The 144,179-nt window shown below is 38.6% G+C and overlaps 8 protein-coding genes across 12 annotated transcripts; 3 read left to right on the forward strand and 5 right to left on the reverse strand.

The window, feature by feature from the left end:
- Positions 1-1,088: 1,088 nt before the first annotated feature.
- CCT2 (chaperonin containing TCP1 subunit 2) lies at positions 1,089-15,425 on the reverse strand. 2 transcript variants are annotated; one of them, XM_019052563.2, is made up of 9 exons: positions 15,269-15,425; positions 13,458-13,631; positions 12,270-12,405; positions 11,141-11,473; positions 7,649-7,877; positions 6,191-6,365; positions 5,234-5,411; positions 3,027-3,230; positions 1,089-1,591 (listed from the first exon to the last, which is right to left on the reverse strand). In XM_019052563.2, the coding sequence occupies exons 1-9, from the start codon at positions 15,269-15,271 to the stop codon at positions 1,419-1,421; spliced, it is 1,605 nt and encodes a 534-aa protein (XP_018908108.2). In that variant the 5' UTR covers positions 15,272-15,425; the 3' UTR covers positions 1,089-1,418. The 2 variants fall into 2 exon arrangements, with proteins under 2 accessions (XP_018908108.2, XP_072161303.1); XM_072305202.1 differs by having other exon boundaries at positions 3,027-3,226; positions 5,230-5,411.
- Positions 15,426-15,640: 215 nt separating this feature from the next.
- Positions 15,641-56,372, forward strand: LOC109037676 (organic cation transporter protein). Its single transcript, XM_019052449.2, has 11 exons — positions 15,641-15,857; positions 44,689-44,875; positions 45,775-46,003; positions 47,652-47,755; positions 48,126-48,280; positions 48,739-48,907; positions 49,586-49,822; positions 50,432-50,646; positions 52,212-52,396; positions 53,677-53,813; positions 54,156-56,372. The coding sequence occupies exons 2-11, from the start codon at positions 44,733-44,735 to the stop codon at positions 54,202-54,204; spliced, it is 1,623 nt and encodes a 540-aa protein (XP_018907994.1). The 5' UTR covers positions 15,641-15,857; positions 44,689-44,732; the 3' UTR covers positions 54,205-56,372.
- A 232-nt stretch (positions 56,373-56,604) lies between these two features.
- Positions 56,605-59,138, reverse strand: LOC109037678 (serine/threonine-protein kinase SMG1-like). Of its 2 annotated transcripts, XR_002009489.2 has the most exons (3): positions 58,898-59,138; positions 57,911-58,096; positions 56,605-57,092 (listed from the first exon to the last, which is right to left on the reverse strand). XR_002009489.2 is itself a non-coding variant. In XM_072305206.1 (2 exons), exons 1-2 carry the CDS (start codon positions 59,136-59,138, stop codon positions 58,011-58,013), a joined length of 327 nt encoding a protein of 108 aa, XP_072161307.1. In that variant the 3' UTR covers positions 56,605-58,010. The 2 variants fall into 2 exon arrangements, 1 of the variants encoding a protein (XP_072161307.1); XM_072305206.1 differs by having other exon boundaries at positions 56,605-58,096.
- On the reverse strand, positions 56,605-60,694 carry LOC140225638 (serine/threonine-protein kinase SMG1-like). 2 transcript variants are annotated; one of them, XM_072305205.1, is made up of 3 exons: positions 60,371-60,694; positions 59,853-60,093; positions 56,605-59,180 (listed from the first exon to the last, which is right to left on the reverse strand). In XM_072305205.1, exons 1-2 carry the CDS (start codon positions 60,692-60,694, stop codon positions 59,869-59,871), a joined length of 549 nt encoding a protein of 182 aa, XP_072161306.1. In that variant the 3' UTR covers positions 56,605-59,180; positions 59,853-59,868. The 2 variants fall into 2 exon arrangements, with proteins under 2 accessions (XP_072161306.1, XP_072161304.1); XM_072305203.1 differs by having other exon boundaries at positions 56,605-60,093.
- Positions 60,695-62,115: 1,421 nt separating this feature from the next.
- FIG4 (polyphosphoinositide phosphatase FIG4) lies at positions 62,116-76,392 on the reverse strand. Its single transcript, XM_019052448.2, has 15 exons — positions 76,128-76,392; positions 75,335-75,548; positions 74,822-75,032; positions 73,892-74,001; positions 73,398-73,446; positions 72,163-72,406; positions 71,280-71,475; positions 69,834-70,032; positions 69,249-69,495; positions 67,906-68,131; positions 67,237-67,372; positions 66,158-66,361; positions 64,923-65,081; positions 63,950-64,120; positions 62,116-63,034 (listed from the first exon to the last, which is right to left on the reverse strand). Exons 1-15 carry the CDS (start codon positions 76,185-76,187, stop codon positions 62,749-62,751), a joined length of 2,712 nt encoding a protein of 903 aa, XP_018907993.2. The 5' UTR covers positions 76,188-76,392; the 3' UTR covers positions 62,116-62,748.
- A 322-nt stretch (positions 76,393-76,714) lies between these two features.
- Positions 76,715-87,902, forward strand: puml (pummelig). The gene is given in 9 exon segments (XM_019052450.2): positions 76,715-77,285; positions 78,485-78,567; positions 79,144-79,350; positions 80,277-80,414; positions 80,417-80,450; positions 81,554-81,705; positions 82,109-82,229; positions 83,120-83,309; positions 85,156-87,902. Coding segments are annotated over 9 exon segments (1,065 nt in total). The 5' UTR covers positions 76,715-77,250; the 3' UTR covers positions 85,261-87,902.
- Positions 87,903-93,749: 5,847 nt separating this feature from the next.
- Positions 93,750-116,152, forward strand: LOC109037761 (uncharacterized). Of its 2 annotated transcripts, XM_072305441.1 has the most exons (6): positions 93,750-93,882; positions 98,768-98,998; positions 99,032-99,182; positions 108,333-108,607; positions 111,251-111,479; positions 114,015-116,152. In XM_072305441.1, the coding sequence occupies exons 1-6, from the start codon at positions 93,829-93,831 to the stop codon at positions 114,227-114,229; spliced, it is 1,155 nt and encodes a 384-aa protein (XP_072161542.1). In that variant the 5' UTR covers positions 93,750-93,828; the 3' UTR covers positions 114,230-116,152. The 2 variants fall into 2 exon arrangements, with proteins under 2 accessions (XP_072161542.1, XP_072161540.1); XM_072305439.1 differs by having other exon boundaries at positions 98,768-99,182.
- Positions 116,153-116,339: 187 nt separating this feature from the next.
- Positions 116,340-125,999, reverse strand: LOC140225712 (uncharacterized). The gene is made up of 2 exons (XM_072305442.1): positions 125,846-125,999; positions 116,340-120,463 (listed from the first exon to the last, which is right to left on the reverse strand). The coding sequence occupies exons 1-2, from the start codon at positions 125,894-125,896 to the stop codon at positions 119,354-119,356; spliced, it is 1,161 nt and encodes a 386-aa protein (XP_072161543.1). The 5' UTR covers positions 125,897-125,999; the 3' UTR covers positions 116,340-119,353.
- Positions 126,000-144,179: the final 18,180 nt, after the last annotated feature.

Raw genomic sequence — 144,179 nt, forward strand, 5'->3', positions numbered from 1 at the left:
TATTGCACATATGCTTAAAACATTGTTTGACAAAAATTACTCTGAGAATCCAACATTCTGACAGGAGCAAAATTTTTGAGACTTTATTCTAAACCATCAGTATCTAGACATGAATTTTTATTTTTTGAGTCTTTTATTGCTTTTTATTTTTCAAAATTAGCATTTTTCTAGTGAGAGAATTTTTGCAATAGGACATTTCAAAACAGCCTTAAGACCAAAGTGCTTCTGTTGGGGCGCCAGTCGAAGTCCAGCTTAGGGTTCTAAAAATGTAAATCCAGCTCTGCCAACAACTTAAAGTTGCTGCAATACACAGCAGAGTTTTTTCATTGCGTATTATCAATTTTACCTTTTCATTCTGGGTAAACATGCTTGTTTTTACTTTCGAAATTCCAAAACAATCTAAAAAGAGTATCGATTAAGATATATTGTATTAGAGTCGATCAAAAACCGCGTCTATTACTTTGATAAAGAATTTTACAAATCATAGTTTAAGAAGTGCAGAGACAAAAATCACCTCTACTGAGAATGACATTTGGTTATGCTTGAGGATTTGGAATCTGGAAATAACACTTAACTCGATTTGTAATGTTGCAAATTTTTTAAATGAGAATTTTACCAACATCTGCAGAGTTCCTGCTATTTATTTCTTTCAGTAAGAGATCCTGTGAAAATTTGAGGCAAAGAAGTCTACCTATTTGGACTGCGTTTGGCAAAAAGAAACTACTTTTTCTCACTCATCTATAAAAGAACCTATAGCACATAGGTGTGATAGTTTCTAAAATGCACCAGAAACAGTTCCTACTGTGAAATAGGATTTAATTGCGTTCCTACAAAAATAATAAGCAAAGTGCATTTCGCAATAAGGAACTGTTATATATGACGCACTTTGGAAACAGCACATGTGCTATTACTTTCTTTACACAGATGCGTACTTACAGGATGAACGAGGATTAGTTGCTCTTTAATACTGAAAGTAATTTAATTCAAGTAAAACTTTTAAGGCACCATAATCAAGTTATGTGATTTTTAAGTGACTTCGTCATTATAAAATTTTCATACAGCTTTGGTTTGTTTCCAATAAGTCAGCGTTTTAAAAAAGAAAATATTTCATTTTTTATTGAATTAATGACAAGCATTAAAGGATGTTATCTTGCAGATACAAAAAATTGATGGATGGAAAGTGCGATGTGTAAAAACTTGTACAAAATGCAATCGATTAACAAAAGGATGAAACAGCACGGGGAATCTTAAACCTAACTTTAAAATAATATATTAGTAGGAAAACAAAGCAATAAACACAGCTGACATCAGTTTGATCTTCTCTGCCTGGTGTCACTGGCAAAAGAACCTTTTGCCAGTATCAACGTAATATCACCGGCCTTTGAAACAGAGGCAAAATTAGAGTTGATTGATCGGTCTTAGCAATGGCCGCGATCTTCTGTTCGTTTCCTCGGAGCAGCTTTAATGATATCGTCTACACGTAGAATCATTTCAGCTGCTTCAGATGCAGAGAGAAGTACTTGCCTTTTGACGACGTAGGATTCCGTGATTCCTAATTTTCTCATATCTTCTACTCGGCCTTGGTCCATATCTACGGATAGAAAACAAAGGTATTATGTTATAAATATTAGAGATAAAATGTGGTTCATAATAGCTTTTTTGAAACCAAAATTGAGAGCTTTCATAGAATTTTGAACCGACTTTTGAGAACTTGGAAGAAAGATGATCCACTAGACAGGGCAAGAAATTGTACATTTCAGCACATGTTTTCTCAACAAAATTTCATGCCAAACTTGTTAAACATAACAAAAACTTCCTACATTAACTCATGAGTGAGAAATTAACATTCTTAATTTACATTACAAACAGTAAATTCAAACTTTACGCTCACAAAATAAATCTGATCAACGGAGGCTAAACTGCGTACTGAAATCAACCTTTATGGTAGAGAATACCTGCGACTAGGCGATAACTTGGATCACGGTTTTACACACATTTTCTTCCTCTTCTGTTTAAAACAAACTTTTGATCTTGTCAAAAAAAAGGTACAGAACTTCCATCAGTAGATATACCGAAATTAGCTTAGTGCTCAATTTTACTAGAATAGACTCAGGTTTTTCATGGGGGGTAGGAAAAGTGAATTAACAAGGGGCGAGAACAATTATTTATTCACTTATGAGCTAAATTTGGAAAGTTTCAGAGCATCCACTATGTGTTACGTAAATTTGGTTTGGAAAAATTTGCTGACGTGGTTAATTTTGCGCCCTGTCTAGTGGTGAATTCAGAAATTTCAAAGGACGTCTTGAAAACAGACATTGACTTTTTTTTATAATTCCATTTCCTGCTGCTACATATGTTTGAACACAGATGTGTGCTGTGCTGACATATTTTTTTGAAATTTTAAGGTATCCATGACAATAGAGAAACAGACTCTTTGTCGAATGTAAATTAAACTGCAAAAAGTGATACACTTGTCATTCAAGCAGAAAGAGTGTGAACTCCTGAGCTTTTTATTGAAGTTAGCCCTGCAATATTTGCCCATTACATGCAAAAATTAAAGAGCCAGACTTCAAATTTAGCTCTTTTTTTGCAAGAGAGCTGACCTCTCAATTTATCATAATTTATAAGGGTTCCTGGAGTTTTAAGTTTTTACTGAGGATCAAATCGCCCAAAACGAGATGCAAGGGTTTTTTAACACTTCTGCTGATACTGCTACGATTTGTATCCAAATCGATTACTGAAAACTTCTCTGATGACTCATACTTAAGTTCATTTATTTATTGACGCACTAAGTATACATGTCACACTTCGCCTTCCGAAATTATTTTTATGATTTCCAATCCAGAGCACTTAAAATGCTATTCCTCAGAAAAAGTGGGTCAGAAAGGGTCTCCAATGACAAAAAAGTAGTTCTGGAAAAACATGAAGCTTTTCCAGGTGTCGCCACAAACCGTGATGTATGGCCTTGGAGAAACTTCCGATGATCGAACACAAGTAAATTATTTCCAACTAATGAAAAGTATTACCTAGGCCAGAATACAAGCTCCCCCGGACATGAGCTGCTCTGAGTTCACTAATGAGTTGGGCGGAATCATATCCAGCGTTATCCGCGATGGCGGTTGGTAAAGTTTGTAGGGCTCTGGCAAAAGCTTCCATTGCTACTGCTTCTTTGCCTGGAGTTCTGGCGGCCTCGGCACTCACAGCAACTGACATCAGCATCTCAGCGCTGCCTGTTGATCAAAGAAGACAGAGTATTAAAAGATAGTTTATAAATTCAAATTGTATTTCCTTAGATTTAAAATTTGGCATTTCATGCTAAAAATATGTTACCTAATATTTGCTTGTTTCCAAAAAAATTTTCAGGTTATCGGCTTTTCCTTCCCTTTCTCATGATCAAATTTTAATCATAACCCCTTTGTCTCTTATACACATGATGATAACTGAAGCGATTGCTGGATGATACTTACACAAAAAAAACATATCTTTTGAGAAAAACATAATAAAAGTTCTCATTTTTGTTTTCTGATTACTGAGAGTGACTCATATTGAAACTCGGTCATTTTGATTTAAGTTTTTCAATAAGATGGTCAAAGTGCGAAACAGTGTATCTCTTTTTTTGACATTGCAGCCTTTCCGTCATACTTTGAAAAACTAGTCAACTTAATTTTGTGAAAGCTCCCTTAATTTTTCCTCATTATCAGCAGAATATATGGTAAAGATTATAAGCTATGAGGTGGGCTTGTTTCTCTTCAAATAAATAAAATAAGAGCTGAAATTTTGAAACACAGGAATTGAGATATATGATTTTGCAATTTCAAATCAAATTATAATCAATATTTTTGAATCAAATTTTCCGAACAACTTGATCATGCAAGACAAGTTTTAGAAAGTAAAAGACACACTCGAGTATGAGGGGCACTGAGAGAAGTTTAAGAGAAACTTGTGCTTTGCCATGGAGAGAAGTTCTGAGGACACAGCCCAACAATATCATTCCATCAAACTCTGAATAGCCTGAGAAAGGGTGGCTTTCAAGGAAATTTAAAATAAATGGCTGCCATTGGCTCTGATATTTCACACATGGCAAAAAATAGCTTTGTGATTGCACACGCAATTCCCAATTCCTGATAGAGTTATCATTCCAAATCCTCAGCATCTTGGTCATGGTGGAAAGGACACATTTATCATTTATACTTTTAACAATTTTTTAGGATTGGATGGGGAGTCAGTGCAAACATGGAGATGTAAAATCATAAGCATGTGTTGATTTTTCTTCCTGGCTCAGGATTCTCCACTACTGGAGGCTCGTCAGGATGTTTTTACAACTCTCTTTATGTTGTGGCTTCCTTGTAGGGATATACATGATACAGGAAGACCACAATTTATTGGATCACTATTTAACTGATTCCGCGATTTAACAAGTCAATCTTCCAGTTCCTTCAAGGGCCTTCAGCAAAGACACTGGATTACGTGGACCGTGCGTCCGGCTCGGTTTAGTACAGGCGGAGCAAGACAGGTCTCTAGGAGCCCCATGGTGGGCGGGCAGGGAAGGGGAGACAGCGTGTGTCCCAAGCACTTTAAGAGACTGCAGAGAGGCAATGAAGAATTCATTCCCGTACTTGGTTTTTCACGAATATCTCGTTTAGAGTCCATTTTCATACAAAATTCCTAAGAAGAAAAGTTTAAGAACATATAATTTGACAACCGAATAGCAATGTTCAATTTTTCCGAACTAATTATTAACAGAGAGAAAAAGCCTCACAATCCGACAAAAATTCACGGGAGCCGCTACTGCGCATGCGAAGATGTGCGGAACTGGGACACATGAACTCATCGATGCGGGTCGGTGCAACCACTCATCGCATTTTTAAAAGTTGTCTTGCCTTCCGTAACACAGGATGCACGGTCTACATGATTCAATGTTCTTGGCCTCAAGCTACTTGGAATCAACGGATTCCGCAATTTAACAGATCCTTTCATTAGTCCCCATACATGCTTTAAATCAAGGTCTTAATATAGTCAGGTGCCCTTTCCTCCTTTTTCCATGTATCATGCTGTCTCAATCAACTATTTGGGAAATTATAGCAACCTGAAATATTCATCTATTTTCAATAGCCACATATTTTTTACTTTATCATCAAACTCTCTGAGTATGAGAGTTTGTTAGGAGATCCAATCCTAGGATTGCGGGTGAGTTAGGACGGCATATTCTTTAGCAATCCCTGAAAAAACATACCTCCACCATAGATAATTCTGCTTTCTCTGACAGTAGCTGCTAAAACACAAAGAGCATCATGCAGCGACCGATCGGCTTCATCGATAATCTGCTGAGTAGCTCCACGAATTATGATAGTGCAAGCTTCACCAAGAGGAACTCCAGAGAATCGTAACAGCGTGTCTTCACCAATCATGATCTGAAATGAGAAGAGACAAATAAATTAGGCTGATGGGTGGTTCAAACAGTGTTTCCACAGCTTCAAAGAGGATAAACTTGTAATTTTGTATAGATTTGCTTTAATTTCATTTACACTTTTGGATTTCTAACTAAATTTTCATGACTGAATTGCAACCTTTCTCTTGTGGTGGGGGAAGAAAAACCGCAGAAAATGATGTTTATTTTCCCTGAGGAATTGAAAATCTTACTAGGAATAACCTGTTTTTATAGAATCACATAAGAACGCTGTCTTGGATTGAGATTAGAGCTTTCTTATAGCTAGGAATTTCAGGCTGAAATTTACCATATGGGGAAACTTTGATATCATGGACTGGTAGTCTTTTACACTTTGAAGCTGTGCTAGGAGCATTTGCAGTAATTTCTAATCCTATTTCCATCACTACAATTCCGGAAAGCTTCGATCTTTGGTCTTGGATTCAAGTTACAGAGGAGATCTTATAAGATGATTAAAAGGTGTTACTGTATTCACATTCAACCAAGAAGAAAGTATTTTAAATGGTAAAACGAAAGTTGAAAGAATAATTTGGAGCTGTAAAGTGATGTTTTGTTAGCCTTTAAATCATTATTTTCACAAAGCAGGTAAGTTTTTGATGAAAAGGCTTCAAATAGGTTTTCCATAAGGGCCATTAATATGCTATAGAGCCTCTTAAAAAGCTCAAGATAAAAATGTAGTACTTTTTTGGAACAAGGCCTGTCCTGTATATTAGGGACACCCTTTGCAGGATTAAAGGAACAAACCTCTTCGATGAGTTTACAATGGCCCAATTTAACAAGATCAGGATTATCAAAAGTTGAAACAATTTCTCCACCAGTTACGAGGGCTAAACGCTCAATGCCATCAAAGTCAGCATGCTCTATCGCCATTACACCAGCATCAGCGAAAAGTTGTTCAGGATAGTTGTAGATCAACTGCCTGTGACAGAGATAATCAAAGGAGATCAGTCACTATCAAAATTCACAATGATTAAAAACCTTAAACTAACAAATGGGCCTGGTGCAAACTTTTACTAGAGCAAAAATAAGAGTTGTTCCTTACAGCTAATGCCTCAAAAATCTTGATCATTGGCAAACTCTGAAAATTCCTAACTTCACAATCTGTATCAGAAAATTGCGTTTTATCGAGCCTCCTGCTTCAAAAACGATACTACAGCACAGATGAACATTTCATTGAAAGAGTCGTTCCACCCAACCCTTTCGCAACGGCAATACCCAACATAGCAGACACTTCTGTGCGCAAATCGCAATCGGGAGCACAAGGTCAACCGAAGCGGATCTTAATCAACCCGAAGAAATCACGAATGTAAACACGCTCGGTTGTTAACAAATGATTAGAATCTCGTCCAGGGACATGTGTTTTGGCGGATTGGTGTTGGCCATGTTGAATATTGTGTTGTATTCTAGTGCACAGGGGTTGGATAGAACGACACCTCTAAGAAAATGTTCACCTTTACCATAGTATTGTTTTAGAAGCAGGAAGCTAAAAAAAACGCAAATTTCTTACGCAGATTGTGAAATAAGGAGTAAATTTTAAACTTTGCCAATGCGCTCATTGTGATTTTTGAGACATTTACCAATAGAAACAACTCATATTTTTGCTCTAAGAAAAGTTTGCAACAGACCCATTCTATGTCTTTTGCTGTCCTCAGAGATTTCAGCAAAACCTTCAGAAATTCTTTCTCTACATTAACAACTACAGCAGAACAGTGTATGAGAACTGAGAGAGTACAATGTGACTAACGAGATATCTTTTTGTACTTTGGGTCTGTTAAGTGCGCGTAATTAAAATGATGTTTTGTGCTTTGAACGTCTAAGTAAGGATAATTATTCATATTTTGGCAAGAGACAATGAAGGTTCACATGTTTAAAATATTTTTAAACAATAATTGGATTATTTTTCAAAGCATTTGTCTAAAGTTCATAAACTTACCAGAAAACTAAACCGACAACACCATTATTCCTATTGTAATAAAATCACCTTTACATGTATAATGTAGCAATGATACAGGGCCAAAGTCAGGCCAAAATAAAGAAAATTCATGAGGGGTATGAACCATGTTCAGTTTCTTTTTTCGACAAATTTCATGATTGAAGACTTTATAAAGATTTTACCTTTGCTTTACACCATACAAGGATCAGATAGTTAATATTTTCCAGCACAGTTAGAATATAAATCTTCAGACAGTGAAACAAACTTACCTGTTGATAAATACATTACACTTGTGTTTTATAATTTTATCTACTTTGCTTTTCATTTTTTCTTTCTCTGCTAGTTCCAGATCAGCGATTTTGGCCATTGAATCCACTCGAACTCTGGAGCCAAAAACTTTGATCTTGTCGGTGTCCATGGGTGTGTTAGCGATGAGAATTTGAGCATCCTCGATGCGCTTAGGTTGATGCTGGCCGACTTTCTTGTCAAGTAGAAATCCTGCAGGATAACATAAAAATTCAAGTGAACAACCATAAATTTTAAAAAGCTTAAAGATAAACGAGATACTATTTGATACATTGGAAAATGAAATAAAACAGTTCCAGGATGTTTAAGTGTTTTCGATGCAATAAATTTTGGTATCTAAGATTTTAAAATATTCACATTCACCCCAGGATTTTCCTCAGAACTTAATTGAGGTTTCCAAGACTATTTTGAAAATTTTCCTGACTGTTGCACTGTGAGATCAAGAGGATGTAAAATTCTAAACTCCATCCAAGTTCACAGAAAGCACTGAAGAGTAGAAGTAAAGAGTGAAATTAGAGGTTGTTACTCTCATCTGCATTGCTTTTTTTGGTGCTGCCATTGTAAATTATTCTATGGAAGGCAGGCTTTCCACCCAAATCACCATAACAAACATGCACATGTAGGTTTAGAATATTTGAAAAAGTTCCTCAAGTGTTCAATAAATTTGTAGGTTATTAACAATTTCAAACTTATCCAGATTTCCTTTGTCATTAGAAATCCTGGAAATACCTGCTAAACACACTACCAAGCCTTGATCTGAAAATTACTGCATTGTACTATCATACTGCAATGGGCCTGTTGCAAAGTGTGGGGATTTGCAAATTGATGCCTGATTCTTATGGCAAATTTCACGAAAAGAACGATGGCGCTACTAAAAAACCTTGAAATGACTTCTCAAACTCAAAAAAAGCTGTTTTTGGAATCGACCCATTCAAAACGGTCGTTTTTCAACCGCCATACTTGTGATTGGTGGAGCCTATATATTCTGTGCTTGTGACATGAAATGATATGACAGACCTGGTTTCTTCATCACTTACAATGTATTTTCCCGTAAGGAAATGGCAGCCGCTTTTCAAATGCAAATATCGAGTCGATCGATAATTTTTTGATTAAAATGGAAATCAGAAATAGATTCCTCGTACGTTTAAATGGTTAAAACCTTCATTAGATAAATAAGAACCGACGGGATAAACCCTATTTTTAAGGAAGACTGTAGTCAATGGGCGATTGTTTACATCTGCTTAGTGATAACAGACATGGACATTAGCTCAATACTTGGCCATTTTCAGGAGTTTTTACTTTTTTGTCACTATTTGAAGGTAAGTTTATTTTGTAAATCAATTATTTAGTGCCTTAAGATCATGTTAAAAGCTGTAAAGGTATACTTTGTTACTTATTAATTCAGAACACACTCCGGCAGTCCAACGCTCAAACCATGGATGTTCTCTCAATGCGTGTAAATCATTCTTAACTCTTCAACTAACATCTCAATATCATTCAGAACGTTCCCACGTTTTATAAACTTATGTTATTTTAAAATCCTGTGTGTTTTAAATGTAACACTATACAGAAAAATTTATCGATAAAGTCTGGTAACCGAAGAAGGATCCTATGTCTACTTTCCTTGTCTCCAGCTAAAACATACCGGTCTCCTCATCTCATCAGTATTGTCAAAGGTAAGTTTTTTTCATCATCAATGATTGATACTATCATTTCGGTGTCTTCAGTGAAACATTAAAGGGTGAAATATTAAGAAATAACAACAGACTCGCTACATCCAGGTTTGAGCGTTGGACTGCCGGAGTGTGTCCTGAATTAATAAGTAACAAAGTATACCTTTACACAGTGGCGTGCGGTGGGTTTAGTGACAGGGCAAGCTCTAGCGTTCGCCATCCGGGGGGGGGGTTAACGTAGTCTCTTTCCCTTCCTCCTCCCCCTATAGCCTCCCTAGAAAATTGTTAAAATTTTACGGTATTTGCTCTATTATTCGGATGAAATCTGATGGAACGTCTTGAAAAACTGTGGTTTTATTACTTTCTCTCTTACTTATGATTTCGTTTACTCAACTTGTTTCGAATGTTATTGAGCATTAGAGGACGGCTCCATGCTCTTAACTCCTAATTTTGCCACTTATTTGAGATATTGTAGTCTTTATTCTACATTATTTAGAATTTTTTGAGTTTAAAATTAGAAATTAGAAAAATAAGTTAGAAAATTAGAATTTTCTGCATTTTAAACATGTTTGAGAATTTTCTAATTCATCACTAATTAGATCAAGTGAGCGAAATTTTATAGAATTTAAGGGCATTTGCTCCGAAGGAGCAGCTACAACCGCGACGGAAAGAGGGAGCAAGATAGCGCATCGGAGGCAGAAGCAGCGCGCTGCGGTGCGGTGACGGGCCAAGACATGGCCAAGAGAAGCGAGCTGCGATCGCGCAGCGAAGGGCTCGGACTCGGAACGTACCGCCCTACCCGCCCGCCTTGATTCCGCCGCCGAGCAGTGGCTCTCCGCTCAGCTGATCGCAAGCGATTCTCCAGCGCATGAGTCGGCCCGTGTTTAGGCCGCGCAGCGCGCTGCGCCACCACCATCCGCTCTCTCTACGTATTTCTGTCTCTCTCTCTTTCTGTTTTCAATGCAATTTACATACTGAACACCTTTTATAAATTATATTTGCTAAAATGTAAAAAATGCATGTAACAGGTGTAATTTTCTTCTTTCTTTTGAAATCTTTGGGCAAGCAGTGCTTGCCTTGCTTATCCGGACCGCACGCCACTGCCTTTACAGCTTTTAACATGATCCTAAGGCACTAAACAATTGATTTACAAAATAAACTTACCTTCAAATAGTGACAAAAAAGTAAAAACTCATGAAAATGGCCAAATATTGAGCTAATGTCCATGTCTGTTATCACTAAGCAGATGTAAACAATCGCCCATTGACTACAGTCTTCCTTAAAAATAGGGTTTATCCTGTCGGTTCTTATTTATCTAATGAAGGTTTTAACCATTTAAACGTACGAGGAATCTATTTCTGAATTCCATTTTAATCAGAAAATTATCGATTGACTCGATATTTGCATTTGAAAAGCGGCTGCCATTTCCTTACAGGAAAATACATTGTAAGTGATGAAGAAACCAGGTCTGTCATATCATTTCACGTCACAAGAATGGCAGACCCGAAACGACCGTTTTGAAAATCCAAATTCTGAGGCGTTTTTAAGTTGATTTTTTGGGGATTTCCGGTGATCAAAAAACTCCGGGAAAATTCCTGTGACATCAGGAGCCTTAGTTCTTTCGATTAAAGCGATACAAAAAATTGGTGCAACAGGGCCATTAGTTAAAACAGAGGGGAAAAAATTATTTTAGATATCTGTTTGGAACACATGTCAAAATAGGAAGACCTTTGTTCTGTCCCTTGAAACCCATACATCTAAAAAATTAAAGAAGCTTCATACCTTCATCCAAAAACGAATCCTCTAGGCTACCACCACTTTTGCGGATGATCTGAATGGCGGAAAGATTGCCGGAGCCTTTAAGTCGAAGAACGGCTTGGACAGCTAGTTTTGCGAAATACTCTTTGTGCTGAGACAGGATTTTGGAGCTGAGAGTTGTCCGTGCGATGTTGAGTAGATCTTCTTCAAACGCCTTTGGGTCAGCGCTGTGGTCCATGGATGCATCCAGTAAGGCTTTTGAGGCAATAACTGTGGCCTTGCGCCAACCAGCTACAATAACTTGTGGGTGAATTTTTTGGTCTACTAATTTTTCTGCTTCTCTCAGTAGCTCAGCAGCTGTAAAATAAAAAGAAGCCATTAAAACTTGCAGAAATCACAACTTTCTAGGGCTTAAACTGTCTGCTAGGAGCTGATGCTGCTTATCTGATGTAACGTAAGGTTCAGAGGAAAGAAAAACTTAATTGGGGTTATTTACTCATTATTAACCCTAATATTATACTAGATTATTCAACAAAAAAATCTATTACAATTACAAATTGCACACCATCTTAGAGTTCACAGGCATACAGATTGCTTCACTTGATTCCTAACATCATGTCAGGAAAAAAAGATGATTCAAGGAGACCCTATTTTAAATTTTAAGTTGAAAATTAACAACATGACAAAGATTCTATTTTTCACAAAACAGTTCCAGGGAACAAATCTAGTAGTCTTCTGGACAAAATTAAAAGGGGTGAGAAAAGTTTCCAATGACCTTTCCTCCCGCTTTTTGCCTGAGGACCAATTTTCAACTTGCCTTACAGAAAAATGTTAAAATCTACAGCAAAATATACCATGATTCACACATTTAAAGTGTTGAGGAATAAAATGAAGAAAATTATCACTTCCGAAAACTGCCTCACATCTTATGTTCAGTCTCTTACTTGTAACACTCCTCAGGTCGCAAGATTAGGCATTTCTGCATCACTGAAAATTTCGACCGGAATTACGCGGCAAATTTTTTTCCTGACACATACATGTGACACTGGTGACATACATTTACTTGTCTCAAATTTTAAGATCACAAATCAACTAATTAAAAGAATTTTTTGGGTGTTGAATACATTTGATCTGCCAAAAAAGTGTAACTTACAAAGAACTGTGACTGAAGTTGTCCCGTCTCCTACTTCATCATCTTGGACCTTTGACATATCGACTAGAATCTTAGCGGCTGGATTATCAACTCCAATGGCTTTGAGGATAGTGGCACCGTCATTTGTTACTTCCACCTACAATTGATGAAAAAAAATGTTAGAGCAGGTATGGAGTGGATATCCTGGAGTGAAATTTTTACAAGATACGTGAATTTGAGAGATAAAAAAACCCCCAACATTTTTAGGATTATACTTAAGTGAAAGATATTGATTGCCAATCTTTCTCATCACAACAAAATTTCCTATTGAAAATTTAGTTTTACTTTGTATAAAGCTGTACATATCAATTCTTCTACTTCAAATTCAATTCCTAGGGTGAATTTAAAACAAAATGGAACAAGTCATTAATCGATGAGTAGAAAACCTGCTTACTTACTGCTAACCTGCTGCTGCCTTACTTCCCTCTTCACAAACCAAGCCTTAGGTGCAGTTTAGAACCAGGGAAAGAAAAAATTGGACAAATATACGTCAACCTGAAGTGCATCAATCAATACTTAGTTGGCTCATTGGTCAGCTTATGAATTTTGTTTGAATAACGCTGTTTCCTCAGATGGGACTCCTATACTATCTTTCATTCCCTCCAATTCTAGATTGTATTATAATTAAGTCTATAGCATCCAGTAGCAGGTATAATCATTGCCATTCTTTCAAAGTTTTCATGACTTATAAAAATTGGTAGTACAGTGCTTAGGCTTGTTCCTCCTAGACACAACTCAAATCTTTTTCAAGGTTCATTATGGAATGACCTCTGGCACCAGGGTGGACAACAAGCAATATCCAGTCAAACTAGTGCAAACATTAGGAAGCTTAACGGCTGGCATTCGTACATTCACTTCACTTTATTCAGGTGCAGCGTTTTATCAACCAATTCACATCATCTGACCAGTATGACACGTCATGTGAGCACCACGCCTGGATTGCTCTGATGAGTGAGTTACGTCACGAGTGACTAATTGCTATTTTTCGAACTCTCCACAATAGCTTCACATAACTCGCAACAGCTTTCATCAGAGGCATGTTCTACCAGCTCGTCATAGGTCTTTCCCATTTGCTACGGGAAGTTTTCATTTTTAAAGAAAAAAAAAATAAAAAAAAAAAAAAAAATTGGATGTGAATGGGTTAAGTACCTGTCCTGCACTTCTTCCGTGAGCTACAAGAATTTTATCCATTCCTTTGGGTCCAAGTGTGCTCTTGACAAGATCACCGATAGCAATAGCTCCGACAAAACTTGATAATCTGGCAACTTCTGCTTTCTCTTCTTCTGCTTCATGTTTCAAAATTCGGACAGGATTTAGAGACACCTGAAAGGAAAAATAAAATTCAGATTGAACATGGTTGTACAAGTGCGTGATACAAAAGAGAAGTAATACTGAACATGAGGACTCTGAGAGTTCAGTAGTGAGCAAGGTAGATTAACACAGGTATGGACAGAACTTAACAACTGGCCTCTGATTGGCTCTCCAGCGGCCCCTTAACGTCAGCCATTTTGAATGTTTTGATTATTTTGATTTATTATGTTCGGTTTATCATTTGTCAAAATTTTGTGGGATTTTTTGCACAATTTTGATAATGCGATATTAATTTTAACGTTTAAACGCACAAACGTTTGAATGTTAATTTGATTGTAATTTAATTAAAAAACGGGCCCCCTAACCTACGTCACGTAGTCATGTGACACGTACTGAGGCTCATGGGAAATTTTCAACTTTTCCATACCTGTGTTAATGTACCTTGGTAGTGAGAGTAAACGGGTTATGATAAGTGAGAGTAAACGGGTTATGATAAGTGAGAGTAAACGGGTTATGATAACAAAACAGGAGCACACATTGAAAAAAAAAAACAGACTGAGAGCAGACCCGTCAGCTGCGAAGGCCAATAGCTCAAGTGGGGGGCTTAAATATTAGCCAAATGGGTAGATTTTTGAAAGGTTAAGGTACAATTCAAATCAGCTAAAGATTGTTTAAGCACTCTAAGTTTCTTCTTTATTTTTTAAGGTAATAAAAGACTTAGGTCTTGTTTAGGGAGGCGTGGTGCGGGTAAAATTGTTAAAGCTTGATACATCAAACATAGTTGATTTCAACTCAGTCGTACAGACTGGATTCAGCAACAAGGAGCCAAGTCTTTAGGAAGTGACATGTTTGCATAATAGTAAAAAAGAGCATATATTCTCAATCTTCCATAAGGAAAATTTGGGGGGGGGGGGGGCAGCAAAGAAAATGTGTCCTATCTAGACAGTAGAGGGGCAGACAATGTAAAGATAAGAACGCTTAGACCAAGACACCTATGACTCCACACGCTCTTGGGAATATCTTGTGAAAACCTGTGGTACATGTATCTTTAACTGGTCCTACCCTGGAACTTGCTCTGCGAGAAACCTCTCTTCTCAAACAATTTTGTGTTACTCTTTCAAGATTTATCAATATAGAAAACTTGATGGGTGTGATTTGAGGTTAGGTTTTGGTCTTCCACAAAGTAATTCAAGAGGAATCAGAGAAATGACGTGGTCAGGATAAAAACAATAAATAAGTAGCATAAGAGCTTAAAGATGCTCATTTTAAATTGGAAATTCGCATAAGAATATGATTTGTGGGAGTCCATGAAAGATTGTGACTGTGGAGGAATGAGACCTAGCCCACCAACACAGCGCTGAATGAGTATGCTATAGGGGAGTAGATGCTTGAACATCTGGTGCCCCTTGAAAGTTAGAGTCGTGAAACACAAAATTTACTTAAAAGGATGATAAAATTCGTTATTTTAACAATCAATTTCAGAGAATAAGGAAAATCCGGCGTGGAGTCCGGTGGAACACATGTTCGGAGTTATGGGTAAATTAGGATAAAATAAGCGTTGGTCGGGTTGATTGGAATAATGAAAACTTCGAACAAAGATAAAAAGAGGTCAGGAGCTATTGGTCACCAAATAATGAGGAATTACAAACCATTTTTGCGAGGGAGATATAAATTCAAAGAGAAAATTCACACAATAAACACACTACTCGCAGATAATGGAGCATGCACGCGAGTTTTGCATACCCACTGTTGTCAAGATGAGTTTATAATTCGAACTATGACGTCATATCTTGTTCGATACAAATTTACTTGGCACCTAGAATTTCAATCTCACATCTTTTTAGGAGTTTTTCATATTGAAAATCAATAGTAAACAAACTTTTAGACTTATCCAACGGGTAGTTTAGCTAATAAACTCGAAATAAAATGACAGCTTGAAACTTTCAGTGAGGAGGTGTTTCGAGTTCATAGTTCCTACGTCATCAATTCGGAAACTAAATTTTTTTTCAGGTTATCACACTTATCACACTCGCTCCCCACTCCGTGATTGCTTTGTGTGTCATCCGATCATTTATTTTTATTATTTTACGGTCGGCTGATGAGGCGCGTGGTCGTGGAAAGTCACGCGTTCAGTGTCAGTGATTTAAATTTCAAATTCACTCGCGTTATCTCGGAATCCTCCAGGTCGCGGTGAAAAATCGGTCAGGAACGGAGGAAGTGCTTGCTTGTTTTGACGTGGTGAGTTTTCAATTCGTTTGTGCATGAAAATTTCTGCAACATGCTCTCTATCTCGTTATCATTTCTCATTTCTATTTCCTCTGGAAAGAGACAGAAATTTGGTCTCTCAAAAATTTACATCTTTTCCCTATAACGTGGGTTTTCCACTCCTTTTTTTATTCATTGTCGCGCATGGATATTCCGTATTTTCAATTGGACGTATTTCTGTCAAAAGGAACTAAGCGCTAATTTGAGTTCCTTTTGAGGAATTTTGAATCCCGGATAGCCACCTACCAAACAGAACTAAGCGCCATGGAAAAGCATTGCGAGTGTAGGAACGAATGAGCCCGACGCCCGGTTCCGCCGCCAATCTAAGCCCCCCTCTACCTTCCTCCCCTGATGGCGCTTAGTTTCGTTTGGCAGAAATACGTCCAATTGGCTGTCATCGATAGGATTTTAAATATTAGCTATGGGGGACTGCCAGAGCTGTTCTAAACTGCCTGAAACTCTACTTCATTCTAAATGTTACCATTCCTTAGACACAATTTTTTGTACCTGAAAAAATGTGACTACTTACATATTTCATTTTCATGGTGCTCAGCAGAAGTTGAACAGAGTGTGACGTAAGCGCCCAGATCATATGTATAGCATTTGTTGACTCAAGTCACAAGCGGAGGAACCTCAAATGTTTCTCAATACCCCTCATCATCAGACCTTAAATCCTATTGGGTGATAGGAAAATCCTGCCAGATATCATTGATGTGAATTGTATCATTTACTGAGTGAGCTACAGCCTCTGGAAGAAAAGTTATAAATATTAACGGCACTGCAGCTGCTTAAGGCACTAAGGATTGCAGTGGTGTGGCCTGCTTTGCGATTTAGCGATTGGTCTGCCATTGAAACCTGTGGAAAAGGATCGATATATAAGGAACACCTCGATAATCGATTCTTTACTTACCACAGCTTCAAATAGGGATATATGTATTGATAATTGATCATTCATGCCTTGCCATCGCATGACTGTTGTTCAAAGAACAATACTATAATTGCCATGTTTCATATCCAATTTTCATTGTCTTTAAACAGGATATACGCTCGAGAAAATTTTTTTTGAAATGCCCTTGCTAAGTCTCTCCCACATGCAGTGGTCAACTAGTGTAGGGATTGCAGCCAACATTTCAGGAGGTCAACACTGTGATACACTTTAAGAAAATCGTAGAATTTGATGGAAAATCGACAATGCTGCAATAAAAACCAGTAACAGTTTACTGCATCAGGACAGGAAAAAATTTGCCCCAAACTGTGGAGCTAGATATTATTAGAGCTCAACATTTTTGACTCGCATTGGATCTTTTAGAATATTTTGGCCTTGCTTTCCCTGCAAAATAGTTTGGTGCTACCACCATTTTACCACCATGTCAGTACAATGGACAGTGCTGGAAGAAAGGAAATGTGCACCAGAAAAAAGCAAAGCGCCCTCAGTTAGTGGTGCATGCGACGAACTTAAAACGAATTTCATCATGACGCCTTGATGCAATTATTCGGGCTCCACGGATATGCGTATCGCATACGCACGGGATTGAAGGCGTTTTGCCTTTCCAGGCACTCACTCGCGGCGCACAGTGGATCGAATCAATAGGAGAGGTTGGACATGAGATTCTCGTCTAAAACTGCGAATTTTGATGTTTAATTCGTCACATTTCTCATTTCAAATGTTAAGGGGTGCTTCTGGAAGAAAATTTCACGAGAAAATCAACGGAACCAATTTAAGGACCTCAAAGTTTTGTATAAACGGAGTTATAAGCGTTTAAAGTTTCCTACTTTTGTCCTACCTCCCCCATTGACTCGATCCACTGTGCTGCGGCGAGCTGTACCGTGAGGATCCTAAATGACAGAGCATCTTCAACTTCTCGTCAATACTTCAAAGCTATGCTGCCGTGATAGCGAAACGAGCAGTAAAAGGAGGAACGAAGTTTTGAGAAACCGGGCTCAGAAGCCTCTGACCAGAAAATTTTACTGAGAAAAGCCTCTGTTCTTTGTCAAATTGCCACTAATCGTCCGAAAGACTCCTAGAAATCGTTTGGATGATTAATAATCGACTGATTTTATGTCAATTACACCAACAGGGTATTTTTCATTTTCATGCTAGGTTATTGCTAGGCAAGAGCAAGAGAGCCTGCTACCTTCTGCATACTTTCGTGGTTGCGTTCTGGACACACAACAAACACATTTTCAGGTTAGAAATTGGCAGAAGAGGGCGGCACTGTACTTGATAGCACTGTTTTCATTGGTCCTCTGGAGGAATAATGTCACTTACTGCTGTCTTGCCTGAAACCACGTCATTTTTTCCGGTCTCCCACGTAGCAGTGATCGCGATAAATAGCGATTTTATCGGTTAGTTATCGCGATTATTTTGGTGGCAATATATCGAGATATTTTCGCATAAAAAATTGCGTTTTATGGCGATTAAATCGCTACACGGTGCAATTTTTGGTTCGATAAAATCGCGATCAATTTTCGTCGATAAAATCGAGATTAAACCGCCATTTATCGCGATTTTTACTTCGAAAATATCGCGATAAGATCGAGGATAATCGCTCAGATGTTGATTATCCTGGCGATTTTATCGCCGATAAAATTGCAACATATAGCGATTATTTGTTGAGAAATGCTACTTGGGACGGTTTTCTCTCTTGTCTTGTTATCATAAAAATTAGAGGAATTTTGCTGTTCTAGCTATTTCAGTTATTTCATCTGAATTTTAAAGGAAACTCGATTTCGAAAATTTGACACTCACACTGCTCTCTTCGCTATCACGGCAGTATGGAGACACTACCACACCACGTATCTCGTTTGCAGTGTTTAAAAATCTCCGCCACCGTTTCAGAGAGAGCAATCAGGGGTGCAGGCCCGGACCTAGGGCGTGTGCAGGGCGTGCGGCGCACACGGGGGCCAGCCTTTGGGGGGCGCCATGAAAGAAGATGAGGGGGAAAAAAAGGGAGGAAAAGGAAAAGGAAAAAAAGGGAAGAAAGGACAAGGGTAAAAAAGGAAAAGGAAACAAGGTTAGGCAGTGAAAGCAAGGAAGAAGGGGGAAATGGAAGGAAAAAGGAGGCAAGAAAAGTGAAAAGAGAGTCCGCGAGAAAGGGGGGGGGGCATAAAAACCATAGACAAAATATAAAGAGAATTGCCGTCTAAAGGTAAATTTTCAGGACAAAAACTCCACCTGGTCCATAGACGGTCAGGCGCCCCTTGACCCTAAATTTGCGGCTGTACAGAAATACAAGGGTAGGCATGTAGTAAGGGGGCGCCATAAATCCATCGACCAGGAGCCGACATAGCATTTTAGGCCACGTCCGCCATCTTGGATTTGAGAATTTTCAAAAATCGACTAAAAATTCGAGTTTCCCGTCGAAAAGTACCCCTGATCCCGCGGTTCACAAAGTTCTAACGAACAGAAACGGAGGCCAGACCCGGGGCTCATTTTAGGCCATATCCAATATTTTGGAGTTGAGAATTTTAAAAAGTTGACTAAAAATTCGAGTTTCCCGTCGAAAAATACCTCCTGACACCGAATTTCAGAAAAATCCATCGAACAGGGGCCGAGATAGCATTTTAAGCCATTTCGGATTTTCGAATTTTGAATTTTGACAGATTTCGATTTAAAACGCGTGATCCCCAAAATCGAAGCTCAGATTCGGATTCCTCGTAAAAAATCGATGCGATTTCATGTATCATACTCTGACACCGAATTTCAGGAGAATCCATCAAACAGGAGCCGAGATGGCATTTTAAGCCACTTCAGTCATTTCGGATTTTTGAAGTTGAAAAATTTTACTTAAAACGTGTGATACCCAAAATCGAAGTTCAGATTTAGATTCCTCGTTAAAAATCGATGCGATTTCATGTATCATACCCTGACACCGAATTTCAGGAAAATCCATCGAACAGGAGCCGAGATGGCATTTTAAGCCACGTCAGTCATTTCAGATTTTCGAATTTGGAAAATTTGACTTAAAACGCGTGATACCCAAAATCGAAGTTCAGATTCGGATTCCTCGTTAAAAATTGTTATAATTTCATGTATCATACTCGAGCATAGCGTGAAGGAAAGAGACGTAACGTAGGCATACTGATTCGAGCATATGAATGCAACGTGGCAACATGGGTAGTGCTCAGTGGGTCAGCGGAGGAGGAAGAATAAGAATTTATCTCGAGGAATTCCTCGCGACGAAACCGAACGCTTAGCCGGCGCTAAATGGCGCCTCCCCGTTCGGTTTCACTCGGGCGACAGGCGGCGGCGTAGTTCAAAGGGGAAGTACGACAGAATCTATACGCGTCGTTAAACCTTTTTCCTTCACGCTATTTTAACGTATGATACATGAAATCTCTTCAATTTTTTACGAGAAATCCGAATCTGAGCTTAGATTTTGGATATTACGCGTTTTAATCTATTTAAAATCGTAAGAGAATTTACAGAATTGTCCTTGAAAATTGATCACGCATTAGTGTTTTTTTACGTCATTAAACCTCTTTCCTTCACGCTATTCTAACATAGGATGCATAAAATCTCATCAATTTTTCACGAGGAATCCGAATCTGAGCTTAGATTTTTGATATTACGCGTTTTAATCTATTTAAAATCGTAGAAGAAATTACAGAATTGTCCTTGAAAATTGATCACACATTAGTGTTTTTTTACGTCATTAAACCTCTTTCCTTCACGCTATTCTAAAATTTGATGCATGAAATCGCATCAGTTTTTCACGAGGAATCCGAATCTGAGCTTAGATTTTGGATATTATGCGTTTTAATCTATTTAAAATTGTAGGAGAAATTACAGAATTGTCCTTGAAAATTGATTACACATTAGTGATTTTTTACCCCTTTTTCCTCTACGTTCACGTAATGAAATTAGATCAACAGTTGACTCATCGACCAGTCTAGCCTAACCCCCCAGAATCGGTCTAAAGGGCGAACGATTTTATCAGATAAGATGTGCGGTCCTAGTTTCCGGGCAATTGCGGTTTGACGGAAGCTGCGATGAGGAGAAACGGAAGATATGCGAAACTCGGGCGGATATTAAGTGAGAAACCACGTAGGGGAAAGGCTTTCTTCCCGAAAAGTTAGTGCTCGGGCCAACTTACATGGTCACTGGAGCATTGTATAGCAGGTTGGGGGAAACTATTTTTTTGCAGCAACAACCAATTGGATCGCATTTTGCAAAAAGGAACTAAGAGCATTTCAATGTTGCTAGGATTCTGCAACTTAGATACATTCTTTGCAAAAAGTAAACTTTGCGACGGTAATTTTCGTCTTGAATTCATAGTTTATTGGGAGTAGAGGTGAAACTAGTTTAGATGATCGTTTATGTTTGCAAGGTTAGCGACATTGGAATGCTCTTCAGGGGCGGACTGGCCATGGAGGTGGGGAAGCGATCGCCTCCTAACAATACGCCCTGGAGGCCGCCTCCTAACTTTTCGACTGCCGCAGTCCGCCCCTGGAACAAATTTAATCATTCCTCCAAGTTTTCCCAGAGTTATCCTCGCGCAGGAAAGAAAAACTAGGAAGTTTCCAAGAAATGTTCAATTGACATCGAGTAGGTTTCCAATGAAAGAATGAAGAATGACTGGAAGTCTGTAACGTCGTAAACCGAGGTGCATGGACTGGTAGTTCCACCGTCGAAAAGTGTTTCTCAAGCACGAATAGTTGGACCGCGTTTAGGAGATAGGTAGAGTACCTATATTGAGAGAGTATGGCCACTGGGTCCCATGGAGAGGCTTAGGACCCAAAAATGGCGGTGCTTTGTTTTGGTTTTTGAGGATGGAAGGGGGGTCATTGCCAACTTTTGCCGGATATCACCAACCGCACTTGCTGCCAACCTTACTACATCTAAGATCATTTTTCTCAAAAATTGCACACGATTAGCCTTAAAAATATGTAAAAAAGTCGCAATAGTGCATTTGGGTAAAGTTCTCGATACGATAAGCAAAGACAACTACATTTTGAATCATTTTGCATTACATTAACTTTATGGCGTCCGCCATTTTTGGGTCCTAAGGGCTCCATTCAGCCTAAGATGGCTGAGCCAATCAGAGGTGGTAACTCCAGTGGTCATACTCTCTCACTATAGGTACTCTAGAGATAGGAACCAAGCCACATCTGCTAATGCGACATTTAACCGGGCAATCACATTTTTTTCAAGAGAACGTTTGTGTGGATTCTTTCGTAAATTTCAAGGAATTTGTCTCGTACGATGCAGAAAATTCATTGTTCGCACGAAAATCCGCAACCGTTTTTATGTAAAAAATTAAATTGCCCAATTAAATTTGGGAATAAATGATTTGGCTTGGCTCCTTTCTGCTTAACGCGGTCCAGTTGCATGTGTTTAACTGTTCGTCTAACTTTAACGTAGGTTTTGTTTATGCCTTAGTTTTGTTATCGCAATGCACTGAGCATGATTTGTAGCGCAACTATTTAGTCCAGTCAATAGGGGGTAAAGTAGGGACAATTTCTGAGGAAACTTTCTGATATACTATTCCTATGTATTTTTGGTCGCTGAATCCGAATTTCATATTTGCGAAAAGATCTGAGGCGAGCCAAAGCCGCCATCTTGAAAAAATGGCCTAAATTTGCGTTTTTCGTCCAAAAAACCGAAATAACTCGTATATTTTGGAAATTATGGCAAAAATAGTTATTTTCAAAAATAAAGTACATAAAATTTCCATTCGAACGAGCCCAAGATGATTAAAATCGGATGATAACAAACGCCGGTACAGCGTTGCAAAGTTTCACGCAAGTATTGAGGTTAGGCAATTTTTGTAACTCTCCCTGCGAAAAGAGAGCTTTCGAGAAGATCAATCATTAAATCGTAGATAAGTGAAATTATGACCGAAAGAAGGAGTGCAATTTTGAGTTCTTGGCTTTTAAGAACGGCAGTGGATAAGGGGGGGGGGGGGTACGCTTGAGCGCAGCTGTAGGGCCCTCCGGTCCTCCCCCATTTTCATGGCCCGGGTGCGGCCGGTCGGCCCTCGTTCGCCGGGTTATTAGTTTTGCTGTCTTCCACAGGCGCCTTTTTCGGAGGACATGAACTTGATATGCCTAAGTACAGACGTATATTCGCTGGTAACAACATCAGCTGCCACCGAGCAAAAGAGACAGGCACTGCTAGCTTTATCAAAAATATACTTAGTGGGTCAAACTTGCGAGTCCGTAAAGTTTAAACGCGCTGACCGCTATAATCCAATCAGCAGTATGAGGAGTTCAATTTGAGTTGTTTCCATAAACCTCTCTTATTATTTCGGCGCATAATAATTATTAAACAAATCAAATGAGTAGCTTCAAAATTTTTTGTCGTGGGAACTTCTACCTAATCCACACTCGCTATTTACCACAGCAGATGGCATGCGTGAAGTTGCTATGTCCACATTTTATGATGCATTTACACCGTGCCATGGCTCCCTCTGCGCCTAATTGCCTCTTGTTCCACCCACTTGTCAATCTCTTCACTTTTTTGCATTTCATAGTCATTGTCCGAACATTCAGCGTCTTCTGGATCATCCACAGTATCTCCTTCACCCTATTCTTCTTCCGTTAAAAGTGCGTCTTATTGACTATGTTCGCACGAGCCATGAAAATACCCCGAAACAAGACTGCAATGAAGGCCTTTCTTCCAAGAACCGCAGGCGCCGCGACTTTTTTAAATCTACTTGCATGGGATCTTGCTTAAAATTTCGGCCGTAGCGGGATTTTTCAAAGTGATAATGGGGAGTATGAGGCCATTTCTGCTATTCTTCTACCCCCAGTCACACGCGTGTTTCTTGATGCCCATCCATTGCTGTCTATTTGAAGATAGGAGCATGAAATGTGGCAGCACCCTCTGAAGGTGGAAGATAAGCGAGATTTTGTACATAGTGGAAAAAAGTCCGAACATAGCTTTCATACCTAAATTCAGCCAAAGTTTTTTTTCTGCTCACCCTTGTAGCCATTTGATCGGAGTAAAAATTATTTCCCTGTTTTAGAAAGTTCTTCTTGCCTTAAGGCTGATTTTTTAAGCATCTGAGTTGGCTGAATTGTTCTCCAGGGTTGCTAAAAACTTAACTTTGACTTGCCTGAAGAGTGATGATATTGTGTCACACCCACTAATGGCATGAATGAACAGTATGTGTTCGGCTTTCACTTAATTTTAAAGGCTGCCGCTGCCTCGGTTGAAAGGTTTTTGTCCACCTTCGCTGGATTTTAGAACCAAAGCATATTTGACCTTACGTAACTGAGCTGTAAGGAGGACACGACGGTCAATAGGTATCTTTTCCTACAATAATAGCAATTTTGCCCTGTTTCGCCATTTCCGAAGCCTTTGAAACTATGATTGTGTCAGCGACTTCTTCTTCGTTTCATCAGCATTTGGATCGACTAGAATTTGTTCTTGCCATTTTTCAGAAAATTTGCTTGTGATGTTACTAGGAATCATACTTTCATGGACTTTTATTTCCACTGATGAAGCTTGTCCTCCTCGCGATAATTCAAGAGTTTGCGTGCTGCATCTTGTAATATCCTTGAGATAGTCGCCGGAAACTATGACAGAATTAGCAGAGCATACTTCGATTTTACGAAGGACACATAGTGGTTTCATATTGATGAAAATGCCTCATTTTGTCTCCAAATCACTCAATGGAGCAAAAAACGGACATCAATATGACATAAGTAGGATTCTTGTCATCAATTTTATCTACACACGGTGCAAATGCATCATAAAACGTGGACATAGTTTCTTTAATACGCATTCCGTCTGCTAAGGTCAACCAAAGGGGATATAGTGAGAGTTCGACAAAAAATGTTGAAGTTCCTCATCAGATTTTTTATCAACAGTTATGCGCTGAAATAATAAGAGAGAGTTCTTGGAACAACATCGTTTTCAACTCAAATTGAACCTCTAACCCGGCGAACGAGGGCCGACCGGCCGCACCCGGGCCATGAAAATGGGGGAGGACCGGAGGGCCCTACAGCTGCGCTCAAACGTAACCCCCCCCCCCCCCCTTATCCACTGCCGTTCTTAAAAGTCAAGAACTCAAAATTGCACTCCTTCTTTCAGTCATAATTTCACTTATCTACGATTTAATGATTGATCTCCTCGAAAGCTCTCTTTTCGCAGGGAGAGTTACGAAAATTGCCTAACCTCAATACTTGCGTGAAACTTTGCAACGCTGTACCGGCGTTTGTTATCATCCGATTTTAATCATCTTGGGCTCGTTCGAATGGAAATTTTATGTACTTTATTTTTGAAAATAACTATTTTTGCCATAATTTCCAAAATATACGAGTTATTTCGGTTTTTTTGGACGAAAAACGCAAATTTAGGCCATTTTTTCAAGATGGCGGCTTTGGCTCGCCTCAGATCTTTTCGCAAATATGAAATTCGGATTCAGCGACCAAAAATACATAGGAATAGTATATCAGAAAGTTTCCTCAGAAATTGTCTCTACTTAGCCCCTGTATGTGCTCTATTGACTGGACATTCGTTTCCGAGAGATTTCTTGGCAGTACAAACGAAAAATTCCAGGCACTCTGTCCCAGGGCCGGATTTACCTACTTGCCGCCCATGGGCCGCCTGTAATTTTCCGCCCCCTTCTAATTCGTTAAGTGAATGTACCGGTAGGGGAGGGGTGTATTAGACGTGTTCACTCGTGTTAGGCACATTTTTTGTGAAAGCCCTGTCAACACTAACAAAAGTTCACGGAACTTTACACAAAAGTTAAGTTCCGTAAACCCACTCCTGTTCGGACAAGGCCATCCATTCATAACAAACGAACGAAAAAATTATGAAAGAACAAACATAAATGTGCATTAATAATTTTAACTCCTGCCGCTGCGCCACACTGACCGCCCTGTGTTTGGCGCAATGCGTGAAGTATTCATGAAGTCTTGTAGGCGCTGTGCGTTTCACGCCGACTGCTGCTGACCGCAGTGTGTTTGATGCAATGTGTGAAGTATTCATACAGTCTTGCAGGCGCTATGCGTTTCATGCCGACCGCTACGCCGAAGCGAAGGCTTCTCCTTTTAAATTGTCCAGATGAAGTAAACTATATCTCTGATTTTTATCGCTACTTTATTTTCGGAGACGTTTTTTCGTTTTACACGTTGTCGCCTTTTTGGGCCCTAAGAGCTACATGAATCGAGTTGTCCATACTTCAGAGTGTCAAGTCCGGAATTTCCGGAAAGTCCAGAAATAGCCCTGATTTATTAAGGGCGGTCCGGAAGTACTGAAAAAGTGCAGAAATTCCGCAAGTAGGTCCGGAACGTTTTCATTTTCTTGTCATTTTTGTCGCAATGGACCACTAGACAAGGTACGAATTTCAGCATTCTGATACATGATTCGTAACTAAAATTTCACGTAGAATACGACGCGCACAACGAAAATTACCGAATTCAACTCCTTCCAAAGATATTTAACGATTCTTGATACGTGAATTCAAACCACCCGCTCATGAAAACTCAATTCTCTACGTGATTCACATCGCGCGCTGAATGTTATTATGACAGTCTCTGCTGTATAAAAATCTGGCAACCTCAATCTTGACGCTTTGGCTCAGCTATAGCAAATTGCGTACCTATAGTTTGAACAACACATGGTGGAAAATGAACATTGCTCGATTGAGAAGCCGAAAAAACCGGAATTTTTCTGTTAAGAAGGTACTGAATTGCTTATGAAAAAGTGCTGTAAAAGTACTGATTTTTGGCCAGCCTGTATCAGTAGACACTCTGATACTTCCCCTATAAAGGTACTCTAGGTCTATCTTTTGTACGAATACCGAATGGACTACTGCGTTATGTGACATTTAGGGTTTTTTTTTTTTTTTTTAAAGTTTTTAATCAAGATCGTTTGAATTTCTAATGACTTTGCACAGTTGAGATTGAAAAAGAAGACTCACTTCTGTCTTTTCGTGAGTCAGCTGTCTATTTATTCACTCAGCGGTTCGTCGGTCAGTCTCAGAATAACATCGAGCTATCAGTCTGTATGTACATTTCCTTTGTACCATTATTATTTGTCTCGAGTCTAATCTCAATGCTTCGAGTATTTTGTATTTACTATCCCATGATATTCCCCTCTTCGGACAACAATCCTATCTTGCAGGAACTGCGTCTTATCGTGATGGTCTAATCGGACGTTAAATTGATCGGATATCGGTAGATGATGTCTGATGTCTCCGAAACGAGGAAATGAATATATTTCTACGTTTGTAAGCACAGATTTCATTTACATTTAAAATAAAATTTCATCACCTTCGACTAATTTTAGAACTAACTTTTTCACCCACCCTCTCTGTATCTACTTCCTTTTTACGAGAATAACATTTCTCTTCGAGGACTAAATTGTTTTATGGCATAATAGCATATGTAACAGGAAAAGAATCAACGGAATTGTATCAGTAATTCAGACCCACTTTACTGACCCATTAGGCACACCAATTCATCGAATTGTTCAGTCAAAATCCACCTTCTCGTCCCCACTTAGGCTGCGGGCTGATCGTTGAAATTGATAGACAAAGCTATAGACAAAGAAGACACAAGGAGTCTGGAGCCATCCTATTGGTTGAATGGGTAAGGAAATAATTGACTAACTGAAGGGAAGGGCCTCTCATGGGTTGCCGTTAGTCAGTCTATTAACTCCTTCCCTTGTCCATTGCGACCACTGGCTTCCACCAATAGGATCCCTCTTTACCCCTTTTGTTTACTTTCTCTATTGCTTTGTCTATAAATTTCAACAATCAGTCCGCTGGAAAGCGTTTTCTTGACCGGTCGATATAGCTTCATCTCCGCTCCGCGTAAGATCAACAGGGCAAAGTACTCGCTTTTATTATCGTTTACCCTAGTCCGATCACCTGCTCTTTTGAAAATGTCGTATGAGCCCTTAGGCGTTGCCAAATTCCCCTTGATAAAATACGAATTTATTCGGAAAGTTGTAACTATTCTTCTTCCAATTTTTCAGAAAATTTCGTCCGTAATTTAATCTAAAATGTCCGAAAATTTTACGGAAAAATATGCATTAATTTCCTCCAAAATAAAGTTGTTCACACGAAAAATTTGGCATCATCCGATTGCGCATGCGCCGTTTTTCCGCAGCACAGCAGCGTTAAAGGCGAAGTTCTGAGCAAAGCGGATGAGCTCGTTTCGAAGCAAATAAGGGATGCCGCTCCCAACCTGCGACTTGCCGATCCACAAGGCTACTAACAATAAGCAAGCAAGTGGTGAGTGTGAGAGAGAGGCAAACCTGATCGACGCGCACGATGCAACAACGTCAGCTCCTAAATCAGGTCAAGAGCCGCGATCCCTCTGAGATTTTTTAGAGTCCCTTCATACTGAGAGTCAAGACAACACCCCTCATGGAGTCACAAACGGGAATAAAGATTATAGAAATTGAACGTTTTTTGTTGGTTTTTTGTAATCTTTGATCGGCCCATTCTCAAATTCCTCTCTCCGTTCCTTCTCTCATTCCGTTTGTTCCCTGCCGAACCCGTAATTCCCTGGTCCATTCCAGATTATAATCTTTGCAATCGGTGAAAATGTAATCTTTATTCCCGTTTGTGACACTGTGAAGGCCTAAAATGCGGGAACCAATCAGAAATGGATTCACATTGTCTTGACTCTCACAATCAGTATAAAGGGACTCTAAGATTTTCCATCCAAGTCAGTGGCGTGACGTGCTTCGATACATCGAATGATCTGCCATTCAAACCTATGGAAAAGGATCGATAAATTGGGTGTTCGCAGCGAACACCTTCATAATCGATTCTTTACCATAGGTTTAAATGGCATAATAATCGATATATCGCAATTCACGCCACGCCACTGATCCAAGTAGGGGCGAGCAAAATTCGCGTGTCAAGGAGAATACTTATGAAATTCCTGTATGATGATGAAGTATCCGACTTGTAAAGAATTCAACAGGTTAAGGGGGGGGGGGGGGGGGAATATCCCGTCCTAACTCACCCGGGATTGTTCCGGGATGAGCAAAAGAAATGCTCGATACGCCATAACTTGACATTTCACAAGGGGGGGGGGGGGGGTCCCATATGAAACAGTGGCGTGGCGTGACTATATCCGGTAGGCGTTCGGTAGGTGTGTTAACTTTAGGGGGGGGGGGGGGTCAGAAAGGTTCACTCCCCTTCCCTAGAGGGGGGTTCGGGGGGCCTCCCCCGGAAACTTTTTAAAAAACGAAGCCGCAAGAACAAGATGTTAACCCTTTCTGGTGAAAATTGTCATCGAAATTTTGTTCTTTTTACCGATCGTTTTCCTGTAATTTATTTTGTTAAATGATAACGTATTTTCGCAACACGCACCTGCAGAGAGAGGTGGGACAGGGAGACTGGGAAACTGGGAGATGCGGCCCGCAAGCGCAGGGGGGGAAGCGGAGGGCGAATCGCGGCATACAGGAAATTCGGCGGTTCGCAAACCCCTGCGGACCACTGCTATAGGAAACAGCTGGACTGATGAGCAGCTCTCCTCTCTCGTTCTTTTCCCCTCCCTTTTCTCTCTGCTGTGTTCCCTCCGCGAGCGCGGTCCGCACTCGTCTCCGAACCCAATGCTCACGCTCCGCTCTGCGCCGCGCGCCGGTGCCTCTCCTCTCTCGTGTATCCTTTGCCCCTTCATCATTGCACCCAGGTTCTCTCTCCTCACCGTACGCAGATCATCCAAGTTCGGTAGCCGGTGCGGACCACGTGTCACAGGATTTTCTCACTCCGCCGCGCCACATGCCGCTGTCGGAAGCCAAGCGCCCGATAATTATTTGCGATCTACTATTCTGTATTCTGTATTGCTTCCCACATTCTTAGCCATAATTTATTAGTTGTTTCAAAATATTTTAGGGTGTTCAAAACCAACTCTCAATGCAAAGATAGGGAGCAAATACATCAGCAGGGTTGCCGTGTTTTCAGTTTTGGAGTCCCCAAATAAAGTGGCAACCCTGCTAATATATTTGCTCCCTATCTTTGCATGGAGAGTTTGTTTTGATGTAGAGGTGGACTCTCAGGATAGGGTGGGATATCCCCTCGATTTTGGCCTCAACTTGACAGCTTATCTTTGCATGGAGAGTTTGTTTTGATGTAGAGGTGGACTTTCAGGATAGGGTGGGATATCCCCTCGATTTTGGCCTCAACTTGACAGCTTTTTTTGAGCTTGGGAGTTGATTTCAGAGAAAAGCAGTGGCACCATCGTGTTTCTCACGAACTTTTACGTAAGAATTAACAGTCAAATCGCAAATTTCTCACACATGCAACAACTCCATTTGAGGTTTTTTGTCTCCTTTTCCACTGCTGAAATTTCTGTAGTTTTCACGCGCGTATAATTCTGTAGGGATTCTTCTAAGATTCTTCCTCTGTTTTTTTTTTTTAATAGTGGCTGGTAATTTTACGTTTTTCAACAAAATTCAATCTATCTTTTTCACATTCAGTGGACGAAGTCACTGAAGGATGAATGACATTCTAAAGAGCTGATCAGAAAGTTCATCTATGCTGCGATGTTATCGAAAAGGCTTGGGCTTGCTTTTTTAATGGTCCAGCAGTCCAAATTGACTTCCTGGCAACTTCCTGGCCATACTTGAGCCCAATTTAGTTCCTTTGTTAAAAGTTCTGTGCCATGAGAACTCATGCGGGCTCGTTCCAGCTTTTCATTCCCTTCCCGCGGTAGAATCCTTATGGCGTCGCGTCGTTTCTCAAAAAGCAGCAAGTGGCATTTGGTGTTGCCAAATTTCACTCGACAATTAGGACCGCGTTCAGCAGAAAGGAACCAAGCCACAACAGCTATTGCCACATTTAACCGGGCTATTCAATTTTCTCACAAGAGAACGTTCGTGCGGATTTCTTTGGAAATTTAAAGGAATTTGCCTCGCACTACGCAGATTCACTGGAATTCGCATCTAAATCCGCCCTACCGTTCTTATGTAAAAAAATTAAAGCTCCCAATTAAATCAGGCGAAAGGTGATGAGGCTTGGTTCCTTTCTGTTGAACGCAATCAATTTGTTTTTCTTACCGAAGAATGGTTGTCTATTACTGATTCTCATTCAAATTTCTGGGAATTTTTTGCATGGCATTCAGCAAACTCCCAGATTTCTCCTAGAGAATCAGTACAACTGTCCTATCTGAAAGAAGAAAAAAAAGAAAAAAATTCAAACCCAATTTGGCAACATCTGATGTTTCCTCTGGTTCCTTTTTTATAGACCCCACTCAATTAGGAATCTATAAGTACTAGTTTTGAGGTTAAAAAGCCTCGTGAAACAGAACGCTGAGAGGCGGATCCAGCAATTTGACAACATCGGATTCCCTTCACTTAAACACTGAAAAAAAAAAAAATCTCGGTGTATTTACTAAAGAAAAGGGTAAAATTACCGAGAATTCAGGGTTCTATTTGATCCCAGTTTTTTCTTGGTAAAATTACCATTTATGGAATTGGTAATTTTACCGAGAAATCTCGGTAAAATAATTGAACTTTCTCGATAATTTTACTAGACCTTGGTAGAAACGCCAATATTTTCAATTGACTGTGGTAGAATTACCGAGATAAAATGGCAAAGTTACTGGGAATTGATTACCAATAAAAGTGGTATTCTTACCTAGAAAAAAAAAAAGTAAAAATACCGGTTTTTAGGTAAGCTTACTTGTCTGTCTTGGTAAAATTACCAATAATTGGCAAAAAAAGTGAGATGGTAAAGGTACCAACGGACCTTGGTAAAAACGCCGAGAATTTTTTTTCAGTGAACATATGTCGGAGCACCTGGTTCCACCAAGAGTCGATACATTTTCATAGGTTTAAATGATGGTATAGGTAGGTTTTACAATGTTGCCAATTTGCTGTATCACTCGTGTTCTCGAAACCGAGGACGGAGCTATCCCCAGATTTTTAAATTGAATATTTGGTCCGCCTTTTGGCTGAAAAATCGATGCGATTTGCGTTTTGCTTAATTACTTTGCAAAGGGCTTAGCAAACGTTTCGCCGGCCTCTTTGTACCGCGCCAATGCACCTCGCCTAGAGCATTTATGATAAAACGCGGAAATTCGTGAACTAAAATCAAATTCACGTTTTCCGTAATGCCGTTGTTCGCATCCACGTTTTCTGTCTCTCTCTGCCACGGGGTTCCTGTCAGAACCAGAGATTTCCGATGCAGGCGTAGTCAGTGCTCTATTCGAAGACATTTTATAGGTTGTGTCACATGTGTTTTACAATGATTTATGGTTTGATTTTTTGGTCAGAAAAGTACTTTTTTGTAGGATAAGCTTTCTCTCTACAATGCCGCTCCTCGGAGCTATGATCCTCTAAATTTCTACACTGAAAAAAAAGTTAAAGGTTTTACAGGGTTATTCAAAAGTCACGCACCACTGGCCATGAGGGGGAATGGCTATTTGAAATTTTTTAGTTGCCCCCCCCCCGCACCTCTCCCCCCGAGGGGATCAAAAACTGGAAAGAACCTTAAAAAGTTCCCCCTCAGTATGAGGAAAAGAGTCTTAAACCGCATATCGATAGCATAATTAGAACCGAAGTTATGACCAGTGGTGCGTGACTTTTGAATAACCCTGTATATCACTGAAAAAAAGTTCTCGGCGTTTTTACCAAGGTCCTTTGGTACCTTTACCATCTCACTTTTTTACCAATTATTGGTAATTTTACCAAGACAGACTGGTAAGCTTACCTAAAAACCGGTATTCTTACGATTTTTCCCGGTAAGAATACCACTTTTATTGGTAATCAATTCCCGGTAACTTTGCCATTTTATCTCGGTAATTTTACCACAGTTGATACAAATTATTGGCGTATTCACCGGGGATCAGTAAAATTACCAAGAATGTCAATAATTTTACCGAGATTTCTCGGTAAATTTACCAATTCCATTAATGGTAATTTTACCGAGAAAAAACCGGGATCAAATAGAACCCTGAATCCTTGGTAATTTTACCCTTTTCTTAGTAAATACACCGAGATTTTTTTTTCAGTCTAGCAGGAGCGAAAATTTGAAATAAGGGACATTCTTGCTCCTGTTCTTTTATTAGTCTATAAATGTGTTCTACTCCTATTTTTTTGGCCTACATATGAAGAAAACTCTTTTTTCTATAGAGTGACATAAAAAAGTCACTAATATTCATGGTTTTTTAAAAAAAATTACCCTTTGAACAGTGCCAAACTCACGACCGTCTCGCGTCCCCACGCCATGTTCCTAGTTTGCAATGATACAACTCAAAGAGTAAAACTTAATTCGAAAACTTGCACATTATTAAATATTTTAAAACGTTTCTCCATTATCAAGCAATCAAAATCCGTGTAAAAAATCCGCATTATAATTCTTTCACAAGCTAATATGAGCGTTCGAAAACGTTTACTCTCGACCGTCACAGCTAGACTTTAGAGATGAATGCTCATACCAAAAAGCGTTTAAGTAGCGCAAACGTAATCCGGTCGGCGTCGGTGTTTCCCAGGGAAGTAGGAAGAGGTCTTCATCATTACTAGCATGAAGTTTTTGGTGAATTGCGACAACATCAACATCAACATCAGGTGGCATGTATTGATTGAGCGTATTTCTGTCAAACGGAACTGTGTGCATTATGATGTGAGCCCTCGTATGCATGTATTCTTGTGGATCTCAGGGCTCATGTCTTTAATGCACATAGTTCCGTTTGATAGAAATACGTCCAATTCAGAGTGTGTAGCATCAGGATTTTCCGATTTCATCAGGATTTGAGAAAAGTCGGCCGTCCGACCGGATTTTTTTATCGAGCTGTTTTTGTGAAGTTACATTCGCCAATTTTTCTCCGCAAAAAATCAGGATTTGATCAGGATTTGGAAAACTTATGAAATCAGGATTTAGCAGTCAAAAATCAGGAAAAATCAGGATCTCATCAGGATTTTCCAGAATGAAAAACAAAACTAGACGTCCTAAAATTCTGTTCACTTGGGAACTCGCGACCGTCACGCTCGTTCTCTTTATTTTGATGATTGTTGCTTCTCAAAGAGGACGTAAATCAGCACACAATTAGGGCATTACACGAATTTTGACCTGGAAGACTTATCTCTGATGCGCGAAATGAACTTCCTCATTCATAGTGAATCGTGCCAAAGATTTGCTGAGTGTGAATGGCCGTGCGTCGACTGATGTCATAACTCGCTGATAAGGACCGATAAATTATTAATATTACGTGAGGTTGGGTTCATCAGAGTACAGTCAACAATAACTCCTACCTAGCTTGGATAGTGCTGCTTATTGTGCCGTGCTAAGGAAAAACGCCGTATGAACCTTCAGGCGTTGCCAAATTTCCTTTGATAAAACACGAATTTCCTGGTAAACTTATGAATATTTTCCTTCCAATTTTTCAGACAATTTTGTTTGCAATTTAATCTAAAATATCTGAAAATTTCAAGGAAAAATATGCACAACTTTCTTCAAAAATACATGTTTTATTCGGGGAGATTTGGGAACTGTCGAATGTTCATGCGGCGTTCTTTCTTAGCACGGCAGTATTGTTAGTTACCTTTTCCAAAGGGAGAAAAGTTTTCAGCATTTTTCCTTGAAATTTTGAGGCACCCAATATTAAAATGCGAATAAAATTCTCTACAAAAATTTAAAACAGTTAGAATTTTTCCAGGAAATTTGACAATATTGTCAGATTTTACGCCGATCCATCCGAACCTTTAAACGACGTTTTTCCTTAAGACGGTAGAGTATGCTGCCATGCTAGGAAAGCGCTGTATATCTGGAGAAAATTGGTATGAACTGAAGATAGTTTTGTTCCGTTCAATATTTTTCTTGTATCTTGACATGAAATAAACGAGCACCTGAAAAATAACGTTTTTACTTTTAACGTTTGGGCATTAAATAGAGATAGTTTTGTTCCGTTCCGGTCAATATTTTTTTTGTATCTTGACGAGTAAAGACAATGTTTTCACGGAACTCTTCCGCAAATACTATCAAAACCCTAACTGGAACATTTGAGGTGCATGAGTAAAACAGTTTTTATTTTATCAAGTATATTAAGTTCCCAAAAAACGAGGGAAAATCTTGATGGATTTACGGCGCTCTTGCTTAGCACGGCAGTAATCATCTTTGAAGTCTTCGCAGAATTTTCTTCGCACCGATAAGAAAAATTACGAGAGTTTTCAAGAATTGAAGTTGAGTTGTTTTCCATTTTAAAACTAAAGTATCAGGAAGTCTACAACGTCGCAAGTCGAGATACGTGGTCTGGTAGTTTCACCGCCGAAATGCAATTCAACGCCGTTCATTGAAAACAAAATCAATTGAGCTGGATTGCCCAGTATGATGTACTATCAATTTATCGCGACCATCTTCAAAAATCGCGCGATCGCGAAAACAGTCGCGTGACTTTACCCTGCCGCTTCTGATTGGTCGGAAAGAATATCGCTGGTGGAACTATGTAACCATGTGTTACTGTCTCGCCTGCGCTTTTGAATAATTTCCACTCGTATTCTATTATTTTACTAGGGAATTACAGGGTTGCTACAGTCAGGGAAAACCGGGAATAGTCAGGGAATTTTGAAAAGTCAAGGAAAACCTGGAGATGTAAAGGAAAATGACAAAAATGTCAGGGAAAAATTGATTTGCTTTCTAGAATGGGTTTGACGTTTTGATCAACAAATTTTGCCCAAAAACAATTTCTAATTATATGTCATTTTGACCATCTAGCATTTCTTCAATTGTCAGGGAATTTCACCAAAATGTGTCAGGAAAATCAGGGAAATGTCAGGGAATTTCATTTTCTAGATTTGGTGGCAACCCTGGAATTAAGGGGCTGTGCCCCCCGACTGCTTCGCGGTTCAACTCCCCGAAGCACTTCGCGTCTCAGGCTTTATGCGTTATGCGTTACTCTCATGATTTTATATTACTGATTATATAATATCACACGTCTATTTCAAGCGAACTTTTTAAGGAATATCCTCAAGTGCGTGAGAAAAGAATTAGATTTTATTACATGAAATGACAAAAAATCCGTTGTTTTTGGAAACAGAACAAATATGGGCGCAGGAAATGCACGAAGAATAAGGGGCTCCAAAAAACCTTTGAAGAGAGACATTTTGGGGGGAAGAAGGAGAAGGTTTATGTATGTATAAGGTTATAGTATACTGGGTTATCCAGGGTCAAACGGCCAGACTGCAGAATCGTCCTCGATGGGTCAAAATAATACTTTTTTGTTGTATACAGAGATTTTTCCTACCGTTTCTACGTCAGAGCTACGGCACCCCCAAAATGTCAGAGAGTAAATCGTTTTTCCTGAATTTTGGCAACGGTTGTGAACCAAATCTCATGAAAATTTGTACTACCCTGCACTTTTATGCCCTGAATTCATTAATGATCTACAAAAAATTGAAATCTCAATTTAAAGAGCGGGTTTGGGGGTTTTTCGGCTCCTGCAGTCTGGCCGTTTAACCCCGTGGAGAAAAATGTGTCACCATTTCATCAATTCCTGTATCCATGTAAGGATTTTAGAAGATGAGGTACCGGTAGACTCCGTGAAGAAAAATGTGTCGCCATTTCATTAATCCCTGTATCCATGTAAGGATTTTAGAAGATGAGGTACCAGTAGACTCCGTGAAGAAAAATGTGTCGCCATTTCATTAATCCCTGTATCCATGTAAGGATTTTAGAAGATGAGGTACCAGTAGACTCCGTGAAGAAAAATGTGTCGCCATTTCATTAATCCCTGTATCCATGTAAGGATTTTAGAAGATGAGGTACCAGTAGACTCCGTGAAGAAAAATGTGTCGCCATTTCATTAATCCCTGTATCCATGTAAGGATTTTAGAAGATGAGGTACCAGTAGACTCCGTGAAGAAAAATGTGTCGCCATTTCATTAATCCCTGTATCCATGTAAGGATTTTAGAAGATGAGGTACCAGTAGACTCCGTGAAGAAAAATGTGTCGCCATTTCATTAATCCCTGTATCCATGTAAGGATTTTAGAAGATGAGGTACCAGTAGACTCCGTGAAGAAAAATGTGTCGCCATTTCATTAATCCCTGTATCCATGTAAGGATTTTAGAAGATGAGGTATCGGTACATAGACTCCGTGAAGAAAAATGTGTCGCCATTTCACAAATCTCGCCCCCATTCGTAATCTTGTCCAAATCGAAAAGTATTCAAGAAGCACGGTTTATCGCACCGTAAACACTAATTAATGCTCGTCCACGACGACGACTTGTTTGTCTTCGCCACGGATTCGGATCGATCGAGTTCAGAACGCAAACGGGTTCATTTTTTCGAGAGACCTAGCTCTCCATAACTGCAGGACTGGCCTTTATATACTTGGCGCAGGGTGCCTACTGTACCGAAAAAGTACTGATACACTGAAAAAGCACGGACAGGGTGCCTACTGTACCGAAAAAGTACTGATGCACTGAAAAAGCACGGAAAGGGTGTCTACAAGTCCAGAAAGTCCGGAAATAGTACTGACCTTTTAAGGGCGGTCCGGAAGTACTGAAAAAGTGCGGAAATTCCGCAAGAAAGTCCGGAATTTTTGTCATTTTCATCGCAGTTTGAGTGATAAATTCAAATTTCTAAAAATTTTCGAATTTCGTCAAATGAAAGTACCGATAAGTACTGAATTTTTCTGTTGAGGAAGTACTGAATTTCTTGGAAATGTACTGAATAAGTACTGTAAAAGTACAGATTTTTGGCCAGCCTGTTTTAGTAGACACCCTGGTGCGGAAAAAGTACGGATTTCGGAAGGTCGGGAAACTGATTTTTGACGGCACCGCTAGATTCAGCGTAGAAAACTATTGAGAAATGGGATCTTGCGTTTTTTCCCTTCGACCCATCGTTTTCGAGGTAATAGGGACTAACAGGGGATAATAGGGGGATAATGGGGCTCCCAGGGAAAGCGTTTTTTGAAAAAAAATTACCAAAAAACGTATTTTTTAGTCCCAACAGGGTGTCCACAAGTCCGGAAATAGTACTGATTTTTTAAGGGTGGTCCGGAAGTACTGAAAAAGTGCGGAAATTCTGCAAGGAGGTCCGGAATTTTTTTCATTTCTGAGCGCGAAACTCATATGTTTTGAATTTCGTCAAATAGAGGTTCCGAAAAAGTACTGAATGTTTCTAATGAGTAGGTACTGAATTTCATGGGATATCTCTGAAAAAGTACCGTAAAAATACTGATTTTTGGCCAGCCTGTTTTAGTACACACCTTGCCCAAAGAAGTGACTCCTTCAATATTCACACTTAATCCTGGGATACCATCCTGTATGTACAGGATTCTACGGTATACGCCAGAAATAGCGTTGCGAGGGGGAGGGGCAGTCAATAAACCCCAACTTCAGTGGTAATGTTATGGACGTTTGAACCCTTTTTCTTACATCCTTGATGTTAATCCACACCTTTTTTCTTTCGTGTACAGAATTTACTGCATCGACAATCAGTCCCACCGTAAACAAACAGCGGAAAAATCCCGCGACCGGGAAACATAAACCACCAGCATAGCGCGATCCAGAAATGCATTCACATTGCACTTAATCGCACCCGCGAGGTCCGCAAAAGTCGATTCACTTCCCTGCCGTGCTAAGCTAAAAGGCCGCGAGAGCATTCGCATGTTGCCAAATATCGTCTCAGAAAATGTTTATTTTTGAAGAAAATTATGAATATTTCTCCTCGAAATTTTCAGACATGATAGATCTAACTACGAACGCAATCGTCTGTAAAATTGGAAGAAAAATCTTCAAAAATTGTCCTGAAAATTCGTGATTCGTCGACGGTGTTTCAGAGTTGCCACAGTTGAAAATACCGGGAATTGTCTGGGAATTTTATAAGGTCAGGGAAAAATCGTCAAATCATCCTTATTTGCTTTCTAGAATTTATTTAACGCCGCAAACAACAAATTTTGCCTGAAAACTATTTAAAAGGGTGTCTTTTTAACCATCTGGCATATCTCCTATTGTCAGGGACTTTTACCAACTTGCGTTGAGGAAATCAGGGAAATGTCAGGGAATTCAACTGTCTAAATTCTGTGGCATCCCTGTAATTTGGCAACGCCTGATGGCGCATACGGCGTTCTTCCCTAGCACAGCTCACGAGTGAGTGCACCGCGCACAGAGGAACGAGCTTATTAGAGAGGTCGGACATGAAATTTTTGACTATAACCGCAAAGTTTGTTGTTTATTTCGTCACAAATTCAATTTCAAGGAGTGTTTCTGAAAGGAGAAAGACCGATGAGACCACATTTAAAGCGTTTTGTTTTGTATTTCCAAAAATATAAGCTTTTGAAGTTTCCAGATTTTGTCCGACCTCTCATAAAGACTCTATCCACCGTGCGTGGTGCACTTATGGATGCAGGCGCTGCGTTAGCCGTTAACGACCCGTTGTCGCGGATGCCGATGTGACGCCAACGCTCGGTGCACTTCAACACGCGCCGGGATAAAAGCGATAGTGGTGATAGCGCCTCTGGGTCAATGTCTCAAGGTCGGATAATATTAGCTCACTCTCGATCCCCGATCCAAAGAGAATAGAGCCGACAAAATTTGAGCCTCTCCACGATGCGGGGCACAAAAGGGGTGCCGGGATTTCAGCCGAGGGAGGAACGGGGTTGCCATAGAGTCCCTTTATACTGAGAGTCAAGACAATGTGAATCCATTTCTGATTGGTTCCCGTATTTTAGGCCTTCACAGTGTCACAAACGGGAATGAAGATTACATTTTCACCGATTGCAAAGATTTTAATCTGGAATGGACCAGGGAATTACGGGTTCGGCAAGGAACAAACGGAATGAGAAAAGGAACGGAGAAAGGAATTTGGGAATGGACCGATCAAAGATTGCAAAAAACGTTCAATTTCTGTAATCTTTATTCCCGTTTGTGACTCCATGAGGGGGTGTTGTCTTGACTCTCAGTATAAAGGGACTCAAGGTTGCCACAGTCAGGGAATACGGGGAAACCGGGAAATGTCAGGGTATGCTAAGAAGTCAGGGAAAACCTGGAAATTTCAGGGAAAATGACGAAAAAGTCAGGGAAAAATCGCAAATTTTGCTTTCCTAGCTTTTTCGAATGGATTTGACAAAAGGGGTGCCGAGATTTCTGCTGAGGGAGGAGCTGGGTTGTCACAGTCAGGGAATACCGGGAGACCGGGAAATGTCAGGGAATTTTAAAAAGTCAGGGAAAATGACGAAAGTTTCAGGGAAAAATTGTAAATTTACTTTTATTAGCTTTTTCGAATAGATTTGACGCTCAAAACAACAAATTTTGCCTTAAAACTATTTCAAATTATGTGTTTTTTTGGCATATTGCATATTTCATTCATCAGGAAATTTTACTCGAATGTGTCAGAGAAATCAGGGATATGTCAGGGAGTTTCATTTTCTAAATTTTGTGGCGATCTGGGAGGAGGTATCTCTCGCAAAATCAGCCTCAAAATTTCCTCGCCTCGTCAGAACGTCAAAAGTGCACGTTAAGGAACCGTCCATAAATTACGTCACCCATTTTTTCAATTTTTCAACCCCTCCCTCCCTCACCGTATCTAACCGTCATCCACTGCCAGACCCCCCAAAAATTACGTTATCCTTGGCGTACACCCCCCCCCCCATTTTGGCGGGAATCGCGGAAAATCGATAAAAATAGTCTGCAGCGTCGAGAAAATGCTCAAGGCACTCAAAATTTCCCCCTCAAATTAAGTAAATCGAGAAAAATAACCAACTCGCTGTACCTCGTTAACATTTTCTTCAAAAAAGTTCTAAAGCTCATTTTTTAAAGGAGAATCTATACTATAAGCTCCAAGACCTCCTAATTTTGCGAAACTGGTGACGCTTAGTTCCAGCGTTCTACCGGGCCGATTTTCATGATTTTTGCGGCTATCGGCGGGCAATTGTCTCTAGATAAGCCAACTCTTTTCAGATTTTCAAAATACGGCCCAGGTTTTTTTATATTACGTGGTAAAGTTGCGAATTCTCCCATTTAAACAATGTAAATTTATACTTTTTTTCATAGTTAGTTTGAGCGTTCTACCGGGCCGAATTCCATGATTTTTGCGTAAATCGACAGGTAATAGGCCCTAGATGAGCCCGCTGTAATCAGATTTTGGAAAAAGGACCCAGGTTTTTTTAAAATCACGTTATAAAAGTGAGTGAGTTTACAGAATGATCCGGTACTGCTACCGCTATGCGCGGGAGGATGCGCAGTGGTCGAGGAGGTTGCGCAGTAGCTGTGTAGCCTGCGCATCAGCTCTACACACACAAGATTCGCGCCGTATACCGCACGTCGAGCGGTAGTCGAGTCGCCTAAGACGTCGATTGCGTCCGCCATGAACTCGGTGTGGGTTCGATTCCCGACTCACGAAAAACTTGATTATTACCTGACCATCATTATTCATTGTATTACTGCAATAATATTCATCAAGCAAACATACCAATACGCGTCCTTTTAATTTTAAAGTAATTTTAAGTAAAGTTTAAAATTAAAGTATACCTCATATCGTAATTTTTTAGGGGAAAAATAAAACTAACACTGATAGGAGGGTAAAAATAGGGCCGCGAAGCGGCCCATTGATGGCGCGGAGCGCCTTCAGGGGGTTGGGCCGCGTAGCGGCCAGGGGGCTGGCCAGGGGGCGTAGCCCCCTAGTTACTCTATAATCAGTTCTTTGACCAACCCATATTTGCTGTACGGGCGTTGAATTACCCAGCTTTAAAAACTTAGAACGCTATTTTCTCAAAACTTAAAAACTTGTCATCCGTTGTTTATGCACATGTGGCTTTATGTGTACTCAGTACGTTTCTGCTGTAAATTCGAAGGAAAATAACCATCGATTCCCAAGAAAATCTCACTTTTTAAGCCAAAATTTGACAACGTCTGAATGCTTATACGGTGTTTTTCCCTAGCACGGACGAATGGTGCTCTTCTTCCTCTTCCGTTTTTGTTGTCCTCATGTCTTTTAGTTTTTGCAAACTCGACCAACGCGAGAGCACCGCAAAAATAATATTTTTTCTCGGGTTTATCGTTAGTTGTGCTCTTGCCAAGGCCAGCCGTGGTGTCTATCATTCCCAGGAGTAATATTGCGGCTCTCCCTGCGCATTATGCAAGTTATTTTGCATTTGCATACTGTGCACCTTTGATTATCTGTATCAGATTACGCTCACAATCACCGTTGCATGTCGTAGGCGTTGATCTTTGAGAATCACTGTAGGGTACGCCCCCTGATCGCTACGCGGGCAAACCCCAAGAGAGCGCTTCGCGCACTCTGAGGCCTGCTTAGAGTCCCTCCTATACTGAGAGTAAAGGCAATGCGACTCCATTTCTAATTGGTTCCCGTATTTTTTGCCTTCACAGTGTCACAAACGGGGATTAAGATTACAGTTTCACCAATTGCAAACTTTATAAATTGGAATGGACCGGGACATCGTGGGTACGGCAAGGAACAAATGGAATGAGAGGGGGTACGGAGATAGGAATTTGGGAATGGGTTGATCAAAGAATACAAAAAACGTTCATTTAAGTAATCTTTATCACCGTTTGTGACATCATGTTGTTGGAGAAAAAAACTTCGTGCGTGGGACCCAAAGTTTAGGTCGTATGGATCTCAGAAGTTTTCGGATTGAGCATCTGAACACTTAAGGTCTAGCTGCTGAAATTCAGGTCAGACATCTGAAACTTCAGTTCTTACATCTGAAGTACTTCAGTTCTTACATCTGAAGTACTTCAGTTCTTACACCTGAAGTACTTCAGATGTGAGAACCGGAGTTTTTCGGATGTGAAAATCGAAGTACTTCAGATGTAAGAACTGAAGTTTCAGGTGTGTGATCCGAACCTCGACAGCAAGACCTTAAGTGTTCAGATGCTCAATCTGAAAACTTCAGAGAACCATATGACCTAAACTTCGGGTCCCACGCACGAGGTTTTTTTCTCCGTGCATAAGCCGCGTTGTCTCGACTCTCTCTATAAAGGGACTCTAAGGCCTGCTTGGCGAGCCCCCATAAGTTAATCTAAACAAAGCGGGCTTAACTAGCCGTTTCTTTAATGACCCCTTACTGGATCATCGTGAATTTCTTGTTGAAACGAAAGTAGTGCTACTAATTAGTTTGATGTATCTCTGCTAAACGGAATCCGAGACAGTCGGGAAAGAAGGGGTAAGCTCGTTAGTTGCCGTATAAATGAATGGGAATTATAAAGCGCTTGTGACGTCAGCGGCGACGACGCAATGGTCACGCACACGTTCGGGGATCTTTAACTCTGCCGTGATAGCGATAAGAGCAGTAAGTGTCAAATTTTCGAAATCGAGTTGCCTTCAAGACTCGTCTAAACTCTTTCAAATGAAATCACTGAAATAGCTAAAACAGCAAAATTCATCATATTTGTATCAAAGCGAGACGTAGGAGAGAGCCGTAAGCGCGCAAAAAATGTCGTAGTTTTCGGCAAGACAGCACTACAGCAGTAAGTGACATTATTCCTCCAGATGACCAATGAAAACAGTGCTTTCGAGTAAAGTACCGCCCTCTTCTTCGATTTTCTAATCTGAAAATGTATTTGGTGTGTGTCCAAAACGCAACCACGAAAGCATGCAGAATATAGCACTTACGGCTGTCTTGCCTAACAATAACCTAGCATGAAAATGAAAAATAACCCTTTTATGTGATTGAAATAAAATCAGTCGATTTTTAATCATAAAATCTACTATCAGGCGTCTTTCGGACGATTAGTGGCAATTTGACAAAGAACGGAGGCTTCTTTCAGTAAAATTTTCCGGTCGGAAGCTTCTGAGCCTGTTTTATCATAACTTCATTTTTGCACTTACTGCTCTCTTCGCTATCACGGTAGAACTCAACAAGACGCGTTTATTCGTGTTGGACAAGTTTTTGCGAAAGCCCTGTCAACTGTAGACAAGGCCATCCATCTATGAGAAATGAGCAAAAAAATTATGCAAGAACAAACATAAATGTGGTTTAATAATTTTAACTTCCGCCACCGCGCCACGCTGACCGCATGCGCACTGTTTTTGGCGCCGTGCGTGAAGTATTCCTACAGTCTTGTAGGCGCTATGCGTTTCACGCCAACCGTTCCTGAACGCACTGTTTTTGACGCAATGCGTGAAGTATTCATGCAGTCTTGTAGGTGCTAATATGTGTTACATGTCGACCGCTGAGCTGAGGGCTGCTCCTTTTCATCCCAAGTCCTCGTCATCATTGCTATCTGCGCCGCGCCGTTCCAGGCCAAATTGCGTGTTCTGTTTCTCTCTTAGCTCGACTAATTAATTAATTAAAGGTACTGTCTCTTGTATCGCCGAAAGACGATACAATTAGAAAACACTATACTCTCAGGAAATGAGAGATTTTGTCACCTTTTCTCGATTGTAATTTTTTTTCTGAATCCGATTTTTTTATATACCTATGGATTTACATTTAAAAAAAACTGCAAAATTTGCCGCCATGGGCCGCGGCCCATGTGGCTTCTCCCTAAATCCGACCCTGATACTGAATCTGAATTTGAAGTTGACATGAAAATTATGGTATTAATCCCATAATTTTATTTCGGTCGCATAATTCTATGAAAGTCAGACAAAATTGCCCTATTTTTGTTTCATCACTCGAGTTTTAGGTCAAAATTCTCGGTCTCCCGGCCAACTTTTCCAAGTATGCGAGATCGCGACATGCCGGTCGTCGTAGCTCCTGCAGTGTATGCAACCAGTAATGCAGCATTGCTATAATGGTCAGATGTTCTTCTCGCAAGCCTCTTCTCAAAGGGGATTGGAAGCTTTTTCGTTATCTTCGCGGTCATATTTTTTTTTTGCAAAAATGGTTTTATGATGTCGTATACAAGTGTCATATTTTTGTTTTTTGATATCTATTGGCGTTATCTTGTCGGTCCTTTAACCCATTCCAATTTCTGTTTCAGTTTCAGCTTATGACGAGGGTGGCTTTGAATGATAATCTTCCAAAATGGCGTATGACGATATTCTGATTCAACTCGGGGAATTCGGACGTTACCAAAAAAAGATTTACATCCTCCTATGTTTACCTGTTATATCCGTTGCCCTGCACAAATTAGCTGGTGTCTTTCTGCAAGCCAAAGTAGCCCATAGGTGAGGATATGCAAATATTTTTTAGACTCAAAATTTTTCGATTCTATTATAAGGTATTTAGTTGTTCCAATTTACAGTAGCCTTTTCCTCAAATTACATGGTTTTAGCCTTTTCCTCAAATTACATGGTTTAAACCGCAAACTTCGAAACAATCATCATTTTGTCATAAATGTTTATGTAAACATTACGTTCGTGTAAAATATTTTTCATGATAATGTAAATGTTACGATAACTTCCCGAGAACATTCTTTTAGCAGTGCGGTACCAGCATTTTGATTTTGAAGTTTTTGGCATCAAGGTACAGTAAAAGCTCGCTAAGACGAAATACGGTTAAGACGAAAATCCGCTTGAGACGAAATTTTTTTCGGTCCCTTGACACTTCCATAAGAGTCAATGTAAAAAAAATACGGATAAGACGAAATTTCGAAATTTTGACCCGTAACCAAAGCCGGTTAAGACGAAGAAAAATAAAATTTGGATTTTGTATTGTTTAAAATTTAAAAATTTAAAACTGATAGATAATAATCTTTCAAAAAGCCATTCACTTAAAATAATCTTTAATTTTAGTTTGTGTGGATTTTGAAAGCTATCCGGATACTTTCAAGCGCAACTTTCAAGCGCAGTTGCCGCTAATGCCGAAAAATTTCGTCTTAAGCGCAGTTGCCGCTCATGTCGACAAATTTCGTCTTAAGCGGAGAACGGTTAAGACGAAAAGCCGCTTATGACGAAATTTTTTCGGCCCCTTCATTTTTCGTCTTAACGAGCTTTTACTGTACCTGTTTTTGTGGACCATAATTACTTCTTTTATATCTCATAGCATTGAAAGCAATGCAGCTGATGCTTCCTTTGAATTTTTCATGGTCTACTGGTTTTCTCTTACATGGTTTTATTCTTTTCAGGTGCCGATTGCCAAATGAATTTCATGATACTAGCTTTAATTTATCAGATTTCAATCTTACAATGGTATTACCAAAAGACGAGGTCACAGGCAACCCGTCCACCTGTCGCATCCTGGATACCAACTTCTCTTCAGAGTACTTTGCCAGTGGCGTTCCTGCAAATCAAAGTGTCTCTTGTAATGACTGGATCTTTGATCCTGAGAATGTTCGATGGAGCACTGTAACAGAGGTATGTATTATTTTAAAGTAAGTAACAAAATTGGTTTTCAAAGGGGACGGCAACCCTAAAATTGAAAATGAGATAGCATTAAAATTGAAGTGGGAAGGTGTAAGAAGCAAAATGACTCTGTCCTGAATGAAGAATTCGCAAAATCGGCAGAGATATGAAAGATGGAAAGTCTGACTATCATGCGCCCCCAGTGCGACTGCGGTTCATACTGAGATGGTAAATCATTCATTAAGTAAAAAAAAAACAACAAGTAGTCACACCTAAGTAAAGAAAAAAACGTCGGCTAGAATGAGCGAGATCGGGGCGAACTAAGAACTTGTCGCAACACCCGTCGGCCTCTTGACACCGGAGACAGAATGCAGAGTGCAGACTGCAGACTTCGAAATGCAAGACAGAGATCATGATGTCACACCCTCAGCTGTTTTTTCTTGATAGCGGCTCAACGAATGCAGATATTCGCAAACAGATTTTGGCGTCATTCATTGCACTCTTTTCTTCGTCGATTTAGCCAAACTTCTTTTTAAGGTTGCCCTCCCCTTTAAGCAGGAGTTTCGGATATTAGTCAATTCAGAAAACGCCCACAGGAAATAAATGTGACCAGATCTGTGAAAAGGGACCTTATCTGCCGAAAACAAATTTACCTCAACTTTTCTAAATGCATGGAAGAAGAAAATCTAGAAATTTCGGCGCCATTTGACCTTGGAAGCTGGATTGGAGGAGATATGAGTTCGGAAGTTCCGAAAATCATTAAATTTAAAAAAACGGGTTTTATTGCATTAGTAATAGCTTTACCATGTAATAGCAATTATTTCAATCTGTGCTGCTCGGATATAAGATGCATATGCTCTAAGGAAATCTGAACTTTTTAAAATAATGATATAAGAAGCCTGCATATTTTGAAATTAGCAATATTTCTTAGTAACTGCTCATAGGTTTCTTGTATGATTTTTATGATGCACTGAACGAATAAAATCAACTGAACCTTTATTTGGGATTTAAGTCATTGTCATGAATGTTAGCTTTTTATAGATACTCTAGTTCGTTTGCCCTGCTTCCTTTTCAGAATTTCAGCAAAACCATGCCACTAAGCTATTTGTTGCCTATAGATTAAGAAATCGATCGATACATGACTGGAAACAGAATTAATTTTTGGTTATTTGCTGAAAATAGAACTTTTAGTGTGAACGAGACACACTTCTGTATCCTCTCAGGAAAAAAAGTCATTGAACCTCAAGAGATGGAAAATATCATCTCATGAGACTTGAATTGATTTACAAGAAATCAGTATATTTCTCTTGCGTATTTTTCCTGCCATTTTGTAGTTGAATAACTTAATTTTTTTTTTTTTAAAAACAAAAAGTCAGAACAGAGGAGAAAAGAAATGCTGATGTTTGAATTTTCAGGAAGAAACCAAAATTCATCTCGAATCCAGCCATTTTATCTGTCTTTAATCAGTAAAAAGGTGCTCACATCTAATTTTTACAACAAAAAAGGAATAGCAACTGTATTTTTGGCATTATTAAATATCTTCAAAATCCTGTTTGGGAGTCTTTTTGTGGCAAGTTTTCTCCAGACACATTGAACTGAAACTTTGCATATCTAAGTTTTGCTTAAGGAAATGTTTGATGACCCCATGTTTGACTTTTAGTGGAATTTAGTTTGTAGCAGAGCTTGGATGGCAGCCACTTCTGACTCACTGCTCATGGTGGGGATTTTGATTGGGTCGTATGTCTTCGGCGACTTGGCTGATAGGTTTGTGCATCTCTTTGATATGTTTATCTTCCCCCTTTTTTCCGCTATGAACCAGGACAGGATATGAAATTTAACACTTTAAACAGACAAAATGTCATGATTTTTGTAAACAAAAAAGACCTGAACAAATCATGTGAAACAAGGCATAAAGTTGTCCAAAATTACTTAATTCAGAGATATTAGATATTTTGTTGTATCCCTGTGAAGATAAACGAAAGATTTGGGGCAAGATTTTGGGAAAATTTATATCATCTGACCCAACCTCTAAGATGATGGAATTTTTATTTATCTCTCTAGAAATAAATGTACTTATTTTCAATAGGTATGGTAAAAAATCTTCCGAGACTTATGTTAACTTTATTTTCAACAGGTATGGTAGACGGCCAATATTTTTCATCTCTCTCGTCATGCTGGTGGCTTTCGGGGTCCTTGCTGGGTTTGCACCAGATATCTGGACGTTCTCAGCACTGCGTCTCCTGATAGGTGCTGCCACTACAGGAGTTTTTTTGGTCGCTTACGTTCTCGGTAAGTTACTTTTCTCTCATGAGTCCATGTAAAATTTTCACTGGTGCTGGCAAAATTTGAAAATAGTGAGAAAAAGACTTACTGTCCAATAATTGTGTGACTAATGATTCAAATTTCTAACAGCACAGCATTTCAGTGATGACCTGGTTTTGAATTCTTTCTCACTCTTGTCTCCTTTAAATTGTTTCAAAGTTATTCACATCTATTTCCTTACAAGGACTAGAAGGTAATCTTGTAAGAACTGTAAAACAGAAAATTCATAGGAAAAGTAGAAGAGGTATTTATACTCTCTTCAATCTCTGATGTTCCGGCTACCATACGATCTCATCCGGCACTTTCAACTGCTTCTGATCGCTTCCATTAAGAAGAAGTACGTTTTTAACTTCTGTGTGAGCCACAATAATAATCTTTCATCTGCTTTTGCTATAGTTCTCTTGGTTTTTCTGTTTTGTTCACAGCCTTAGAGATGGTAGGACCATCAAAGCGCATGGTAGCTGGTGTCTGTAATCAGTTATTTTTTACCGCTGGTTTCCTCTTCACCGCCGTCTTTGCGTATTACTTCCCAAACTGGAGACATCTTGAAATAGCGATTTCGCTCCCTACCATCTTGTTTTTGAGTTATTGGTGGTGAGTATTCCTCGCGGATTTGATAAGCTCTTAATTTGCCAACAACTTGAAAAACTAAACTTTACTTTCACTCAATGGAGCTCTTGAATGTGTAAGAGATTTGCGATTTAAGGAGTGATTATCCATGTTATATTTTACAAGAAACACAATGATGCCTCTGGTTTTCTCTGAAATCAACTCCAAAGCTCCAGAAAAGCTCTCAAAGTTAAAGCCATAATGGAGCAGATATCCCACGCTACTCTGAGAGTCCACCATCATATCAAGACAAACTCTCTATGTAAAGATAGGGAGCAACTACGTTAACAGATTTGCCACTGTGTTTGGGGACTCAAAACCTAGAAACACAGCGACTCCGCTAATGTATTTGCTAAAAATAATGTACATTATTTTTCTCTGGCCTAACAATGTTTCTAAAATGTTCAATTCCGTTTTAGCCTTTTTGGATGGTCATTTTTTGGTGTATATCTTGTGAATGATCATCAGGAACATAGAGTAGAGAACATAAAGATGGGAAATTGCCTTCATTCCAAATGATTCTGTTAAATTTTGTATTTCAAATGTCCTTGAAAATGTAAATCATCCCAGTTAGGTTATGCTCTTTTTTCATGTCTTTAATGCTTTAAACCCTCTTATTTTCAAGAATTGCTTTAATAGATGTAGCGATTTTTCATGTCTCAGGTTCATTCCAGAATCAACGAGGTGGCTTTTGCTCCAAGGACGGAAGGAAGAAGCCAAAGCGATCATTTTAAAAGTGGCCAAAGAAAACAAAGTCTCTTTATCTCCCGAGACTCTTGACGACTTTTTGAAGAAAGACGATTTACCTGATGATACCAAAGAACAAAAACGTCCCTCAGCTCTTGATCTCATGAGGCATGCGAATTTGCGAAAGAAATCCTTAATCATCTTTTACTTATGGTAACTATATCTTTTTTTATTTTTTTATGGTTAGATTCATAATGAATCAAGAAAGATGGGCGTGTGTACGACTTTTCTAATAGCTACACCATTAAGGGTCAAGAAGCAAATTTTATTTTGAGGTTTGGAACTACTTTTGCACCCGAACCTCAGAGCTGCCCTTTTATTTGCGTCAAGAACCTCTGCCTCAGCAACCAACAAATGTTGCTGCGTGATTTTGGCACTGCATCGCAGATGATCCTGAAAAAGGTTGGATCTATCAAAAACCATGGGGCCTGATTGGTCGAATCTATCGGCAAAGATGTAATTTTTGTTTATGATTGATGAGACAGAACCGGGAAGAACTTCCCAAGAAGGTTTGGAACCTTCGAAAAAATTTGCTGAAAAATTAGCTAAAGGGGAATTTTTCATTTCAGAGCATGGAATATATTGAAGACAGCAATATTAAAATTAAGACGGCTTGCATTATTAAAACTGTTATGTATGCATTTTTGGCCAGACTTTTTCACTTTGAAGTTATAACTTGTATCATTTGTAGGACAAATTTCTTTTTAAAGGCTTTTGATAAACTAACATTTCTTTAAAAACAATAATTCTGTGTTTATGTAGGTTTGTTAATAGCGGTGCTTATTATGGCCTCTCCTGGAACACATCTAGCCTCGGTGGAAACCCTTACCTCAACTTCATTTTGTCTGGGCTTGTTGAGATCCCAGCCTACTGTTTCTTGCTGGTGACGCTAAATAGGTGGGGTCGCCGCACTATCTTGTCCGGGTGCATGATTGCTGGAGGCCTTGCGCTAATAGCGACAATGTTTCCCCAAGAAGGTATGTATTAAACCTAATCAAAAAAAATTCCAGAGAATTCTCCTGATAGTTTCCCCTCTAAAATAAAAATTAGCAGCGAGGATTCTGAAACAGCAATGGAAAAGTGCCCCTTCTGCACCCAAACAGAATGCATTGACGCAATATGCTTTTCAAACATAACATTCAGTCAATGATGAATCAGCTGTCTAATTTTCAGGCTTCATCTAATTATAAGGTGACTCTTTCTGGATTCTGGCATTGTCGAAACAGCGTGCCGTACATCCAGTAGTGATTCTTGAAAGTTAGCAACACTGTCTTTCCTTCATTTAAATTTATGCAAAGCAATGAGCTTGTTGCAAACTTTTGCTAGAGCAAAAATAAGAGTTGTTCCCTGTAGATAATGCCTCAAAAATCACGGTAAGGGCATCGGCAAAGTCTGAAATGCACTCATAACTTCACAATCAGCGTAAGAAATTTGCGTTTTTTGAGCTTCCTGCTTCAAAAACGATAGGTGAACATTTTGTTAGAGGAGTCGCTCCATTGTTGGCAATACTCATCATGGCCGACGCCAATCCGCTAAAACACAAGTGATGGGATGAGATAACACCTGATCAGAATAAGACCAGACAACAATCGGCGTGTTTACGTTCATATTTTACTCGCCCGCCTTGTTTGATCTTAAACTCTCCTCGAATTACGCGCAGAACTGCGCAAGCATTGGCCATGATGAATATTGCCGACGATGGAGCGACTCCTCTAACAAAATGTTCACTTGTGCCGTAGTATCGTTTTTGAAGTGGGAGGCTCAAAAAACCGCAAATTTCTAACGCAGATTGTGAAGTTATGAATGCATTTCAGACTTTGCCAATGCGCTCATCATGATTTTTGGGGCATTATCAATAAGAAACAACTCTTAGTTTTGCTCTAGCAAATGTTTGCAACAGCCCCATTGATTCTTGATGCCGCAGATCGATATTTTTAATGGGTTTAAATGGTGGAAAAACAGTGTCACCAACTTGTAAAAGTGCCCCTGCATATATTGGATAGAGAGAGCAAAACTTCTTAGCAGATTTTGATTTTTTAGCCAAAAAGAAGGATGATAGCCCCTGTGCATGGACCTATAGAATCATCAACCAATGATTTGGCAAAATTTAGAGAAATGAAAGCAGAGTTCTTTTTGGAAAAAATCTCGCCATCCATACAGTAATCGACGTTTGTATGGAATGCGAGATTTTTTTCCAAGATGAATCCTACATTTTTCTTCTGAATTTTGCAATTTTTTTTGGTTGAGAATTATTCTTTAAGCTCATGCAAAGGAGTTATCGTCCTTCTTCAGGCGAAAATTCAAAGCCTGCCCAGCTTTTGTACTTAATCAATGTAATAAATGGCATGCCAGTGCGACCATGCCAGCATTCAGGACAAATCATCGTTAAACATACTCCATAACTTACCTCAGATTAAAGCCTCTATCAACTTTGCACAGGGCTCAAAGTAATGCTAATTTTCACGTTATGAAACTACTTTTAGTCAAATTAATTTTTTATGTTTTTCATTCAGTGTGAAAATAATTCTTAACTCTTTCCCAGGTTCCTCCTCTGCATGGTTGATTTTTTTCGCTATGTCAGGCAAGTTAGCTCTGGCAGCATCTTATTCAACCGTTTACGTTTTCTCTGCCGAGCAGTTTCCCACTGTCGTCAGGAATGTGGGAATGGGTGTTAGCTCAACTGTTGCTAGATTTGGAAGCATTGCTGCACCGTACATCAACATATTGGTATGGAATTTTTTTACTTTTCCTCTGATTATTTGACACCAAGGCTGATAAAAAAATTTAATAAATTAATGACCTTGTCGAAAATTGCACAGAATTTTGAAGGGGCTAAAGTGATGAAGTGAAAGTTTCAAAATTAAAACCCGCCTCGGGCAGTGCAAAAAATGTAGATAATCATAAATATAAACAAATTATAAAGTAGAGTAACTGTATGGTATGGCTTACAATGTTGCCACAGTGAGGGAAAGTTGCAAAATGTCAGAGAACTTCAAAAAGTCAGGAAAAATGACAGAAGTGTCTGAAAAGGTGTTAAGACACCCTTATTTGCTTTCTAGAATTAGTTCTATGTTTTGAACAACAAATCTTTCCCAAAGACTATTTTAAATTATGTATTTTTAACCATCTGGCATATTTTTCAATGGGTCGGTTGCAAACTTTAGCTAGAGCAAAATAAGAGTTTTTCTATCAGTAAATGTCTCAAAAGTAACGACAAGCGCATTAGCAAAGTTTGAAATGCACTCGTAACTTCACATTCTGCGTAATAAATTGGCGGTTTTTTGAGCTTCCCGCTTCCAAAAAGATACTGCATCACAGGTGAACTTTTCGTCAGAGGAGTCATTCCATTCAGCCCTTTTGCAGTAGCAATATCCAACATAGCTGACGCTTCCGCTTGCAATTTGCAATTGAGAGCACAAGGTTAACCAAAGCGGATCTTTATCAACGCAAAGAAATCGTGAATGTAAACACACTGGGTTGTTGACAAATGGTTAGAATCTCGTTCAGGCACATGTGTTCTTTCGCATTGGTGTTGTCCACGTTGAATATTGTGCAGTATTCTAGTGCACAGGGATTGGACAGAACGACTCCTCTAACGAAATGTTCACCTATGTTGTCGTATCGTTTTTGAAGCGGGAAGCTCAAAAAAATGCAAATTTGTTGTGCAGATTGTGTCGTTCAGAGTGCATTTCAAACTCTGCCGATGTGCTCATCGTCATTTTGTAGATGTTTTCTGATAAAAATAAATCTTATTTTTGCTCTAGCGAAAGTTTGCAACAGGTCCATTGTCAGGAAAATATACAGAAAATTCATTCTCTAATTTCCGTGGCAACCCTGAGCTTATGCAAGAAGATATTTTGATTTTTTCATCTTAATCGATTGAAGATCTCGGTAATTTAGCCTCAAACATTTGATGATGCATTACAGTGTTAGAAATTTCAAGCACTAAGCCAAATTTTATTTCTTCATAGTATCGCTTTTTTTATTTATCTTTCATTTTCTTTCAGGGAGAAGTATGGCGGCCTCTGCCTTTCATAATTTTTGGGTCTTTTGCATTATCAGCTGGTGCCTTAGCACTGTTGTTACCAGAGACCCACAACAAAGACTTACCAGATTCAATAGCTGATGGGGAAAACTTTGGAAAGTAAGACTTACATTTTTTTCCCCCCTAATTCGTTTTCAAAAGCGTTTTTGTCTTTTTTGCATTATTCGCTACAGAGTACAGATATTTTGCTCTTATATTATTTATTTTTCATCAAAAAAGTAAGAAATAATTAGAGCTGTTAAGATTTTTTTTTACTCGTAATCTCATGTAACAGCACAAATCAGAACGAAGAACGAATCAGAACGAATCAGAAATCATGTTTGTATGTTTTATCATGAAAGAAAGTAAATATTTTAGTATGTTCAGATCTTTCGGTGTTCAAAATTTTTTTATCCCAAAATTCTCTATCACAATCTTGTTAATATTTACTTCTTTTTACAGGAAATCCAAAAAATTATCCATGGAACTGAAAGAAAATGGCGAATCGTGATATTAATACGGGTGCCTTCAAAAAACGGTGGAACTGTGCCAAAGATTTGGATGCCAGCAAGACTTTCAGTTCAAGGAAATCTTTTTTTAAATGATTTTGTTACTGTTATTTTTTTACCTCAAAAATCTTCTCGTTTATTGATACTGTTGTACAATTTCAGGTGAAAGTAACCTGCACCAAGTTTTTAAGCAAATTGACGATAAGTGGATTTCACTCCTGAAACCATTTTTTATATTCATATTCCATGCCAGTGACTACCTTACTTAATTGGCTGAGCGTAAAAGATAGGTGCCAAAAAGGCTCTTACTTATTCAATTGACTGCATTTTTTCAGCTCCACTAGTCCCTGTATGTGTTCAGACTTTGAAACTTGACCTAAATATTAGTTAGTTTCTTTTTTGTTACTTGATCTGACCTCTTTTTCTGGAAAATTAAATTAAATTATTCACACTACTGTGCAGTTGTGGAAAGTATGTGAGAGTCAAACAGTTTTGATTCGCCAAAGATTGAATATTAAAGGAGTTTATTATTTTGTAAAAAAAAATTATAAGCTTGAAGTCAGAATATCAAAAAACCCTCATCTGCAAGTATCTGAAAGTATATTGGTTTCCATTTAAATGCAGTCCCCTATTATACGGAGCCTCTAGAGCTGTCTGAGGTGGCAGAAACCAACTGAAGTTGCATGTTTCCCTCCCTAAGAAAGTTTGAAGTCACATTTATGAAAAATCTAATTTTCATCAACATTGACTCTGCTGACCAAAAATCATTCCTTTGAACATTTTTGGGCATGAAGCCATGGCCTTTTCTTTAGATCTGTGGAAATTAATGAAAACTTCTTGTGATAAGATACACTTTGAATTCTCAAGCTGTTTCGCGTAAAAGTCTTGAAGTTTTTTCCACGTTTCCTCCGAAAATCTCTTTCACTGATGAACACTATCGTACTTGCGCATCTCTTGAGGTTAGCCAACAATTCTAGTCATCAGATTCTCACATGTAATTAAACACGGCATTAAAAAAAACAATGAAAGTCAAGGATTTCATGAAAATCAAGAATGTTTTGAAGTATGGTTGTTCGACTTCTCAACTGAAACTTATGGTTGAGCACAGCCCAATCTGATAGTGTTCGGAACCATTCTAAGTTACCACCTACCAACCTTCCTAAGGTTAAAAATGGTATTTTTGTAATTTATATTTGTAGTCGAGAAGTTTTAAGGTAGAGACGGGAATATACCAAGACATATCAAGTTGCCATTAATTTTTTATGTAATGTATACATCACAACATTCAGTCAAGTCAGTATCGCTCAAACAACTGATTTTATATGCATATATTTAACTACCCAGAGTTAAGTGTCTCATAACTTTTCAGAACATTAATTAGTTAGTATTGTACTTACATACCTGTATATATAGTATGTATGTCACTCTATGTACCTGTATTTTTTCCCTCTTTGTTAGCTGAAGTCATTCTGTTATGGTCTTGAATGATTTGGGATCAAACTATAAGATTAAATCCATCTTCTCTGCCTCATTTTCTGAAGTACGCTGAAGAGCTGTTCTTGTGGCATCATCTCTGCTGAACTCTAGGACTGTGTGTAAAATAATTTGGACAAATCCTTCAGCTTTATTTCCTTAACTGGATCGTATTGTCTTTCAATTATTGTCAGTCAATTTTACTTTCAAAGCTTCAAAACAATTTCAAATTATGACTTGCTAACCGTCAGGCGTACATTCAATTATCAGGAAATTTTACCAAAATGTGACAGGGAAATGTCAAGGAATGTCATTTTCTAACTTTTATTGCAATCTTGATGCCACTATGAGTTAAAGTAAGTTAACTGAAGTATCAACCCAACTTGATTTTAGTCCAAAATGGGAAGGAATAGAGAAGAAATGAAGAAAATATCAGATGTCAAGGGGAGGGAAGGTATTAAAATCAGGAATTTTGCCCTGCTTATTCTAGGTCCGTGTAGGGAGCAGAATTTGAAAAAAATTGTGTGAAACCTAGTAAGATTGACTAGCCTTCACAGTAAAAATGTCAATTTTCTTAGTGATGCCACAGAACAAGTTACAACAGAACCTGTTGCACTAACAGAGTGATCATTTTACTTTAATCGTGTTGCTCATGTATTTTAACTCAAAATTAAATTGCTACTTGTTATAATTCTAATTCTAATTGATCTCAATTATGCATTTTATGCTGAAAATTAATTTTCTTTACCAACGTTTTCACAAATTAAGTAAGTGAATTTTCTTGACAATGTAGGAACATGATTCGTGCAGCCTTGAAAAACAAAGAGTTGTGGAAAAGCATGATTATAGTATATTTTTAAGGGCTTGAAAGTGCTCGATTTTTTTATAGTGCTTGATGTTTAACCTTTACAATTTTTTGGCAAACAATGTTTGTTATAAAGAAATAATAAAGGCGGTAACAGTGAATAGATATTTTGAAAAGATTTTGATTTCCTTGAAACGCTGAGCTACCTTCCATGAGAAACAAAAATTGCAGACTCCGACTTTTCATCTTTGCGATGACAATAGCAGCGGTACGGCACTTTCACAATGAGCAACTGTTTGGAACTTACTATGTCGTTCAGCTTTGAAAACAAGGAGATAGACCCTGCAAATTCTCATTATTAAAAAATTTTAATTAGGGAAGAAAATGTACATGTCAGGGGAAAAAATGAAGGTCTCAAAAAGTGCTTGCTTTCATACTCTTGCAGCTGCGCGAACCATTACGTAGTTTGAAACAAGTTTATCTGTATTGTGAGTCATGTATCCAAAAATTTTTCCCTCAAAATAGCAAATTTTCTTTGTGTCGCCGATGTGCAATCCATCCTCCATTGGTTAAGTCAGTTTTTCTCAATAAAGTATGCAGCATGCCAATAATCTATGGAACAAAATTCAAAATGGAGTTGAATGGGTTCTAACAAGGCGATGGATTGGCAATGAAAGTTTGCTTCAAGTCTCGAAACCTCAAGACCAGAGACCAATCTTATCGAACTGACTGTAGTTTTACCATGAAACTTATTATTTATTTTTAAAATAGTTGTTATTTTTAAAGTAGAGGAATGTATCTCAAGTGCCAATTGTATATTTTGTGTAAAGCACTGTTTTTTACTGTGGAGCACGTTTTTTTTCTCAGAACTATGTACTTTCTTCTCAAAAATTTATCTCTCAGTATTTTCTAAAATTGTTGTGAGGTCTTCAACAAGTAAAATCGTAGTCAAAGTTCAAGTATGATGCATTCATACAATGGAGGTCCATCTGTCGTAGGCAAATAGCAAATTCAGGCATCTAAAATCATCGAGAATCATCTCATCAAAGCTCTTGAAGCCCATTAATTCAGCTATTTTGCCGAATGCCTACCATTTTCTTTATTTAATTGGACCAAGAAAAATGAATGTCTCAGGTTTGTAGCAAAAAAGGAATTGAAAATAATTTCAATATTCTTATCTGCCTAGGCATGAAGATACTCGTTATGATTTAATGATTTTCTTACTGTTTGTTGAGGCATTTTTCAAAATGCCTGATCTTGCTATTTGGCTCAGCTTATCTATTTAGCGTTTCCATTGTTGGTGAAATTGATGCATTTTCATCAGTATCCAATTCTAAGATACAGCAATCAAGATAAGTGTTTTTCCAACATCAGTAAGGTGCTCAGTAAGCTCATTACAAGTCAGTTAACCTATTCTTTTAAGTATGTACCTGTAAGCCCTCTGATATATGCGGGTATTGCCCCAAGATAAGATGCCCCCGTTTTTTAGTTGTGCGGCGAATGCGTATAGACTCTAGGTTTCGCCGGAGGCTAAAAAATGTCCACACTTTTAGGCTGACACAACTCCTCTAAGGACACTTTGTTCTGGGCTCCAATATCTCTCTGTTCAACTTCACCTTGAAACAAAGGATTAATAGAATGATACAGTCATATTCAGGAACAAAAATAGTATAACTGAAGGAAGCAATGTGACGGAGAAATTCTTAAACCATGTATCTCTATTTGCGACGTTGGAGACTTCCTGTCCTACTTTACTTTTTAAATGGAGAACTGCTGAATGTCAATTCTTAAAAGTTTTCATGATTCTTCTCTTCAGTGCCAAGAAAATTCAAAAAAAATTTCAAGGAATGATGTTGGTATATTCTCTTCTACAAAAATTAAATTAGAGCGGATATTCTTTAACACTGCAAACGTAACACATGGTTTGGGATTTTTATCGCCAAATCGTAACATTTTTACTAAAAATTATAAATTTTTGACACAGCACGTAATATGTGTTCTCCTGTGGTATCTAGCTTTTCTTCTCTGTCAGCAGATGCTTCCTCGACTTTTAGACAGTCATGGTGGATTTGAAATTGGAATTCGCATACTTTTTCAGGTTTACCTAGATCAATTCTCTGAAATGCTCAATTAAAAATTGATATTACTGAGATTTTCAGATCCAGCTAGGAGAAAAGCTGCTGCAGTTTATACAAATTTGATGCTTCCATTGGGTCATGAAGTCCTTTGTCCTCAATGTCCCCTAATTTTCAAGCTACTATCAGACTAAGAGAGTATGATTGAAAAGACCATACTAGTTCCTTGAAACGAAATAATTCATTTTCGTTTTCAGGTAACCCTTCACCAACTGATTGATTTTTGTACCCCCCATTAGAGAAACAAATTTAAGTCTCGAGTATAGATATGAAAAGACTTACTTGTTACATTTAGACCGCTGCGCTGCAAGAGCAGACAAATTGTGACAGCAAGAGTGTGAGAAAATACTCCGAGCAAGTTGCGTCCAAGGAAATCAGCAATGAATTGTTGAATCGGTCTGCATAAGATAGCATCACTGTAAAAGAATGTTGGTGCATCAGCCCCACCAATGAAACCAGCTCCCATGATTGTGCAAAGTGAGAAGAAGTCTTGCATTGTTTGAAGTCGTTTTAACAAGAACATGTCATTTAGCACCTCCCGGAATTCCTCTTCCCAGACAGGTGCCTGTAAAATGACATCAAATTGAAGATCAGATTCATTGGAATTCAGATTTTAAAACCTTGGAATCCACTTAATTAGAATAGTAAATCTATTTAAGATTCTTTAAGTTTGTGTTACAGGCTGAAAATACAGTTTTTCCCTAACATAGATGTAGAGGGAGCAATTTATTAACTTCTCTTTTTTTAATCATTTTTCAATTGCTTCTTGTTGCTCTATTCAAAACTTCAATTTTGAATCTTATCTAGATTTGAATCGACTTTTTTCAAAGTTTTTTACCCCTGAGCCAAGTTTTTCCATCATTGGTAATTTTATTGCAGATTTACCCTACGATTTTGAGGAAAATTCAACAAATTGGTGCCCTAAAGTCTTATGCTACTGTTGAACACAAAACTGCTAGGAGTTTTCTTCTGCTGTGTTTGTACATCACGAGGGTAATCACTGTTCTATTATAATTATGATGGTTAGTCTGACAACTAACTGCTTCTCAAACAGGACTGCACATTTTAAAAAAACAACGAGGCCTCTGAATCTTGCCGAACATCACAGAATGAATAACTACAGTTTCAAAATTTAAACGAAGTCGATATACAACAAACAGAGGATAACATTAATTGGTAGAAAATAAAATATAAAGAAAATGTTGGAACAAAAGATAAAAATATGGTGAGTACTTACAGCAAAAGTTTTGGCTTTACGAATTTGGTCGACAATTTTCCAAACTGATGGCACTTGCAAAGTTCCAAGAGCAGAAAAAAAGCTGAGACGTTTCTTTGTAAAGATTTTCAAAAAGAGCGTTGAACGTCATCAGAAGCATCTGACCTTGAGAGCGGGAGTCTTCCGCCTCTTCAACTTTTGTTAATGCTTTGAACTGTTCTTGTAAATCTTTTACGACTTGAAAGGCATTGCTGTGCGGGGACTGAGAACAGAAATATATGGATACAGTTAGCTAAATCTTTGATAATTATTAATCACTACATTCATATTTAAAATCCTCAGATTTCCTATGCTTTTGTCATCAATTTGTCAGGGATATGGTAGCATTGTTTTCATAGGCTGATATTTTTCCATTCTTCTCTCTTAAAAAAAAAAAGGCATACCTCTAAGATCTTCATGATAATGTTTCCAAATTTAACACCTTAGGAACAAATTTTACATGGAAATAAATTTATTCTGAATTGAGAGGAAATACAAACCGGCATTCCCATGACGACAAATCGAAGGTGAAGACCCAACTGATGCAGCAATTCCGAGAGAGGGATAGGTGTGGAGTTGGTGATATGACTCAACTGGGCAACCATGGCTAGTACACTGTTTTCTCCGACCAAGACTGTCTGCAAACATTCCGGTAAAATAATTGACTCAACATTGATGAGGAGCTCTTGGAGAATTCGGAAAATTTTATGCGCTGAGTGAAGGCATTTCAAGGTTGACTGAAAATCAGCTTCAGTAGAACTTTCAGACTTTAGTGGCGGGAAGTAGGATATCAATTTGACTGCTGAGCTTGTAGTCCAGCACATATCATCGAGGAACCAGTTTCCGTCACGAGAAGTTAAATCTAAGAGACAGTCCCCAGCACCTAAAATAAAACAAAATATTAAATAATTTCTTGAGGTAATGTGGAACCCAAGAAGAAGAAATTGAAGTCATTTCTTCTTTTGGTTAGACTTCTAATCGAATTAACTTTTTTTGAGAGTCTTGTAATATGTCTTCTTGTTATGAAGCCAAATCATATTTATCATTCGAAACGTATTCTAAAATTCCGCAATTTATATGTTAAGAAACTTCCAACTGTTACTTCTTTTCAAAGGACCCCATAATTTGGGGTACGTATGATACGCAGGTAAATACGGTACTATTACTGGAAGTATTTCCTCTGCAATGTTGCATCAACTGTCGCAATGTAACTTGAAAAATGTATCCTTACACTGCCAAACAATATTGCAGCAGTATTTTTGCCAATAATGGCAATAACGTCCCCTTCTTCTGTGTCAGCGTAGTTGCCAGAATATTCCTGACCCCAGGGAAAATTTTCAGTTATAAAAACACATAAAACGTATGACCTAGTTGATACCAAGTGATATGGAAGAGAATTTGCAAAAGTGCTACTAAGTTGCCTTGGCAATATTGCTGAAAATTTGTGTGCATGCTGATCGGTGCTCTCTACTGAAGCTACTTTAAAGCAAAGTTGTCACAACCTTACTTTACGGAATTGCAACCACCCCTTACAGTGTTGCTACAGTATTTCAGCGACATTGATCAGCTGGATGAAAGCCGTTTCTGATGGAAACATGAAGGTTGCTCAGTGGTTAGAAATAAATGCATTGCCCCATTCTCTCGTTTCTATTCAATAAATTATTTTTAATTTTTGACAACTGACCTTTATTTCACTCCAGAAATGAAATAGTGTATTTTTTCCAAATCCAAAAATCTGTAATCAGCATGACCGCAAGAATAAAAACCCTCTGTTTTTGATAGAATTGAACCACTTAACTAGGATCAGGATGGTTGGCCTAGCGTCATTTGGACGTATTTCTATCAAACAGAATTATGTACATTAAGACATGAGCCCTGCGTCCCATAAGAATAAATGTATAACAGGGCTTACGTCATGATGCACATAGTTCCGTTTGGCAGAAATGCGTCCATTTAATTTGATTGTCGATCAAACTATTCTAGCCACTATGTTGTATATTTTTTTTAAAAGATAGCTTTTTTTAAGCCAGATAAAGTATATTTCATAATTTGAACTTGCACACCTCCACAAGGTGTCTGTGGCGCTGGAAAATTGGGTAAGACAATAAAAAGAAGTTCAAAAAAAGTCCGAGAATTCTATCTAAATCTAATAGATTAGATATTTTTACTCCATTTTCCCCCATTGTTTGAAAATTAAAATTTTCCTCTAATAATTTTTTTAAGGAAGAAAATGAAAGAGGAAGAGTGGAAAAATACAAATTTTATTACATCATATCACAGCCAGAGTTATAAAAATTAACACTGATCACTGGAAAAACAAGGACAGTTATAACAAAGATTCAAACAATTTTCTTCAAAGGAAAGAGCCAAGAAAAACTTAGCACAAATATATCTTGAAATTTACTCGATCTTCACGGCCTTATTTCAGAAAATTGATGGCGATAGATCGTTTTTGCTGAGCGACTTCAAAGTCAAGAGAAGTAACATGATATCTGCTAAATCAGTTGTTCAATTAATAATGAATTTCAGCGCACAAGTCTTTCTTCTCCAAATTTTTATAGCTCCTTGGTACCAGAATAGACATTTTCGCTCAACTTAATACAGCAGAGTTTAGCCAAAAGGTACCTAAGAAATTTTGGGAAGAATGAGTTGGGAGTAGTTGAGAGCTGACATTTTCTCCGATCAAGAATTCGGGAGGTCCAGAGAAAAGTCTTCAAATGTAGAGAGATGATTTAAACATTATCTGCAACTGAGATTCATGTAGGGATGAAACTTTAAACTTCTGTTTCTCAGTTCTTTTCTCTGTTTGATAGGGTTCAGTTTCTTTCTCCTGAACTGGGTTTTTTAAGGATGCACCACAATTTCAGAAGATTCTATATCATTGAACATAGCTTGCAACAGAAAACAATCCCAGTTGACACTTGGCATATTCCTCGTACTTATTCAAAGTTCGTTGATCTGGATCTGCTGCACCATAGATCGAGCGATTCACATAATTTTCATAAATGTGGATAGACTCTGCTGAGACTTCTGGGGGCGTCACATGGTAAATGTCATCTGAGTTAAACGATGTTTGGTTTTGCTGACTGAGGGTTAAAAGCTGGCTTAAACGATCCAACTCACTTGATCGTTTCTTGGTTGCTATTCTCCCGACTGAGACAAACCTGAAAGATCAATTGGAAATTGAGAGGTTATAGACACATTTTGAAAATTTTACCACCAGAGAGAATTTTTGTACGGCACTGTAAGAAAAGTTACAGGCTATATAAACCTAACCTTTCCAGGTTTTGTGAGCCCAAAGTTCTAAAAGCTGGAGCAGTAGTTTTGACTGCTCCAGGTTCAGAGGTTGAAGCAATGAGTGCTACACCCGGAACTTTCGGCTTCTGAACGCAGGAAGGAAGGTTTGTCTCTACAGCCCGTACGTACAGCTTTCTCAGTCAGAGTTTTTTCTTTTTCTTTTCAATGTGATAAAGCCAGAGATTGAAGTGCACCGATTTTGAAAAGTTCAGGGTGAGAAATTCATGAAAAATCAGAAATCTCTCGAAAAGTCAAATAATTTCCATTTGCAACTATATTCTCAACAAGGTGAGCTCACATTTCCTACTAAGTTCAAGGGTGACAATTACTTTGAAAGTAATTGGAAATTTGAAAATGTCAGGGAATTTTGCTCAACCCTGAAAAGTTTGGGATTCAGCTACAAAACCTTAAAATCTTTCCGATTTTTCCGCCAAAATGCTTGATTATTTTCAGTATCTAGAGTCTTTGCAATAAAATTTATTGTGTGAAGCAGTTACATCAGAATTCGTCTCCAGAGAAAACGTTGAAAAATTCAGGGAATTTAAAAATCCAAGAAAACGTGTCATTAGTTGTCACCCTGTAAAAATGGCTCATGGAAAGAACTTTCATGCGTAAAATCCTTATTCCTCATAAAATCAAGAAATTTTCAAATTGAAGAAAAATTAGAAAACTAATAAGGTGACATTGAAGATGGTAATTAAAACTCTTGTATTCTCTTTACAGTTTGATTGTTATCTGTGGTTGTTCACAAGAAAAAGTTAAGTTCTTTGAATTAACATTACCTTTTATACATCAGCTTGTCAGCTTTGTTTGGTTCAGTGCAGTCAATTCCATAGACTTGTTTCATAGTTGGGAATAAGCTCTCAAAAGTGGTCAAGTTTTCCTTTGACATCGAACATTGTGAGTCACTGTTCCGTGTGATTACATCTTCATTATCACTTTCCTCACTGCCACTGGGAATACAAAATCATGGAATTAGGTAGATTAAATTTAATGTTATGAGAGAAAGATTTGCAAAACCGTAGGTAGTTTCTTATACAATTTATGAAATTAGGATTATAATAGAAGCGAGAAATATTCTCCCAGCAACCTTTTTTAATAAAACTTTTCATTTAATAGATTATTTTTACAAGTCAGTCGTTCTTCAGCTCATTCTTGATTACTTCAAACTCTTAGCACATTGATTTCCTGTTTTTATACCATAAGCAAGTTTCTGGGGTACCTCCAAAACTCAGCAAATCAGTTTCCTGAATTTTTCAGGTCCCCCAAACTGAAATGACGAAGATACCTGAACTTTTTCTACCAATAATCTACTACTACTCTCCAAAAATTAGAAGTAACTTCAGTTGATTTTAAATACATTCATGAAGTTTTACATTTTCTCTTTCTGAAGTTTCAATGTTCTAGGTACAATCTTTATTCTAGAAGCTGTAAAAAAATTAAGAGGCAGGAAAAAAAGAAGTATAGCCGTTTCAGATATCTTGTGCTTTTTTGCTGTATGCATGCAGGGAACATTGAATTCCCAAGAGGAAAAACTTCCCCAACAGGATGGTGTTTTTCCCGACTCTTCATTTTTTTCAGCCTTATGTAGATGCCTTAGTTTCTGTCAATGTCACAGGTTGAAACATTACTTTGACGTACATTATAATAAAAGTATGTAGCAACTCTTCAAAACCCTTTCTCCTAAAATTTGATTTTCCATTCGAGTCATACTCGTTTGGCTGGGACACATAAAGTCATCTCTTAAAGTCTCACCTGGAGCTGGACGCAGTCGATCCGGTTGAACAATGCCCCGTCAATGAGGGGTTCTTCATATTTGTGTTAGCTTTGCTGGCTGTCTCTTCTCGCATGCGTCCAGGCCTGATCCTGACTCTAAATGGGCTGTAGTCTGTCACGCAATGAGGCATAAAATCCCTGCAAGTAAATTAAGATTTATACCTGCTTCAATGTTTTATCTATTGCTCAGTCACTAGCGTCAAATCATTTATACCTTTATTATACCTACATGAGGGTCATGTGGGTCATGAGTGACCTGCTGAGATATAACACTAAACTGCAATTTTAGAATTGATTAATCCCCCGTATCTTAATAAATAAAGTGCCTGATAAAAGGGTTAAATTGTAAATTTAATTATAAGTTTATTCTTCTTTATTAAAATTTAAATTAGCAAATTTAATTATAATTTTGAAAATTATTAGTTTTAATTTAACTTAAAATTTTAATAAAAAATAAATAGAATAAGATAAGATGTTAAAAATAAAAATCTTACATTCATTTATACCTTTTTGAAAAAGATACAGGGTTGTTGTTTATCACTCTTTTCTAGATCAACATTCCTTTGCCTAAAAATTTAGCCCTCGGTAAAGTAGCCAAAAATAAGTATTGTACAGGTTGAGGGGGAAAACAGAACCAAAGCCTTGCATAGATTTTTCAAGCGCTGATAACTTCCTTACTCCCCTCCACCTTTTCTCTGCAAACTAAATTATTGGTTTGCGCTGTATTACTCAGGATTTTTTTACTAATATTTAACTCCGGATGGTTGTAATTTTCACCAGATAGTAGTATTATTTAGCCTTTTCTTCTTCATGAAATAACCATGTGGAATCAAAAGGCATGCTTGATATTTTATAAAAACGGTTTTTCTCAAAATTTCTCTGAATTTTCTTCACTCCCTCTAATAAAAAAAAAAAAAAAAAAAAAAAAAAAAAATCGAACAAAATTGTAAAGGAACGTTTTTATTCATTTTCCCTGAGGGAAATATAACCTCATTGGAAATTTTTGGAAGTTGCAATCGAAATTCGCATTTTTCGTCATTGGCCATCAATATTTCAATTTGAAAATGATATCAGATAGAACAAAGGATGAAGGAAAAATCACTTTAAGCTAAATTTGGAAAATGAAGGAGTTGAGGACATTGTCTCAAGTCTAAGGTATAAAAAACTAAAGATTCAATTCATGCCTTTTGGTGGTAGAGAATATGGACTTGTACCTGACTGAATGGCTAATCATGAACGCGAAAGTTTCATTTAGTTCAGTAAATTCTGATGATCGGTAAAACTGCTTGTAGCCATCGATAGTCTCCAAGTCTTTTTTTACACCAGGCACAATGTCAACACATTGTTTTTGAGTCTGATTCAGGGCCAGAGGTAAGCTCTCTAGGACTTCAGCATCCCACCACTGTGTCAATGGAGACCTGAAAAAAAGGAAAAAAAAAGATTATAGGAATTCTTGTCATTTATCGAAAACAGGATGATTGCTAGTGTGGTAACCTGGAAAACAAGGGAAAGAGGACTGGAAATGAAATTAATCAAGAAAAATTGAGAATTTTATGAAATAAACTGGTATTTTTTTGGAGTTTTTTATGTGTCATGATCATCAGAGCAAAGTTTACCACAGATTTTGAAATAGTTAGTTAATTTTTTCCTTAATTAATCGTCACCTATGTTATCACGTTCTACGTCAAACCACCGATCGAAAATTTTTTCAAAAGGTTTTGAAAGTTTCATCGGGTGACAACAGAGGGGGGGGGGGGGGGTTTGATCTATTACCTTGAAAGCACCAATTTGAAGAAAATTGAGAATTTTTAAGAGAGGAGGAGAAAGTTTGGTTGATGTTAGCATGGCCCAACGCAGTGGATTCAGAATGACCCCAAACTTGATTTTGACAAGTATCAAAACTGTTTAATTTATGACAGCTTTTAAAATTTACTCAAATTACCGTTTGATAAGAGCAAGCTAATTCGAAGGAACTGAATTTCTGCCCATCCTTAAGGCTACTTTCCGACAGAATTTTTGGACAATCAATCATGGTGATAGAAAATCGGTAATTAATTCTGACTTCCTAAAATTTGGTAACAACAGAAAAACTCGACTGTCCATCTTAGGGGTCTTATACCTTGTTCATTCATCAATTTTACTTCATTTCTTCCTCAGGATACTGAAACAAGTTTTTCTTTGCAATAGGCAATTCTTTGTGGTGGCTAGTTTCACAAAAAAATCTGATGGAGTAAAGCCATTGACAAACAAGCTGAGGCCTCATTCCCAGGATGAAATCAATCAAAGAACTTACTTTTTTCTCTTGAAATTTCCTACGGCCTCCGGGTGATGGAGATAATAGTCGGTTGCGTTTTCCCAAATTGGAGGAGTCCCAGGTTGCGGAACAAACAAACCCAAAAACAAATTCATGGCATGCTGCTTCTCAGCATCTACAAAGACATAAGAAATAAAACATCATCACTCGGCAATGTTAAAAAATAGGCCTGTTAGTGGATTTCTCCAACTTAACAAAAGAGCAATTCCATTTCTAGAGGTTTTATTAATCTGTGTGCTCTCTAAAATAAGCTCTAAGGGCGCCAACAAATCGCCGAAAATTCGTGCCAGGAATTCCTCCCCCCGTGCGACGTATCGCATAGGTTCATCGACCGCTCACTGCTCCCAGTGAAAGCCTCCCTCCCAATCCTGTAATAGGCAATGTCAAGTTTATTGAGAAATCAGAGTAAAAAATAAATAAAAAAAAAAAATGAAAAAATTATTTGACCCTGCGTCTGATTGGGGTTGGACCCTGATATACTATCTTTTACACGATTTAGTTGCGATTTAAAAAATTACGAATAATACTATTTTTTAAAAAAAAAAAAAGTTTTGAACAGATCTGTAATCTTACTTTGCTTCAAGCTATGGTACACATGCCGGTTGATTTTGCTTCTAAACTAGATTATTCAAATGAAAATTGACAAACCTGAAAACGTGTTGCTGTAGTATCTACTTAGCGTTTGCATGATGTCATTTCCTTGGGAGGTCCATGGAGCAGTCTTGCGGTAAGTTTTGATCCGATGAACCAACTGTGAACCACCATACTGGAGCGCCAAAGTGTCACCGTGGTCTTCATACAAGGCCTCCAATAGACGAACGCAGTCACTGTCAAAATCCAACACTGGTTTTGACAAGACTCCAAGAGCACAGAGCTATGAACACCCAATGAACAGAGAGACACTTCAGTGATGATATCCGATAATAATAACAGAATAAAGATTCATTATTGACTTTGAAGGCCGCGCATCCATACTTTTTTTAATTTATTTTGGTATCATCTCTTTTGTCTTTCAAATAATAATTAGGTGATCTGAGAGAGGGATAGTTATGAAGAATCCCTTCATTTTATCTGATTAAGTTGCCGTGATTCAAAATGTTGTTTGAAAATTACAAGGACTACTTGCAAAAAAACTGACTCCCCAAAAAATAAATACATTTTCGTCTCAAGAATGGATGATCAAACTTAGGGGCTGAAGAATTCAAAAGTTATGCAGGGTTGCTACAGAATTCAGAAAATGAAATTCGCTGACATTTTTCTAATTTCCCTGACACATTTTCGGTAAAATTCTGTCACATTTGCGTACATGAAAGATGGTTAAAGGGACATAATTTGAAAGACATTTCAAGCAAAATCAGTTGCTCGAAACGTCAACTAATTCTAGCAAAGCAAAGCAAGTAAAGGAGATTTAAAGAGTACTTCTCTGACACTTTTGTCATTTCCCCTGACTTTTCACTGTTTCTACTGATAGTAGCAACCCAAATTATGGATCAAAGCTTTGCTAATGGTACTGAATTATTGATCAGTAAAATTACCCTGGAGACTGATTTTATTTATACGTAACATGACCTTATAATTTGGTAACCGTTGGAGACACGTGCTTATTTTCTGCAGATAAATCTGATATTTTCAAAAAAAGTCTGCGTTAATCTCAACAGACAATATAAATTAAAGTGCATAAAATACATAATTAAAGATTAGATTCACCGTTTTTAAGCAAGAAAAGCTCTATAGGGCTTCTAGCTAAATAATTTAGTGTCGAAAATAGGGAATTCATTATATTTACACACGGTTTGACACCTAGCAAAATTACTTGAATGTTCGTATGCTTTTCATTTTAAGACCTTTGATACTAAAAAGAAGGTACTTATTCCAAAAAGAATCTTCCATGGTACATGACGTCACAACTTATACTTTACAAAAATATTTTCAGTGCTGAACACATCAGGATATAATTTCTTAAATTTTGCAAAATGAAAGAAAAATCCTACCTGATATCCAAGCGCACATTTACCGAGAGCAAACTGGGCTGTGTTAGTTCTGTCAAGGCAATCAACGCAATTCACCCTAATAATGCCAGTTTGGAGAAGACACTTCCCATTCAGAGCAAATGACTCAAAACCTAAAACAGTTGACATCTTCTGATTTGCATATGGAAGATCGCTGCAATAGATCCCTGTTTTCCGGATGAGCTCGTGGGCAATGTCAGCTAGTCGACCCATCACATTTGCTTCCTTCCTGGAAGCAAATCCAAGGAATGCACATCAGATAAGTTTGAAATTGTGTTTCCTCATTAATTTAAAAAAAATTTCATTCTCGTTTCAAAGCGAACAAAAGATGAACAGAAAAATTCACACATAGATCCAACAGTTGTTAAATTTTTGCAGTTGGTTCCTAGCATAAAAGGTCGGGAAAAAGTATGGAATTATTAAAGATTAGAAAAAGTTATCCCGAGAATGACTGTACTTGCCACCTTGCATAATGAAACTATCAGTGCATCAGTAAAAATTTGAGAAAAAAAAGGATACCATGCATGCAAAAAAGTTCACTCAAGGAAAAAGCGCCGGCATACTTACCCTTTATTCATTCGAGCCATATCAAAAGTGACATACTGAATTCGATGCTCTGGCGGCAACATTAGATTCAAATATTTTACGGCTCCATTGATAACCTCACTTAACTGTGATTCGTGCTTCTTTTTCTCCTTTGTTTTCACTAAGTTTAGGATTATGGTCGGAGAGCCGTATCTTTTCAGCAAATCGTTGAAATGAGCACCTAAAAAATTAAAATTTATTATTAGTTAATATGAGACGATGAAATGGAATAGTAGGTACATCCATTTTACATATAAAACTCAAAATAGGATTCTTTGACCTAACTTTAGATAAACTGGTCTCCTGAAAAATTTTCCTCCCTACCCTACCCTATGACCTCCACTTTTAGGGGTGCAAATGATGGGCCACTAGACAGGGTCCAAAATTAAGCACATACATAGCCTATGGATGTTTTTTCATCAAAATTCTATGTAGATTACGATGGACAATAAAACTTTCCAAATTCAACTCATGTTGAAAAATAACGGTTTTTGTCTATGTTACCTTGCACTTCCCACTCACAGAAAACCCAGAGTCTACTAGCGTTGAATAAAGCACTAAAATAATTTCGGTATAACGGTTAATGATAAAAGAATATCCCTGTATACTGACTTTTTCTGACAAGATTGAAAATACTTTGTAGCAAAGGAGGAAGGAAATTTGTGTGAAGCCAAGCTGTAGTTATTTGCTTAACGGACAGGTTGATGTCACTGCCTACTTTGTAGCGTGTTGATTATGGTCTTTTTGCAACCGGAAAATTTAAACTTTCTGTAAACTACAAACGTAAAATTCTCACTTATGAGTCAATTTTGGAAGTTTTCAATATGTATGACACATTCTGCGTAGAATGTTGTGAAAACATGTGCTGTAATCCTTAATTTTTTACACTGTCTAACTATCTGTTTTGAATTAGGTTAGGAAATGATTTTGTTAAATTAACAGTTGCATACAGCAACATGCTGCCTTGCTAAAGAAGAACGCTGTGAAAAACTTCAGACGTTGCCAAGTTTTTTTTATTTTAATAAAATCAAAATTTTTGTGGAAATTTGTGAATATTTTCCTTCCAATTTTCAAAGAATTTTATTCACAATTTAGGCTATAGGATCAGAAAATTTCAAGATGGCATATTCATAACTTTTCTCAAAACTCAATATTTCGACAGGAAAAATTTAGCAATGTCCGAATTTTCATACAGCGTTTTCCGTTAGCACGACAGTATGACTGTTTCCATACACTTTCCGATTAATGATCTGACAGAAAGCTGAACCAAACTACCTACTCCAGCAAGTGATTCAAGAGGAAAAGAAATTATGCTAATATCAACTCTGACCATGATTCTAAATTCATCAAGTACTAATTTCTAGTCTTGTCAAAAAGTAGCAATTTTTGATTAATGAATGGAGTTTTTAAAATCGGTGTGATTCTTACCGGCCGTCTCGAAGTATGGGTCACCAAGATCGAAGTAAATGGTAGGCTTCGGAACCATTTTACTGATGTCCTGACTCCAATGGGCAGGAATGGACCCTCTCATTTGCACAAAAGATGTTATTCGAACTTTGTTTTGTGAAGTTCCACCAACATCATGAACTATTTGCTCAGTCTCTACTTCATTTGCTACGTCACCCTGACAAAATGAGATGCATTAAAAATAAAAGAAGGGCAGAAATTAGACTATCAAGTATTGGAGACTCCACTCTCTATGATTTACAATAACCCAATTTGTTACTGTAAATGGAGAATTTGCAGGTGTCTGAAATTTGATGAACTCCGTGTTTGAATGGACGCTACCAAAAGAGCTAAACACGAGGATACCCTTGGTTCATAAATTGAACAATTATTGGAGGAGATACGACAAAATGATCTAATCTGCTAAAATACATGCGTTTAAATGGGAAATGCCGTCACTAGGCAGCTCGTTTCCTCACTTTTAAATATATTTTTATACTATTTCCCATATAGCCGAAAAAAAATTACAAACAAGACTGAAAAATCAGCTTTTTAGGCACTTTTAGATGCAGTAATAAAAAATTTGTGTGCAAATTCTCCATTCTAAACTTCTCGCTGATAACTGCTTGGCTTAAGAATAGTTGTGTTATGTGAGAAATTGAGGGATTTTAGATAAAGTTTGGAAACTCTTTCTCAAATAAATAATAATCAAACGGGAGGATTTTAAGTAAAATCTCAAAGGCGACCAAACTTAGCCTCCAAACCCCAATTATAAAGTTCAATTCTTGAACAGATGAGCTATTCCTTAAACCTCCCAACAAATATAGACTTTTTTTTTGCACTAAAGTGTCTGATTCATACTCACTTCAAAATTAGCTCCTCGTTTTAAAAACCTTGTTCCAGCATATTTGTTTGACCTACGTGCGATGACAGTCACATAAATGGAGCGGCCATAAATGCAAATATTTGATTGGCTTATAAACCCATGCATTATGTACAGGACCCAATTTGGATTGAGTTTACTCTCCGTCTGAGACAAAAGGTATGAGTTCCATACAAATCTGCGATTAGGTTCATTCCGTACTCCGTACACAACTTCCTCCTCCTTGCTGTTGATGAAAAAATAAAGAGTTCCATTTATGAGGCTATGCACAATGGGTCAGTTGCACATAAGAGGTACAGGCAACTGAGAGCTCACATTTTTCCGAGTAAAATTGCTTGTAAATTATTTTGAGTACTTTGGAGATGTCTAAAATCCACTCCTAAATATAGATTTTTCATGGTCCAAATCAAAGTTAGCGATCTCAAATCAATCATTTTGATACATCAATTGATTAGAAAAAGTAATCCGGAAAATTGCATCAATTTTTTGGGGTCAATTTAAAATCAGGATCGATTTTCTAAACTGGTAAACAATTAAATACGGCGAACAATAAAAATCAAACTTCGGTTATATTTTGGTCTAAAGTTTGAAAACTGCGTTTGCACTGATGTGTTTGTAGGAAGTTATCACCACAAGAATCGAGAAAATCGACTTTTTTGTCAAAATTAAATTGATTTTTTCTCGATAATTGCCATCAAAAGCCAAAATTGCGCATTATGAAATTTACCCTGTCTGCAAGCACTTTCCTTGCGGTTGCCAGCAATCAGGCATGACCAGAGAGAGATGAGAGATACCTAACTTAAGTAGATGAACTATCTCAGAAACTGTTAAAAATCCTTAAAAGCAATTTCAAACTTTGATTGTGGGAACTTACAGGGAAACAACTGAAATTTTCACATGGTTAGAAGATTCAAATATCAGAGCCCTTTTGCATGAATGTGCATGAATAACTTATAAAACTTTACACCTGTCATGAAGACTAGCTTTAGTAAAATTTAATACAATAAGATGGAAAGCGTTTGTTGGAAAGCAATTTTGGCAATGATGAATGGAAAATAAAGCATTTATTTATCCTGTTCACCTTCCCAAAGATAATAATTAAAAACTCTCACTGATCACTTGCCAATTTATGAAGAACTTCTATTCATTTTAAAATGGCCAGATAAAATACCACATCATAATTTAGAAAAAGTAAAATTAGATAAAACACCACTTACGATAGATTCAGATTTTCTTTAAGATGTTGATCTATAAAGTCCTGTTGTTCTGAAAAACAAAATAAAAAGATATATTTTATAGGTATTAATATTAATACATTTTTTTAGAAATTGGTCGTGAGTACTTTCACCATGATATTTGTTCTAATATGCTCACATTAGATGAGGCATGCGTTTTATTTTTAAGGGAATTTTTTAAAAGTCCAAAAAATAAATGGACGTATTTCTGTCAAACGGAACTAGGAGCCAATTTGAGTTCCATTTGAGGAAATTAGAATGCCGGATAGCGCGTTCTGTCAAACGGAACTAAGCGCCATGGAAAAGCATTGCGAGTATAGGACGGAATGAGCCCGACGCCCGGTTCCGCCGCCAATCCAAGCCCTCCCTACATTCCTCCCCCTATGGCGCTTAGTTCTGTTTGACAGAGATACGTCCAAATAGAAATGCTAATCGGTCGAACATTAAAATTGAATTGGATTATACATTGAAGTTACCTCTGGAATCACTTCGTTTACTATTTGATTTGAGTGATGTTGATGCTCTAGGAATATTCCTTGGCACAGCCATGTTAATCTGCAACGTGTGAGTGATGTCATAACTGTAACTGTAAAATAAAAATAATACACTCAAGTTAAAGCGTGTACTTAATCGCAGCCAGTGAAATTAATCCTTGTTTCTTCCTTAGAGCTCCAGACTTATAATTTCAGGATAAAAATAGGGATTTAATCTTAACCTTTCACTCAGTTTTTCAAATAGGTTTGCTCTGAAGATTTAGTTTTTATCGAGCAAACACACGAAAACAAGGAATTTATATGAAAATAGAGATAGGTACCCAAAGAAAAATTAATTTTTTTTAATAAAGTGAAGAAATTTTTTTTTTAAATTAATACATTGTTGTCTTAGAGAGAACGTTGCCTGAGAAAAATTCTCAATATTTTATAATGACAGAAAGCAGGTATCGAGGGTAAAACTCACAAACTGCTTATCTCGCTCGGTAAGCGTCATTGCTGGCTTCCTGTCACACTTTATTTTCAAAATAGAAAACTACTCAATGTATGTTCTTGAAACATCCGTATTTTTTTCCTCTATCCGAAAGAAAATTCTGTGAAAATTTCAAAGGATGATGTTGATTTGTGCCTCTTCAAAAACATAAAACAGGAGCAGAGATTTTTAAACACCGCAATCAAGAGACGCGGTTTGGGAATGTCACCATCCATATAAAATTATTATACTTTTGACAAATAAAATTTCATTTTTGGCGGAAGTTCAAATTAATATAACTACCCCTTCTATTGAAAAACTTCCCCAAAATACACCAGATTCTCCCCAGAATTCTTTTTGGGGGTCCTGTCGTTATTTTTCTCCGCTAAATGCTCAGATGGAGGTAGACTTCACACCACTATTCAAATAAACTGAAAAATCACCTGAAATAGAAGTTGCTGGATAAGTCGATACTCTGGAACATTTTCAGATAACGGAGCTCATCTGGATTATTTGCACGGCTGACAGCCTCATTTGGAATGTAAACCATGGCAGTATCTTCCACTTTGTAAATGATATGATGCCTGATTACAGCTGCGTAACGCCTTTTAGTAATCAATATCAAGTAATAACCTTCTAAAAATCTGACAAAACCTGAAAAATGAGGGATCAAATTGAATCAAGCAGCTAGAGATGTAAACATCACTCTTGACTACAAGAACATTGTTGAAACACGGTAAGTCTTTTAAATATTTTCTGTCATGATTGAACTACATTAGGCAATAAGTTTTACGAATTTTTGAGATGTACCAATGTCTGAACTCAGAGAACAAGTGCGGTAATACCTCTTATAAACTTAACTTGACCCGTTGCTACTCATATTTGTCTCTTACCATTAACATTCTAAATGAGGTAAGTGCACGTTGAACTGTAGCTTGTCAGCAAGAGGAGCTTACCTACGATCCCAAAAGCTGACAGTACTTTAGTGGCATTACTGCTGGAGGACCTGGAGCGATGACCTCCTTCCGAACCACTGACAAGCCACCGAACCTCCGCCTCAGAATAGATGATCCCATCATCGATGACGCTCAATTCTTGGCCAACAGTTCGGCTAAGTTTCAACACCCGGAAGTTAGTTTGAGTGTTGTTTGATCCAACAAGATAAAAGTCCTATCAAACAGTTGAAAGTCATAAATAAGTACATCTGTGAATACAATTATTTGGAGTAAAAATAACAAAAATTGAATTTTCCACAAGGAGCACGAAAGGAGATTACCAGAGGACTTTATATTTATGATGAGTAAGTCCTCGCCACCATTCACCTGGATCACTTTTCATGTTAATGAAATTTGAAACACTATAAATTATATCTGTCCCATAAATAAAATATTCGCAAATTTAGGAATCAGATTTTGGCAGCACCACTTTGTGGTATCTTCAGAAATAAAGATGAAAATACGCCCTTCACAGATGATCTTTTTGGTGTGCATTACATTGGACCTCAGATCACAGGTCCAGTGTGTTTACGATTATAATATTGAATATGAACTATAATATTGAAGACTAGACCCACTTTTGTCCAAAAATGAGAAAGTATGAGTAAATATGAATTATTACGCAAGACAAGAACGATAGAATTTCACGGTAGAGGGAATTCAATATGATTCCTCAATAAATGGTGGAATGATATTACACCTATAAAATGAAGATATTATTGAGAAGCCTGGGGAAAAACTAGGCAAGACTTACATTCTTGGTTTCGTAAAGGGCAATTTTCTGAATTTCACTTATGAGTGGTAGAAACGTCATGTTTCCTGCACCTGTTTCACAATTGGAGAAAATATGCGAGGAGAAAAAAAAGACTTAATTCAAAAGTGCATTAGATGTAGATTACTGACATAAAACTCCATGAGGAATTGCAATTATGTAAGGAGGCTTTTAAAACTTATGCAGGAGTTTGAATTATACAAACAATGATTAAATTCTGCAACCTGATATGATAACCAAAAATTGTGATAACTGAGTGACAGACAAGTGATAAGAAATGAAAACAAAAACACGTATTTCAAAAGATTACAACATGATTACATCACATGTTTACATTGATAAGGAGCTGAAGTTGGATTGGCTTTCAGGTGAAATTTTGGCATGAAAATACGATAAAATTGTATGAAAGATTTAAAAATTTTAAGAGTTTTAATTCCTATCAATTTAATCACTATTTCAATGATTTTTGGTTGAATATTTTTGCTTCACTTTGGCTTCATAATCTTTGGCAATAGAGGTTATAAACAAAGCGAAGGAGGTAGCGGAAATTTCGCGGATATCAGGTAATTGAAATCCAAGTGCCTCTTCCTGATAAAATTGCACAAATTTAGATAATTCAGCTATATGACGTTCTTCAAGTGTTGATAGCAATTATTATCTTTATCTCTGTGGATTTGGATTTATTTTTGTGTGTGAATTTTTGCTCTTACTTTTGACTGGTGTCTGAAAGTAAATCTTTAGTTATTTCTTGCCTCTTATTTCTTTCATTTTGATCTCCATGATTCAGTTCCTTGACCAAGGCCAAGGCTAAATTATTTTTTGCTAATAACTCTTGTTTGTATTGTAAAGTTTAATTCTCTTTGCAAAAGGAGCTAATAAAGCTGCGTGTGGCAATGGGCGATTGGCAGGAAAGTTCATCAAAGTTTTCAAAGTGATTTTGACAGAACACGTAAACTTGTCTTGACTAAAGTTTTAAGGTTGCTGTAAAATTTAGACAAACCCCATCTGTCTATCTGATCATGAAGCTGTAGCGCTTGTATTATTTTTTGTGACTGTCCTGGTTTTAATTCTTTTATCGGCTTTTTCTCATGCGCCTGTCAGATCAATGGCTGGATCTGGTGATCAAGTTGTGCCGTACAGGTATTTGAATCTTTAAATTTCCGTAATAGCTTTGTTCTTACAGTAATCAATGTCTCAACCAAGAGTTTTTGTATGTATTTCTTTCTCTAAAGCTGAACTGAATGAAAAGCATGCACTTAAGGTAACAGTCGGTTCCTCGAGAATCTTGATTATTGGATTTCCTTGATTCACTTATCAGAAAACAGCCCCCCAATTCTATCTCTGAATCTCTTCGTCAAATTTCATGTCATTTCTCCCGACATTAAGAAACCAATTTTTGAATTTATGGCTCCAGAAAAATTCAGTTGGATGGAGATTGCTAGTCAAGTCTTGGATAATAAGTTTCAAGGAAACATTGTTTTCATCTTCAATTTCATGCTAGATATTGCAACGTAAGGAACTTAACTAATCAAGTGATTCCGTTCAATTTACTTCTTATTTATACCACACTTCAACATAATTGCTCATTCCCCCATCAGGAGCACAGTTTGTGTGGTGGGTGTCAGCTGACACATCTACCTACAAAACCTCACTAAGTAGGTACAGAAATTCAGTTACAAATCACAGATTGACATTACGTAACGAAATGAAAAAGTAAATCACTCAACTCTATATAGAGATCTATAAAAATGTAAACTATATCAGAACCTTAAAAAAACATACTGTACCTAAGTAATCCTCCATTTGCACTTACACTAATTGGAAATATTGCATGAACTCATCATTTATTGCATTAACAATTTCTAATACCAGTCTGATGAATGCAGCCTCCTTTTTTGGTGTAAGTAATGTCCTTTTGTTTTTGTTGTCCCTTTTTGCACGGCAGTCAAAAAAGAACATTAACTCCTAACAGAGACAAAACATTATCTTAATGAACAATTGGGAAATAAAAAGCACAGAAGAATGTAAGATCTGAGCCCTGTTTTTTATTTGATCATTATTCTTTCGACTCAGTAATATCTATTATACAGATTCAATTTTCATTTCATTTTTTTTTTAAGTACGCACATTTTCTGTATGAAATTCGAAAAGAAAATATCTAAATGTTGTAATTTATACCATAACCACTGAACCTTCCCTTTCTTTATTAATTTTTATGCATGTTACCAGTGTAAACTTAAATAAGTGATTTTTTTTTTCATATGGATCTCATGACTTAGCTAGGTACTTATATGTGTATATGGTTTCTGAGAAGAAATTTTTTATTTTGAAATTTTCAGTGCCAGTTGGTTTTGGGGTTGGTTTTCATGGTCTCCAATGTCATCCACACTCCTAAGGACGGCTGAGAAAAAGATTTTATCTTGTAAGTGTTTATCAGTATTAAGGCTTTAACTCTCTAACTCAGGTGTAAAATTTAATTTCATGACTCTTGAATTTGGAAGCCATATGTACAACTGATAGCAACATCTTTTGAATGCTGCTTGTTCTGAAGATACTTTCATGATGAGAAATTTCCCATTAATCCATTCTACATTGTTAAAAGTTGGCCGTAAGAAAAGACCTCCAAAAAGTTTTGTTTCGTTCAAAAGGAAAACATCCCTTCATAAGAGAAGATAGAAATTAATTCTGAAATAAATTAACTCTGAATATTTGAATCATCTAAAATATTATTTTGACTCGTTAATTTTTCTTACAATTTTTCATTATTAATTTTAGAATTTTACAGTGTTTGACTTTAAAATTGTTACTCTATTTTAACTTCAAACGAAACAAGACATGTTTGTTGTTAACAACAACATAGCCATAAAGAAAAGGAAAATATGAAGTAAATTTCAACCTTCTTCTCATCGGCGATATTTTTAGTTTTCTTTCCTCTTTCAGATTTTTGTCGATGCTTCATCCTAGAACATCAGACTGAATGCTCATTATTACTTTCCAGGTTTAAAAACACCGTACCGCGGCTGGTATGTGGACATTGGATCTGTTGTGGGGAAGTCAGATAAAATTTGGACAATATCTCTGAACACGGAGTCAAAGAAAACCCCTATTGTTTTGTTGCATGGTCTGGGAGGAGGTGTCGCAATCTGGTGTTTGAATTTAGATGCTTTGGCTGCTACTCGACCTGTTTACGCCATAGATCTTCTCGGTAATATTGATTAATTTTGTTAGTCAGCACACTTTTTGAGTTCTTGGTGCGGAGTTCATACTTAAAATATGCTTACTGACATGTTGCTTCTTTCAAACAAGTATTCGAATTAATTCATCATGCCTTCATGGCAGTCATAAACTTCAAAAGCAAGCAATCTGGATCGTTTCTAAGTTGATGAACTACTGTTCGGATGCATGGAAAAAGCACTATGTACATATAGTTTCCGATCATTCGATTACTACTGTTAAAACATGTTGTTGTTGAATTGTATTTACGGGCAATCTAGCATTTGAGAAAAATCATATTTTTTATGACTATTCCGTCGATAATAAGTTCCAACATTGTGCATGGGTATTTGAACTTTCATTTTTTTTGCATGTCAACATATTCAATTAATATTAACATATCGACGGCATAAGTCCGCAATATCACATATCTCGTTTGCGGTGTCTGAAAATCTCCGCCTCTATGTTATTTTTTTAAAGGAGAACTTTCGCAGAATTTTCTTTGCACAGAGAAGAAAAATCACGGCAGTCTGAAAGAATTGCCGTTGAGTAGTTTTCTGTTTAAAAAATAAAGTATGACAGGAAGTCTGCGATGTCGCAAACCGAGTTATATGATTGCCGACTTACACTGTTGATATGTCATGTGAAAAAGGCAGGAGTCATGAGCTTTGCTGGACATTTTTGACAGAAGCTAGAGCTGTAAGTTTTTAGACCGTCCTTCCTTCCCAAAAAACACTTCATTTAAGATGAGAATATTTGAAAGCTGTTTGAGTCTCTCGTCAAATTATGTCTCCTGTCCAAGAAATAGTCAAATGTCTCTGTGTGCCTTTTCATCAAATCCTGGTCATAGAACCGTGTAATTTAATCGTGTGTCTCCTTGTGGTGTGTTAATGGCAATAAATCTTTAACTTTTCAAAGGTTTTGGCAGGAGCTCAAGGCCGACCTTCAGTTCAAATGCTGAAGTAGCAGAAACACAGTTAGTCAACTCTGTAGAAGAATGGAGACAGGAAATGGGCCTGGAAAAAATAATCCTTCTCGGACACAGTTTAGGTGGTTTCTGGCAACATCGTACGCGATAAAACATCCTGACAAGTAAGCAGACTCATCCACAGAGTATTATAATGTTTCGATTATTCTCTCTAATAGGTATTTTAAAATCTAGGATTATAATAAATTTAGAATTCTTTCCACCTTTCATAAATCTTACATTTTTAACATTTAAAAACCCTACATGGTCATTATGACGGACCTTAGGTGTCCCTACTAATGTTAAGATCTTCAAAGATGATTAGAGATGGTTTTAAAGTTGCTAATTTTTAGATTTTGCGCAGCATTGTGCTATTGCAGAACTAATTAACGATACCTATGCTTAAAATGTGGGGATTTTGTCAAATATAGCTCAGCTAGAGCTGTTGCCAGCTAAGTGATGTTGTTCTTTCGGTTTCAAGAGCCAATGACGAATTTGGGCCTCTGCACAAAGCGGCGTTAGCTACTATCCACCTTGAAAACATCCGTCTCATGATCGTATCGTAAAAAAACTTCTCAGCAGTTATGATTGGCGACTTTTATGTGGTTGTAATTTTTGTGTGGCTAAAAATTAAAGTGTTACAAGGTTTGAAAGTATTAAAAAACTTATCTAAGCTTATGTTCTTGCTTCTGCAAGAGTCAGATGTTTTCATGTGGATAGTAGTGACTGCGAAAACGCTTGCAAACCGAAAGGTAACAACTGTCAACTTAGCTGACAACACTTCTATCTGCAAACTGACAATTTTACAGGACGCAGAAAAAACTTATCCATTTTTGTAATTTTGAGGTTAGGTTTGCAATTTTTTCATACATTACAGCGCTCCCACGCGACTAAGAAAAAAACTAAGAACATCAGCTTGCATATTTCATACTGTCGAGTGTGGGAAAGTTGCTAACTCGTTTCCACCAAAATTGTTAGCTGAGCAGTATTGTTTCTTAGCCCCCGATTAGTTCCTCGAAGTTTGGAGGTTGTGTTCGAAAAAGCTCTTCAGATTGACAAAAGAATGTCTCCAATGTTTGCTGTGGTGCGTTCTTATTATATGATTCCATGTTAATGATCTGGAATGTTAGATTTGGGTAAACCTATGAGATGAGGTGTGTACTTCCATGTTAAGGTTTGTATTAAAATAGAACATTCTAATTTATTTTGTCATGTTTTTCTTTTTCAGTGTGAAACACCTGATTCTAGCAGACCCATGGGGATTTCCTGAAAAACCCAAAGATCCTCCAAAGTGGAATGCTCCTCTCTGGGCTAGAGCGATTGCCTCTATGGTGCAACCTTTGAATCCTCTTTGGGCAGTTCGCTTTGCAGGACCCTTTGGTATGTATTTGTCTAATTTTTTTACCCTCCTCCTCTTAATTGATTTGCAGCTTGTATTTTCATGGGAGGAAAGAATTTATTCGTGTACCTAAGACTTTGTGGTAAATACCTCTGTGACATGATGATGCACATTTTTGTCAGTGTTTTCTTAATAATAAATTTGGGACTATATTTTCACAAGTTTTGTGTCCCCCGCAGAATCCAAGATACAAAAGTAATTCATGCCATAGAGGGTTGAGATTTAAATGCACGTTTCGCTGGAAAATTTTAATACAAACCTGACGTTCTTTTCACTCTCTGAATAGAATATAATTTTTTTCCTCTCCATCAGTGTTATTCCATGAACTTTTATTTATTTCCTTCAATCTTAAGTAAATATTTGACTAATTTTGATCTGGTCTAGGTCCATGGTTGATTCAGAAAGTACGCCCTGATCTTAGCCGAAAGTTTGCTCCTGTTCTAGAAGATGAGGATACTAGTGTTGTCAGCTCTTATATCTTTCAGTGTAATGCTCAAAGTCCTACGTAAGTCTTCTTTTTAAAAATCCTTGTGCGTTCTTCATCAAAAGCTTTACATTCAGTCTGAGAGCTAAAAACTATTCATCAGACATAATTTTTGCAGTGCAGCAATTGGATGTTGATAATTAAGGCGATTATTGTTTCTTGGTTCATAAGACTTAGTGAATAATTCTCAATTTTTGGCAAATTTAAAACCAATGGAGAATGATTCAGTGCTCTGATTACAATTTTGACCGCTATTTTCCTCCCCCTGTTTTTTTCAGTAAAGTTTATTCTTTTTTTTACTCTGAGAATCATACTTGATGTTAGTTTTGACAATTTCTTTTCAGAACTTCTGTCGTTTTTTCACTCTGTGCATGTCACAGAGTTGTCACAGTCAGGAAAAACCGGAGTGTCAGGGAATTTTAAAATGTCTAGGAAAATTACAAAGTATCACAGTAGAATGATTGAATCACCCTCATTTGCTTTCTATAGTGGGTTTGACGTTTTGAATTTCAATTTTGGGTGAAGATTACGTCAGATAATGTCTTTTTAACCATTCAGCATATCCTCAATTACCAAAATGTGCCCAGGAAATCAAGAGACCCCTTTCAAAATAAATAACGCTAAATTTTGGATTTTTAGACCCCTCTTTGTAATGTTTTCTGTGGCGAAGGTCCCTATCCTTTATCACTTAAAACCAAAATGGGGCAATGCTTTCCTCATTTCTCCCCTTTTCTATGAATGGCCCCATAGGGAAATGTCAATAAATTTTTCTCTCTGAATTAATTCTGAATTCCTGTGTTGTCAATGTCACATGCAATCTTCTATCTTAAGTGCCAGAATATAGTATTTATTGTGACTGAGTGTTTTCTTTTTTGGATAAAAAGCTTTAAAATTAATCTGTCTGCTTACAGTGGGGAGAGCGCTTTTCACACTATGATGGATGGTTTTGGGTGGGCGAAGAACCCAATGATCAGAAGAGTAGATGACCTGAAAGAGAGCGTACCGATCACATTACTGTATGGCTCCCGGTCGTGGGTTGATAAATCTCCCGGTGAGAAGATACGTGAAAATCGTAGCAAAGATGCCTATGTTGATATACAAGTAAGTTAATTCCACAGTAAAGTTTGGTGCAACATTTATATACAGGGTGATCCAAAAGTCCCTTCCACCCCCTCTAACTTTTTACCTAATTGAGGTAAAGATTTGAAACTTGGGGGATATTCCTAGTTCAACGGGAGCTACTTTTTGGCCCCCCTAAAATTTTCAGGAGGGCCCCCCTTGGGGGGCAACAGCCCCCAACTTTTAATTTTCAAATAGGAAGACCCCCTTTGTGATAGCTCGTTCGAAAGAGCATAAAAAAAGAAAACTTTTCGCGCAAACCCGAAGTCAATATCTCAAACCGTTTCAAAATGGCGGCCGGTTAAAGTTCAAAATGGCCGAAAATTCACACCGGTTATTTGTCGATGGATTTACGCGAAAATCGGTATGTTGGGGTATTTTGACACGAGAAAAACGAATTTGACGTTAGATTTTCAAAAAAACCGAAATTTCCAAAATGGCCGCCGGTGAAAGTTTAACATGGCCGAAAATTGCCACCTCGGTTTTTTCCTGATGGATTTGCCTAAAACTTGGAATTTGAGAGTATTTTGGCATAAGATAAACAAATTTGAACTTAGATTTCTAAAAAAATCAATTTTTGGTCATTTTGAACTTTAACCGGCGGCCATTTTGGAAATTTCGGTTTTTTTCATAATCTAACGTCAAATTCGTTTTTCTCGTGTCAAAATACCCCAACATACCGATTTTCGCGTAAATCCATCGACAAATAACCGGTGTGAATTTTCGGCCATTTTGAACTTTAACCGGCCGCCATTTTGAAACGGTTTGAGATATTGACTTCGGGTTTGCGCGAAAAGTTTTCTTTTTTTATGCTCTTTCGAACGAGCTATCACAAAGGGGGTCTTCCTATTTGAAAATTAAAAGTTGGGGGCTGTTGCCCCCCAAGGGGGGCCCTCCTGAAAATTTTAGGGGGGCCAAAAAGTAGCTCCCTTTGACCTAGGAATATCTCCCAAGTTTCAAATCTTTACCTCAATTAGGTAAAAAGTTAGAGGGGGTGGAAGGGACTTTTGGATCACCCTGTATACATATTTGTTGCTTTTTAGCACTTTACATTTCCTAACTGCCGGTGTTCTCTTTTAAACCATTGCCCTTCAGGAATTTTAAGTCCCTGATACGGTGATGCTCAAACAGGGCCTATGCCTTGTGCAAGATTTGAATGTTCATCGGGTGTTTTTTCCCGACTCAGTAGCTTTCATATAATTTTTTAATACTTTCCTCTTAATTTTGAGTTCTGAAGTATAAGGAACTAAAACGTGATTATACTTTGCATTGATGCTAAAACTGCAGGAACGCATATCTTGTTTGCATTTTTCTGCTATTTTTCCAAAGGATAACGAATTAATATTGTGGCTTGAAATTTTCACATAATAGTCTTCAAACAGAGAGGAAGAATCAGGATAGTTTTCAAGAAATGATATTGAGTATTTTTCTATTCATAAAAATAGGTATGACTGTAAGTCCTCATCATAGTGAATCACGATATCAATAACCAAAGTGCGAAACGACGTATCTCTGTTGGCAATGTTGCGGAATTCCTGTCATACTTTCACATTTTCTTTTAAAAAAATTGTGAACGTGATTTCTTGAAAACTTTTTTGATTTTTCTCCTCTGTTAGCTGAGTATTCTGTATAGATTTCAAGTCATTCAGATTTTTCTCTTCTTAAAAATAAAATAGTAACGGAAATTTTGAAACACCGCAATGGAGGTACATGGTTTTGCTTTTCAGCCATCGAGACGCACCTTTTCAGTTTCACCGTCAGTATGCAACTCATGCGTCAAGGTCCTCTATTTTCTTAATTTGAAAGTGTTATTTGTTTGGTTTTCCAGATGGTGCAAGGGGCCGGCCACCACGTTTACGCTGATAAATACGAGCTGTTCAACAAGTACGTCATTGAGGCTTGTCAGAAAGTGGACGAATCCGATGATTCGTGAGATCCAAATCACAAACCTTTCTCTCTCTCATTGACAGATCATTCTTGGTTGTGTACTAGAAGGTCGAAAAATCACATCATTTGATATCTACTTATTCTTCTTCACTAGTAGGCTTTACATTAACTGGACTACATTTTGCAATAAGGAACTACAATTTCTGGCTATTTTCACAAACAATTTATTTCCCATCAGTTCCTCCATACAGATAGGTGCTTTTTTGGATGAGCTAGAAATAGTAATTCCTTATTGCAAAATGCGGTCCAACTGTTTGCAACTGTAATGCACTTTAAAATGGACTCCATTTTGCAATGAGGAACTATTGTTTCTGGTTCATCTCAGAAACAACATATGTGCGATGTGCTATCAGTTTCTGTATGCAGATAATTGCTTTTATTAATGAACCAGGAATAATAGTTCCTTATTACAGAATGCAGTCCTAATGAAGCTATGGAAATTCAGTGTAAGCAATTCTAATCATATAGAACTTCTAGTATGAGTTTTTATTATTCCTTTTTTGTATAAATTTATATTTCCTGCAAGGATGGTAGTTTTAAACTCGGCAATCAAGGCTTTGAATGCTTTTAGCAAGCTGATCTGCAACATTTTTTGATAATGCCATCAGCCGACTCTGTAGTGAGCTGTCAAAAAAACTTTTTTAATTCATGTTTGAAAATACTACAATAATTTAACTTATCTCTGTAACTCAATCAGAGGTAGGGACTTGAAACAGAAACTGATCAGAATGCTGGATGTTTTATAGTGGGAGTTTTATTATTTAAAATTGGGAATGGATCATCAGTCAGAAAAATTAATGCATTGCTATGCAACAGAGGGTTAAATCATGCTCAAAATTTGACATACTCCTCAGGAGGATAACATCTACAGCTCTAAATGTCAGATCAGACTTATAGAAATGTAGCAAACTTTTACGACAATAATTATAACAAAGATACATTGAGTGAAACTTTTGGAAAATCACATTCTATGAAAGCGAAAAGGTAATCATCACCTTTTCAGATGGAATTGATATTTTTCAGACTTTTGCACCAAAAGTTTTAAGAATTAATTTTATGCAATAGTGTCAAATGTTCAATGAGCTTGTTCAGAGTTCAAATTAAATTTTACTTGTTTTCAATTAATTTTTTTGTTTCAATTTTAAAGTATCGCATTTTTGAAAATTAGTGCGTGTACTTAGTTCACACGCATTTTCCTGGATATTTTTGAACGTTAGGAACCCACAGAAAGCAAAATCAAAGCTCTGTATTCTGACCTACTATTTCAATGGGAACTGTAGAGAAAACCAAAATGGCATTCAAGATTATTCCTCTAGCTGCAGGTATAATTTTGACCATGTGCCCTTCTGCTGCATGCACAATTTTGACTGTACGACTCCTTTGCGGGGATGCATGGCCCGTACAGCTGTTATCAAAGCATGACTGCACAGACCGGCACAAAAGAGTAACAGAGGGGTTGCACAGTCTAAAGTGTACCTGTTGCTGTTGCCTTCCTGGTTTCTAAACAATGGGCGTTTGAATAAGAGTTCATAGTATCTAACTTTGAAATCGTTTTTATAGGTTGAAAAATCCTGAAAAATGTGTGTGCTTTATGTGCATTCTCTAATTTTCAAAAATGTACCACATAACCAAAAATTACTGAACAAGCTCATTTTACTATTGTCGCATCAAGACTCCTTTTCCTGTGGTACATCACAATTTGAGCATTCACATTATGGAACTAAGTCAAGTCTCTTTGTCATTGAAAATGAAATACAGAAGCTGTGAATTTTTATTATGTCAAGTATTTCACTCTCAGGGTATTATTTGTAGTGAAAACTGAACCCACCCATATGACTGTTTTGAAGGTTGCGCTAGCTCAGTCTTTTTTGAAATGCCTCATAAATAGTCCAAATTTTAAATCCAAACTTTTTTATCCTTAATATTTAACCCTTTCTTTCATGTTTACTTTTGTCATTTCCATTGAAAATTGAATCCTTTTGCACACAGCCCCTTTTTTATGGACAAATAACCCAGTTCTTCATTTTTAATGCCCCTGTTTATTCAAATTTAATGGTATTTTGATCTTGATCACACATAGTCTTTTTTTATTCAATGGCTGAATTTTTGCAACGTGAATGGAAGCTCTCAGAGTTGCAATAGAATAAAACGTGTGTTCGTGTTGTTAAGATGGTGCAAAAACTCATTTGATTATATTGTTTATTTGTGTTAGTAGATTTTATTTTATTTTATTGCAGTAGGCTAAGTTGGTTTTCTTTCTGTGTTGCCCTCCCAAAAAGTAATCAAGTACTGTGATTCAAAGCAGAGTTGTTGAATGATCTGTAATTCATTGCGCGTTAAGGTTTTTTCATAAGGCAGGAAAAATTGCACGATCCCTGTAATATTTTATCAGCAACTCTGGAACCGTCTATTTTGACCGATTAAAATTTTATTTCTGTTGATTTTTTCATTTTGTTAAAGTTATTATTGGCGTTCCTTGTGGAATAAGAGTTTTTATATTCTACCATAGGAAGTTTTTGTAAAATAAAAAACAAATTGGAAGCTCTGTATTTGGAACAAAAGATTAAATTCTATGATGTAATGTTAATTAATACCAATGAATGTCGAGCAATAAACTCCAGTACAACTGCATAAAACTAGTTTTGTGTTTTAAACCCTTCATTTGTTCTCATGATTTTTGCAAAGTAAGCATGCTTTCAACTGAGCACCAATAGCTACCTAAATTCGAAAAATGTGTTTTTTTAATTGCACTGTTAAAATCTCCAATTTCGTTTCCTCCTCCTTCAGGGAAAACTAAGCAAAATTTTTCCTTAGAATTTTGTGAGATTTTTTATAGAATGAGTAAAGAAAATTAACGAAAAATTTTAGTAGAAACTGTCTGTTTACTTTCTTTTAAAACCAGAACATGATCGGAAATTTAGAATTTTGCCACCTGATAAAGTTTCACACAGGTGATGAATAGAACAACTTACTGAGGAAAAAACATTCATAAGCAGGTACAGTTTAATAGTATTACACCAGTTAAGTACATAACATTATCAAGCAGTGGTGAGAGAAAATATCGTCCTTTGCATTAGGCAATAATTTAAAATTAAAAGGAAGCGAAAATACTATCATTATATACTCATAATAAATCGTAGGAATCAAATGCAGACAGGAACGTTGCTTATTAAAATTTTGCACGTTCGATTTGTAGGTACCCATGCAAAACAAGTCAGTACAAAATATCGCTGGAAATGAATATTGAATGCTTTATCCAATCAAAAGCATTCGCGCTAAAAATGAGGGTTGAGTGCTTTATCCAATCAAAAGCATTCGCGCTAAAAACGAAGGTTGAGTGCTTCATCCAATCAAAAGCGTTCGCGCCAAAAAGGTCTAACCAATGAAAAACGCGCGGGAATTTTCTCCCGTTTTGAATTGGCGCAACCGACCACAGGAAGCGCCAAAAGAGATCGGTTAATAAAGGTCTTGTCTCGACTAAGAATTTTTCTCGACTGAGAAAGTTGCGAATCAACAACTTGAAATTTTTCAAAATTGATCCGCGTATCTTTCATTGATTCCGCTCCATTCGTTGCCTAGAATTCGTAGTCCGTTTTGGCTAATTGGACCGAGTTTATCAGGAAGGAACCAACCCACATTTTGGAAAAAATCGAGTTTAGAAAGTTTTTGAGTTACACTAGTTGTATATTTTCTCCTGCCAATAACTGAAAGTAGGAATAAATTAGTTTGTGAAGAGAGGGGTTCAAGTTCATTTTCTGCATCGAGTCTTTTGCAGGAATGAAACTTCAAGCCTGTTTTTCTCAGTTTCAACTTAATGTGGGTTGGTTCCTTTCTGATAAACTCGGTCCAATTGTGAGAGAATGCTTCGTGGATACAGGGTGATCCAGGGGTAAACGGCCAGTCTGCAAGAGCGTGTTCTATAGGTCAAAATAAGATTTTTTTGTTGTTTGAAGGTTTTCCCCAAAGTGCCCCCTGTCGGAGCTACGCCCCCCCCCCCCCAAAAAAAAAATCGGACAGGAAATCGTTTTCCCTGAATTTTGGCAACGGTTGTGGACCAAATCTCATGAAAATTTGTGCTCCCCTGTAATTTTATGCCCTGAACTCGTAAATTACCTAAAAAATCGAAATCTCAATTTACAACAATCAAGTCTTATTTTGCCCCATAGAACGCGCTCACGCAGTCTGGCCGTTTAACCCAAGATCACCCTATACAGCGCTCAAGAGGAGTTTGGTAAAAAGTACTCATTTTTAACTCTCAGTTGAACTACATTTTGCAATTAGGGACTACAATTTCTGGTTCGTTTTAGAAACAACGTAAATACTATAATTTTCCCTATGCACACAAGTGCATGCTTACGCTGCAGTGCTTTGCGGGTGGGTCAGATATTGTGACTCCCAATTGCAAAATTTCCAATTATCATACTTTTTTTGGAACGCGAGGATGGGTTTTAAGGATAGATTGAAATATCTTCCGGGGCGCACGGATATTTTCGTTGATATCATCTATTTGAGGAACTTGCATCAGAGGAGCACTGCCGTGCTAAGGAAGAACGCCGTATGAGCCCTCAGACGTTGCCAAGTTTCCTCCAATAAAAACCGAATTTTCTGGGAAAATCGTGAATATTATTTTCCAAAATTTTCAGACAATTTTGTGCGCGATTTAATCTAAAATATCTGCAAATTTCAAGGACAAGTATCCAAGAATGTCATCAAAAATACATGTTTTATCAAAGGAAATTTGGCAACTCTCGAGTGTTCATACGGCGTTCTTCCTTAGCACGGCAGAGCACATTCCATGCTTCGGAAAATTTTACCTCGTCTCCGAAACAATTGGGCAAGTGCTTCCTCAATTTTGTGAGCCCCCTCCACAAAAACCGATAGCTTGTTTTTTTCCTCAATTTTTTTGTCGAATCAGGATTCGGCAGGAATCGATCAGGAATCATTTTTTTGTCAATTCTGGAATTAGTCGTGGGTTTATAGCGAGGAAGGAAGGTTATACATACAAAAACTGAACGTAATTAAGTATTGGTGACGCAATGTAAAAGTGTTTATTATCATTTCAAATAATTAGATATAGTTACGAATTAACTTTAATTTTCAAAGTACGGGGTTTCAACAGCTTCCAAAAAATCCGCAAGGCTTCCAAATTTTCGCATGAAAAATCTAGCCTCTGTAAAATCGGCGAAGGTCTCCACACTTTCACGCGCAAAATTTTTCGCGTGAAACCGAAGAAAGGACTGAAGAAACTCCAAAATAATGTGCACTTCTGCTGACGTGCATTCAAACTTTGCTAAGCTAACAGATCATGCGTCAAATTTTTGGCCGATTTCGTCCATGTGAAGTTCGCCTTCCATTTCCCTGCATCGGCAACAACCATACCGAGGAGAGTGACAAGCACGTCCTTAGCACGGTAGAATCGTCCACGAATGCGAAATTCTGAAGTTGTTTACTTAAAACGCCTTGAATACAACTATTCGTACTCTCAGGATGTCCGTATTGCATATACACTCATTTGAAGGCGCTCTGGTATCAGTAACTCAGCAGCACAGCTGCTCTATCACAAGGTTGCTAAGTCCGCCTGGCAACTTATTTCCTAGCGTGTGATTGTTTTATTATGAAGAATGTATGTTTTTGTTAAGTCTTGAAGAATCTTCATCAAAATCTGTAAAAGCAAACATGTAAATTTCTAAAGTACAGTGACGTTCTTTGTTAGGTATTTCTTGCTCTTCGTGACGGAGCTCACAAATTTCGTCGCTTCTCTGACGTAAGGGCGTATCTCAATTTCCACGTGAGCCCTGTTCTCCATATAAATCCATGCTTTTCATGGCTCACGCGGTTATAGAGATACGCTTTTACGTCAGAGGAGCGACGATTTGTGACATTTGAGGTGCTTTGAAGACAAGGCGAATAAGTGCAGTTTTTGCCATTCCGAGGAATACGTGTTAGAAGTTTCGAGATTACATAGATCCTTATGGCAGCAAGAAATTTCAAACTGACTTTTTGACGCTTAAAAATTGGAATTTGGGGGCAAATTTTTCACAGAACATGCATCAAGACTAGATTTACTGTAAACTATTAATTAATATCTCAATTTTTCCAAAACTGCACTTGTGCGCCTTGTCCTCCAAGTCCCTTGTTTGGTTTTGTCCAAATAAATGCACATCGATGGCCAAAGTGCAAAACCACGTATCTTTATTGCGGTGTTTCAGGAATGGAGATGTTGCATGTGTGAGGAATTTGCGATTTGAATATTGATTCCTTTGCAAAAGTTCGCGAGAGACACGATGGTGCCACTGGTTTTCTCTGAAATCATCTCCCAAGCTCAAAAAAAGCTCTCAAAGTGAGGCCAAAATGGAGGGGATATCCCACGCTATCCTGAGAGTCCACCTCTACATCAAAACAAACTCCCCATTCAAAGATAAGGAGCAAATACATTAGCAGGGTTGCCGTGCTTTCAGTTTTGGAGTCCCCAAGTAAAGTGGCAACCCTGTCAATGTATTTGCTCCCTATCTTTGCATGGGGAGTTTGTTTTGATGTAGAGGTGGACTCTCAGGATAGCGTGGGATATCCCCTCCATTTTGGCCTCAACTTGAGAGCTTATTTTGAGTTTGGGAGTTAATTTCAGAGACAACCAGTGGCCACATCGAGTTTTTCGCGAACTTTTACATAAGAATCAATAGTCAAATCGCAAATTCCTCACACATGCAACATCTCCAATCCGCTCACATGTTATTTTTTCGAAGGGAACCCACCAACTTTATAGCTTGAAAATCATACAGAATATTTCGCTAATAGAGAGGAAAAATCCAAACAGCCTGCAAGAAATTACGTTGAGTAGTTTTCCGGAGAAAAAATAAAGTATGGCAGGAAGTCTGCAACGTCGTAAACGGAGTTACGTGGTCTCGCACTTCGGCAGTTAATATCTGTGTGAACCAGACCTGCTCACCTACAATCGATTATTTACACAATGCCTTCCAATGGAGGAAAACGTTTTGCCGCATCTTGCATTTGGATGTATTTTTGCACTTTATCTGAAGATAAAACCTCATACATTACGGTGTACATGACATAATTTTGGCTTGTGTCGTCCGCTTCCCCTGCAATTCGTTCATAATTATGTCAAGCACTGGAAAGAAAAAGTCGCTTGGATCTAGTGACTAGACTCTTAAAAACATTGACAAGAAGAAAAAACTCTTAATTCAATCGGCCTGTTTGCTTGAATCAAAAGGAAATCCGCCTAAATCAAGAGGCTCGGGGCTCCTCGATTCAAAGGAAAATCTGATTAAATCAAGAATATTTTTTCTTGACAATTGTTATTAAGAGTCTGGACTAGTCGACTAGATGCCCAATTTGTTTCCACGGGAAATCCGGAATTGATAAAATCATCCCGGAATGTTTAAGGCTGTGAAAAAATTGCATCTTATTCTGCCAAATGGCGAGTTCAACTAACGATAAACAGTTAATTACAGATGAATGGAGGAATCCTCAGCGAAGACGTTTTCGTCTAATGATTCGTGCGAAAAAAGGGAATTGTATATCTTTCCCTTAAAAGAAGATCGCTGAGACCATCGCCCCTTTAGCCGTATTTCGTGGCTCTCAGGATGCCATCAAGTGTATCGCCGACACATTGATTGACCTAGCTCTACTGCGAGAATTTTTAGACGAATTTTTTTTCGACCTGTGAGCGTGGTCTAAAAAGTAAAAAAAAAAAAAAAAAAAAAAAAAAAAAAAAACCCACGATTTTGATTAATTTTTCGACTCAGAAGGGTTTGGAGGTCCTAAAAAGTAAATAGTAAAAAAGTAATAAAATGGAACGGAATGCGCAACGCCGAGCTCGAAATATGCACTTCTAAATTTTCCAGTTCAATTTTCTAAACTGAATTTAAACAGGAAAACTGAGCATGAGTAGACAGTGGATAACTCGCTCTTGGGTTTCTGAAAAAAGACAAACAATTGGCGAATTTGAACATCAGGTCACAGGCCACAGTATGTTTCCTTGTTTAGGGAAAACGCTGTATGAAAATTCGAATGTCGCCAAATTTTCTCTGATAAAATATTTATCTCCAAGGAAAGTCATACATATTTTTCCTGGCCATTCATAGGTACACCAGAGTAAATTGCGATTTTAATTATGTAAAAAATTAAACAAAGAAGTTCACAAGTTTTTTAAAAAAATATTCGTATTATTATGTTAAATAATTCGGCCACATCGAAATTCTCATACGGGGTTCATTCTCCACACGGCACAGTAGGTGGGTGTTTGCCATGGTCTGTGGAATAGGCTTTATTAGTTTGCTCTCCGCGCATTACGTCGATCGAGCATGGGCATAATGGCAAATCGAGGAGGGCGCTATCATACCGAGCAGAAACCACGCATCTACCTACTTGCTATCGTGGAAGTTACGCGTTTTTTGTTTAAGAGACAGACCGTCGGGCTAAAAAATACCGCTATCAGTTTATAAGTGTGCGTTTGAGCCTTGCAAACATATGCGTGGCAGCCCATGGCTTCCATCATGCTCGATTAGTCTAACCGAGTGCCTTTGCAAGCCGGAGGATGCTACATTTAAGGGGATGTGTTCTCATACTGTCAGCGGCCTGCCTTGTTCGTGTAAGTGATTTCTTAAGCAGGAAACGAAAGGTCGCACAGTGGATCGAGTCAATAGGAGAGGTCGGACAAAATTTGGAAACTTTAAACGCTATAACTCCGTGTATATAAAATTTCGACGTTTAAAAGTGGTTTCATTGGTTTTCTCGTGAAATTTACTTTCAGAAGCATCCCTTACAATTTAAAATGTGACGAATTACACGTTAAAATTTGCAGTTTAAGTCAAAAATTTCGAGTCCGATCTCTCCGATTGACTATCCACTGTGGGTCGGACGGGAGGAGAGAGGGATGAATTGGATCGCATTAAGCAAAAAGGAACCAGCGCGATTACAATGTTTTCAATATCGTGCAAATTCTTTCCTTCTTTAAAAAATACTGAATATATGTACAGTATTAAAATTCACACAATTATTTCCCTTTAAAATTACCAATTTTTGGTGGGATGCAAAAAGTATTTGCTATTCTGGGAGATTTTTTAGATACTTGTGATGAAGCAACATTTTAACAACACTGCAATTGCGCTGGTTCCTTTTTGCTAAATGCGATCCAATTAGGGCGACAGAAGTCAGGAGCTCGCAATCCTACCAATTGCTATTATAGAATTCGCACGAAATTGTTTTTTCGATTCATTTAAGAGTGTTTAATTCGCTGAGTTCGCAGTATTTTTCATAACTTTTCACTGATACGGGGAATTGTTCTCATTATTTACACACATGTATTTTAGCAGATTCGGTTATTTTGTCATATTTCCTCCAAGAATTGTTCCAATTAAGAATCAAGGATATAATCGTGCTCAAGTCTCTCGGTAGTTTCATCTCAAACATGAAATTTACCAAATTTCAAACACCTGCAAATTCTCAATTATGTATGAAGAGAAAGGGAATGTTGTTTCAGAAGAAGTTCCGGCGAATAATGGCAAAATGACTTCGGAAAGAGGAATGAAAATGTATATCACTTCAGACCGCCGTATTTCCGAATTGGTTTCGATTAAAGACTTAGTCTTGTTTCCCAAAGTGTCCGTAGAAAATCTACCCTGCACGAGTTTCCCTCGTGCTCGAAATTCCCGACTAAAATCTCATTTTTCGGGGAGAACTTTGATTTTCCAGAATTCGTTGTGTGAACTTAAATTGCTCCATTCAAAAATTGCTTTCCGGTAATTTTACTTTCTTACGACTTGTCCCAATACTTTAAGAATTCCGGACGATTTATCACATGTGTTTTTTTCTTCATATATAATTGATTGATGGTATAAAGACAGGAGAGACCGTAGGAGATCCTAATATCATTCCAATAATTGTTATAACTCCGAGTTACTACTTGAAAAAATTGTTCTAATAACGGATGGTAAAAAACAGCTTAAAAACAAACGATGGTCTCCTTTTTACCAGATGAAAGTGAAGGTTATTCAATTATTATTCATGTATCCATTTATTACAGATTTATGATTAAGGCACCGAGAGTCTTCTCGGTGTATTGATGAATTCGAAGGTGGAAGTCAAAATGCACGTACATCGATCAGGGTAGTAAATTATTTTCTTTCTCTCTTAAAGGAAATCGGTTCAATATTATTCCTCGAATTTTAGAATTAATGTGATTATTCTGGGGTCATTCAAGATTATATCCTTCGGAAATTCTGTGAGATCATGTCATATTTTGGTTGTCCCAGTTTAAAAGAAAAGAAAGAGAGGAAAAACGAAAAAGGTAAATCAAATTGTAACACCTCAATATTGCAATAGTTTTTTTACATTTGTTTTTTCGTTATTAAGTAATACGTTAATACGTTCGTTTTTATTTCGTTAAAAATGTGTACATTTACGAAAATGACAATAATTAGGACAAGATTTTTACATATTATATATATTTACTTGTTTTGTTTTTGAATTTTGTGAATTTTTGTAAGGTAACTTTGTTCCTCTCTCGGCGCGTCAACAAATTTTTGAAGGAGGTTCCTGAACTAAATATACAGTTGACAATAATCAATTTGAAAGATTTTGATAAAAAAAAACCAGCGCTTTGTTATTTCACTAAGATTCTGCAACTGCCTTTGTTCTACAAAAGAGCTTTCAAGTCTAAGCAAATGATAATAATATTCCACGCAAAAATAGGTATTCGTTAAAAAAATGAGTTTGCGTAAATACACTCCTCATGCGTTTTCTCAGTTTTTCCGGCAAATGATACATTGCACAATCTTGGCAACATCGCACCAATTCTTGTTCCTTTTTTTCTTTTCCTAAATTTGGCGCAGCTGAGACAACAAACAATATCGTTGATATACTGTAAATCATTGACGAAAGATGCAGGCGCCAACTAGATAACTATTGCGGCTCGAGTGTCTCTAATATTGCCTATTTGAAGGATTGAAGGAGTTTTAGCTGCAGGCACTTCGCTTCGTCTTCCTGACTGTTAGACGCAGGCAGTTCAATCGAACCGTTCAAGTATCACGCAAGATACTGAAGGGGGAGGTGGGACTGTGGGAGTCGAGCTTATCCTACGAGGTCTTTCAAGGGGTAGAGGGATAAAGCCCTGTTTTACGTAAGCTCTGCTTTTTTTGATAAATAAAATAAGAGCAATAATATTTTATAATAAAAATACATTTTTCCCCAGGTATTTTGCATACTTTTTCCGCCATCTTCTGACATTTTTGGAGAGGGTGGGGAAGGGTTTCAGGTCAGTCTTTCACTAGTCAAAAAATGGGTAAGATCCTCTCTGCGCGAAGAATACTACTTCAAAGAACGATGTAGATTTCTCGTTTCTCTCACACTCAATCTTAATTCCAGCGTTGCCCATTATAAATGAACCTGAACCATTACAGATTTGTATTTATGGATGAAAAAACAAACGGCGCACAGTGGATCGAGTCAATAGGAGAGATCGGACAGAATTTGGAAACTTTAAACGCTTTCAACTCCGTTTATACAAAACTTTGAGGCTCAAAAAGTTGTTTCATTGGTTTTCTTGTGAAATTTTCTTCTAGTAGCACCCCTTGAACTTTAAAATGTGACAAAATGAAGATCAAAATTTGTAGTTTTAGTCAAAAGTTCATGTCCGACCTCTCTAATTGACTCGATCCACTGTGCAGCGGACGTTGCATGCAGATGATTCAAAAGCGCAGATGATGAGGTTTATTCGCTCGTTTCACCGTGCATATAGTTGAGTATTTAAAATATTCGACTTGAACCTCTCCTATGTTAAGGTTGGTAATAGGCACAGCAGGTGATAACCGTCAAAGGTTGGCAACAACCCCTTCTCATCTGATCCCTCCTAGTTTCGCCGCTTTTTTTAAAATCCTATTAGGGTCTTTAGGAGACCCAGTTGCCATACCCTCTTTATGTAGGAACTCAAATTAAATGGGCAAATCTAAAAAAATTACACCTGTCCACGTTTTTCGATTTTGGGTTTTTGATGGATATGGTAAGTGCGTGCTCCCTCTAGATTTCGCGCCTGAATCTCCTCCCCCAAGTCTCTCTTTCAGGGAATAGAACCCGCCCCCCATCCCCCCCCCCAAAAAAAAAAACATAAAAACCGTGGGCATATAATAAATTTGAAATACAAATTTTAAGATTTTCTAATATAGAGCCAAAAGTATGCAATACATTTATGTGTGTACCGATTGTAACAAGTCTGATACAGGAGGAATTAGACGAAGCAAAAAAATTGGGCTCGTGAAATCGTTCTATCGTGTGACGATACAATGCTATTTTTGGTACTTTTTTAACTTTTCCTGCACTAAAATGCATAAAATAAGTAACGCAGAGAGGTTACTCAAATATTGAAACGTAACATTTCGTTTATTCTGCGAAAATCTCCAAATAAGTGACCCATTCGAGAAATCACACATATCCGCTCGGAACAGCATGGAATGGGGAGGGGGGGCAGTTTGAATAAAAGCCCCTTCGCGCGGAGCCTACTGTGTGGGACATTAAAAAAATAAATTCCCTCTTTGGCTTCCTTTTATAATAAGTACACAGTTTATTGTCTCTCCTGAAAAATTAGACCGGATGGACAGGTGTGGTTTTTGGAATTGCACATCCAAATACTGCCGTGCTAAGGTAGAAACCCGTATGAGCCTTCAAGCGTTGCCAAGTTTCCTCCGATAAAAACCGATATTACACTGGAAAAAAACACATTGGATCTAGAGTCCAGACTCTTAAAAACATCGACAAGAAAAAATACTCTTGATTCAATCGGATTTTTGCTTGAATCAAGAACCAAGCCTCTTAATTTGAGCGGATTTCGTTTTGATTCAAGCAAAAATCTGATTTAATCAAGAGTATTTTCTCTTGTCAATATTTTCAAGAGTCTGGACTCTAGATCCAATGTGTTTTTTTTCCAGTGTACCGGGAAAATTGCGAATATTATATTCCGAAAATTTCAGATAATTTTATACGCAATTTAATCTAAAATATCTTAAAATTCCAAGGAAAAACATGCATACCTAAATGATGTCAAAAATACCTCAAGGGAAATTTGGCAACTCTCGAATGTTCATACAGCTTTCTTCCTTAGCACGGCAGTATAGTACCCTTAAATACTAGAGTCCCTTTATACTGAGAGTTAAGACAATGTGAATCCATTTCTGATTGGTTCCCCTATTTTAGGCCTTCACAGTGTCACAAACGGGAATAAAGATTACATTTTCACCGATTGCAAAGATTATAATCTCGAATGGACCAGGGAATTACGGGTTCGGCAAGGAACAAACGGAATGAGAGAAGGAACGGAGAAAGGAATTTAAGAATGGGCCGATCAAAGATTACAAAGAACGTTCAATTTCTGTAATCTTTATTCCCGTTTGTGACTCCATGAGGGGTGTTGTCTTGACTCTCAGTATAAAGGGGCTCTATTAAATACGACCCATGACGTATCACTACCTCTTATTCATTTGCAGGAGACACAATGCGCGACCCAGCTTCAAACTCAGGTAACAGTGCCGTCGGCGAAGGAGGTAGGTCAGGCGGTGGGCCAGGCCGGCAACTGGGCCGGGAACCAGGTAAACAATGCAGGGCAGGTGGCCGGCAATGTGGTCAACGGCGCAGGTAACTTGGCCGGGCAGGCGGTCAACGGCGCAGGCAATTTGGCCGGGCAGGCGGTAAGCGGCGCAGGCAACTTGGCCGGGCAGGCGGTCAACGGCGCAGGCAATTTGGCCGGGCAGGCGGTCAGTGGTGTCGGCCATGCGGCCGGCACGGTGGTCAACGGAGCTGGTCAAGTGCTTAACGGTGCTGGACAGCTGGGCCAGCAGGCCGTGAGTGGCCTCGGAAACGCCGCCCAGGGTGTAGGCAACTTCGCCGGCAATGTCGTAAATGGTAAGGACCTCTCGTAAAAGAAGCGATCATGCTTAACCGTTGTAAAATCGGTGTCGATTCGATCGATTCACGGATATCGTCGATCGACTCACAGGTTTGTCGATCGACTCACGGGTTTGTCGATCGCTTCACGGTTGTTGATTGAATCGGTGTCGATCGAATCACGTCGACCGATTCACGTTTTTATTTTTCGATCGATTCATGTCGATCGAAGTGACGCCGTTTTTTCAATCACTTCTCGATCGAGTCGATGTCGATCGACTCTCGTGTTTATTTTTCGATCGATTCATGTCGATCGAAGTGACGCCGTTTTTTCAATCACTTCTCGATCGAGTCGATGTCAATCAATTCACGTTTTTATTTTTCGATCGATTCATGTCGATCGAATTGACACCGTTTTTTCAATAATTTCTCGATCAATTTACGTTTTTATTTTTCGATCGATTCATGTCAATCGACTTTATACCCTCCGCTTCGAAATGGCTCATGGATCGATTGAGCTTCATTTTGAAATTAGGAACCACAATTTATGGCTTCGTTTAGGAACAACGTACGTGCCGTTAGCTTCCTCGTGGACACAAGTGTTTTACAGATGAGCCAGAAATTCTAGTTCGAATAGCAAAATGTAGTCCAAATGATCACGCCATTACATTGCTGAGCAATGAGAGGGCATGCCTCTATTTAAAATTATATATAAACATATGTAAATGAAGAGAAGAAAATTAGTTGGGTTTTATGCAATGTCATTTGGAATGACACTCATTCCAGCAAACTGTACAAAAGCTTTAAAATCATAAGTTGATAACCGCTGACGCCGCAAGTTTGAATAATCGCGTCAAACACAGTGCGGCCGGCTGCGCGGGGCTGGCGCGCTCGTATAGTAGCGCCTTGTAAGACCGCAGGATACTTCATGCATTGCGCGCACAGCACGGTGCGACGCGACGGTGCGAGCAACGCGCATAGTAGCGCCTTACAAGACCGCAGGATACTTCATGCGTTGCGCGTATACTACATCACCACGGTGCACGCTCAAGTCGTTGAGAAGTCGTGTTTTCTTGGTGTCGAACCTGCCCCGGTGTTCCATTTGACCAAAAGTTTTGATTTTGGTCTTAATCGATAGATATTGAGTTGATCTTTCAAATGAGACCAAGATCAAGCCTCTAGCTATCTTGGTTTTTGAGTTATGGAACCAGTCTCGGTACTTTTTGGACAGCCTATGTAAAATTATATCTTTGCCATTGTACACTGAAAAAAAGTATGGTAACATCTACTATAAGTCTACTCGATTTTTTACACAGTGATACTGTTTAGTGAAAATAACCAGAATTATAGAAGTTTTCACCAGAACTATGGTGATACTTACTATAATATAGTGCATGCTACCATAAGAGTCTAGAGTTTCTTACCATACTCATATTACTGTGTCAGAGTTCGTAAAATCTGCCATATTTTTATCTCACAATCAGTGTATACTTGTTGAGACGAGACGCTCAAAGGAGCGCAAAGTCTGACTGCAGATTGTAATGTTAGGAGTGGATTCTATACCTTTTTGATGCGCTAACGGTTATTTTGCAGATAATTTTTACAGGCAACAACATTTCTCTTTGCCCTAGCAGAAGTTTGCAACAGATCCACCGATGACAAGAAAAAGCGTGGGCTGGTGCTCATGTTTTTTTTTGTTTTACAAAATGTGGCTAAGTTCAATATGTTTGTTTCAGCACATTTCATTCTAGTATGAAACCCATTTCACAAAATTGTTATTGATATTTGACGGTTGTGGAAGTGGCGTGGCGTGCTTTGCAATTTATTGATTGATCTGCCATTTAAACCTATGGAAAAGGATCTACGAGGTCTGTTAGATTAGAAACCGGATTTTGGTCATAACTAGCTTACTGTGCGTTCGAATTAGGTTTTCTTAGACTTTTCTGATAGCTGACAACGTACTAAAGAACGCTACGTTCACAGATTTTGTTTATTTTGATCAGTGTTTATTCTGTGTCATTTTGAATACGAGGAAGTCAGGTGCGTTTTGCGATTTTCATCATACGATCACTGACAGAGCAAAGATTTAACATTACATTTTGTTTCAAGCTCGGTATACCTTGTACCGAAACTTTTGGTATGCTAAGTAATGTTTACCAAGATCATTATATGAGTTTTTCTCACTATTTCGAGTGGGTTAAACGATTCAAAACTGGTCAGGAGTTCGTTGAAGTTGAGGAGCATGGGAATCGATCATCAACGGCAACTAACATTTGTCACGTGGAAGAAGTGCGGGCAAAAGTCTCGAAAATGGTCGTTTCGAGCTTGCTGAACAGTGTAATATTTCTGAAGGCTCTGTACATACAATTTTGATAGAATATGTAGACATGCATAGAGTTTCAGAGTACACTTGCCCCTTGATTGTTGTCCGTTGAACAAAATCCAACCAAGTGTTAATTTACCTGTAGCTGCTTGAACGTTCTAACAATGATCCTACATTTTTGGATAGGATAATTTTCGGTGATAATCTTTGAGTGTACGGCTAAGATACGGAGACGAAACTCCAATCATCCTTGTGGATTGAAAAATTTAGTGCAAGACCGAAAAAAGAGAGACAAGTTCGGTCAAATATAAAAATCGCAAAACACCCATGAGGTTGCCGTACTTGAAGCCACATACCAACGAGGCTAATTAGGATTTTTCAAATCTGTGAACGTAGCGTTCTTAAGTATATTTCCAGCTATCAGGAAAGATCAAAAAAACTTAATTTGGACGCACAATAGGCTAGTTATGACCAAAATCCGGTTTCTAATCTAACAGACCTCGTATATACACGGTACTCGCAACGAACACCATAATAATCGATTCTTTACCGTAGCTTCAAATGGGGAAATATCGATAATCGATCATTCACGCCACGCCACTGTGCTGTGGGATTGTTCTAGATCACCAGTAAACTATACGGTGAATCCGGCATTAAGCTGTTGACATTAAATTTCACATCAGGCTTGTAATGCTATCTGATATTTTATGTCACCTGTTTTTATTTGAAGTTATGGTGTGAGGGGCCTCTGAGTTGTTTTGCCGCGGCTACATCAATATTTTAAGCTTCCCATTCTCCAAATTTTCTCTCTTATCATCGTCATATCTGCGAGTCTATGGGACCGATTCCAGTGACACGTTGGCAGTACTGTTCCCTCAATATTTGAATTCATGATAAATAATCGTTTTAGGTGAAATGGCCTGCTTCAATAATTTTACACGCCACAAGTGGACAAAACCCTGAGTGGCTTGGCAATCACAATGAACGCATCGAGATTAATAGAGATCTACTCTTAACTTCAAAAGTTGCATAAATAATGTGCGATTTGACTTACATAGAATAGTGTGTTTTCATGAGCGGGAGGTTTGAACTAACGTATCAAGAAACATTAAATATCTTAGTTAGGAGATCATTTCAGTAATTTTCGTTGCGCGAATCGTATTTCACGTGAAATTTTGGTCAAGAAACATGTATCAGAATGCTTAACCTCTCCGCCGCGCTGCGCCGCGGGTCAAGCGGTAAACACCTGGAGAGTCAAAACGCCTTCATATCCGTGCGTATGCAGCACGGACATCTATTAAGCTCGAATAGTTGTATCCATGCGTTTATTAATTTCGGTAATTGTCCGTCGGATGCGTCACTAACTGAGAGCTTTTTTTTTGTTCCCCTTACTTTTTAATTTGATCCCAGTGTTGCGTATTGTGCCGAAGAAGTAAACTATTTCTGATTCTTATTGCGATATTGTAAATTTTTCGAAAAATGCTTGGATGGATGAAAATAAAATTTTTAACATTGCCCTCCTGGTGTGTGGGCTGCATAGATCTTAAAACTACTGACCTAAGAACAACGACTGCTGTAGAGTCGTTTCAGTTTTACTAGACAAAAATTCTGTCATATTAGTTCAAGTCAGTGCCGTAATGCAAGTATGCTAATTGACAGATGAGGTATCTACCTGGTAGGTATTTGTATTGTCTTGACAACCTATTGGGTGAAGTCCCATCAAAATGACATTGGCAGTAATAAAACACTAAATATATCACTGAGTTCCGCATATCCGCAACTACAGAGCCATAAAATTTATTGTGATGGAAAGTTCCGATTGGGATGTTGGCCAGTGTGCCATGTTTGTTTTTCTCGGGAGGAGGCCTATTTTTCCTCGATTTGAATTTCGCGCCACAACCAAATTTCAAAGACTACTAGTTGCCCCACTCATATTATGTTTTGCTTGACATAGTATACCTACTTAAAAATTAACTCGGCCACTTTAGGTTTTGTACTGGTCTGACTGCACGTAAGTAAACAAACCAAACTAGAAGCCTGCTCTAAGTAATTTTTTAATAGCTCTAAAGAAAGAGCTCCTGCTTTCTCCTCGGGTTGTCCTTGAAGGGTAGGAGAGAAAGAGAATGATTGGATTAAGAAAAAACTTAGCTCGGTTTGCAACGTCGCAGATTTCTAGTCATATTTTAAGTTTGGAGCTGAAAATCATCATCGTAAAAATGTTTTATGATTTAATTCGTTCCCTGCACTCAAAAAAAAAACTACGGCCCTGTGACCCGGTTGCTCTGGACACTGGTGATCCCGGTGCTAACGCGCCGTCAGCCAGCTAGTACCGGATGCCGCGGCCGATGTCCCGTGGAGCTCGCGCGGCCTTCGTGGCCGTAAGACCGGATAGGAGCCGAGCGTAAGTTACGGGTTTCAGGATCGGAGCCAACCGCTTCCACGGCCGTTGGCAGTGAGGTGAGATTCAGTTTTCGGAAAATGGCGTCACCATCAGATTAAAATTCAGACGGCTCCGTGTATATTCGCAGAAAATTATAATATTTTACGTCAATGTTATTCAGTGCGTGAATTTAAAGTTGCCGCCAGCATTGAACATATTCGGGAGCCACCACTCAGCGTTGTTTATTGAGGTTAGAATCTAGTCACTAAATTGCTTGGTCATTGCTCATTACGTGTGTTCGTTTTTCGTTTAATTTTGGAGGTTTCCGATATATTTTCTTGATTCTGTGTGGTGCACGATTGATTCTAAAGTTCTGTGTGATAACGCTTGTCAAATACTTTCGGAAATGCGACGAGAGTTAAGTGAAAATTGTCAGTTTTGGTAGTACCTACGCACTGAGCTCATATCCTCTCCCCCTGTAAGTTCGTTTGCAATTCACTTATTTTCCCCCTACTAAGGGAAAGAACTTAAATTAAAGAAAAGCAATCAATTACCTGCCACGCATCTTCCCACAGAGTAAATTACCGCCACACTAAAATACTGATAATGTAGGCACGAGAATATCCATTTATTGCTGACTTTGTTCTAACATCACTGCTTTTGCTTTGTTCTGCCTGTGTAAGAGGATACAGTTTTTATTCCATTTCGATCTAATCTCTAACTCATAGATGTTTTCAACTGTGAGTAGTATTGCAGTCTCTGACATCTTCCCTCTCTGTTACAAAAACAGCTGTTTGATAGCGGAAACTGTACAGAACCCATCCTGCGCAGATTATCTAATAGTGAAAGCAAGCTCGGAAGTTGTTGCTGTGAATAATCTCTCTGATTCCATATCCCAATTCTAGAGAGCTCAGTGTTACTGTAATAGTGGTAAAATTTTGTGTGAATCGCGCTTCAGTTTGCTGAAGGGAAGATCTATAATTTTAACAAGTGTGACAATTTTCGGTGGTATATTTCTTCGCTAATATTTTGTGGAAATTGTATCCGGTAGTTATTGCGGAGAGTTATATCTTGAAGTTTTGTCAACTTTTACTTCTGAATTTACACTTTGAAATATTCTCAACCTCATTTTCAAGATTCTGAAGCTCTTCTAGTCGTAAGGAGTAAAAATCTGTAAGTACCTAGACCTACGCCTGTGGTTTTCCTTTGTTAATCATTTAGGTGATTTCCTACTTTGCATTCGTATTTTTTATTGAGGGATGAACCAGGTTTTGTTTTTGACAAATGCTGAATTCTCATTGAGTAAAAGTAATTACATTTATTGAGAACGGGCTACCAAGTGATAAAAATGATTTTTCAATTTACATTTTTCGCTGCAATGAGTTTTAGCAATTTATCATACCTTGGACAGTCTGTTCTACATTTAAAATAGGTAGCAAGAATTTTTGATCTATCTACATTTGTTCCTTCCAGTGCTTCCCCAGTGCTTTATTTATTTCTATGAAGGCTTGCAACATTAAAGTTAGGTTTTTGAAAATTTCTCTTGATATCTCTACACGATGAATAAGCTAACATTCATATGCTGATTTTCTTTCTCAATAAACATCATCTCTTCTCTAAGATTTATCTCTTTTCTCAAATTGACTTGCTGAACTATCAGCCAAGGAGTTCAAATCTCTCTTGATATCTGAAACATGATCAACAAGCTAACGTTCATATGCTCTTTTTCTTTCTTAGACAGTGAATTATCCATCACTTTCCTGAAACTAAATTGTTATGAACTATCAACAAAGAAATATATACCTATTTTAAAAAGAAGGAAAGAAAAAAAATCTTGTTCAGAAATTGACACAAGATAATTCACTCAATGTTTAAAACTTTGCTGGAAAGTTTTTCTTTTCTATGTACTTTAATGGTGAATTTTCAGCTGTAGTTCCGAAAAAATCCACCACGTCGCGGACAGCGGCGGCGCGCAGAGCTCCGGCCATCCAGCCCGTAAGTAGCGCCTAGAGCGCAAGCTGCCTATGCCGCTCGAGGCCGCGACTTACGGTTTTCATGTCCGTTGCAATCCGCGTCGTCCCCGCACGTAGCAATCCGGCCGTTAGGCGCGTAGGCGAACGGTAGTGCCATATAGCCCATTCAGTCCGTGCTCCAGGTCCGCTGCTCCTGGCCTCCACGGCCGGAGCTTTTTTTGAGTGTGAAGAATATAACCTGAAAATATAGTACAAGAATGTCCAGTAATGTGACCTTTTTATGTGGCAAGGCTATCTTAGTCCAAGAAAATGAATCTTCCAAGAGGGTAATTTTTGTTAGGTATAAACAGGGTTACAAATTCGGCTTCCGAGTTTTGAATGGAGATTTTTTTAGTGTTATTAAGAATAAGTTGCCGACAGTTTTTGGTTCATTTTTGTGCTAAAAGAGGGCATAGGGTTGCATTATAGTACGGATATTTTGTGCGTTGAGCATGGTAGATTCAGATTAGAATTTTAAAACAGCTTTTTTCCTGAAAGTACATCCTTGAACTACAAACTGTAACTCATTCGCATTTTTGACTGTCTCTGGATCAAACTGTGTGTCAAAACTCATCTATGCTCTTGTGTTCTTGTATCGATGACTCAATTTTTAATATTTGTAAATTAAGGTCTTTTTCCTCGTAGGTGGTCACATACCTATTGCGGCGTCTGCTGCAATACATATTTCAAAAGAAAAGCAATTACCATATTTTTGTTTTATTCCCCATTTATTCATTTTCCCATGTAAACATTGTACATTTTCATCCTTTATCACTGCCCACTTTGAAAATATACGGGCCAATTTCCAAGCTTTTTATCGGTGAAGACAGATTATAGCCTGCCTTTTTCACATTTTTGAAATCAGTGGCGTGACGTGCTTTGCGATATATCGATTGATCAGCCATTTAAACCTAGGGAAAAGTATCGATAAACAGGGTGTTCGCAGAGAACACCTTAATAATCGATTATTTACCACAGCTTCAAATGGGGAAGTATCGATAGATCGCAAAGCACGCCACGCCACTGTTTGAAATATGACCCCGAAAGTGGCCCTGAGCAAAAGGATAAAAAGCGTCCTAAGGGATTCAAATGTTGCCAGATTTCTTCAAATTAAATATAATTATTTTTTCAAAGAAAATTATGTATACTTTTTCTTGAAAATTTCAGAAATACATTCACAATCATCATACATCAAATAAGAAGAAAACACACACAAAAGTGTGGCCCAAACTGCACGCAACATGGTGGTAAAATGCAAGGTAAATGTAAGGTGTATCCAATGCACCCGCCTGAGTTGAACTCTCTCCCCCTCAGTCTTGTACTAATGCTCATTAAAGCTCAAATTATTTTTACTTTATTCAAAATTTTTCAACTTTTCTGCTTTGCGTCTCACGCAAAATAAGGTGGACCCAACACTATTTTACGACCTTGTCACATTTGATAGAACTGCGCATACAATTTTCTAAGGCCTTGTCTCCACTGGCCGTTTCACGAGATTTGCCCTAGGGAAAAATCCCACTTACGAAGTTGGGAAGAATATTAAGTTAATCAATATTTTTCCCAGTACCAAGTATGGTCCTTTTACCCCTAGGACCCACTGAGAGAGGAAGAAGAAGTGTGAACGAATTGTGCGATATTTTGTTGATTACTCCATTGTTCATGTTTGTTAAGTCAAAATAATGTGTCTAATTATCAATTGAGTGCAATTATTATTTTAATCCCGGTTAAATACTCGACTTTAACTAAGTTATCACCCCGCGCAAACTAGTCGCAGGGCCGTATGAGCTTCGTCCCGTAGAGACGGTAACTGGGAAAAATCCCAAAAGTTTCATTCCTGCGATTCGAACTTGGGACAAATCCCATGAAAACGTCCCGTGGAGACAAGGCCTAAAAAGTTGAAAGGAAAATATTCAACATTTTTCAGAAAATCCATATTTGGACGTATTTCTACCAAACAGACCTATGTGGAGGTGAGAAATATGGGGTGTGCTCTAGAAAGCTGCATAAGAAGCAATGTAAAAGTGGGCGTGATTCCTTTTGAAGAATTGGAAAAGCGGGATATTACATTCTATCAAACAGACCTATGTGCCAACTGAATGCGAGATTCATGAGCCGCGGGTATGGCAAGAGAGCGTTGTGGACAGGGCTCATGAGTTAAAGCGCCCCGACGACGATTACCCCCTCGCGCGTGTGCTCGATCATTGCCGCTGACGTCACTGGCGCTTTATTATTCTCATTCACTCTTACGGCCAGAAAACTAACGAACACACACCATATTTCTCACCTCCACATAGGTCTGTTTGGTAGAAATACGTCCATTTTATCGCAGGAAATTTGGCAACATTTGAATGTTTATACGTCGTTTTCCCTAGCTCGACAGTGTTATAATTCCATCCCGCGTCACTATGCTCGTCGTACTTACACTGTGCTCCGTGAACTTGTTTCCCTCACAGGCATCGGGAATGGGTTGACGTACGCGGTGACGGCAGGCGGACGAACGATCCAGGCGGCCGGGCAGGCCATCACGAACGTGGCCATGTTTCCGATAAATGTTGCCCGCGGCACTTACACCGACCTCCAGATGAGGATGATGAAAATGCAGCTCCAGATGGCCGCTTACAAGCAAGCTGTGGCCAACAGCTACAACTACTCCTCGCCCCAGTACGCCTACCAATCGGCCATGTTCGACCAGATCGCAATCGTCGACCTCACACCCTACGTCAATTCGGTAATAATAGAGTCCCTTTATACTGAGAGTCAAGACAATGTGCATCCATTTCTGATTGGTTCCCGTATTTTTTAGAGTCCCTTTATACTGAGAGTCAAGACAATTCGGCTCATGGATGTCACAAACGGGAATAAAGATTACAGAAATTGAACATTTTTTGTAATCTTTGATCGGCCCATTCTCAAATGCCTTTCTCCGTTCCTCCTCTCATTCCGTTTGTTCCTTGCCGAACCCGTAATTCCCTGGTCCATTCCAGATTATAATCTTTGCAATTGGTGAAAATGTAATCTTTATTCCCGTTTGTGACACTGTGGAGGCCTAAAATACGGGAACCAATCAGAAATGGATTCAAATTGTCTTGACTCTCAGTATAAAGGGACTCTAGTATTTTTGGCCTTCACAGTGTCACAAACGGGAATAAATATTACATTTTCACCGATTGCAAAGATTATAATCTGGAGTGGACCAAGGAATTACGGGTTCAGCAAGGAGCAAACGGAATGAGAGAAGAACGGAGAAAGGAATTTGAGAATGGACCGATCAAAGATTACAAAAAACGTTCGATTTCTGTAATCTTTATTCCCGTTTGTGACTCCATGAGGGGGTGTTGTCTTGACTCTCAGTATAAAGGGACTCTAGGTAATAAGAGAGAGAGACACAATAGCCCGAATGCAGACAACGATAAAAACACATTAAAATACAAAAAATCAAAGGGGTATATACAAGGCTAAGGAGACATAAAAGAAACCAGGACGTTTCGGGCCAATTACATGCCCATTCTCAAGTGGAACAGAAGCTAAAAATGTAAAAATTAAAATGGGAAAATGAGCATGCAACTGACCGAGGTAGGAATCAGTGCAAACACTGATTCCTTCCTGATTCCTGAAAACAGTGGTATTTGCACTGATTCCTATACCTCGGTCAGTTGCACGCTCATTTTCTCGTTTTAATTTTTACATTTTTTAGCTTCTGTTCCGGTTGAGAATGGGCATGTAATTGGCCCGAAACGTCCTGGTTTCTTTTATGTCTCCTTGGCCTTGTATACCCATTTGTTTTTTTGTATTTTAATGTGTTTTTATCAATTCGGTAATCTACCGTGATAGCGAAGAGAGCAGTAAGTGCAAAAATGAAGTTTTGAGAAAGCGGGCCCAGAAGTGTCTGACCGGAAAATTTTATTGAAAGAAGCCTTTGCTCTTTGTCAAATTGCCACTAGTCATCCGAAAGACTCCTAGAAATCGTTTGCACGATTAAACATCGACGGATTTTTTTTTTCTAAACACCTAAAAAGGGTTTTTTACATTTTCCGGCTTGACAACTGTCAGGTAAGACAGCTATAGGTAAGAGGAATAGGGTCACTCACTGCTGTCTCGCCTGAAACTACGTCATTTTTTGCGCACTTACGGATTTCTCATATGTCTCGTTTTGATACAATTAAGATGAATTTTGCTGTTTTAGCTATTTCAGTGATTCCGTGTAAAAGAAATTACACGAATTTTGAAGGAAACTCGATTTCGAAAATTTGGCACCTACTGCTCTCTTCACCATCACGGCTGTATTCTCAAGCCATTGAAAATGATAATGGAGAATTTTCACGCAGACTTTTTATTGCTTCATCTAAGAATGCGTCAACAGCCGATTTCGTGTCATTTTTTAGAACAAATTTCTGATAAGAGAAATAATAGGATAATAGATTTAAAAATGAGAAAATGCACCGCCTAGTGACGTAATCTGGTGGCATTTCCCATTTAAACATATCGACAGCGTAAGTCCGCAATCACATATCTCGTTTGCGGTGTCTGAAAATCTCCGCCTCTATGTTATTTTTTTAAAGAGAACAAATTAACATCATTCCTTGAAGTTTTTGCAGAATTTTTATCGCACAGATTCGCTTAACGGCAATTTTAAAGAACTGCCGTCGGGTAGTTTTCCGTTTAAAAAATGATGTATGTCAGGAAGTCCGCGACGTCGCAAACCGAGTTATGTGATTGCGGACTTACACCGTCGATATGTACTTTCGAATAAATGATTATGTCATATCTCGTCTAACAAACGATGATGACTTCCCTAGTGGAAGTCGACCTCGTGCGGCAGGGAGTAGACGTTCCGTCGCCTCCCGTCGCCTCCCGTCGCCTCCCGTCGCCTCCCGTCACCTCCCGTCACCTCCCGTCACCTCCCGTCACCTCCCGTCACCTCCCGTCACCCCCCGTCACCTCCCGTCACCACCTATTACCTCAAGTGACCGTCTGCAAAGGATGGGATTCCCGAAACTATGCGTTTCTTTCGCTTGCCTCTGCATAGACTCACGCGAGGTCACGGAGGGTGACGGGAGGTGACGGGAGGTGACGGGAGGTGACGGGAGGTGACGGGAGGTGACGGGAGGTGACGGGAGGTGACGGGAGGTGACGAGAGGTGACGGGAGGTAACGGGAGGTGACGGGAGGTGACGGGAGGTGACGGGAGGCGACGGGAGGTGACGGGAGGTGACGGGAATTGACGAGAGGTGACGGGAGGCAACCTCACCTCGCCCTGTTGTACGAGGTCGACTTCCTCTAGGGATTCACCAACAATTTTTGGGGCCGTTGCCCCTACTGGGGGCACTTGTGAGAAAAAAGACAAATTATAAGCGATGAATTGAATGTTGCAGCTGAACGCAGACTTGACGCCGTACGGGCAGATGGTACGAATCACCAGGACGAACGGGGTGCCGGCGTACATCTTTCCGACTATCCTCGACGCGAATGCTGCGAGCCACTCGCTTCCCAACGGCTTCAGCCTCCAGGCGAACCAAATCGTCAACGCACGTGGCCAGGTTGTCGGGGCCGCCCCTCAGTATCAGCCCTCCTACAACGGCAAAGTCCTCAATGATGCCGCGGGTGAGTCGGTTTTGTAAAGGTGATCACTAGTATTCTGCCGCGCTAAGGAAGAGCGACGTATGAACATCCCCGAGTTGCCAAATTTCCCCGGATAAAACATGTATTTTTGAGAACGACACGGAAAAAAATAGGGAAGTCGACACAACCAGCGGCTATTTAAAAATGCGCCAGCTACCGTGCGGTAGTTACGATAACCAGTTGTTGATGTAACTACGCGGTGGAGTTGTGACTTCCACCGCGGTAGTTATTATAACTACCGCACGGGAGTTGGCGCATTCTTAACTAGCCGCTGGTTGTGTCGACTACTCTATTTTTTCCGTGGATTATGCGTATTTTTCCTTAACGTTTTCAGACATTTTAGACAAAGTTGCGAGCAAAATTTTCTGAAAAAATTGAAGAAAAGAATTCACGATTCCAAGTAAATTAAGGTTTTATTGAAAAGAAATGTGGCATCGTCTGAAGTTTCATACGACGTTCTTCCTTAGCAGCATTAGTTCTTGTTTCAAGCAGACTTTTCATTGATATCTGCAGCGTCAGGTTATGAAACTCAAACAGCGATAAAAACGGCGTATGCCACTAGCCTTTTGAAAAAGAGGAGATATCAACCTAAGGCCAGAGCCAAGCAATACACGGTGTGAAGTATGGAATCGCTTCTTAAAGTGGCAGCAGCGATGCAAAAATAGTTATTTTCTCAAATATCCTATTTGTCGTCCCTGAACTTCTAGTTGTTGCCAAAGAGTCAATTATTGGATTTATAAATAGGTGCCCTTTGCCTCAAATGATGCAGACTGGATCAGTTGCGCTGCTGACAGAATCGTGTTTTGGTGTTTGATTCTTGTGGATTAGCAAAAACAAATAATATCTGTTCAAACAGAAACTTTATACTTTATACATTCAATATTAACCGAGATATCGCGCTTTGAAAAACACGGTTTATGAAGTCATCCACCACGGTAGTGACACCCTCGGTTTCTTCCACGCCGGATTTAGGGGGTGCCGCCATGGGCCACGGCCCATGGCGGCAAATTTTGGGAGCGGCAAATTTTGGGAGCGGCAAATTTTGCAATTTTTTTTAGATGTAGCTATAAAGAAAAATCGGATTCACAAAAGGAAATACAAACGAGAAAATATGACAAAATCTCTCATTGTCCGAGAGTCTATCTATCATTTTTTCGTCTTTCCATGATACAATAGACAGCACCTTTAATTAGTCGAATTAAGACTAAGTGAGAAACCGAACACGGAATTTGGCCTGGAACAGCGCAGCGCGCAGAGAGCAATGATGACGAGAACTTGAGATGAAAAGGAGGAACCCTCGACGCGGCGCGGCGGTCGGCGTGTAACACATATTAGCGCCTTCAAGACTGCATGAATACTTCACGCATTGCGTCAAACACAATGCGGTGAGCAACGGTCGAAGTGAAACGCATAGCGCCTACCAGACTGCATGAATACTTCATGCATTGCGTCAAACACAGTGCGGTCAGTGCGATAGGCGCGGCGGCGGCGGAAGTTAAACTTATTAAACCACATTTATGTTTGTTCTTTCATAATTTTTTCGTTCATTTCATATAAATGAAGGCCTTGTCCACACAGAAATAGGTTTACGGAACTTAACTTTCGCGCCAAGTTCCGTGAACTTTTGCTAATAGTGTTGACAGGGCTTTCGCAAAAAAATGTGTCTAACACGAGTAATCGTGTCTTATACAGCCCTCCCCCTCCGGCACGATCACTTGATGGTTTTTATTGATGTTTCAAAACGAATGAGAAGGGGACGGCAAAATACAGGCGGCCCATGGGCGGCAAGTAAGTAAATCCGGCCCTATCTACCTTGGTTTTATTCGAGTTTCACGTTGAGTGACCACTGACCAGTAATCATGTGTGTCTCCCTGACAAATGAGAGCCATGTGGAAGAAACCAAGGGTGTCACTTCCACGGTGGATTAAACGTATTGACAAGTATACAAAATATATTATACATATAATTAACAAATAACCATAATTCATTGAACGAATTTTTCAAATCGCGACATCTCGGTTGATATATTGAACGTAGTTGCTGTTTGGACCAATCTCATTATTTTTAGCTTATCTACAAGAATCCAACACCAAAACACGATTCTGTGACCAGCACAACTGACCCATTAACCTCTCTAAACTAAAGTTAATATCATCTCATCCTCCCTACCCACTTTGAAGCAATGAAGCACATTTGAGGGGCTTGGAGGACATGACGCAAAGTGCAGTTTCTGCTATTTCGAGAACTACATGGTTTCGTCCATGGTCTAGTTTCGAAACTACATGGATTCTTTTGGTGGAGAGAAAATTCAAACTGACTTTTTGATGCTTAAAAAATGGAATTTGGAAGCGAGTATTTCACAGAATATGGATCAAAACTAGTTTTACTTGAAATAATTAATAACTCGATTTTTCGAAAAAAATTTCATTATGCGCTTTGTCCTCAAAGTCCCTCATTTCACCTTGCCTGTCGCGTCGTAAATGATGAGAATTTTTTTTCCTGCTGATTTTCCCCTAGGAAATCAGTACGTGCTTGGACCAGACATCTACCTGGACCAACAAGGTAACCTGCTGTATAGGCGGAATAACCAGCCATGGGCGATCGCCGGCCAATACGTCATCGATTTGGGAGGTAACGTCTATGACTCTGGGGGCAATATCATCGGCAACTTGTGCCGCTGTTTCGGGATTACGGGGAGTTTTGGGCCCAACGGTGCCATCGTTTTACAATAAAAATAACACCCGAAATCCAGTGCTTGAATTTCTCGACTAAAAATCAGACAGATGTTTCCAAAACAAGTTACAAGACTTATCCGGCGAATCTCGACTCTTGAAAAATTCAGTTAGGCTTGATAGCTCTGGGGAGATAGTTAGGGCACTTGCCCTGCTCTATAGAGGCGTCTTAACCTGTTTTAAAGCCATTTTTATTAATTATAATTCAATTTGGGAGAATCTTGGGCGTGTAGCCCTACTAAGAAAACTACGCCCCCTCAAAAAACTTGGGCTCTTCTCATAAGATTTTACTTACATAGCGCCCGTCACACAGAAACGATTGTCTTCCTAACAATGCTCAAAAGGAATTCACGTCCCACTTAATTTTCCAGTCGTGGTTACAATGCTACTTTTGTAGTGGCAAAGAATTTGGTTCCGGAAACAATACCTCAATCCTGATCACAATGCAGCATCGTTATCGGGACCAAAATAATTGTAATCACAAAATTAGCAACGGCATTACGACTAAAAAAGGGAATAGGACGTGAGAGCAACTATGGACATCGTGAAAAAAAGGATACTTTTTCCTCTGTGGTCTACTGTCTGGTCGAGGGATCAAGTATTATAACGTAATTACAACGGTCTTGGGAATTGAGTATAGCTGCGCAAATCCCTCCTTGCCACTTTCGTTTGCTTTGGATGAAAGGAAGTCTAAAAATACTTCTTTCTCCAAGGAAGCTACAAAGTCCTATTGATCGGTGCATAAACGTTGACAGTGTGCAACAGTGACACTTCCTCTCCACATATCGTAACTCAGATTCTGACCATGAACTCTCCATAGCCCCCCGAAAATATTGTCAAGATTGTCAGCATGTTTTTGATATTCATAAAATGTTCAAAATATTGTTTTCACCTGTATTCATGACGATATTATCGTCCAAATATTATTGCAAACTTTTCATACTATTTTTGACAATATTTAGAGGATGCAGTAATGGAAATATTTAAAAAATTACTCAAAAACTTGATAACAATTTTATTGCTGTCACTTTATTTTTTAAAAAAGTTTTAAAAATTCTGAAATTAAAAAAAAAATCCCATCAAATTTAGAGCGACAACTATTTCTTAACATTTCGTAAAATATTTTCAAATTATTTTAAAGATCATTCGATTTTACTTTCAAGATACTCCAGGTTTTAATCAGGACCTTCTTTCTTCAAGTGCGCCTATGCTTGTACCTGACATTTCTAACACATTCTTTTAACCATTATGTGCGTTAAGAGTGACCATATTCTGACGTATCTTTGTTGGTGAAATTGAGTGTCTAAGTAAGTGTTAACAAAAACGACAGTGACAAAATATTCAAAATTAAGCTCTCTTCCTTCCGTGATATTATTAGTAAGAAACGATCACCAGGCCTTGATTTACATGAAATCTGGTTATTTGGAGAACCATAACTTAGGGTTTTTACCGGTGCCAATTTTATTATTGGCTTGTAAGTAAGATACATTGTTATTTCACTGGATTACTCCAAAATGTGTAAAATACCTAAATTTAAAATACAGACATCGAAATCTCTCACTATGACTTGTAACGAGGGCCGTTGAATTTTTTAACTGCTAATGATCATTTATATTTTAAAAAAAATCCGATTATTTCTACTTCCGAGCTCACTGTCGATATTTGGACGATAAGAGCTCTGTTGTTCCTCTATTTAACTTCATTATAATAATCGATTCCAGGCGATCCAACTGGCCTCAATAAATTTTGATAGTTTCAAAAATGTTTAAAGGGGTGAAGTCCATTCATTGTCGGAACTTTTATTCAACATTAAGTATTTTGAAATGCAAACCTCAGACCATCATACCTCCTTTCGATTGTAAATTGTGCAATGTTTTATGTGTCAAAATGTTTGTAAAATACACTTTCATGTAGTGGTGCTAATATCTTAAATTTATTATTTTTAACAATTTCCTCATCAAATTCTTTTTTCAAAAACTTGTTTAATTTTTACTATTTTCCATATGTCTGGCATTAAGATCTCCTCTCCTGTCCTGAGGGAGGTGGATCAAATTTCTTATAATTTTTGGGGTTTCTTCATGTGCCAAATAATGAAAGATAAACCACTCTAGGCAGTAGTACAATGATTTTACTTTTTTTTTGGATTTCCACCATAAGTTGCATTCTCCTTAACTTCGTCAAATTTTGACGTTAAAACTACGAAGCCCGCGTATTTCGATTTGCGACATTGTAAATTTTCCATCTCATTTTAATATTTCGGAACATGACTAATCCGTGTTACTATTTCGTATTTCGTGCGAGTTTTTCATACCCTGCTGAAGAAATTTCTCAGAAAATTCGATGCGTAAAATGTCGAGAAATGCGTTTTCGAAAAATGAGTCTGTTCCATTTAAGAGAAATAGTTGATCATGTGCTTTTTTTGTGGGTGGAACAACACGAAAATCACTTCGAGGACACTAGTAATGTTCAAATTCACTCCTCGACGAACCTATGGCGTTGTTTTTCCGGCGTTTTCTAAAATTTTCCGCATCCGCAGCACTGGCGGATCCAGCAAATTGGCAACATTATCTTTTTTCCATTTAAACCTAAGGAAATGTATCGATTCTTGGAGGGCCAGGTGCTTCGACAAAATCGATTATTTAGCATAGGTTCAAATGGAGGAAATCCGACGTTGCCAAATTGCTGGATCCTCCTCTAAATTTTGCGTACAGTTTATTTCAGTCTTCGGAGTGTAGGTTCACCCATGAATGTACGTAAACAAATCTGAATTCGTAAGTGTTTCTCTCGTTCGCTTTAAATCGTTCTCAAGCGTTTGTTTTTACCTTGATTTTTGTGTTGTTGAAACAAATGTTTTGAGCCGATCGATATCGTACGTAAAAAAGACGTGACAGTTAGCGAGACTGTTTCTTTATTCTAGTTCAGGTATTTTTATGTCTATTTTTAAGTTTGTTGTCTTACAAACCTAATTGCCGGTCACGAAAAAAAACTGTCCCAAAATGATAAATTTGAAAAAATGCAGTGCGGAGTACACGGTATTTGCGCCAAAGGGTGGATTGTACAATCATTTTTGATGTGTTCGACGTGACTTGCGTGCGATTTTACCTGTAAAAATAATACTTAGTGGACCGTGTCTCTTGTATGAACAGGTCTCTTAAATTAGGAGAATTTTGAAACACCGAAATCGAGATACGCTTTTCTACGGCCATACCGTTGATTTATTTTCGAGGCTTGCGAAATGTTTCGTCCTCAAATTAACGCCTGCGGGCTGATTATTAAAATCGATATACAAAGTGATAGACAAAAGATACATCACAGAAAAAAATATATTAGGTGTCATCCCCTAAAATTAGAGTGCTAGGTACTCCAATTTGTTGGACGATACGGGCATTTCCAATTAACTGTGGTAGTGCCGCAACTCAAGTTGGGGTAGTATCACAACATTTGTGTCAGTGATCTTATTTACTGGGGTACTAACACAATTAATTGGGATACTACCACAGTCTATTCGAAATGTTCGAGTTGAGACTTAGCTCCTACCTCTTTTTTTCCGTATGAAATTAGGCGAAGAGTTAAGCGATCCTATTGGTTGAAACGTCTGGTTCTGATAGGGAGAAAATGATGGGCTACTGGATTGCATTTTGCAAAAAAGAGGCATTAGTATTCCAATGTCGCTAAGATTGTTCAACTTTTTTTATCTTGTAAATATAATCTGATCATCTGAACAACATTCATCCTTACCCCCAATAAACTGTAATTTCAAGATGAAAATTGACTTTGTAAAAATTCTTTGCGTGATTTCAGTGATTTAATTGCAAAACATTGTAGCAGAATCTTAGCAACATTGGATTGCTCTTGATTCCATTTTGCAAAATGCAATCCAACTCTACTCGTGAATTCCCGTTAGTTAGGCTATTACTTACCTCCTTTGTCCATTGCAACCAACCACTTCCACCAATAGAGTCGCTTCAAATTCTCCTCCTGTTCCTCGTCTATCAAGTTCAATAATCAACCTGCGGCTTTATTGAAACATTATCAATAAATCTTGATCGATAAAAATCCTTCCTAAGATATGGAATCCATCGATCAAGATAATTCGAATACGATTCTACAATCGGTCCGCAGTTACCTGATTATTGAAATTGATAGACAAAGCTATTGACAAAAAGGAAGTAGAGAGTATGGAGTGATCCTATTGGTTGAAATGTGTGGTCCCCATAGACTAAGGGAGAAAATGATGGACTAACTACCTATCTGGTTTCTCGTGGGTTGCCGTTAGTTAGTCTATTACCCACTGCCTTTGTTCATTGCAACCCTTCGCTTCCACCAATACTGCCGTGCTAAGGAATAACGCCGTATGAACATTGGAGAGTTGCCAAATTTCCTCGGATAAAACAGTATTTTTCAGGGAAGAGGTGCATATATTTCATTGATATTTCTAGATATTTTAGATATAATTGAGAACAAAATTATCTGCAAAATTGGAAGAAAAATATGCACAAACTTTCTCGGAAATTCGTAATTTACGAAAGGAAATTTGGCAACACCTAAAGGTTCATACGGCGTTCTTCCTTAGCACGACAGAATAGGATCCCTCTTTATCTCTTTTGTCGATAACGTAGCATGGTGTCAACGATTACGGTGTCAACAAACAGTTTTTCTAAGTTTTTGTTGACTCCATGATCATCCAAAAATAAAAAAATTCTGACTTTTATGAAATATGATCACGGTGTCAACGATCACGACGTCAACAAAACTTAAAACTTCCCCTTATAACATCTTTCAACTTTCGAGTCTTGTTTTTCTTGTGTTCTAATCTAATCTAACCAATCATACGTGACCCAGACCTCTCCTGTGCACTTAAATTTGTAATTTTACTTATAAGGAAGATATTTTTTTGTTTGTTGACACCGTGATCGTTGACACCATGATCAGGGCCCATTTTTGCGTTTTACTGCCTGAGCACGACGTCAACGATTGTTGACTCCATGATCAGATTTTAGGTTTGTTGACACCATGATCGTTGACACCATGATCGTTGACACCATGCAATGTTACCCTTTTGTCTTCTTTGTCTATAGCTTTGTTTACCAATCTCAATAATCGGTCTTCAGCTCAGTGATGACGTCAATAAACGGAGATGATGGTCACTCCGGTGGAGACATCGACAAGCCTGGATCCATCGATGGCGTAGTTGGAGGGGACGATCCTCTGGCCCTGCTCGCGGTAGATGCGACCGGCGCCGTCCACGGCGTAGGAGCCCCTGGGGATCCCGCCGGCAGCGACGGCTCTGTCGATGGACTGGCAGAGCGGGCAGACGCTCCTCACGTACTGCACGATGTTGAGCAACTGCTTGAGCGCCAGCGGAAGGCCGTTCGTCAACTGAGCGACGTCGTAATTCGACGGGCGGACGACCTCGGGCACGGACGGCATGTTGCCCGTGTAGAATTGATTCGCAGAGAATGACGGGAGGCCCGTGTTGAACTGAGTTGCCGAAGGGATCGACGGAAGGGCTGTGTTGAGCTGAGTCGCCGCCGGGTACGATGGGAGAGCTGTGTTGAGCTTAGTGTCCGCGGAGTACGACGGGAGGGCCGTGTTGAGTTGAGACATCGTGGGGACATTGACTGTGTTGAGCTTATTCTCCGCGGTGTACGACGGGAGGGCCGTGTTGAGTTGAGACGTCGTGGGGACATTGACTGTGTTGAGCTTATTCTCCGCGGTGTACGACGGGAGGGCCGTGTTGAATTGAGCCATCGTGGGGACATTGACTGTGTTGAGCTGAGGCATTGTGGGGACATCCGCTGTGTTGAGCTGCGACAGCGTGGGGACTTTACCCGCACTGAGCTGAGACACCGAAGGTATGTTGGAGGTGCTGAATTGGGACAAGGAAGGGAAATTGGCCGTGTTGAGTTGGGGCATCGACGGGAGTTTGTCCGTGCTGAACTGGGACACCGAGGGGAAGTTGGCCGTGTTGATCTGGGGCATTGTGGGGAGGTTGGCTGTGTTGAGCTGGGGCATTGGCGGGAGGGCTGTGTTGATCTGAGCCGCGCGGCTGGCCGCAATGTCGAATACCTGTTTGGCGCGGTCGTAGGCGGCGGTGTGCGCAGAGGCGGGCAGCATGTTGTAGTGACTGTTGAGGGTCTGTTGCAGGGCGCTCACCATTCCAATCGGGTTGGTCGTGGACACGCCTTGCGGAAAAGCGTAGCCCGAGACGGAGTACAATGTTTCTGCTCGGACCTGGAGGCAGAGTACAATAAAATATGAAGGGTAGACATCCATAACTTGCTATGCGCCGTAAAATTATATTCAAATTGTGCATCTTTTCCCTCATTGGGTGATCATCTCTCTCACTAGCCTGGGGACGCCCACAAACTGTTGCTGGAGCCATGAGAGGAATTTTCTCTCATTGCAAAAAGGCGAAAAACCAGAGGGAACACACCCGGAAAGCTAGAAGGTAATAGATGACACCCAAAAGAGATGGAGAGATGCTAGCCTCTAGAGAATCTATACCATAACAGATTCCAGTGGCGGTTGGGCGCAGAGCGCCCTCTAGGGCCGGATTAAGGGGGTGGCCACGTGAGCCGCGGCCCATGGCGGCAAATCTAGAGGGCGGCAAATTTTGCAATTTTTTTTAATGTAGGTATAAAAAAATATCGGATTTAGAAAAAAAAAATTACAAACGAGAAAAGGCGACAAAATCTCTCATTTCCTGAGAGTGTAGTAATTTTTAATTTTGTCGTCTTTCAGTGATACAAGAGACAGCACATTTCATTAGTCAAGTAAGGAGAAAAACCAAACACGAAATTTGGCCTGGAACGGTGCGGCGCAGAGAGCAATGTTGACGAGGACTTAGATGGAAAGGAGAAGCCATCGGCGCGGCGATTGGCATGTACATATAACACATATCAGCGCCTACAAGACTGCATGAATACTTCACGCATTGCGTCCAACACACTGCGGTCAGCAGCGGTCGACGTGAAACGCATAGCGCCTACAAGAATGCTTGAATACTTCACGCATTGCGCCAAACACGGTGTGGTCAGCGTGAAACGCATGGCGCCTACAAGACTCCGTGAATACTTCACGCATTGCGCCGAACACGGTGTGGTCTGCGCGGCGCGGCGGCGGAAGTTAAGAGCATTAAACCACATTCATGTTTGTTCTTTCATAATTTTTTCGTTCATTTCTTATGAATGGAAGGCCTTGTCCGCACAGAGATAGGTTTACCAAACTAAACTTTTGCTAGTAGTGTTGACAGGGCATCCCCAAAAAATGTGTTCAACACGAGTAAACGCGTCTTTTGCACCCCTTCCCCGCTGGCAAGTTCACTTGATGGTTTTTATTGATGTTTCAATACGAATGAGAAGAGGGCGGCAAAATACAGGCGGTCCATGGGCGGCAAGTAGGTAAATCCGGCCCTGGCGCCCTCCATAAAGCGCTGTAAAAGCGACCGATACATACGCCTTTATGCATGTATTGGTTCGCTTTTACACAAACAGTCCTGCATGACAATAGTTGTGGGGTCATCGAATTTGCGCGTTGTTAAAAAATTAACCTAACCTATCCGAACCGTAAAATATTTTAGCCAAAATAACCAAATTTCTTATAACCTAGTCTAACCTAATTTAACATAAACTAACCTAACTGACCATTTTTTACGGCCATAAAAATGCCCCCACCCCCATGAAAAATTTTCGATTGTGGGGCCACGAAGAATTATCCCACAACTGGGGGCAGGAGCGTGTGCAGAAACCCCACATCTCACAATTATGGGTCGTGCAATCCCGCACACACATACACACTCGGAAAGTCTAAAATTCACTCCAGAGCGCGTAGCCAAGGTTAGATGGAGGGGTGTGTAGGGTCCGGACAACCCCCCCCCCCCCCCACTAGAAAATTTCCCCGAGAACGTCAATTTCTTTATTTTCCGGAATTTTTAAATGGTGGAATCCCATCCTTAAGAAAACCTTTAACAGTAGAACATTTCCCCTGGAGATCAATTTTTGGGCTGTGCAACTACCTCACCCCTAACCCCACAATCTGCATCATATTATTGAGCTTCTTGCTTTGGAGATTTAGCTTGACATAGTTCGATGTAAAAACGAATTATCTTGATATGAAAACTTCAAACGAAACTCAAAAACACAGCTGTCACATTCCGCAGGTTTCAATTCAAAACAAACAACATAAAACGCGAATTTTTTCGACATCTTCATTTCCCTGTTTTCCAATATAAGTTTTCCGATTTGTAGAAAAATTTCCACTTCAATTGCAGGAGCTTGAATGGCCGAAGTTCCTAAGGCACCGCTGTAGAATAAACAAATTCTACTGATTTTCTATGGAAAAGTAATTGTTTTGTTTTTTATTTTTCTTTTTATTTTAGGAGCTTTGCCACATGACAGTGTTCAATATCAGTATCCAAATGAGTTTTGAAACCGAAGTAACTTGTCTGCATCGAATTATATTTTTGCCGTAGCACATACTTTTTGAAAAGGATATAGGTCAACTTTTTTTGCTTCACAAACTTTGACAGAGCTACTAGACAATACATAAACTTATTAGTAGATATTATCTACCAAAGGTTCTCCTAATATCTCTCTGCACAGGCAAAAATCATACCTTAAAGCGGGAATAGTTGTCTATTTGAAAAACACGCATTCTCATCGCTCCATTTGATTTGCGTCACCACTGGACGACGTTGTTGTTAGCTTGGATAAATATTCATGCTTGGACTGCCAACTGAGGCAAATTATGATCTTTTCGGTTTTTATTATTTTTTTTTTGTCATGGGAACGGAGTTCCCCATGATATTAGAATCGTTCCGTTGCTTTCGCTATGGGATTCCCTATACCTCTGCGACCTTGAGCGTTTCGCCCAGTCTCCGATTTTTGGTTGATTTTCCGATGTATCAAAAACCGTTGTATTTTTTAGCCAATCATGTCTCTACGTCAAGTTGTGTTGATTGCTAAAATTCGCTTTCAGCGAGTTTTTTTTCCACCTTGAGATGTCGTGTCTGACTGGTAAATCTGCGCAGAACCACGAAGTTCCGTTTTTGGGCAAATTCTTTTTTTTGGGAGGTTCTGATTGGTTATTTTTCGCCATCAGTTTTCTGTTCGTTGGTGCAAAAGATCGCCTACCTCGGTGTTCTTGAGAAGCCGCCATTATCCCACCTCAAATTTGAAAAATAGAAGTAAAGAAATAATAACCATCGTACAAGGTGGAAAATTGTTCTGGAGGACTCGTTACGGATAAAGAAGTCAAAATCAGAGCTCGATTGATTGATTTAATTCATGGATACGCAAATATTGCCTTAGCTCAACTGCCGCGATCGGAATGCATGCTGGGATGAACCTCGAGACGCATTAAAACAGTGCGAACCATGGCTCCTACAGCAATGCGCTTCATATTCCAAAAGCAGTCAAGGTCTCTTGTGATAAGTCCCGCCCATTGCCCGAGTCTTTTAAATGCTATTTTTACTCTCGCTCACGTGGATCCGTTATAGCCTAGTTGACTAAACCGCCTCGTATTTTTGATTAGGTGCGGGCACCCGGCGATCGGGAGTTCGATACCCGACGATGGGAACTACTTTTTAATGGTTGTATTGAATGTTTTAGACTAATCATCAAAAAATAATTAATAGTAGATGATAAATGTACGAACATTTTCTCGTGAGTTAATATGTTAAACAAAAATACTGGAATATACCTCCTTCATATAATCAGCCACATGTTCCCCCAAATTAATGACGTTATTTTCTTTTTTCAATAAAGTTAATTTGCATTCAACGTTCGTAAGTTAAGCAAAAAGTACCTATTGATACAAATAGAAAGACATGAAAATAGTATGTCTAACATTTCAGTTGTTTTTTTTTTTTTTATTTATTTTTTGTTTTTTTGTTTTTTCAATAAAACAAATTGACTGGGACTAGAATCATCGTATCTCTGAAGACAAAAGCTAAGTTTTTTGATACAGAAATACTAATATATTCATCCTTTATATAATCAGGGAGATGTTGACCCAAATATTGATGTATATTTTCTCTGTTCGCCCAAATTAATGATGGTATTTTCTTTTTTCAATAAAATTAATTTACATTCCACGTTCTTAAAGCAATATTTTCTCCAAAATTCAGCAAAAAATAACAATTTATACCTACGCAAAAAGTAAATAAATAAATAAAGCAATGACATGAAAGTAGTATAGGTAGTACACATCTAACATTTCGGTTACATCTATTTGAATGAAAAAAATGGCAACTTAGGAAGCACATAGGTCACTTATCGACGGTGAAACTACCAAACCACGTATCTCGGTTTGCGACGTCGCAGACTTCCTGTCATACTTTATTTTTTAAATGAAAAGCTACTTAACGTCCAGTCTTGAAAATTTCCGTGATTTTTCCTCTTCGTGCGGAGAAAATTCTGTGAAAATTTCAAGGAATGATATTGATTTGGTCTACTTCAAAAAAATAAAATGTGAGCGGAGATTTTTAAACACCGCAAACGAGATACGTGGTTTGGTAGTTTCACCGTCGTTATGATGCGTATTCGGGCATATGCGTAGAGTAAAAATATCATACTTTACGCCGAAAAAACGAAACTGAAAGTTAAATGCGTTAACTTCCAAAAACCATACATAATCCAACGAAAATAAATAATTGGTAAATAACAGCTTTCTTGTATGCAAAGAAAAAAAATTAAAAATGTTAAAAAAGAGATGTCGACACAAAATTACATAGCCCCTTCAATTCTGAAGATACTACAAACGAACTGTACCTTAAAATTTTCATATCCCAGAAGCAAAAGTTCCCATGACGAATATTGCTATCGCTAGCGATTGCAAAAACCAACTTGTTTTATTATTATTTTAGGAACTTCGCCACATGTCAGTGTTCAATTTCAGTTTCCAAATGAGTTTCTAAACCGGAGTAACTTGTCTGCATCGAATTATACTTTTGCCGTAGCACATACTTTTTGAAAAGGATAGGTCAACTTTTTTTGCTTTACAAACTTTGATAGAGCTACTAGACAATACATAAACTTATTAGTAGATATTATCTACCAAAGGTTCTCCTAATATCTCTCTGCACAGGCAAAAATCATACCTTAAAGCGGGAATAGTTGTCTATTTGAAAAACACGCATTCCCATCGCTCCATTTGATTTACGTCACCACTGGACGACGTTGTTGTTAGCCTGGATAAATATTCATGCTTGAACTGCCAACTGAGGCAAATTATGATCATTTTTCATCTTTAATTATTTTTAAATAAAACTTATGTTTGAATTTCGTGTGGAAGAGTGCGGTGCGTTCTTTATCGGGAGAATTGGTATAATAAATTTCTAAGTGCGAATTTTCATGTCATGTTTCACGAGCAAACTATCCTGTTTTAACTGCTTCAATTCGCTCCACTGAGATTTACTCTGGCATAATGCGTCTATTTTAGTTGCATTCTGCGCTTTTTTATTCTTACGTCTATCATGACTCGAACATGCAATATTGCGATCTCAAGAGTACGTTTTTGCGTAGGTAAATGACGAAATTTTAAATCCGGAGTATTTTACTATTTTACACATGTTTCCCAATACAAGAACACGTCAATGCTATTTAAGAATCATACCTCAGTGAGTGCGCAGATGGCTAAAATCGCGTAAAGGAATTTCTGAGCCATGCTTGAAATTTGCAACCTGCCGACCAAACACTAACCACCCACGAGGGATTCAGGCACGCGCGAAGGTTGAGTAATCAAAGCAAGGCGTCGAGGCACGACCAAAATTGGCAGTCAACAAAAACACGAAAAAATCGTGAAACTTTCTCACGTCAGGCGATAGCAGTCCCTGAATGAATTTATTTGCCCTCGGTCGCGGAATGTGTATTTGTTTTCAAATTCTGGAGGTGTGTTTCGTGATTGTCTGCTCGATAGCGGGAAAAGACACAGCGGTGCCAAATGAGTTGAAAAATTTGCGATTATACATGCTTCGTTAAAATCAACAATTATCGGGGGATGAGCCAATGATCATGGTTGTAAAATGAGTAAAGTGTCCGCCAAATTTTATCGGTCCTAGATTTTCGTACGCAGAGCAACCGCACATCAATCGATACTGCCAAATATACATTTTCTTGACAGCTTTTTCGTATGTTTTAGTGTTGAACTGAAAAGTGACAACCGCCTTATCCTATCACACGCGTTACAAAAATTAACTCAATTTATTTTTCAGATGCGCAATGCATAGATGAGTTCCACGTGCTTATGATGAATGGGCGTTCGATCAAAGGAGTGCTATACATATATCATCGAGGGAAGCTAATCAAATTTTCAAATGCAAGCAATGGAAGTATTTTAATGTATTATTGGCTGCTGAGTTCAAAAGGGACTTTAGATTTTGCTCAAAAAATAAGAAGGATCACGTATGGCCACGATTGAGTGATCAATCAAACGGGTACTACGTCAAATTTTTAAACACGTGAGAGAGGTCTTCTAATGCAAAGGTTCAAAAATAACATTGGCTATCCTGAAAAGAATGATGAAGTAAATCAGAATCAGAGAAAATATTTTGGGGTTTTCCATATTGAGCCAGGGATTGAATTTTCCACTTTCTTATTCTTTGGGGCAGTAGGTATATTTGGAAAAAAAGCGAGCCCTACTGGCACGCTCAAAAAAAATTACATGGGAAGAAAATTGCTGTTGTTATTGTAGATCTCTGCTTAAAAAACAATTTGATAAATTCACGAAGAGACCATAGGCATGGCAATAGGACTGAAAAACAAGGAAGCGTGACAGTTTGTATTCAACATATCATTCCTTGCCTTAATGATGCCTTAAATTGATATAAGAACGAGAGGTCTCATCCATGTGTGGCGGTTTGGTAATGTGTTTTGAAAATATGTACCATATTTCGGACATAAATCAGAACTTTCATTCCTGGCCATTTGCGTTAGCCATTGCTGTGACGCAAAAGCAGGTGCAAGTCACCTAAGTACGTCAGAAAAACAGCGATTTATAAACTGATACTACACTTCAGCCTCGATAACTGGCACCTAAATAGCTCTAAAACCTCGTCAACTCAAAAACCTCAGTAACTCCAAGGGACCTCATTTTTCTTTCGCGAATGGGCGAAAACCGGAGGATCTCGAAAAATTTTACCTTGATAACTCGAGAATTTCCCTCCTTCATTTGTACAGTTTCTGACAAGTACACTGGAAAAAAACACATTGGATCTAGAGTCCAGACTCTTAAAAACATCGACAAGAAAAAATACTCTTGATTCAATCAGATTTAAGCTTAAATCAAGAACCAAGCCTCTTAATTTGAGCGGATTTCTTTTGATTTAAGCTTAAATCTGATTGAATCAAGAGTCCTTTTTCTTGTCAATGTTTTCAAGAGTCTGGACTCTAGATCCAATGTGTTTTTTTTTCCAGTGTACCTCAGTATACACATCGATATAATGCATACATGAGTATTGATGTTAAATGAGCTTATTATTGATAGGACGTATTTTTTGTCGTGTGACGGCGATTGACGTACACGTTCACCCACGTCACGTCCATGCGTCAAAAATGCGTGGTTCCGTATTTCTTCATTCAAAAATTTCCTATTTTCGCCGTATACTCTTGCTTTAAAAAATTTTCCCAGAATGTGCAATTGCAATGCGGACTTTCATCGATTTCCATGAAAAAATTCCATAGTTGCATTTTTCCAAGAAATTGAAAAGCGCAAAAAAATGGGTATGATGCACACTTTATTTTAAGCGAGGAAAAAAAATCACGATTGTTTTCGGGTAAATCTTCAGGAAAAAGAAAGCAGCCGCGCTACTAAAGTCCGGGTCACACGGTTCAAATTTCCATTCAAATTTTATTCAGCTTCGTCGAATAAAGTTGGATCATATGAAATTGACGCGAGAACGCAACAATCGGATGGAAAGTTGATAGGAAACTTGAATTTGACGTCAGCTCATTTCAGTTCCACTTTTCATCCAATTGGCAAAGTTGAACGGAAAGTTGAAACGAAATCAAATCCATCATTAGCCGAAACCGTCCAACCCTCTAACCGCAACCAGTGCGTGGCGTGCTTTGCGATATATCGATTGTTATGCCATTTAAATCTATGGTAAAGAATCGATTATTAAGGTGTTCGCTGCGAACACCCTGTCTATCGATCCTTTTCCATCGATTTAAATGGCATAACAATCGATAAATCGCAATGCACGCCACGCCACTGGACCACACGCGTTCACCCGATTGCCGTTCAGCGATACCACACAGCGACGATAATTGAATCAGCTTCCGTTTAACAAAGTTTATCTTTTAGAAACCTGCAAATTCTCCATTGACTCATTGCGAATACAATTTTCCGAAAATGTCACAGGAAAAATTCGCAAGTTGACGGTGAAACTTCTAAACCACGCATGTCTATCGTGGTATTTAGAAATCACCGCTCCTATTTTAATTTTTGCAAAAGAGAACAAATCAGCATCATTTTTTAAAATTTTTTAGAATTTGCCTCGCACAGAGGAGCACAATCATGGAAGTTTTCGAGAGTTGACGTTGAGTAGCTCTCAATTTAAAAAATACGTATGACTGGAAGTCCGCAATATCGGAAACCAAGAGACATGGTTTGGGAGTTTCATTGTCGAATTGTTTTAGAATGTTTTTCTAAAGCAGTTTGGTAACATCCAAATGTGAATACATCGTTTGCTCTCAGCACGGTAGATTAATGACTAAATTGGGATAACAATAGCACTTGTGACAGTTTCCCGGAAGAAGAAAAAACCTTGAAAACCTTGAACCTATGGAGCAAGGATTGCAACTCCATCCTGCTTCTTTATTTACTCGTTCATCGTTCTCATTGCACGGGCAACTCTCGCATGTTCGTAACACCGTTCGTCTCTCGCTTATATCCAAATAGATAATCGATTCCTGCAGGTCAATGGAGATGTTGCATGTGTGAGGAATTTGCGATTTGACTGTTGATTCTTATGTAAAAGTTCGCGAGAAACACGATGGTGCCACTGTTTTTCTCTGAAATCATCTCCCAAGCTCAAAAAAAGCTCTCAAGTTGAGGCCAAAATGGAGGGGATATCCCACGCTATCCTGAGAGTCCACCTCTACATCAAGACAAACTCTCCATGCAAAGATAGGGAGCAAATACATTAGCAGGGTTGCCACTTTATTTGGGGACTTTAAAACTGAAAACGCGGCAACCCTGCTAATGTATTTGCCCCCTATCTTTGCATGGAGAGTTTGTCTTGGTGTAGAGGTGGACTCTCAGGATAGCGTGGGATATCCCCTCCATTTTGCCCTCAACTTGAAAGCTTTTTTTGAGCTTGGGAGATGATTTCAGAGAAAACCAGTGGCGCCATCGGTTTCTCGCGAACTTTTACGTAAGAATCAATAGTCAAATCGCAAATTCCTCACACATGCAACATCTCCATTGTCGAGTCTTTATCAAATCGTCACCCCTCTGACTTAAGAGCGTATCTTTAGTTTCCACGTGAGCCGTGTTTTGTATGTAAATCTATGCTTTCGGGGGTTCATGTGAAAATCGAGATACGCTCTTTTAAGTTACAGGAACGACAAAAGAAATTAGCGGAATAACTTGAATCGATAAATAGTATTGCTGAGATAGGGGACAATCAACTCTTTGGAGAGGAAACCTGGATTTATAGATATCGATTGTTTCACATGCACTCGAATGAACGAGACCTAGTGCTACCAACTTGCGTTGTGCGTATCTACATCTCGAGGGGCGTGGACTTGGGAATGGGTAATATTGACTCAGGTGTGCACCAAACCGATGCCCAAAATTGCTCATCGCAGCCGTCATTTGTGCGCGACCCATATCCATCAAAGCCTCTCGTCAACGCGATTGACAACCGAGGTATGAAGAGTGGGCAAAGTAGGTACGCTTTGCCAAGCGAAACTGAATTGAGTTTCGGGCAACTGAAAATCTCCCAAAAGAGACGATCCTCAAAGTTGAAGTGGACCGAGAGAAATTCTAGGTATCAAGGTTCGAAACTGAACGAGGTTCCGATTGGTTCGAGTTCATCAGAAAGGAACCAACCTACATTAAGTTGAAACTGAGAAAAAGAGGTTTGAGGTTTTATTCCTGCATAAGGCTCAATGTAAAAAACAAACTTTAACCCCTCTTTTCACAAGTTTTTTGTTTGTTTTTAGAAGTTCAGTTTTTGGCAGGAGCAAATATACGGCCAGTGAGACTCAGAAACATTCTTACCTCAATTTTTTCGAAAATGTGGGTTGTTTCCTTTCTGACGGCGTTTTTCCTTAGCACGGAAGTATCGAGCAGCATGACGTTGTTGCATTGTGTTATTTCCGCATCCCTTTTTCATTTGACGTCAGTTGGACGTCAAATGACGTTCCCGCACCATTTTTGGTATAACTGCAAATCCGCAGTGTCGAACGGCAATCAAAATCGGTTCGCAAAAATGAAATTTGCATTTCTCGAAAAACCACAAAGAGATAAAGCCAATGGAATCCATTTTGCGACCACTTCCTGTAGGAATGAAGAATTGACGACCCTCGAATTTTTGGGGCTTCTTCAAGACATAAAACGTCGCCATGACGCGGAATTGGGAGCGAACAATGATTCCATTGAAGACCTTTCTTACCTTCTACTGCTCCTCGATTGTTGAATCGATATCGAATGACCTTGATCGATATATAGCATTGTTAAGATAGGGATTTATCGATCAGAAGCATTCGATATCGATTCAACAATCGACCCGCTGGTGAGGTGATAATATTTTAATTGGATTTTTAATTTTTATTCTTATTGTCATACTCGACGTCATGACAAGACAGCATGTCTGGTATGGTCATTTCAATAGAATGACGGACGAAAAGCTGCCAAAGAAGTTGCTTGATTGGGTTCCTCCTGGGAGGAGACGAAGGGGACGCCCAATTAAAGGAAGGCGACAGGGGGTTTTAGAAGGAATGAGGGTTCGCCAACTCCCTGAAGGGCTTTGGGAGGATTGGGGACTTTGCAGGGCCGGATTTACCTACTTGCCGCCTATGGGCCGCCTGCATCTTGCCGCCCCCTTCTCATTCGTTTTGAAACTTCAATAAAAAACATCAAGAGAACGTACCGGAAAGGGAGGGGTGCTGCTGCGGGTGCATAAGACGCGTTTACTCGTGTTGGACACATTGTTTGCAAAAGCCCTGTCAACACTACTAGCAAAAGTTCACGGCACTTTGCGCGAAAATTAAGTTCCATAAACTTATCTCTGTGTGAACAAAGCCTTTCATTTGTAAGAAATGAACATAAAACTTATGCAAGAACAAACATAAATATGGTTTAATAATTTTAACTTCCGCCGCCGGGCCGCGCTGACCGCACTGTGTTTAGCACAATGCGTGAAGTATTCATGAAGTCTAGTAGGCGCTTTGCTTTTCACGCTGACCGCACTGTTTTTGACGCAATGCGTGAAGTATTCATGCAGTCTTGTAGGCGCTATGCGTTTCACGTCGACCGCTGCTGACCGCAGTGTGTTGGACGCAATGCGTGAAGTATTCATGCAGTCTTGTAGGTGCTAACATGTATTACATGTCGACCGCCGCGCCGAGGGCTACTCTTCAGTCATACGTGTGTTTATTTTATTTTAAATATTTAATTTGGGCTATTTGTGTAGGTTTATCTTAATTCTGGGATTAATACTTAAGATAGGAATATTTCCCTTTCACTTTTGGTTTATTTTAATTTGTGGAAAACTTGAATGAATGAGATTTTTTATTTTATCTACTCTAATAAAGTTAATTCCGTTGATTTTATTATATTATTTATTTTCTATTTCAAGATTTTTCTTTGCTAGAGTTAGTTCAACAGTTTTTGGGAGTTTTGTAGGATTAAATAATGGTGTTATTCAAAAAATGATAGGTTATAGTTCCATGATTACCATCTGCTGATTTATTTATAGGATAAGGATTAGGTTAAAGCTTCTTCTTTATTTTATAAGTTACATAATTATACTCTGGAGATTAGTAAGTGTATTATTTAAATATAGTATTTTCTATATCAATCAATTTAAGTTTAATTCTATTAATTTGAATAAAAAAATTATAATTTTCATTTATGGTTCAAGAATTTCTGGATTGAGGAGTCATCATTGCTCTCTGCGCCGCGCCGCTCCATGCCAAATTGCGTGTTTCCCTCCTGTCTTAACTTAACTAATTAAAGGTGCTGTCTCTTGTATCACCGAAAGACGACACAATTAGAATAACTGTACACTCAGGAAATGAGAGATTTTATCGCCTTTCATCGTTTGTATTTTTTTGTTCTGAATCCCATTTTTTTTTATACCGACATTTAAAAAAACTGCAAAATTTGCCGCCCCCCTTTGCCACCATGGGCCGCGGCCCATAAGGCCATCCCCTTAATCCAGCCCTGGGGCTTTGGCGGCTAGGTATCGCAGAGCGCCAGAGAGCGCTATAAAAGAAGCTTTATACATACATTCTTATTTTTTTACCGCAATGTTGCCACGTTGCTTAGTGTAAATATTTACCAGTGAATAAGGATGCGGAAATGTCAATCTCACTTTCGACGCGCGCGGAAACGTCAACACTAGAAAAAAGGGCGCGAAAACGTCGTGGTGCGCTCGTGCATATGCATAAGCGACTTTTTTCTAAAAGGCTGAAAACCTGAAAAAACTGTAATCATCTTCTGATGATTACAGTTTTTATAGTTGTCATAGAAAGTCCTGACGTAGCCGATGTGTCCGGATCGTGGCCGTAAAAGCGGTGCGTAGGGTCTAGACTAGTGCTTACGACATCAACAAGGACGAGAAGAGGGGGAGAAAAATTTATAAAAGTACTATACTTTGCAATGGTTATTGCGGTCTGAAATACAGGATATAAAAAGCGCCGATCTATTGGGTGTAACGGCTCATTGTCGGTTGCGCGTCTAACCTTTAGCTACTCGCTGATACCCCTCGGTGAACATGCATGTTGTAGCTCTTGTACGGTTGACTTTCAGCCCTTCTCATGTACTGTGATACTACCCCCCCCCCCCCTCCCACATCTCTACCGTTTCCCTAAAATCCAGATGTAGCTCTTGGATTTTGTTTCGCCGTGGACTACCCTTGAAAGTTGCAGAGATCGATTGAAGTCTCCTAAGAATGGAAGAGGTAAGAAACATATTTTTTAATTTGTCCGCAATCAAGCGGCCCAAACCGACTCGTGCCTTTAGTAGAATCAAACGCGATTAAAAATTAATATACCTAAGAATTGAAAAATTATTTCAAATTCAAATTCGTTTATTTCACTTCAAATAGGTACACAATATCACAGCCAATTTTAACTAGATTTCAAAAAATAAAAATAAATTCACCCCGCCACCCTTTAAGTAAGACTTGTGATGGGTGGCGCAACCAAGAAAAAACAACACAAACGAAATCACGTAACTATAATCACAGATTCAACTACAAAATTTTTAACAGGAGTAAACGGTAAAAAACGAATTTAGATGATTATTTAATTAATTTAAGAAACAATAATAAAAATGTTTGCAAATATGAATGAAAGGTGTAAAGAAAATTTAGATAACTTAGCAAAATTTAGAAACATTTAGAAGAATTTACAATTTTAAAAAGTTTGATTTTTTTAAAAAAATGGGGGAAAATGTGAAAAAAATTAAATGGAAAACTAATGGAAAAAAGCGGAATTTATTTTATCCTTGAACATTACACGTGTCACTCATCAGATTTATGGGACAAGAGTGTAGTGGCGATTATTGGTTGTCGGCAAAACCGTTTTCTCTCAAATTAAGTCCATTGTAAACAATTCCCTTCAGGTATGGTACTCAACTTCAATACGCTTCGATTGCTTTACATGCGTTTGAGTCGATGAAGTCCGGTGGTGCCAACTTGCATAATCGTTTTTGAGAGGAGGGCGTAAGGCTTATAGACGAAATTCTGTAAAATTGATTTTCATTGACCGATTGAGACTGGTTTTATTAGGATCAGGATGTCGTAAAACGTCCAAATATCAGAGGAAACATAATTTTGAAAATGAGAGAAAGAGAGAAAAAAAATTTAAGTCAGACTTTGAAATTCTGAATGAATTTTTGGGATTTGCATGGAGTCTCTGGTAATTCTTTAAAGTTGTATAAATCTCTCTTCGAATAAGAAAGCAAATTCGTTATCCAGCTTGGGGGGGGGGGGGGGGTGTCTAAGAGGTCACCAGCAAACGCCGCGCCGTTGCAAATATTTTCTAGCTAACCTAATTATAAAAAGTGCATCAGACAAGCTCAGGAAAATTTAAGTAAACCACTTACATCGAGCAAAAACACTATGACCTATGCCCTCATAAACGAACATCGGACAAAACTTACGTAGCTTTACATAAATACTCTTTATATAGCTTTTATCTGACATATAGTTAATTCTAAATTGGCAAATGTGCAGGCACCACATAGTATATACCAAAGGTTTTTTTTTTTTAAATCGAGCAAGGATCTTAGGCGATGGTCCGTTTTTCTCTGTTCCCTGGTAAAAATTGGCAGTAGAATCTGTGTTCCAAAATACCACAGACATAAAGCTGGCTGTAAGATTTCCAATAGCTTCTATAGCCGGTTGCACAATTTCTTATAGCCTTTTATAGCCGGTGGCGATTAAGCAACAGCTAGACGATGAAGTTTATGCTAAACGTTACTAAATACGGATACTAGGACTTAGTGGGTTTTTGGACTACCGCTCTCTTTTTGTGCCGTAGTATCTGGATTTATTTTGCGAGGAAAGCTCCGTACTTTTGAAGGATGCCTGTCATTCTTAATATGTTGGAGCGCCTTCAATTTCTCATGATACTGTGTAATACCACTGGCGCGAAATAGTTGCTTCAGACGCCGTAGCACACTGCGACGCGGCGGGTGGGCAGAGAGCGCGAAACGCGCATTGGCGCCTACAAACCTAGCAGGGGCAATGCGTGAAGTATCCCCGTTAGGTTTGTAGGCGCCAATGCGTCGCCGCGCCGCTTCGCTCCGCTTTTATATTTAATCTCCCGGAGTCAGCGTTTTTCAACTCATAATTTTGAGATGTTTGTACACTCTGTATGGATTATTCTCATTTTAATTGATGAAAAAAACATGTTTTAAAGGAAAATATAATGTGTGCTTTGTGAATATCAAGGTAGTTCCGTATTAAATTTAATGATTTCCAAAGCACACGAATTTCTACACAATTTCTTATAGCCTTTTATAGCCAATGGCGATAAAGTGTAAGGCCCGGCGATAGGAAATATAGCCCGTCTGTATACTTTTTTATAGCTTCGTATGGCCCGGCTGTATGATTTGCTCCGCTTTCTACAGCCAGCTGTATGATTTTCAATAGCCTTCTTCAGTCGGCTATAAGAACTCCTATGGTATTTTGGAACGCAGCTCTTATCGCCAATTTTTACCAGGGTTAAGGAAGGATTAACTAGAAATATGGAATTTTCACGGGAAAATTCAATTTTTCGAAAATTTGAAGAAAACGAGGAAGAAGGATGAAACATACGACGTTTCTGAATTCAACAACTGAAAACACACAAAAGTTGTGCTGTCAAAAATTGCGAAAACCAATTTCATCATTCCTTTTGGATGCAGAGCGAACGGTTAGGAAATACATTTGGAAAATGAGTTGCTTTTTTCGTTTGGATTCTCATTAGGAAGAGCGAGAAAATATCATCGGTGCATCGTGACATCATCGATATTAATGACTTTGTATTACTGCGTACTTTTTACTGTCAAATAGAAAAAAAATGTTCAATCATTAGTTGGATTGCATTTTGCAAAAAGGAACCACTAGCATTGCAATGATGCTAAGATTGTGTAACTTCATCTTTTGCAATAAAATTGCGGAAATCGTAAAAAACTATGAAATTTAGATGGTAATTTTCGTCTTAAATTTACAGTTTTTAGCGAGTAAAATAGAAACTATGAATGGATAATCGGGTTTTTCCTCCAAGACAAAAGAAGTTGCACAATCTTAGCAACATTGCAATGCTAGTGGTTCCTTTTTGCAAAATGCAATCCAGTTCATGTTGTATCAGTTTTCTTAAAAATTTAATTTTTGCTGGAAAACCCTACTTTAACAGAAAAATTATTACGTGATGGGGGAAATTGATGGCATTTCCAGATACAGCGCTAAAATCCGATAAAAATCGTCGTCGCCTGAAATCCTTACCTCATTTTAGCTGTAAAATTGTTTAATCTACATTTTCTGCTTAGTAATTAGGGGGTGGTATAAAATACGTAGGTCTGTAAGAGTAAGAGTCTGAATGTGTTGGAAGGTCACAATGAGCACATAAAATAGCTGATTCAGGGTCGTATTGAGATCCGACAATTGTTCCGGGGTTTGCTCGACGTTCAATTTTATCTTAGGCAAACTCAGGTTTGCCTAAAAATTTGATTCAAAAAATGATTGAAAATACGTACATGAAATCACGTGCATTGCCAAGAGACTTGTTCATTACGTACATAACGCTGAAATCGGATTTCTTGACCCCCCCTTTTTCCCTTGAGATGCATCTGTTACACAATTATTCACCCCTAAGTAATTACGCAATGATCTGCTCAATTCTTCACCCCATGAATGGGCGATTTGTGATGAATTTTGAATGAAAGTTGCCACCTCGCGTAGATTTTTGTACCTGAAAATTTCGAAACATCACCGTTTGATAAGCGTTACTTAACGTATTCCTGAACTTGCCTGCTGTAGACTCAGACCTATTTACTTCCCTAGACCGTCCCATATTATTTTATGAACGGCACGTAAACGGTTAAAACCGTTCTTCACCCAAATAAATATAGACGGTGAACTCCCGAATCACGAATGTATCTCAATTTGCGGCATTGCAGACTTCCTGTCATACTCTATTACTACTCCACGTCAACTCAGAAATAATTCCGTGATTTTTCTTCTCTAAGCGAGGGAAATTCTGTGAGAAATGTCACGATGCTAATGATGAAATGGCTATAATGATGTTTATTTGTTCTTATTTAGAAAAATAAGATAGGAGCGGAGATGTTTAAACACGCTAACGGAACACGCGGCTCGGCAGTTTCACCGTTGATAGGACACAATTCATACCTATGCTGCCGTGCTAAGGAAGAACGCCGTATGAACCTTCAGGCGTTGCCAAATTACCTTTGACGAAAACCAAATTTACTGGGAAAATTGCGAATATTATTTTCTAAAATTTTCAGACAATTTTGTACGTAATTTTATCTAAAACATCTGATAATTTCAAAGAGAAATATGCATGAATGTGGTGAAAAATACACGTTTTATCAAGGGAAATTTGGCAACTCTCGAATGTTCATACGGCGTTCTTCCTTAGCACGGCAGTATGGTGAAACTGTCTAACCACGTTTGTATTTGAGTTGCACGTACTAACATGTATTTGAATGACAGGATGTTGGTGCCTAAAAGACTTACATTGTGGCGGAGGCTGCGAGTGCCGGGGTTGGAGGTGCACGTCAGGAGTCGCTGACCACCTGGATACCTGGACTGGAGCCACCCTCATCGCGACATTCTCGACCTCAAAGACCATGGTCCAGGCATCGTCGGCTGCACCTAGGAGTTGTGAAGCGTAATCATCGGCTATCTATGAAATCCAATTTCAACCCGTGGTATAAAGATTCAACTATCCAGATACAAGCCACGAACACCCTCGTGACCAATCCATTTCCATGGGTTTAAATTTCAGACGAATCGATTTATCCGGAAGCACATGATGTCGCCGACACCTAAAGGCCTGTATACACGCTCAAATAACCATCAATTTCCGATCAAATGGTGACTGGTGCGCACTATCTATACCATCAATTTTTTGCGGCCTGTAAAAATTCGATGGTTGATGATGGAAATGTGGGTCTCATCCGTCATCTGATTTCCACACAACCGTGCTCATTTCATGCTTATTTCAATCAACACGCTGTTTTGATTAAGTTTACCCATCAATCTAGATAACTCTTGACCGCCATTATTGTCATCATTTTGATCGGAGATAGACAGAAATAGGCATTTATCAATCAAATGCATTCGATAATGATTCGATAAACGACCCACAGGATCGTTGAACTCTTCATCGGCGACATCTCTTCAGTTTAGCAAAAATGCAAGAGTGCTTTGAAGACCATTTTGGATTTTCAAGGGTAATATGTCTGGTAACAATGCCTCTACTAGGGGTAGCACGTTTTTCTAAAACGGGGTGATCGTGGCATCGTTCTGATTTAAGTTAGTTAGTTAGTTAATTTTATTTAACGACGATCAGCATCTAGGCTATTTACGTCGGGGACTAGGCAATTTTAAATTTTTAAATTTAGTTTCTTGAAGAGTTTTAAAATTTCTGTTACCAATGACATTTAAATCATGTATTTTATACAGCGATGTCCTCAGAGCACGCTGACATCACAATGACATCAGAGTAACGTTGGAATGACGTCAGAGTACATCGCATCAACGTTGCACTGACATAATAATGCTTTCCTCCTAAAAATAGTGCGATGCTCCCGTGACGCAGTTATCATAATGACTCACTTTCATCGAGGGTCATTTTCTTGGACCAACTGAGTGTTCAAAGGGCCATGACTCTACCTCAAATGTAACTCTTAGAGTGAAAAATCTTGTCATGCTAGAACGAAAATCGTCCAAGCTTTCTGCACAGCTATAGAGGCCTTTGGGTAAAGGCGATTTCAGCAGGTTGGCAACAATGTTAATACTCCATTTGAATTCATTGAATATGTCTATTCCAGGTGAGACAGGCTGTCTCACCTAGAATCAATCATTCAACATATATTTAAATGGATACCAGTTTATACAGTTTTTATTAGTCTCTGTTTTTTTCGGTTTTGAACGGAGAACATTTTACACAATTTTTATTAGTCTCGGTTTTTTACAGTTTTGAATGGAGAACAGTGTTGCCAACTGGCAAGAATCGCCACTCGAGCTTGATACTAGACAATGGACGCAGATAAAAAAGTCCTGATGAGTATAATTAAAACAGTTTTATGGGTGAAGGAGATAAGAGTCCATGTGGTCTTCATGTGGGTCCACTGGTATTGAGCGGCTGCAATAAGTTTGAAAATTTTCGGAAGGACATCAGGCCCCCAGGGCCGGATTAAGGGGGTGGTGCCATGGGCCTCGGCCCATGGCGGCAAATCTATAGGGGGCGGCAAATTTTGCAATTTTTTTAAATGTAGGTATAAAGAAATATCGGATTTAGAAAAAAAATACAAACGAGAGAAGGCGACCAAATCTCTCATTTCCTGAGAGTATAGTGATTTCTAATTTTGTCGTCTTTCAGTGATACAAGAGACAGCACCTTTAATTAGTTGAGTTAAGAAAGAAACCAAACTCGTAATTTGGCCTGGAAAGGCGCGACTTAGAGAAAAAGGATGACGAGGACTTGAGATGAAAAGGAGAAGCCCTCGGTGCGACGATCGGCATGTAACACATATTAGCGCCTACAAGACAGCAAGAATACTTCACGCATTGCATCAAACACAATGCGGTCATTGCTGTCAGCGTGAAAAGGATATCGCCTACAAGAATGCATGGATACTTCACGCATTGCGGCAAACGCAGTGGGATCAGCGTGAAACGCATAGCGCCTACAAGACTGCGTGAATACTTCACGCATTGCGCCAAACACGGTGCGGTCTGCGCGGCGCGGCGGCGGAAGTTAAAATCATTAATCCATATTTATGTTTGTTCTTTCATAATTTTTTCGTTCATTTCTTATGAGTGGAAGGCCTTGTCCACACAGAGATAGGTTTACGAAACTTAACTTTGGGGCAAAGTTCCGTGAACTTTTGCTAGTAGTGTTGACAGGGCTTTCCCAAAAAATGTGTTCAACACGAGTAAACGCGTCTTATGCACCCCTTCCCCGCTGGCACGTTCATTTGATAGTTTTTACTGATGTTTCGAAGCGAATGAGAAGGGGGCGGCAAGATACAGGCGGCCCATGGGCGGCAAGTAGGTAAATCCGGCCCTGCAAGCCCCCTTGGGATCCCTTAATTACCGTCAAAAACGCGGAGGAATATGGTTTGATAGAGGACAGTTTCGAATAGAAGTCACGGTCATAGAGCGCCAGAAAGCGATGTGAAGCGACTTCTACGTACAAAAACATGATAAAAATTAAAGTTTTTTTCGATACGATGATATTTTTTCCGATATGCATAACCGGGCTCACGTCAAATTGCGTCATCTTTACGTTTTAAAACTCTGCAACGTACTTTTATTTAATGACTCTTTCAAGGATCGTTCAAATTTTTAGTCGTCGGAGATCTAAAAAAATTGTTGGGTACAAAGTACCCCTTCACTAATGACATCTATATTTACTCTATGAAGACAAGTCAATTCTTATATAGACGTATGTCTCCTAGGTTACGCTCCACGTTTAGTTCAACAGCGTCTTGCAGCGCTCTCTTCCGTCCGCACAAAACCACCTACATATTGACGAGGGGCTACCTACGGTGAACGCTCTCCAACGTCTTAACGTTGGAATCGTCGTCTTGTTTTTCTTCTTCCTGCACATATGAACTTTTTGTGCAATTTTACGTCTGTATCGGTTAGAATATATATCCAGGAGCACACATGTTGATTCCTGTAATTGGACTCTAGTAGAGATAGATATAGATAACCGTCGAAAAGAACCCGATGTCACTCGGATGTCACTCCGACTGAACGGAGGAATCCAGCGTCATCCGTCGAGTTCCATGACGTGATAATGGAAAAGTCCATTTTACCAAGAATGGTTACGATTAATGTTTTTTACGCAATCTCAGCTTTATGCTGATTTTTAATGCACGACGTTGGCTTAAAAAATTCCAATTTACTGTAATTTTTTTTTACATTTTTCTAATGGGTGGCACGATGCGTCATTGCCAGACGTCTGATGCACTTTAGTTCATGCTGTCTCGTTGAAGAGTGTGTAAAACTAGCTTTACAGTTCGTTTAATGAATCGTTTAACTTTTCACGCATTTTACTCGGCAAATTTATTTTATCAGAGACTATGCTATGCGTTGCGCTGTATACTTTTTAGTTCGATTTTCGAGCCATTGGGTTCAATATGTCAATCATTATACTTGTGTTAGGCACATTATTTTATTGCGAGAAGATAACATGTTTTCTATTTTTTGATGACTGATGCATTTTAGTTTCAAGTGTTTGCTAAAAGAGTTTGTCAAACTGAGTTTAGTTCGTCGAGATGTGACAGCTCAGTTTCTCTCGTCGTATGTATTTGTGGCGAGGCCGAGGCGCGTATAATCGATTATCGATATTCCTCCCTTTGATACCATGGTAAAGAATCGATTATTAAGGTGCGCATTCCAAACACCCTGTTTATCGATCCTTTTTCATAGGTTTAAATGGCAGGTCAATCGATGTATCGCAAAGCACGCCACCCCACTGATATGTATGCCCATCACATTTGACTAGAAATGTGTTGCATTGTTTCGCAAGGAGGTTATTGCCAAACTGAATTTAGTTTCTCAAGGAGATTTCTCAACTTGCCACCTACCATACTCTTACGAGTCAATTTGGTTCTACCGGCAAAAAGTGAAAAATTTCTTCACGTCAGTTTCTGGACAGAAGGGAGGGGCTTCCAGAGGCAACTCGAACCACCAATTGCTTCAAATTTTTGCAATTTTGGCCGGTCTGTTCTGCTTGGATTTTTTTCTGCGATCCTGTAAATGTAGACTTTTTTTTGTCCTTTACAGCGTCATATATTTAGTTCATACTTTACGTTACATTTTAAGTTTATCCTCGATTACTTGCACTTTAATGATGACGATGGAGACACTTTGGCCTCGAAATTGTGGATAGGTCTATCTTTTACCAAGTAAGAATAAAATTCTGAGAAAATAATCAGCATGCCCGTTACTGAAGAGAAATTGCTCTGCCTCAATGGCAAACTTTTTGCAGCTCCAAATTAATTGATAGCTAAGTATTCAATTTACAAGATGAAATTCATAATTTTTTTTCCCACCAGAAGAGCATACATATCAATATTCAAGTTTCGTAGTTAGTTACGTACTTGGTTAACTTTCGTGAGACGATATGAGGGGTTTGGACATGATAGAATGCGAGGCATGAGAGGAGGGTGTTAATGACCTTATTTGCCCTTAGCATCAAAATGCCCCGCTACACCGACGTTGCTGTCACGTGGAAAAACTGACTCAAAATGGATTCTGATTTTTTTTAAAAATAAAAAGTAAAATCTGCACATGACGCGGGTCAAGGTTCAAGTGGCAATAACGGGCTTCACGAGCTCCATTAAAAGTTAGGTAAAAAGTTCAGATCTCTTAATGGTTTGCGTGCGATAGTGAATGTTTTTTAGTATGTGACGCGCACATTAATCATGACGCGAGTCGAGATTTGGACTACATTTTGTCATGGGAACGGAGTTCCCCATGATATTAGAATCGTTCCGTTGCTTTCGCTATGGGATTCCCTATACCTCTGCGACCTTGAGCGTTTCGCCCAGTCTCCGATTTTTGGTTGATTTTCCGATGTATCAAAAACCGTTGTATTTTTTAGCCAATCATGTCTCTACGTCAAGTTGTGTTGATTGCTAAAATTCGCTTTCAGCGAGTTTTTTTCCACCTGGAGATGTCGTGTCTGACTGGTAAATCTGCGCAGAACCACGAAGTTCCGTTTTTAGGCAAATTCTTTTTTTTGGGAGGTTCTGATTGGTTATTTTTCGCCATCAGTTTTCTGTTCGTTGGTGCAAAAGATCGCCTACCTCGGTGCTCTTGAGAAGCCGCCATTATCCCACCTCAAATTTGAAAAATAGAAGTAAAGAAATAATAACCATCGTACAAGGTGGAAAATTGCTCTGGAGGACTCGTTACGGACAAAGAAGTCAAAATCAGAGCTCGATTGATTGATTTAATTCATGGATAAACAAATATCGCCTCAGCTTACTGCCGCGATGGCAAATGCCTGCTGATATGAACCTTGAGACACATGATAGCATAGGCAAACAATGTCTCACAGAGGAAGGCGCTTAGCTCATCTCTCCAGAAGGTACGAAGACGCGAATCGCCGAATCGCTCAAGGACAACTCTTGTGATAAGTCCCGCCCATCGTCCGAGTCTTTTAAATGCTATTTTTTCTCCCAATGTCGTAGCTCTGTGATAGCCTAGTTGACTGCGGCGCCCCATATTTTTGATAAGGTGCGGGCAATAGGTGATCGGGAGTTCGATACCCGACGATGGGAGTTAATTTTTAATGGTTGTATTGAATGTTTTAGACCAATCATCAAAAAATAATTAATACTAGATGATAAATGTTCGAACATTTTCTCGTGAGTTAATATGTTAAACAAAAATACTGGAATATACCTCCTTCATATAATCAGCCACATGTTCCCCCAAATTAATGACGTTATTTTCTTTTTTCAATAAAGTTAATTTGCATTCAACGTTCGTAAGTTAAGCAAAAAGTACCTATTGATACAAATAGAAAGACATGAAAATAGTATGTCTAACATTTCAGTTGTTTTTTTTTTTTATTTATTTTTTGTTTTTTTGTTTTTTTCAATACAACAAATTGACTGGGACTAGAATCATTGTATCTCTGAAGACAAAAGCTAAGTTTTTTGATACAGAAATACTAATATATTCATCCTTTATATAATCAGGGAGATGTTGACCCAAATATTGATGTATATTTTCTCTGTTCGCCCAAATTAATGATGGTATTTTCTTTTTTCAATAAAATTAATTTACATTCCACGTTCTTAAAGCAATATTTTCTCCAAAATTCAGCAAAAAATAACAATTTATACCTTACGCAAAAAGTAAATAAATAAATAAAGCAATGACATGAAAGTAGTATAGGTAGTACACATCTAACATTTCGGTTACATCTATTTGAATGAAAAAAATGGCAACTTAGGAAGCACATAGGTCACTTTATGATGCGTATTCGGGCATATGCGTAGAGTAAAAATATCATAC

Source organism: Bemisia tabaci, chromosome 10, assembly GCF_918797505.1.
Source record: "Bemisia tabaci chromosome 10, PGI_BMITA_v3".
In the NCBI taxonomy this organism is placed as follows: domain Eukaryota; kingdom Metazoa; phylum Arthropoda; class Insecta; order Hemiptera; family Aleyrodidae; genus Bemisia; species Bemisia tabaci.

Excerpts from the sequence above, each read along its gene's own strand:
- FIG4 (XM_019052448.2), bottom strand. The coding sequence starts at position 76,187 with ATGACGTTTCTACCACTCATAAGTGAAATTCAGAAAATTGCCCTTTAC. Across the intron at positions 73,447-73,891 it reads TAAACGAAGTGATTCCAGAG|AACAACAGGACTTTATAGAT; the intron begins GTAACTTCAATG and ends TTTGTTTTTCAG. Across the intron at positions 66,362-67,236 it reads GGAAATTTCAAGAGAAAAAA|GTCTCCATTGACACAGTGGT; the intron begins GTAAGTTCTTTG and ends CCTTTTTTTCAG.
- LOC109037761 (XM_072305439.1), top strand. The coding sequence starts at position 93,829 with ATGCTACATTTAAGGGGATGTGTTCTCATACTGTCAGCGGCCTGCCTT. Across the intron at positions 99,183-108,332 it reads CGCCGGCAATGTCGTAAATG|GCATCGGGAATGGGTTGACG; the intron begins GTAAGGACCTCT and ends TTTCCCTCACAG. Across the intron at positions 108,608-111,250 it reads TCACACCCTACGTCAATTCG|CTGAACGCAGACTTGACGCC; the intron begins GTAATAATAGAG and ends TGAATGTTGCAG.
- CCT2 (XM_019052563.2), bottom strand. Across the intron at positions 11,474-12,269 it reads AACTTCAGTCACAGTTCTTT|CTGCTGAGCTACTGAGAGAA; the intron begins GTAAGTTACACT and ends TTTATTTTACAG. Across the intron at positions 3,231-5,233 it reads CAGAATTATCTATGGTGGAG|GCAGCGCTGAGATGCTGATG; the intron begins GTATGTTTTTTC and ends TTTGATCAACAG.
- LOC140225712 (XM_072305442.1), bottom strand. The coding sequence starts at position 125,896 with ATGGCTCAGAAATTCCTTTACGCGATTTTAGCCATCTGCGCACTCACT. Across the intron at positions 120,464-125,845 it reads CCATCTGCGCACTCACTGAG|GTCCGAGCAGAAACATTGTA; the intron begins GTATGATTCTTA and ends CTCTGCCTCCAG.
- LOC109037676 (XM_019052449.2), top strand. The coding sequence starts at position 44,733 with ATGGCGTATGACGATATTCTGATTCAACTCGGGGAATTCGGACGTTAC. Across the intron at positions 47,756-48,125 it reads TTCGGCGACTTGGCTGATAG|GTATGGTAGACGGCCAATAT; the intron begins GTTTGTGCATCT and ends TATTTTCAACAG. Across the intron at positions 48,281-48,738 it reads TTTGGTCGCTTACGTTCTCG|CCTTAGAGATGGTAGGACCA; the intron begins GTAAGTTACTTT and ends TTTTGTTCACAG.
- LOC109037678 (XM_072305206.1), bottom strand. The coding sequence starts at position 59,138 with ATGTTCTTGTTAAAACGACTTCAAACAATGCAAGACTTCTTCTCACTT. Across the intron at positions 58,097-58,897 it reads CAGCGGTCTAAATGTAACAA|GTGAAGTTGAACAGAGAGAT; the intron begins GTAAGTCTTTTC and ends CTTTGTTTCAAG.
- LOC140225638 (XM_072305205.1), bottom strand. The coding sequence starts at position 60,694 with ATGTGCTGGACTACAAGCTCAGCAGTCAAATTGATATCCTACTTCCCG. Across the intron at positions 60,094-60,370 it reads TTGTCGTCATGGGAATGCCG|TCCCCGCACAGCAATGCCTT; the intron begins GTTTGTATTTCC and ends TTCTGTTCTCAG.